Source organism: Chlorocebus sabaeus, chromosome 16 (assembly GCF_047675955.1).
Source record: "Chlorocebus sabaeus isolate Y175 chromosome 16, mChlSab1.0.hap1, whole genome shotgun sequence".
NCBI lineage: Eukaryota > Metazoa > Chordata > Mammalia > Primates > Cercopithecidae > Chlorocebus > Chlorocebus sabaeus.
Genome location: NC_132919.1, coordinates 19040052 through 19145109, shown reverse-complemented (window position 1 = coordinate 19145109; position 105058 = coordinate 19040052). Strand labels below are relative to the sequence as shown.

Genomic DNA, 105058 nt, shown 5'->3' with positions numbered 1-105058 from the left:
TTTTTTTTTTTTGAGACGGAGTCTCCTTCTGTTACCCAGGCTGGAGTGCAGTGGCAAAGTTCCAGCTCACTGCAACCTCAGGCCCCTGGGTTCAAGCGGTTTTCGTGCCTCAGCCTCCCGAATGGCTGGGATTACAGGTGCGTGCCACCACACCCGGCTAATTATTGTATTTTTAGTAGAGAGGGGGGTTTTGCCACATTGGCCAGGCTGGTCTCGAACTCCTGACCTCAGGTGATCCGCCCGCTTCGGCCTCCCAAAGTGCTGGCTGGGATTACAGGCGTTAGCCACCGCGGCCGTCCTTGTGTGTTTGATTTTGAAACAGGGTCTTGCTCTCTTGCCAAGGCTGGAGTGCAGTGGTTCGATCTCAGCTCACTGCAACCTCCATCTCCTGGGCTCAAGCGATCCTCCTCTCTCAGTCTCCCGAGTAGCTAAGACCACAGGGGGTGCCACTACGCCGGGATAATTTTTGTATTTTTAGTAGATTTTTGTATTTTTAGTAGAGACGGGGTCTTGCTATGCTGCCCAGGCTGGTCTCGAACTCCAGAGCTCAAGCGATCCTCCCACCTGGGCTTCCCAAAGCTCTGGGATTACCGTCGTGAGCCACAGCGCCCAGGGACACCGCTCAAATCCTAAACCTTGGCCGCCCGTTAGCTCCTACAGGGGCGAAATCAGGCACCCACCGTGATGGCGAGCGTGACAGCGTCCAGCTCGACCTTGCCCAGATGTCCACAGAAGATGGAGCTGACGAGGCTGATGAGAAGGATGATCAACTGAGCAAGAAACTGCGGAGGCGCAGAAAGCAAGGCGCGTGCACAGCCACCCCCCTTCCTGGAAGCCCGCGCCCACCCCCGCGCTGCGGCTGCTCCGGAGGCGTCGCGCTGGGCGCGGGGCCGCCGCACTCACCACGGGACCCGCCAGCGCCGCCAGCTCGGCCGCCTCCCACTGCAGGTCCGGGGCAGCGCGCCCCGCAGGCCCCGCAGGCGGTCGCGCCATCCGAGGGCCGGGCCGCTATGGGGGCCAGTCCTTGGCGGCGGCGGGGAGTGGCTGGCGACGGCGCGGGCGCGGGACTGCAGCGCGGGGGAAGGGGGTCGGAGGACGGCTCGGCCCCACCCAGCCCGGACCCGGACGGGCTCCAGACGTCCAGTGCAATGATGCCGCCCGCAGAACCCAGCGGGAGGGGACCGGGAGGGCCCTTGGGAGCTGATGAAAGGGGCTCGGGGAAGGGGTCCCTGCAGGGGAGGACCCCTCGTGTGCTTTTGGATGACACGGGTTTTTATCGGGAGAGTTTGTGGGTCACGTTGGAAGAGCAAAATGCCTAGAGAGTGGGCAGACAGGACGCAGCTGGTGATTCCATCCTCTCCCGCGGAATACGGGTCTAGCGCTTTCTGGCATGCTCCTCCTGGCCTGGGCTTGCTGTGGGTTCAGGTGTTTCCGGGAGAGGAGGGGTCCGGTCTCGCAGACACCCCAGCCTCCCTGCTCCTGGCGTGGGGCCAGCGGCTATTTGTGGCTGTTGATTGAAGGAAACTCCTCTCATCCCCGGGGGGTCCCTGCCCTACCTGGCAAGGGGAAGGCAGGGAGTCCTGTGCGAGGGGAATGGAGACAGGGTTCGAGAGTTCCTGACGAGGAGCTGGGAAGGGGCCTCTGCAGTGTCTGCCCCCTGCCCCCAGGCCCAACCCCGAGGGCCACAGTGCAAGCCTTTATCTGCCTTCGTGGAGATTGGGCCTCGTGGCCCAAGAACAAGGCACTGAGGGTAGAGATACCTTAAGGTGGCCCCAACCAAAATCAGCACTTGGGTTTTTTACTCAAAGCGGGTAACTTTTCTGATTTTGTTATTTCAGGAAAAGGCCATGCCTAGAGCATTATATCCATCCTAGCACTAAGTCGAACATGTACAGGCAAATCTCCATTTAATGCTTTATTTGGGAAGAAAGAATTGCAGTTCAGGGCATCCATGTAGACCAGGTGGTCCTTGGTATGTCGGAACAACACAGAAGGCTGGAGGTTTTATCAAAAGAAATGTCAGTATAGCTCTTTGAGAAAGTTTATTGGCACCGGGAAGGGTCCTGGGAGCTGGCAAGCTACAACTGGTGAGCAACCGGGCAGGCGAAATTATTCCTAGAGCTTCAGCAAGTTATCTCAGCAGTTATGGATAAAGCTGGTCTCAGCTTACAGCAGGCAGTTTCACCAGCTGGATGTGCAGAGAATTACATTACTAGATTAATGTTATATGCCTGGGGTGCTTTTATCCCTGGCTTCTTGACTTTTAATTGGGTGTGATAAGAATAACTTAATTTGGTGTAATCCACTTTCACAGCACTGAGCATACTTAGTATGTACGGAGGCTTGCTGAATTATCGGTGCATACCCCGCCCCAGGAAGGTTAATGAAGTAGGATTACTACTTAAGCTAAGACCTTTATTAAAATTTTGTCCTCTGGCCAGGCGTGGTGGTTCATGCCTATAATCCCAACACTTTGCAAGGGCAAGGTGGAAGGATCGCTTGATCCCAGGAATTCAAGACCAGCCTGGGAAACAAAGGGTAGACCCCGTCTCTACAAAAAATAAAAAATTAGCTAGGCGTGGTGGCACACGCCTGTGGTCTCAGCTACTCAGGAGGCTGAGATGCGAGGATCACTTGAGCCCTGGAGGTTGAGGCTGCAGTAGGTCATGCACACACCCCTACCAGGAATTATCCGTTCTTGTTTGGATTTCCACAGCTCCAAAGATTTCCCAACTGTTTTTCAGTGCCAACAGTGCCTAGATCTAGACCTCAAATGAAGATTAACAAATGCCAGCTGGGCATGGTGGCACACCCCTGAAGTCTCAGCTACTCTGGTGGTTGACACAGGAGGATTGCTTGAAGCCCAGGAGTTTGAGGCTGCAGTGAGCTATGATCGCACCACTGTACTCCAGCCTGTGTGACAGAGCAAGACTTCCGTCTATTTAAAAAAAAAAAAAAAAAACAAATACCATTTGCCCAGTGAATAGTAATCTAAGGCCCAAGGAAAGATATATTGTAAAATATATTTCACATAATTCAGGCAGTATGAATTCTTAAGCACTGAGTTTATGGGTTTGTGTCTAAAAAAATAGCAAAGCCATCGGCCAATGCAGTCAGCACATTGGTCCTTGGTTCAGATAGTGGTGAATTACATTACTCATGTCATCTTTCAGACAGTGTCTTGGGCCACAATATAGCTTTTAACCTTAGTTGCTTTTTCTTTTTTTAGAGAAATGTATCTTTGCATTCCCAACCCTCAGAATCCATGGGTACACCTGAATGACATTAACTCAAAGTAAATTGTCACTGGTGGGCCTGGCAATTGTGTGTAAGCTCAAAAGCATCACTTGACCTGACTTTCTTTCCTGCCACGTCACTGAATTCTGACATAGAATCTCACTAAAATCCCCACCAGCAAGATTAAGAAGGCCCCCAGGAGCAGAAGCCCTCGCCGCAGCACCAGCTGTGTCCTGGACAACTTAGCACTGTCCTGTGGATGTTCCGGCAAAGGTTCTTCTTGGCGCATCTGCTGATCCAACTGAGTCTCGCCTGTCTTCCCAACATCGTTCATTAAAATTCCTTCATGGTTTTCAGGGCACCCTGGGAGGAAAAAGGACCTTAGCAGCTTAAAAGGGATTTTTTTTTTTTCATTTGTATAAAGGGCTATGTATAAAAGGAATACGTGCTAGTAGCTGAGAGAAAGTTAATTCAGGACGCTATTGCTACAGTGAATAAATAAAAGAAATCCTATCCCAGAGTGCCTCTCCACTCACTCCTTCACAAACACCGACGATCCTACCGGGGCTGGCTTGGGTGCTCCAGGGAGCACTCTCCCAAGAGCTAGAGAAATAAGGTAGCCCTCTCCATTAAACTTCACAGGGAAGCCCTCTCCATTAAAATTCACAGGGAAGCCCTCTCCATTAAAATTCACAGGGATTACAGGCATGATGGCTCTTGCCTGTAATCCCAGCAGTTTGGGAGGCTGAGGCAGGCAGATCACCTGAGGTCGGGAGTTAGAGACCAGCCTAACCAATATGGAGAAACCCCGTCTCTACTAAAAATAGAAAATTAGCCGGGCATGGTGGCGCATGCCTGTAATCCCAGCTATTTGGGAGGCTGAGGCAGTGAGGCAGGAGAATCGCTTGAACCCAGGAGGCGGAGGTTGCAGTGAGCCAAGATGGTGCCATTGCACTCTAGCCTGGGCAACGAGAGCAAAACTCCATCTCCAAAAAAAAAAAAAAAAAAAAAAAAAAAAGATTCACAGGGGAAATTTTCAAGGAGCCAACACCAATTTATTTATTTATTTATTTATTTATTTATTTATTTATTTATTTATTTTTGAGAGGGAGTCTCGCTCGGTCGCCCTGGCTGGAGTGCAGTGGCCGGATCTCGGCTCACTGCAAGCTCCGCCTCCCGGGTTTACGCCATTCTCCTGCCTCAGACTCCCGAGTAGCTGGGACTACAGGCGCCCGCCACCTCGCCCGGCTAGTTTTTTGTGTTTTTTAGTAGAGACGGGGTTTCACCGTGTTAGCCACGATGGTCTCGATCTCCTGACCTCGTGATCCGCCCGTCTCGGCCTCCCAAAGTGCTGGGATTACAGGCTTGAGCCACCGCACCCGGCCGCCAACACCAATTTAATAAGCATTTCAGAACAAAACACAAGGAGAAACAACCTAAGAAATAATTCAAGGCTGGGTGTGATGGCTCACGCCTGTAATTCCAACACTTTGGGAGGCTGAGGTGGGAGGATCCCTTGAGCCCAGAAGCTCAAGACCAGCCTGGGCAACATAGTGATACCTCATCTCTATAAACAAAATCTTCACTGGGCATGATGGCGCATGCCTATAGTCCCAACTACTTGGGAGGCAGAGGTGGGAGCCCAGGAGTTCGAGGCTGCAGTGAGCTATGATTGTAATACTGCAGTCCAGCCTGAGTGACCGAGAGAGACCTAGTGTCCAAAAAAAAAAAGAAAGGAAGAAAGAATACAAGGCTATTCACAGAATGGGAGAAAGATGTGACCGTTCACATCAAAGGGCCTACTAAGTATTGAAGGAGTGCAGGGAATTTCACCCCAAGATATGGCTCCCTCCTATAATGAGTATTTTAAATTAAAAACTCCTTAGAGATCAACAGGCCTTGAAAGAGATATTTCCCCCTCCTACATAAAAGCCAGACAAACCCACCAAGAAGAACGATTGCCAGATCTTTCACAAAATAATGCCAGTCTCTCAGGTTCATTCGACTTCCAAAGAGAACCAGTCTCTCCACCCTGCCCCCAATCCATTCATTCTGCCAAATATCCATTCATTTTCCCTAGTAATCATTTACTATCCCTCAACAGAAGCACCAAATGCCCCATCTCCTCTCTCCCCTCTGAAAGTTGGTTATATGCGTGTTGGGCCTCACTGCGTGGTTGGGTAATCACTGTGATTCTTCCCTTGTGCATGGTTAAATACATTTGTATGTCTTTTATTGATCGGCCTTATTGTAAGTTGATTTTTCAGTGAACCATCGGAGGGCAAGGGGAAAGCTTCTCCTTCACAGTTTCAAGCAGATAATGACTCACATCTAGACTTAGTGTCAAGACACTTCAGAACAGTCAGAGTAATAGGCCAGGCCTGGTGGTTCACACCTGTAATCCCAACACTTCGAGAGGCTAAAGCAGGAGGATTACTTGAATCCAGAAGTTCAAGACCAACATGGGCTGCAAAGCAAGACCTGGTCTCTACAAAAATATTAAAGGGTTAGCTGAGCATAGTGGCACGCACCTGTAATCCTAGCTACTCAGGAGGCTAAAATGGGAGGACTGCTTGAGTCCAGGAGTTTGAGACTGCAGTGAGCTGTAATTGCACCACTGCGCTCTAGCCTGGGTGACAGAACAAGACCCTATCTCAAAAAAAAAAAAAAACCAAAAAAAAAAGGAATAATAATAAGAAAATATCCTAAAATGAAGGCAGATTACATAATGGCACAAGAATAAGCTTGGCCATCCCACTTCCTAATGAGCATAAGTGGATGAATGTTAGGAATGTAGCAATATCCTCAGAGTTCTGAAAGAAAATCATTTTGGGCCGGGTGCAGTGGCTCACGCCTCTAATCCCAGCACTTTGGGAGGCTGAGACAGGCAGATCGCTTGAGCCCAGGAGGTCAAGGCTGCAGTGAACCATGATCGCACCACTGCACTCCAGCCTGGGTAACAGAGAGAAAGAGAGAAAAAGGGAGGGAGGGAGGGAGGGAGGGAAGGAAAGAAGGAAGGAAGGAAGGAAGGAAGGAAGGAAGGAAGGAAGGAAGGAAGGAAGGAAGGAAGGAAGGAAGGAAGGAAGGAAGGAAGGAAGGAAGATAGGAAGATAGGAAGGAAAATAGGAAGGAAAATAGGAAGGAAAATAGGAAGGAAGGAAGGAGAGAGAGAAAAAAAGAAAATCATTTTGAACAGAGTCATATGAGCTCACTCTTAACAAAATGCTTTCCCTGGTCAGGCAGTCCTGGGTGCTTCTCAACCCCAGTAGGGGTAGTATGAAGTAAGTGCCATTGTTAGGCCGGGTGCAGTGGCTCACGCCTGTAATCCCTGAAATCCCAGCACTCATGCCTCATGCCTGGAATCCCTGGAATCCCAGCACTCATACCTCTAATCCTAGCACTTTGGGAGGCTGAGCCAGGTGGATCACTTGAGGTGAGGAGTTCAAGAAAAGTCTGGCCAACATGGTGAAACCCGGTTTCTGCTAAAAATACAAAAATTAGCCGGGCGTGGTGGCACATGCCTGTAATCCCAGCTACTCGGGAGGCTGAGGCAGGAGAATCACTTAAACCTGGGAGGTAGAGGTTGCAGTGAGAAGCCACTAAACTCCAGCCTGGCAACGCAGTGAGACTCGTCTCAAAAAAAACAACAACAACAGAGGTAAGTGCTATTGTCAGGCAGATTTCACAAATCAGGAAAACTGCTAAGATGGTGGAAAACATCGACCAACCCTTCCCTGAAGATCATTGTAGAATCTGAATAAAACAAATTCAATATCATCTTGAAGGCATCAGAATGCAAACAATGTAATGAAGAGTCACCAGGGCAAGGTCCAGGGGATAAAGGAAACCCAGAGGGGCCGCCCAGCCTCTAGGGCTGCCTCGGATCAGAGTTTCATTCAGATCAGAGAGATTAGAGGATGCAGGTCAGAGACAGCTACATCCAGATCACGTGACGGAGACACTGATCAGGGCTTTGAGGACTTGGGTACCTACCAAGAATCAGGCTCTGGCAAGCCTTCTGTATTTGAGGTTAGAACCCCAAAGGGCTGCATCCAAGACTTAAGGATGAACCACTCTGGGTGCGGTGGCTCATGTCTATAATCCCAGCACTTTGGGGGGCCAAGGAGGGCAGATCACTTGTGGTCAGGAGTTCGAGACCAGCCTGACCAACATGGTGACACCTCACATCCACTAAAAATACAAAAATTAGCCAGGTGTGGTGGCACGTGCCTATAACCGCAGCTACTCAGGAAGCTGAGGCAGGAGAATTGCTTGAACCCGGGAGGCGGAGCTTGCCGTGAGCAGAGATCACGCCACTGCACTCTAGCCTGGGCGACAGAGCAAGACTCCGTCTCAAAAAAATAAAAAAAGCATGAACCAGAAGAAGTAAACCAAGCCTCACGCCAGCTGCAGCACACCTTCAGGTCGGCTGGATGCTCCAGAAAGCTCCATTTCCAAGATTGCCCTAGACTGCTGGTCACCCTCAGTGTCCAAAAGAAGCAAAAGAAAATCCTCTCTGAAGATAAATAGACAACATTCTTTCAGGCTCAAGTTACTTCTATGAACAATTTTCTTTTTTTTTTTTTTTTGAGACGGAGTCTCGCTCTGTCGCCCAGGCTGGAGTGCAATGGCGCAATCTCGGCTCACTGCAAGCTCCGCCTCCCGGGTTCACGCCATTCTCCTGCCTCAGCCTCCCGAGTAGCTGGGACTACAGGCGCCCGCCACTGCGCCCGGCTAATTTTTTCTATTTTTAGTAGAGACGGGGTTTCACCATGGTCTCGATCTCCTGACCTTGTGATCCGCCCGCCTCGGCCTCCCAAAGTGCTGGGATTACAGGCATGAGCCACCGTGCCCGGCCGAACAATTTTCAAATATAAAGTCTGGAACATAATCAGAGATGACCAGGTCAGGTGTGGTGGCTCATGCCTGTAATCCCACTGCTTTGGGAGGCCAAGGCAGGAGGATCGCTTGAGCCCAAGATGTAGAGGCTGCAGTGAGCTACCATCGTACCATTGCACACCAGCCTGGGCAACAGGGTGAGACCCTCTCTCTATTTAAAAAGACTTTTTAAATTTTTTAAATTTTATTTATTTATTTATTTATTTATTTATTTATTTATTTATTTATTTTTTTGAGACGGAGTCTTGCTCTGTCGCCCAGGCTGGAGTGCAGTGGCCGGATCTCAGCTCACTGCAAGCTCCGCCTCCCGGGTTTACGCCATTCTCCTGCCTCAGCCTCCCGAGTAGCTGGGACCACAGGCGCCTGCCACCTCGCCCGGCTAATTTTTTGTATTTTTAGTAGAGACGGGGTTTCACCATGTTAGCCAGGATGGTCTCGATCTCCTGACCTTGTGATCCGCCCACCTCGGCCTCCCAAAGTGCTGGGATTACAGGCGTGAGCCACTGTGCCCGGCCTAATTTTTTTTTATTTTAAAAAATTAATTTAAAAATAAATTAAAATCAAAGATAACCAGACACACAGCACAGGAGCCTAGACAACATGAATGAAAACTGGCAGAAACAACACAATTGACCATTGACTGCATATCAGACAGTCTATGAAATCAAAGGGTTTAAATGATAAAAGAGCAAGGATTACTGGGAGTGGATGGCTAACTGCCTAATGGGCCAGGAATTGGGGGGGGGGGATTACTTAACTGACTGAAGAAAACCATAACCACATTTGCATGGTGTGCATCACAAGCAAAGGTCCAAGCAAACAACCTGTTTAAAGTCCACAAGTGTCTGCCCGATGAACAGCAGGGACCCCATTAAAACAAACAAATGTCAGTTTCCAAGCTATGGCAGAAGCACAGTATCTCCAAGTGTTGGAAATGCCTGGAAAGTGCTTGCAGAAATTAGGGGAGGCACTGGGGAGCTTTCAGTCATCTGTAGAACAGTCTACTAATGTGTGGAATTAAAGTAAATAAACTTGAAGTCAGTTTACCTTGAATTGGTTGTTACTTGACTTTATCATGTGTTTCTGAAACACTATTGCCCTACATAAATGAAAGTTCATAGCAGCAAATCTAGCTGTGTCTCACGAACAGCCCCCACAGTCCCACCTAGACAGCCCTGTCCAAGGGCTGAGGGAGTCATATCATACCTGGGTGAAACGGGTCCTGAGGGAGAGCGGAATTCCCACTCCGAGCCACGTCTGCTTTCAAATTGGCGTGTACCTGAGCCTGGAAAATGAAACTCAGTCAGTCCTTCAGGCGTCACGATGGTGTTAATAAGGTATTTTACTTGACCACCTAGTTTAGGAAAAGCCAAGCCATTTTCCTTAATAGGCATGTACAGCTGAAGCTCCTCTTATTCACAGGTCATCTTTCATAAAGATTGAAATGGGACCAGGCTCAGTGCTCACGCCAGTTATCCCAGCACTTTGGGGGGCTGAGGAGGGAGGATTGCTTGAGCCCAGGAAATCAAGGCCAGCCTGTGCAACACAGCAAGACCCCATCTCAACTAAAAAATTTAAAACAAAAAACAAAAAAAACCCAGCCAGGCATGGTGGCGTATGTCTGTATTCCCAACTACTCGGGAGGCTGAGACAGGAGGATCACTTGAGCCCAGGAGGTTAAGACTCCAGCGAGCTGTGATCCTGCCACTGTAGTCCAGGCTGGGTGACAGAGTGAGAGCCTGTCTCTCAAGAAAAAGGAAACAGAAAAGGTTGAAATGGGGTTCATGAGAGGGAAGGTGGCATGGGAACAGTACAAGGTGAGGGAGACAGGGACAAGAGAGGGACCAAGATCATTTGGAACTCTCCCTTCTTTTTATTTTATCTCTTTTTTCTTTTTTAAAATTTTTTATTTGTAGAGACAGGGTCTCGCTCCATCACCCAGGCTGGGGTGCAGTGGTGCAATCACAGCTCACCGCAGCCTCGAACTCTTGGGCTCAAGCGATCCTCCTGCCTCAGCCTCCTGAATAGCTGGGACTACAGGCATAAGCCACCGTACCTCGACTCATCTCATTTTTCTACCACCTATTTCTAGACCTCACACTGACCCTAGAAAGTTGAAGGGAAGGATGCACACGAGCATCTTAACCAAACATTTGGTAATCATAAAAACAACATCAGGATGACTTTGATGCATCGCGCCTTTCTCTCCAGTTCTAATTCTTGTCCTGAAATCGGATTTTCCTGCACAAGCGTGGCAGCCTGGCATGGGAGACAAGGAAGAAAGGAGGCCCCTGTTTTTCTGGGAATGGATAAAGCCGGGGTCATCTGGCCCTTCACATCTGAACTGTCTAGTTAAAACAACAAGAAAAATAGTATTTGTGAGATAAGAATAAAGAAAACGAGAAAAGAACTTTCCAAGAGAAAAAAGGGAGAGCCAGATCAGACCCTGTTTTTCTAGGAGAGGAACCTTTACCGGGACAGAATGAACATAGTTACCTGCTGACACGCTTTTTTCCAATTTAGCTGAATAATAAAGCCTAGAAAACACACAGCTTGAAAGACTGTACAGATGATGATCCCTGACCACAGACCTAGAAATAGAAATATTTAATAGAAGTTAATTCCATAGAAAGCCGGCTGCCCCTGGGGAGTATGTTTTGTCTATCTCACTTCTATCAGCCATACTTAATATCTGCTTTCATGGCTGAGGTGGAGCCCACAGTGGGCCAGAGACCTCTACCCTGCTCCTCCTCGGGCTTCCAGAAGGTTCCAGAAGGTGCTGGAAAGCCCAGTACTCCCTGAGGCCACCCCCAAAAGGGCCATCTCTTTTGGTTCAGGATTTCGGAACAAATATTCAGAGGATATTTTTGGCCTTACTGATTATGACGCTTGAATATTAAGAAAAATGCCAGTTACAAGGAAATTAAAACTTCCCAGGACTAACTACTTCTGCCCTAATTCCCTCAAAAAAGGGGACTAACATAAAAAAAAAAAAAAAAAAAAAAAAAAAAGCAGAAATCACTAGCCATATAAATTACTAATGCTCTCTCCCTCAGAGTTCCTGCCAGACCTTGGACCTTAACTTGCTTCCGACACAGACTTTGCTGGAAGCTCCCAGAGCAGGGCTGGGCACCCAGAGATGACTGGAGAACACCAAAGGCAGGCCAGGTGGGAACGGATGGCAGGAAAAGCCCTGTGGATCTCAAGGCACCACACAGGGCACAGAGGGAGACCCCAGGTGAGGAGCGTTTTTTGGTCAATAGTAAACTAATGGAAGAACAAAAAGCTTCAACAATAACCAAAAGGCAAGGGCCTGACCGTAATAAAAACAGACCTATGCCTCACAACGTGCAGCATCCTGCCCAAGAACCCACCCCCTATCTACAGTAAACCCAGGAAGCCAGCCTTCCCTAAATCAGGCTCGCAGGAAGCAAGATTGCCTCTGGTGACAATCCAGGAAGCTAACCAGTAACTTCTGTAACGATTGGCCCCAGATGGCCAGGACTTGATTAGCAACTGACAGCTTCCCTAATTTTGGTCTGCACTTCCAACTTAGAACCAACCAGAGAAAGTGAAATACATCCCCCCTAACCAATCACATGAGGCCCATTTCTAGTCAGCTACCTCCAGCATCCCTCAGATCAACAACCTCCACTCAGGGCACACCTGCAGCCTCCCCTTTTATCCACGGTGACGCTTTCCCACTCCTTTGCCTGCCTTTGAGTCTCTGCCCAAATGCAAGGGGTGGCGGCCAACACCCTTGCTGAGAATACGCAGCCTTTGCTGGTCTTGCTTGGTTGGTCCTGGTTGATTTCCACAGCTGTCCAGATCTATGTAAGGGTTAAGGTGGCTAGTCTGGGTTCCTGGTTTATGGATTTGGTACAGGGTTTATAGCTCTGTTTTCTTGGTACCAATCACATTTTCAGGTATGACCAGCCTGCCCTTTTGTTTGTTTGTTTGTTTGCTTTTTAGAGGCAGGGTCTTGCTCTGCTGCCCAGGCTGGAGAGCAGTGGCATGACCACAGCTCACTGCAGCCTCCAACTCCTGGAATCAAGTGATCCTCCCGCCTTGGCCTCCCAAAGCACTAGGATTATAGGTATGAGTCACTGCGCCCAGCCTAGCCTCCTCTTAGAATAGTATAGTTGGTGCCACCTGCTAGTCCTATAAAAAATTAGTAAATGCAAGCTCCTGGCTTCCACTTACAAATCCAGTGTTCTCAGTACATAGAAACTACAAGCTCACCCGAACCATCTTAAACAGGAAATAACCAGCTACCTCCAGCTATAATCTGAAAGTTATGAATTAGATTTCCAATAATTTTAGCATACATCATTTGAAAGATTTCTATTTGACCCAACCTAGGAGCCCAACGTAGGATGGTTATTAGAATTTCACGGGCAAGGTCCAGGAATTTACATATTTACAACGTCTCCCAGGGACTCTGAGGGTCATTATGATTTCCTGGGGTTGCTTCTGAGAACCTGCAGAATTCTGATGCTCTCCTAGACACCTTGTGTAGGTATACTGCATACCATACCAGAGGAGATACAATACTCAAAACCAATTCATACCACACTTTCTTCTAATAGGTGGGTGGAGGGATTGAGTACGGTCGTCTCATAGAGCCCCCACATCTACCATTTCTTTTCAGTGATTCTCAACTTCCTCTTCTACTTTGCACAATTAGTTATGCTTTTTTTTTTTTTTTTTTTTTTTTAGATAAAGTCTCACTCTGTCGCCCAGGCTGGAGTGCAGTGGTGCCATCTTGGCTCACTGCAGCCTCCGCTTCCCAGGTTCAAGCAATTCTTGTGCCTCAGCCTCCCAAATAACTGGGACTACAGGCGCACACCACCACACCTGGCTAATTTTTGTACTTTTAGTAGAGACGGGGTTTCACCATGTTGCCCAGGTTGGTCTCGAACTCCTAACCTCCAGTGAACCGCCCACCTCAGCCTCCCAAAGTGCTGGAATTACAGGCATGAGCCACTGTGCCTGGCCTAGATATATTTTGTTAAATGAATAGGTGAGCCAAGGACAGCACTTGGGATATAGATGGATTTATATTTCCAAGCAGGTTCCTCATGCCTGTAATCCCAGATACTTGGGAGGCAAAAGTGGGAGGATCACTTGAGTCAAGGAGTTTGAGACCAGCCTGGGCAACATAGCAAGACCCCATCTGTAAAAAATGAAACAAGGGAATAAAGTAGATTCCTCTTCTGAAAAAGTTGAACTCACAGAAGTACAGAGTAGAATGATGGTTACCAGGGACTGGTGGCAAGGAGGGGAGGGTGTGGGAACAGGGACTTGTTAAGGTACAAAGTTTCTGATAGACAGGAAGAATAAGTTTTGAGATCAATTGCACACCAAGGTGACTAGTCAATGTACTGTACATTTCAAATTAACTAGGTAAATTTCAAACATCTCACCATTAAAAAAAGTGGTGATAAGTATGTTAATTAGCTTGATCTAATTGTTCCACATTCTATACATATATCAAAAATACCACACTGTACCCCATAAATGCAAACAATTATAATTTGTCAATTTAAAACTTAAAAGATATAATATAAAAAAGAGAATTTAAAGTATTTCCTTAATATTTTATACTGATTGCATGTTGCAATAATATTTTAGATATATTGTGTTACATAAAATACATTACTTTAAAAATAAAAATAAATTAAGATTCCTATAATATTTGTATTAGCTAGGCAATGGCAAATCCAAAACATGAATCATACCAGAAACTCAGCTAAATAATTTTCTGCACTATCATGCAAGCCCAATGAACTTTGCATTGGCAATTCTATTCTTTGAACAACTCCTGTATTTTTAATTAAAATATTATTGAACTTGAGAAAAATGTGCCACATAAAGGAACATACTGAACTGGAAGTTCCCTGTAGCTATCAATTGACTTCTCACCACCTCTGAGCCTGCCAAGTACAGATGGATCAAAACAAGCCTCGCTTTAAGTCAGTCACTACTCACCCCAAAGATAAATGTCCAGGTTTTCATATCATCATTTATTAACTGCCAATGTATTTCAAATTATTATTTTAGAAATCAAAGCTGGGCAGTCATTTATTTCTGTACTTTTTAAAACGATTAGCTCTGGTAATTTCAGATGCTGTGGATTAAGTTTTTTCTTCCAAATGTGGGAAGGTGCTCAAGTTCACCCTCTTCCTTCTGTGCTGTTCACACCGACCACGTGTATGGCCTTGTGAGGAGACCTACAGGCACAGAGCTAAGGCTGTGCAAGGAGGGAGGTGGAGGCTGCGGAGTGCAATGAGGGTGATGAGAAGGGCACTGGCCACCCGTTGCCCTCCAAGGATCCAGCCACGCTGCTTGGTGAACACACGGGGCGCTGTTCTAGGATGCACAGGGCCACTGTGAGTGCTGACCCTGCGGCACCCCACGCAAGCAGGACAGACCACCTACGATGGCCTCAGCCCTGCAGAGTCACCCACAGGGGATCACACGCTGTCTCCAAAGAACAGCATGGAACATGCAAAAGGGAAGCTTCTGAATGCTTCTTCAGCATTTCCTACTGTCGCCTCCTTTAGAGAAGTGAGGGCTGGATGATTCAGGAGAGGAGGTGAGTAGAAAGGGCATCCGTGCTCAAGTGTGTCAGCATGGAAGATCGCCCGCAGGGGTGCGAGGGGCAGGACAATGTAGCCTTGGGGCCCTGGCTAGAGTTGGAGGCCACCTCCTGAACGCCCGCTACGCTCTCTAACAAGACACAGAATGGACGTCGGTGAGTTCCCGAGTTTCAGAGGTGAGCCTCAGTCAAAGGCCTGTGTGCTCTGACAGTCATTTCCTGGACTGGTGAGCAGCTAAGCCCTGCCTGCAGAGGTTAGAGCTTACCCATCACTCCAAGTTTGGTTGCAAACATCAGCGTGATCCCGATGGGGAGGCCAACCACGTAGTACCCAACAGTATTCACAATGGCTCCAACCTTCTGATTTCCACTCCCCCTCAGAACGCCACCGCTTGTGCACTGCAGGCAGAGAGCATTCCATCAGCCGGCGCTCCTGAAACACTCCCATCTCGTGGGCACTTCATTTCTGTGGGACTCGGACGCTAAAACCCATAAGGTGACAGTATCCTTCTAAACAAAATGTGATAACAATATTCAATCTTCCTACCTACCCTGACCTGTCCTCTCAGCTGAAATTTACCACCATCAGAAGAAATCCATAGATCACAACAGGGCTTAGGGAACTACTACATAACACTTACAGCAAGAGCTTCGAAGAGGTGGGAAACAGCATAAATTGGAACCACCTGAGCCACCAGATTAATGATGTCTCTGTTAGGAAAAAGAAACCACATGGTGATTAGGAGACAAAGTGGAGAAAGAAGTATATAGCTTTCTGGCTGGGCGCAGTGGCTCATGCCTGTAATCTCAGCACTTTGGGAGACTGAGACGGGAGGATCACCTGAGGTCAGGAGTTTGAGACCAGCCTGGCCAACATGGCGAAACTCCGTATCTACTAAAAATATAAAATTAGCCAGGCCTGGTGGCAGATACCTGTAATCCCAGCTACTCGGGAGGCTGAGGCAGGAGAATCACTTGAACCCAGGAGGCGGAGGTTGCAGTGAGCTGAGATCGCACCACTGCACTTCAGCCTGGATGACAGAGTGAGACTGTCTCAAAAATAAAAAAAAAAAAAGGATATAGCTTTCTGCATTTTACAAACATGCACATACATTGAGGCCAGCAGCCTAGTCAGGGACAGTTCTCCTGTTGCTGGGCCCATGGAGGAAACTAACTGCACATTTTATCTCACGACTTTTAGAAAAAAATATGCAGCACCACATCCTTGTCTTCAGGAGATATGTTCCAAGACCCCCAGTGGATGCCTGAAATCGCAGAGAGGACTGAACCCTAAATACATTGTTTTCCTTATACACACACACCTATGATAATGTTAATTTATAAATTGGGCACAGTAAGAGAGTAACAACAGTAGTAATAAAGTAGGCCACAACCACATGCCGGCATCACTACTTTTGTGCTTTGGGGCTGTTACTAGCACTGTGATACCAACAAACAGTCCATCTGAAATAACTAGCAGGTGGAAAGCACGCACAGCGTGGAGACGTTGGACAAAGGGATGATTTCATGCCCCAGGTGGATGTGAGATTTCCTCCTAATACTCCTAACGGCATGCAATTGAAAACTTATGAATTGTTTATTTCTGGAATTTTCCACTTAAGATTTTCAGGGGCCGGTCACGGTGGCTCACGCCTGTAATCCCAGCACTTTGGGAGGCCGAGGTGGGTGGATCACAAGGTCAGGAGATTGAGACCACCCTGACTAACACAGTGAAACCCCGTCTCTACTAAAAATATAAAAATTAGCCAGCTGTGGTGGCGGGCGCCTGTAGTCCCAGCTGCTCGGGAGGCTGAGGCAGGAGAATGGCATGAACCTGGGAGGCAGAGCTTGTAGTGAGCCAAGATCATGCCACTGCACTCCAGCCTGGGCGACAGAGCGAGACTCCGTCTCAAAAAAAAAAAAAAAAAAAAAAAAAGATTTTCAGACCAAAATTGACTGCAGGTGACTAAACCTTGGAAAGCAAAACCAAGGATAGAGGGGCTACTGCAAAGTCCATGTGGTCAGTATAGACAAATCAAGTGATTTGACGACACCCCTCCCCCATTCCCCACCAGCTGGAAAAAAGTTTGGCTGGGGACAGTAGCACGCATCTATCATCCCAGCAAGTTTGGATGCTATGATCATCCCTCTTTTAAGATGATGCCACAGGCCAAGTCTGACTGTGTCTCTTAGTAAACCTGAGTGAAGCGCTACAGAGTAAAAATTAAGTTCCCTCTATGGAACGAAGGTTGGTAAAGGCCATAGATATATTCTGTAGAATTATCCTTGGTTCCTAGAAATGGCACCCCTAAAGCTAGAGACTTGGATTCTAACTCCTACACATGAAGGGAGATGAGAAAAATGCTGCCCTGACCTGTGGAAGCAAGAAATCCACAACACCCTTGGAGTGAGTTTGGTCACTCCAATCTAGAACCTGGAAGACTGTCTGCCAATAAATGCTTGTTTAATTACTAAATAAGAAATCCAGCACTGGGCTGGGCACGGTGGCTCACGCCTGTAATCCCAGCACTTCAGGAGGTCAAGGCGGGTGGATCACCTGAGGTCACGAGTTCGAGACCAGCCTGACCAACATGGAGAAATCCCATCTCTACTAAAAATACAAAATTCGCAGGTGTGGTGGTGCACGCCTGTAATCCCAGCTACTCGGGAGGCTGAGGCAGGAGAATCGCTTGAAACCAGGAGGCAGAGACTGCGGTGAGCCAAGATCGCACCGTTGCACTCCAGCCTGGGCAACAAGAGCAAAACTCCGTCTCAAAAATAAAAAAAGAAATCCAGCACTGAACAAGATGATCACTTCTTCCTCACCAAAAAGGACAGAAATATAATTATTTTATTCAAATTTTATTTTCGGAATAGGTAACATGCATGTGGTCAAAAAACGGTACAATATGAACAAGATAGTAAGCAAAGTCTTACGACTGCAATGCACTTCCAGTTTGCCCCAGTACTAGCCCTTCCTCCTCCAGGTAACAATTCTTAGCACGTTCCATGTTTGTGTAGTGTCTATGAAAATATAAGCAAATACAAATGTATGTTCTTAATTTTCCTTTCTATATTCTATCATTTCACATGCAGCATTCTCTATATGATGTTCTGCACCTTGCTTTTTCCTGAGATATTATATTCACTTTTTTTTTTGAGACAGGGTCTCACTGTCACCCAGGCTGGAGTGGAGTAGTACAGTCATGGCTCACTGCAGCCTCAACCTCTCAGGCTCAAGTGATCCTCCCACCTCAGCCTCTTGAGTAGCCAGGACTACAGGTGCACACCACCATGCCCAGCTAAATTTTATTTTTTGTAGAGATGGGGGTTTCACCATGTTGTCCAGGCTGGTCTCGAACTCCTGGGCTCAAGTGATCCTTTTGCCTCAGTCTCCCAAAGTGTTGGGATTACAGGCATGAGCCACTGTGCCTGGCCTATATTCACTTTTATATTTCACCAAAATATATTCTTTTCAATGTGCTGCTAAATTCTAATTATATTTTTATTTTGGATTTTTAGATTGGTATTAATACATAAGAATGATCTGTGATTTTCTTTTTTATGTGCAAACTTTCGCAGATTTTGGCACCAATGTTATATTTGCTTCATAAACAGAATGCGAAGTTTTCCTTTTCCTGTGCTCTGGGAAATTCTGTTTGATCTGTGTTTGCAATTCCCTGTGTTTTGAAGATTTGATAAAATCATCCTTTGGAACCTTCTGGGATTGTGCTTTTTGACATTTTAAAATAGCTTTCTCTTATTTCTTACCAGGAAATCAGTTTATTTAGACCTTCTATCTTTTCTAGGGTATATCCTGATCAATTATTTCCCTAGAAAATTATCTGTTTATTCCAGGTTTTTAGATTTCCTTGGAAAAAGTCATGCAAAGTAGTCTCTTAGGATTTTAAAAAACGATCGTGGTCAGTAGTAACGTCCCCCTTTCTTTGTTAGAGGTGCCATTTCCCGCCCCCCTGTGATTAAGTTAGGTAGAGGTTGAGCTCTTTCACCGATTTTACCAGATTGGGTCGGATCCTGGTCACCTTCCAAGTAATTTGATTGTTGAGTTTCTGATGTTTCCTCGTCTCATCAGTTCTATAGCTTGTGGGCCTCTTGGTTTTTCATTCTTTTCCTGTGCTCTATGGTTTCCCAAGTGGACAGATTCAGAGTCCAGTGTCTACCATATTCCTTCTGAAACCATCTGTCTATCCTGGTCCTCATAAAGGTCATCCTGATTCCCTTTGTGAAAAAAGCCAACTACTTACCGTCACCTTCCCCATTCATTCTGAGTGAGGGAGCTATAAACATCTTTTTATTTGTTTGTTTGTTTGAGACAGAATCTCACTCTGTTGCCCAGGCTGGAGTGCAGTGGTGCAATCTCAGCTCACTGCACCCTCCACCTCCCAGGTTCAAGTGATTCTCCTGCCTCCGCCTCCTGAGTAGCTGGGATTGCAGGTGTGCCTCACCACACCTGGCTATTTTTTTTTTTTTTTTGTATTTTTAGTAGAAACAGGGTTTCCCCATGTTGACCAGCTGGTCTTGAACTCCTGAACTCAGGCAATCCATCCGCCTCTGCCTCCTAAAGTGTTGGGATTACAGGAGTGAGCCACCGTGCCTGGCCTAAACATCTTATTTCCCCGTAACAAAATAGCTGAAGCTGAAAAATGAAAACCAACGATCTGAAGTCAAAAGTCAAATGTGTGAAGAATAAACCATGAAATTAGTTCCGTCCACTCCACCAGCTTTCTGAATCCAGGAAGGCAAAGTTCATTTGCATCTTGTAACTGCTGACAAAGGTGTCCCAAATAAGAAGTATCCCCATAAAGTTTCTACAAAATCCGAATGTACACACTAGCATCCCTGATGAAGGAAAGAAATTCTGCAGAGCAGAAGGGACTTATCCAAGAATTCTTCAGTAATCAATCTGACTATGTGACTTTTGAGACAGCTCACTGGTGAGATTTTAACTTCAATTCAGTTGGACAAACATATTATGCAACTACTACAAACCAGGCAGTTTGGCTGATACTAAGAAACCAAGAGGATTCTTATCATTGGAAACAAAATAATTAACTGAAAATGGAATTCATCTACTAAAAAGGGCTTTCCACTTTTAAAATACATGACCAGCAGAAGCATAAAATCATCACCAATGCCCATTAAGTTGGCATTGTAGATTATAAATCAGTTCCTACATGTAGTATGTTCTTCCCAAGTAACATCAGTGGAGCCTCTGATCTTGCAAATGATTCAGACATCCCTGCTGCAACAACCACAGGCGGCCCCTCTGTGATAGCATCTATCCAACTTAACCATTTCTTTTTTAAATTTTTGAGATGGAGTCTCACTCTTGTCACCTAGGCTGGAGTGCAGTGGCACGATCTCAGCTCACTGCAACCTCTGCCTGCCAGGTTCCACTGATTCTCCTGCCTCAGCCTCCCAAGTAGCTGGGATTACAGGCGTGTGCCACCATGCACAGCTAATTTTTTTTTTTTTTTTTTTTTTTTTTGAGACGGAGTCTTGCTCTGTAGCCAGGGCTGGACTGCAGTGGCGGGATCTCAGCTCACTGCAAGCTCCGCCTCCCGAGTTTACGCCATTCTCCTGCCTCAGCCTCCGGAGTAGCTGGGACTACAGGCGCCCGCCACCTCGCCCGGCTAGTTTTTTGTATTTTTAGTAGAGACGGGGTTTCACCGTGTTAGCCAGGATGGTCTCGATCTCCTGACCTCGTGATCCGCCCGTCTCGGCCTCCCAAAGTGCTGGGATTACAGGCTTGAGCCACCGCGCCCGGCCTAATTTTTGTATTTTTAGTGGAGATGGGGGTTTCACCATGTTGCCCAGGCTAGTCTCGAACTCCTGACCTCAGGTGATCTGCCCACCTTGACCTTCCAAAGTGCAAGGATTACAGGCGTGAACCACTGTGCCTGGCCTCTTTTTAAAAAACATTCCTAGTTTTAAAAAACTTTTTCTGCTGGCACCTTGCTCTTGGAGGAACCATTTCTGTTTTTCTTTTTTTTGAGACAGAGTCTTGCTTTGTTGCCCAGGCTGGAGTGCAGTGGCACAATCTCGGCTCACTGCAACCTCTGCCTCCTGGTGGGCTTAAGCGATTCTCCAGCCTCAGCCTCCCAAGTAGCTGGGATTACAGGTGTCTGCCACCACACACGGCTAATTTTTGTATTTTTAGTAGAGATGGGGTTTTGCCATGTTGGCCAGGCTGGCCTCGAACTCCTGACCTCAGGTGATCCCAAAGTGCTGGGATTACAGGCGTGAGTGGCATGTTTTCTTTTTACTGATAATGATTTCAAACAGCAATGTTTCTGAACAGCCTGATTTTACAGAACAAAATTTCTCAACGAACCATTTCTTTATCACAGATTTCACATTTCAAGAAAATACTAGCACTCACCGGTCGGTAGTGAAAATGTACCCCACAAAATCCTTACAGCTTAACAGCAGGACACTGAAGGCTACAGCAAAGAGCACTGAGGGTAAAAACGGCAGAAGAAACAACACGGTGAGCAAGAATATCCACAGGAAGTGGGGGAGCCTGGGCTTTGCATGGAGAGACTGCACCAAGAGCCTCGGGTAAAGGGGTCTCAGCACCTGTGATTAGTAGGGAAACGGTGGAGGACTTCCGTGCCTGCTCCATGTCTCCAGCACCCAGAGCGTTTCCTACCCGGACACTGGCAGCCACGCTGAAGCCTGCAGGGACCTAAAATGAAAAGGAAACCTGCAACAACGAATCTGCAGAGTGAGAACACGTGCACAGCAGCAGCCTCAAGTCTCACACCTGGTGGGAAAACTTGGTCCTGAAAGTTTTGAAAAGACTGATTTGCAACATCCCCTTTGTCTAGCTGGGAGCTCCCATGCTACTGTGGAAACCGAACCCCAGGTTAGGATGCTTAGCACAAACTGGGCTTTGCTGCAGAGCTTCCAACCTCTACAACACGAGGGTGCTGCACAACCATGTTCCTCCTCTGGGTGTGGGAGATGGACTGACTCACCAGGAGCCCAGGTTTGTGTTTTTTTATTGTTGTTGTTGTTGTTTGTTTTTTTTTTTTTAATAGGACAGAGGCCAGGCGCGGTGGCTCATGCCTGTAATCCCAGCATTTTGGGTGGCCGAGGCGGGCGGATCACTTGCGGTCAGGCGTTTCAGACCAGCCTGGCCAACATGGTGAAACCCCGTCTGTACTAAAAAATACAAAACTGGCCGGGCGCGGTGGCTCAAGCCTGTAATCCCAGCACTTTGGGAGGCCGAGACGGGCGGATCATGAGGTCAGGAGATCGAGACCATCCTGGCTAACACGGTGAAACCCCGTCTCTACTAAAAAATACAAAAAAAACTAGCCGGGCGAGGTGGCGGGTGCCTGTAGTCCCAGCTGCTCGGGAGGCTGAGGCAGGAGAATGGTAAACCCGGGAGGCGGAGCTTGCAGTGAGCCGAGATCGCGCCACTGCACTCCAGCCTGGGCGACAGAGCGAGACCCGTCTCAAAAAAAAAAAAAAAAAAACTTAGCTGGGCATAGTGGCACACGCCTGTAATCCCAGCTACTCAGCAGGCTGAGGCAGGAGAATCGCCCGGGAGGCGGAGGTTGCAGTGAGCCGTGATAGTGCCACTACACTCCAGCCTGGGTGACAGAGTGAAACTCCATCTCTAAATAAATAAAATCAAATAGGGACAGGGTCTCATTGTGTCCCTCAGGCTGGAGTGCAGCGGCACAGTCATAGCTCACTACAGCCTCGACCTCCTGGGCTCAAACGATCCTGCATCCTCAACCTCTCAAGTATCTGGGATGGCAGGCATGTGCCACCACACACGGCACAGTGTCCATTCTGAAAGACTATCAAGGGATCCAGTTTACAAGACAGGACTGGCACTAAAGGAACTGCAGGGAAGAAACCCTGCATTGTGGTTAGGGGTCACAATTCTGAAGCCAGATGGCTATGGCTTGGGTTCAAATCCCAACACAGCCACTTTATCAGCTGCATCACCCTGAGCAAGTTACTTACCCTCTCTAAACCTCCAGAGTTTTGTTTTATCTGTAAAAGGAGTTGAATCGGCTGGGCGCGGTGGCTCACGTCTGTAATCCCAGTACTTTGGGAGGCCGAGGCGGGTAGATCACGAGGTCAGGAGATCGAGACCAGCCTGGCCAATATGGTGAAACCCCGTCTCTACTAAAAAATACAAAAAAATTAGCCGGTCGTGGTCGCGGGCGCCTGTAGTCCCAGCTACTCGGGAGGCTGAGGCAGGAGAATGGCGTGAACCCAGGAGGTGGAGCTTGCAGGGAGCCGAGATCGCGCCACTGCACTCTAGCCTGGGTGACAGAGTGAGACTCCATCTCAAAAAATAAAATAAAATAAAAAAGGAGTTTAATCATAGAACCTATCTCATTGGGCTATTGTGGGAACTTAATGAGTCCATACACGCCTAACTGCTTAGAAGCAGCATGTAGGAATTGCTCAATAAAGATTTACCATTACTATTATTTATATATAAAGTTACCACTTGAAAAATTAATATTAATAAGGAAAAAGGAGTCATCACTTGTTGAAACATGAACATTGCCTTAGGATCAGGATGACTAAGGACCAGCTTAAAGAAAATCTGATACACAGATTGAGGAATAAAAAAGTAATGGAAGACTGAGTCTTTGCCTATAAATTCATAAGCAGGACAAACATAGAGATCACCTGACAAATTATTTATTTATTACAAAGGGAAAGGCAGTAACTTGACAGGAGAAACCTGGCAGGCACCACCTTAACCAAGCAATCAAAGTTAATACTGGCAGGGTGCAATGGCTGTGCCTGTAATCCCAGCACTTTGGAAGGCCAAGGTGGAAGGACTGCTTGAGCCCAGGAGTTTGAGACCAGCCTATGCAACATAACAAGACCAAATTGTTTTAAAAAATTAGCTGGGAGTGGTGGTGCATGCCTGTAGTCTCAACTACTCAGGAGGCTGAAGTGGGAGGATTGCTTGAGCCCAGGAGGTCGGACTGTAGTAAGCCAAGATCAGGCCACTGTCACCAGCCTGGGTGACAGAGCAAGATGTTGTCTCAAAAAAACAAAACAAAACAAAACAAAAAAAAAAACACCACCACCAAGTAAAAAGGTAGTATCACCAACACTGTGACAGATCAACATTCTGTGTCTCCTGATATGGTGCACTAAGGAGGACACAGCATCACTCCTCTAGCTTTCCTGCCCAAAACGGACAATCTAAATTTACTTATAAGGAAACATCAGCTGCACCACACTGAGTGAACTTCTACAGATAATGGCCTATGTTCTTCAAAAATGCCAAGGTCAAGAAAGACAATGGAACAATGAAGATCTGTTCCAGATTAAAGGACACTAAAGATGCTAGGGGAAAATTAGTGATAAGGGACATTACCAGAACAACTGGTATTGTTTTGAATTGACTGTATTGATATTTTATTTGAACATGGACTATGTAGATAGACCAGACAGAATAAATGTGGCAAAACTGGTGAACCTGAGGAAAGGGCATACATCTTTCTTTTGATTGAGAAGAAATGTAAGTGTAAATTCTTACAAGCCTATTGGAAAGCATATGAAAACATATTCAAAAGACATAAAATCGTGCCTTTGTTTCTCTTTTACAAATCTTAAAGAAATAATCAGACAAGTGTATGAAGATATTTGTCCTAGGATGTTCCTTGAAGAGTTGTTAATATTGAAACATTGGAAATAAACTGTTCAACCATAGGAAATTGATTTTAAAAGTATATCACATATAGTAGAATCCTATGTACCATTAAGCATTTTGACTTAGAATTAGTTAATGAATTTACTCAAACATAAAATGTAAATAAAATACTAAAAGTGAAGTAAAAAATCTGTGTTAAAAAACTGCCAAGGATAGAAGAACAAAACAAAAAACAGGTCTGCGAGAGAATAATTCTTAAAGAAAACGGGAAATGTGTACTCTATGTACTTTTAAAACATAACCAATATCAGAGGGAAAAAAATCTAAGTGTTTTTTTTTGTTGTTGTTGTTGTTTTTTTTTTTTTTTTTTTTTTGAGACGGAGTCTCGCTCTGTCGCCCAGGCTGGAGTGCAGTGGCGCAATCTCGGCTCACTGCAAGCTCCGCCTCCCGGGTTCACACCATTCTCCTGCCTCAGCCTCCCGAGTAGCTGGGACTACAGGCGCCCGCCACTGCGCCCGGCTAATTTTTTCTATTTTTAGTAGAGACGGGGTTTCACCATGGTCTCGATCTCCTGACCTTGTGATCCGCCCACCTCGGCCTCTCAAAGTGCTGGGATTACAGGCGTGAGCCACCGCGCCCGGCCAAAAATCTAAGTGTTAATACTGCAAAAAATGCCAAGCACATCTGCTGGCTTGAGTTTCTCCCCACATTACAAACTCCCTTTCTGTTTTTTAATTTTACATTTCTAAAACGGTACTTGCTTCCTTCAGAATCTCCAGCTGATGTTTTCAGGAAAATAAAGTCAAAGAAAAGCCTCCTAACGACTGGTGTTCTCTATGATCAAAATTTCCTCCCCTTTAAGGCTGAATAATACTCCACAGTATGCGAAGAACCCATTTTGTTTACTCGCAGACACACAGGTTGCTTCCACCTTTTGTCTACTGTCAATAATGCTCCTGTGAACACAGTTAACAAACACCCCTTTAAGTCGGCTGCAGTGGCTCACGCCTGTAATCCCAACACTTTGGGAGGCCGAGGTAGGTGGATGGCCAGAGGTCACAAGTTCAAGACCAGCCTGACCAACACGGTGAAACCCTGTCTCTACTAAAAATACAAAAGTAGCTGGGCGTGGTGGCAGGCACCTGTAATCTCAGCTACTTGGGAGGCTGAGGCAGAAGAAATGCTTGAACCCAGGAGGTGGAGGTTGCAGTGAGCCAAAATCACGCCATTGCACTCCAGCCAGGGCAACAAGAGTGGGACTCCGTCTCAAAAAAAAAAAAAAAAAAAAAAAAAAAAAAAATCTCTTTAAGACCCTGCTTTCAGTTGTTTTGGGGATCTACCTAGGAGTAGCCACACTGTGTTTTCAGAGGCTTCAGAACCAGGCAGGAGCGGGAATAGTGACATAGGCAGCTTGATGTTTATGGTCATACACCCAGCCTCATCCCTCTGCTATGCCACCCACCTGGCCCCTCAAGGTATTTGTGCTGTGACAACTGAAAAAGATTCTAAAAGTATGGAAACAAAATCAAATCTTTCAAGGGAAGATTCAGCTGGGAGCTGCGTTAGGAGATGGAGAACCAGCAGATCATGTGCAGTTTCTCTCCAGCCCCGCTTAAGTTCCCAGGGAAGATCCAGCTGTAGCAGAGGTACCCTCCCAGGCTCAAGGATGGGATGTGACTTTTGTTCATCATTTCACAAATGATTCATGTACAAATGCCTGTGCTCATCCATGGACGCTTTCAGATACCCAGCAAGGAAAACGCCTGGCACCTCCCCACGACCGGCTCCCCTGCTTACCATGTACACAACGATGGCCAGCTCATACACGATGGACTGAGCTCCCAGCTCCACCATGCCGAGGATGCCTGGTGAAAAGAGACAGCTGTCGCCTTGCACCCAGACAGGGCCCCCGGGTTCCCACCAGTCCCCGTCATCCGTCCTCATACAGACCGCTGAGGAAGCTCCCGACCTCATAGGCCCACCACTCCATGCATAGCATGAGCATGCTGGGGATGGCCAGGCGGAGGAAGGAGGCCCAGTCCTGCAGGCACTCGAGGGACCAACCTGTGGGCGGGACACACACATTTCCAGGAGATCTGGCCCCATCGGGCTGGAATTCAACCCGAGACAAAACCCACGTCCCAGTTGGAAGACAAAAGGGCAGTCGTTACCTCCCCATGTAGCTTGATGCAGTTTTTTCCCAAGGATGTAGAAAAAGAGGAGTAGAGCCAGGGTGTACTGGGAAATCAAATTTGCCAGTGCAGAGCCTCTGGAAAGAACAGTCCCAGTGAGAGGGAGGTACCTTCCTGCGCCTCTCCCTGCCCCACTGGGTGAGGAGGGGAGACTCATCCCTTCCCGTACCGTCCTCAGCAGACCAAGGTCTTCTTCCCAGAGCAGCCTCACCCTCCATCCCTGACAGTGCTTTCCACGGTATGCAAGAAAGAGACCACGTGTGAACACGAGAACCAGCTGAAGAGCCCACTCTTCTCCCTCCTGGAAAAACCACATGCAAGTCATCCCTTGTCCCTGTCCCAAGAGTACATTGGACTCACATCACCCCAAGATGCAGCTGATGGAGAAACAGATAGTTGGCGAGGGCATTGACAAGGTTGGCTGCAACTCCAGTTACGATCTGGGGCAGGAGAATTCCCTGGAACAAGGACACCGCATATGCCATCCTTGAGATCCACAGAATAGGACTGCCTTTCTGCTACCCAAGCACACAGGCTCCAGCTGGCCTGCTCAGTGGGTGTCACGGGCAGAGCAGGGGGTCTTAACTTAGGGGAGGCCACGTCTTGGTTGCTCCTGCCTTTCCACTCTCCCATCCCTTTCTCTTCCTTCTCTCTTTGAGGTATGAAGTGCGGCGTTCTGGCCACAGAGAGACACAGACGAGATACGTTCAGCAGCAGAGAAGGAAGAAGATAAATGGCTTATTTCCAGCATTGCAAGGACTGGCAGTGGCTAAATGGGTCAACAAGCCATCTTTGACACCGGACGATAGGAGAAAATGAGAATACTTTCTTGACCAACATAGAAATTCAAAATAATTGACCTAAGGTCTTGAAGAAACTAGAGTTCCTTTCTAGAATATGGAAGGGATTCCAACATATCTAACTCTCAAAAGTGCAGGACCAGAGAAACATCCAGACTATTTGGTGTGTCAAAGTAAGACCAGGCGTGAAAGTAAAATTACATCAGACCGAGGAAGTAAAACTGTTCTGCTCCGCATCCGGCTAGAATAGCAGATGCAAATAAAGTCAGTGCAAACGTAAGAGGAAATCTTTCTCCCAAGGTCACGCTGTCCCCATAAAGTGTCATTACTCCCCTAGTAGAATGACGAGTGCTTTCTGACTCATTGAGAAACTTTGTTCTCTAAAATCACACTGTTTGGAAACACTGCTGTTTGAAATTGTATCAGTAAAAAGGAAACACCCCACTCTTGCCTGCAGGCTCAAAATCACTTGAACACAAAAAAGTAGTCTCAATTTGAAGCCAGGCACAGAGCTTCGTGGGAGCTCCTGGATGTGGCATTCTACATCTGTCCAACCTCAACATCCTTCTTAGCCTTCAGTTTCCAAAGGAGGAGCACCGGGTCCACATCACAGCCCAGACCTGGTGTTGGGCCCCTCACTCACAGATCTGCTCGGTGCCTATCAAACCATGGTTTTGATATGTTTCATAATGTCACCTGAGCCCCATCCTTCTTCAAACCTTTATAATAACTTTTCTTCCTTTAGTGAGGCCTCCCCCGGCCCCTCTAGTCTCTCTCATTGCCACAGGTTGATAAATCCAACTGCAAACCCACTGGCCTGCAGGCCTGTCTCTGGTGGTCTTAGGCTGGTGGGGCCAAGACAATGGTCTGGGCCGATGACTTGTGTAGGTCACATATTTATGGGGAGGCCCTGGTTAGTTTTTAGCAAGGGAATTAGTGATCAGATTTACTTTTCAGGCAGACAGCAGTGGATGGAGACAGGTTAAGGTCCTCTGAAATGACACAGAGGACAAATGACAAGAAATGAATTCAGGGCTGGGCGCGGTGGGTCACGCCTGTAATCCCAGCACTTTGGGAGGCCAAGGTGGGCGGATCACCTGAGGTCAGGAGTTTGAGACCAGCCTGGCCAACATGGTGAAAACCCATCTCTACTAAAAATACAAAAACTAGTGGGCACGGTGGCACACGCCTGTAGTCCCAGCTACTTGGGAGGCTGAGGCAGGAGAATCACTTGAACCTGGAAGGTGGAGGTTGCAGTGAGCCGAGATCACGTCACTGCACTCCAGCCTGGGCAACAGAGGGAGACTCTGTCTCAAAAAAAAGAAAAGAAAAGAAAAGGAAGAAATGAATTCAGGTGGTGGCATTGAGAATTGGGAGGAGCAGGCAGAAGCTAAAGGACCAGGTGACTGACCAGATGTGGGAGGGAAGGAAAGATGGAGTCGAGGATGTGACAGGGACCCAAAGGACAGGTTACTGGGAGTGAAAATGGGGAGGCCACGCAATTCCACCCATTGCAATGGAATGGAAGAAGGCAGAAGAGCAGGCTCGTGGGAGGACGAGAGGAGGCGGCCAAGCCTGCAATACGCATGCGTCTCCATGCCCAGTGGAGTGACCTTCTCCTCCAAGGTCCTCTTGACTCTCCTACTTCAAAGTCTGTCTTCCCCCTAGTACCATCTGGCTCTCTTCCCACCCTCCGCCCTCTCCGAGAGCATTCACTTTCTCCAAACTCCCAGCTGCTTCTCTTCGGTGCTACACTCAGCGAATGGTCACCCTGTCTTCCTAGGGAAGGGCCCAGGGCAGAAACTCCTTCCACCCTGGGGGCCTGACAGCCCCTGCCATTTCTATAGAACCCACCCATCATCCTATCTCCCACTGCTCCCACAACGCAAACTCTTCATCACAGACCTTCACCATCATTTGTTTGGACCATGTCCGTAACTCTCACCTCTTCCTCTCCCTATTAGTTAATTTCCCAAAACGAAATGCCCCAGCAGAGAACACAAAGCCTGAGCCTGGGCCAGCCCGCCTCTCAATGCCATCATCTCACTGCGTCCCCTCCCACTGTAGTGGCCTAACGAGACTCGGCGGGCCCCAGCCCCTAGAAACAGGCATCCCCTCTGTCTGGGATGCCCTGCCTTCCTTCCTGACCTTGGAAACCCCACGTGTCCTCTGTCACCAAATTCAAAACTCCCAACCCCTCTCAGCTCGTGGCTCCTGCTTCCAGGTTTTCCCTGTGCCCCAGAGAACAGGAGAGAAGACTTTTACACTCACTGTCCTCAGTAGGTCACATGAGACCCTGAGGTTAGGGCCACCGCAGTTGTTGGGGGACTGAGTCTGGGAGAAGGCCTTGCAGAGTGTTAAGGTATCCGTGCTGCCTTAGCAAGGGTCTAGATCAAAAGGAGACAGCCCAGAGCCGGATGAGATGTGTGAGTTTCTTTCTCTCTAGTCTACACCTATTTCGGAGATGTCATTCTAAATACTAATAGGGATTCTAAATATTCTTGTTTTGTTGATAGAGTAATATCCTGGCCGGAGGCAGTGGCTCACACCTGTAATCCCAGCATTTTGGGAGACTGAGGCAGGAGGATTTCTTGAGGCCAGGAATTTGAAATCAGCCTGGGCAACATAGCAAGACCCCATATCTCCTTTAAAAACTTTTTTTTTTTTAAATAGGGTAATATCTTAACTTTAAGAACACTGCATAGGTGGGAAACTTCCTTTCTTCCTCCTCCCATCCTGGCCCCCCCTGTTGCACATCCCTGGAGAGCCCACCAGTGCGGCCGGGATCCATTGCCGGGTACCCCTGTTTACCTGGACTTATCTGGAAGAATGTGGCGAGTCCCACATACGCTGATTTCATAAATCTACCCCTTCCAAGCCAGGGCCTTTGGCCGTGACTGTTTAATCACATAGGAGGAGTTCTGGCTGATGTTAGGTGTCATGAGAGTTTGAGCTCTTATATCCTCGCTGAGAAAAGTGGGGACATTCAGACAGCACAGAGCAGACAGACGGGTTCCCTCTCTACCAGACGAGCCGCCCCCAGCCTGCGCTGTGTCTCGGGAGCAAACAGGCATGCACCTTTCTTTCCAGGACACTGGTTAAAATGCAGAGCCAAGGAACACTGCGGCTCTGAGCCCACCCTGCCAATGACAATATTTCCAAGTGGAAATTGGATACGTTTTCCAGAGCCAAATATAATATGTTCTTTCCTGGATATCACTTAACAAACCTCTGACATCCGAGTCGTGTGTGCACAACAATGAAAAAATACCTTTCAGTGGCTCCCAGCGGTGAGCTCCCTCCACCCTGGTGTCCCTGGTCCTGGAGTATCTTCAGGACCCCCACTCCCAGAAAGGTACAAACTCCCATTAGCCTCCCAAAGGAAGAGAACAGTCAGTATTACCTGGTTGAGCAAATATTTAACTTGTAGCGTATAAAGAAAGGTTGCCTACAAGAGAACAAGAGAGATGAATGTTAATGTTTCAGCCTTGCCACACAGCAGTGAGGTCACACAGCAGGGAGCTGGGAGCCACAGCCAAGGCTCGGCTGCCCTCTGCTCCCGCACGGAGCCACAGAGGCTGCCGTCTCAGGACAGGGCTGGGGCCAGGGGTTACGGCCCAGGGGCTTCCCACATCTCCTTTATGGGTGAATATGCCCCAAGCATATTCCCTCTGTCTGGCAAAAGGAGGTGCAGTTTCCCTGGGTGAATGGCCAGGACTCTTCTGGGGACACTGGCATGGAGAGGAGGCCCCGGGCACACTCCAGATGGGCACCTCCATAGAGACTGGTCCTATGTGGTGGCATCATGAAAGACTGTCACATTTACAAGGTTTCAGGATAAATAAGTGAGCACACTGTCAATTCTGAGGACAAATGGTGTCCCTAGATCCGTATATTGAAGCCCTAGTCCCCAGTGTGACTAACTGGAGGTCCTCAAAGGGAGATAAAATTAATATGAGGTCATTAGGGTGGGGCCCTAAGCCAATAGGACTGGTGTCCTCATAAGAAGACAGGAGACACCAGGGCATGAATGCATAGGGGACAACCTGCAGAGGGTGGCCGTCTGCAGGCCAAGGAGAGAGGCCGCAGAGGACACCAACCCTGCTGCGCCTTGACCTTGGACTTCCAGCTTCCTGAACTGTAAGAAAATAAACTTCTGTTGTTTAGGCCCTCTAGTGTGTGGTATTATATTATGGAAGCCCCCGCAGACTAATTCAGCTACAGTCTCCAGTTGAATAACAAACACTTAGCTCTCAGGCCAAGCGCGGTGGCTCACACATGCAACCCAACACTGTGGGAGGCCAAGGCAGACGGATCACTTGAACCCAGGAGTTTGAGACCAGCCTGGGAAACATGGTAAAATGCTGTCTCTACAAAAAATACAAAAATTAGCTGGGTATGGTGGTGTGCACCTGCAGTATCAGCTAATTGGGAGGCTGAGGTGGGAGGATCACTTGAGCCCGGGAGGCAGAGGTTGCAATGAGTGAAGATTGTGCCACTGCACTTCGGCCTGGGTGACAGAGTGACACCCTAGCTTAAAAAAAAAAAAAAAAAAAAAAGGCAAGACCTTGTCTCTACAAAAACTAAAAAATTAGCCAAGTGTGGTGACTTGTGCTTGTAGTTCCAGCTACTCAGGAGGCTGAGACAGGATGATGGCTTGAGCCCAGGAGGTCAAGGGTGCAGTGAGCTATGACAATGTCACAATGTCCCTGCACTTCAGCCTGGGTGACAGCATGAGACCCTGTCTCCAAAACACCAAACAAACAAACAAAAAAAACCACTTAGCTCTCATTGTTCATTGACCACACACTGCTGTGTCAAACATTAACTCATGCTTACCGGTTCTGTGTGGTCAAACTCAGCAGACCAAAAAAAGTCTAAAGGTTCTAAGTGACACCCTCAGGGGTTCTCAGATGGGTGAGACTTTGCCCTTGTTTACAATAAAAGTTTGCACTCTTCTCTATGGATGATTCTGGAGGTCTCTCCAGTGCTACTCCAGACCTCCTGGAGTAGCCTCAATCTTGGTGCTCCTTGAGACAAACATCTGTTGTGTCCTTAACAGGCATAAATAAAAACAGGCTTCCTTGATGGGCACCAACAGCACAGATAAGAATCATCTAAGACTGAGCCAATGCACTGAGCTCACAGATATGGCGGCTACCTTTCACCCACGGACCCCAAGAAGGGAACCTCTTAGCCCTTAAGCACTTACAGGAAGAGCTGGAATGAAGATCGTGACATAGGTCTGGGTAAGCCTAAATAACGAAAAGAAAAACAAAAACAAAAACTGTGATGGAGGCCTCTGTTTCCAGGGAAAGGTGGGCAGAAGAAAATAACTAAAACTGCCTTTTGCATCCTTGGCTCTTTCGAAATTAATAGGCTTAAGTTGCTGGAGCAGGCCGGGCGCAGTGGCTCACGCCTGTAATCCCAGCACTTTGGGAGGCCGAGGTAGGCAGATCATGAGGTCAGGAGTTTGAGGCCAGCCTCGCCAACATGATGAAACCCCGTCTCTACTAAAAGTTCAAAACTTAGCCAGGCGTGGTGGCGGGCGCCTGTAATCCCAGCTACTCGGGAGCCTGAGGCAGGAGAATTGCTTGAACCCGGGAGGCAGAGGTTGCAGCGAGCCGAGATCGCACCACTGCACTCCAGCCTGGGGGAGAGAGCGAGACTTGGTCTCAAAAAACAAAAACAAAAACAAAAAACAACCTAGAATATTGAGTGGTAGGGAGCAGAGGCGCAGGTGGATTTGAAAGCACCCAGGTGATTTTAATATCAACCAAGGTCAAGAATAACTAAGCTTTGAGCAAACGTCACAAACTACCATCCCACATGCAGAGTGCTTGCAAATCTATTTTCATTGAAAACTCTTAACCATGCAAGTCGCCCAGGAGGGGAGGGGGAGTACATCTTAGGTGCCAGGTGAGGAAAGTATTAAGACCTAGGAGATGTCAGCCAAGGAGAGATTAGCACCACCTTGGTGTGCGGCCTTGTCCCTGGCCTTGGCTGCACCCAGACGGGATAATCTTTCTGTGGGACGGACACACAGTCCCGCCGTGACAGGTTCCATCTTACTTGGACACTTCCGGGTCCTGCCTGAAGAGCAGCAGGATGTGCTGGGTGTTGAGAAACAGCGCCCAGCAGGGGAAGCAGCAGAGGAGCAGAATGAGTGTACTCCGCTGTAGGATCACGCCCACGTGCTTCAGGTTCTGGCTCCCGTACGTCTGGGGTGCACACAGCCAAAATGAACCCATTAGCACAGACCCAGCACCCCAACTGTCCCCTAAAAGCCTTCAATTGTGCCTCATAAAGAAGCAGGTTGGCTGGGTGAGGTGGCTGACGCCTGTAATCCCAGCTACTCAGGAGGCTGAGGCAGAAGAATCGCTTGAACCCGGGAGGCAGAGGTTGCAGTGAGCTGAGATCATGCCACCGCACTCCAGCCTGGGGGGCAGAGCAAGACTCCTTCTCAAAAAAAAAAAAAAAAAGAAGCCCATAGCCCTAGAGACTTTGCCCCAGTGTTTAGGTAGGATGAGGATGGTGTGAAGGATGCTTCTCAAACTCAGCTTCCATTAGCATCATCATTTTCAAAACTCTGAGGCCAAGGTCTCACTAATGACATTCTGGACTTAATTCACCCAGGGCAGGATTCAGAGATCCATACCTTTTTTTAAAAAAAATTCTATTTAAAACAATTTTTCTTTTTACAGAAGTAAACAATCTGAAATTCACACTTCATTTATTTTTAGAGACTGGAAAAAAATTTTTTTTAGGGAGGCAAAGGTTACAGGGAGCCGAGATCCCGCCACTGCACTCCAAGCTGGGCAACAGAGCCAGAGTCCGTCTCAAAAAAAAAAAAAAAAAAAAAAAAAAAGCCAGGCTGGGCACTGTGGCTCATGCCTATAATCCCAACATGTTGGGAGGCTGAGGTAGGAGGATTGCTTGAGCCCAGGAGTTTGAGATCAGCCTGTGCAACATGGCAAAACCCCATCTCTACAAAAAATACAAAAAATTAGCTGGGTGTAGTGGCGCATGCCTGTAATACCAGGTACTTGAGAGGCTGAGGCAAGAGGATCGCTGGAGCTCAGGAGTTCGAGGCTGCAGTAAGCAATGGGTGTGCCACTGCAGCCTAGCCTGAGCGACAGAGCAAGCCCCTGTCTCAAAACAAAACAAGTCAAATTTCGCACATCTTTTCAAGTTGTGCGCATCTCCTCCAGCTCCAGGTTCAGTGACATCTCTGGTAGTCTGAAATTAACCAGAGGAACTACTTACACCCCTGGAATTGGCAAACACTGCCAGTCATGTGTTTCCCTCCTTCCGTTTTCACCCTCCTTCCCCTTTCACCCAAGACCTGGTGAACATTTATCAGCCTGCCACTGGGTGGGGCCAGGCAAGCTGGGTTTTAACAAGCCCTCCAAGTTCAATGCACGCTCAATTTTGAGAGCCACAGAACTACAGCAAATTCAAACGTAGGGAGCAATAGAAGGGAATTTTACAAAATGTCCCCTATGTGATCAAAATATAGTGTAAGGCAGTTGTGCAGACAAAAACTAGTTGACACAGCTGAGAGAAACCCAATGACATTTCAAAGAAAGCAGGCCAGGAGAAGAGGAGCTGCCGGCCAATAGGCACTGCAGGTGCTGGCTGCTGGGCTCTTCCTGCCAGTGGGGCTCTTCCATCCACACTTGAGAAAAGATGTCTGACATCACTGTGAGCGTGTGACCACTGCCATTTACCTGGGAGATGAGGGTGTCACAAGCAGAAGATAAGCCGAATCCCACTGAGACACCAGTGACATTGATAACCTGCAAATAAACCCAAAGATAAGGCCCTGTAGAGTGAAAGGAGGAAAGGAAGACAAAATCCCTGTGTCTGTTGATGAGAACCTGCAAAGCTCCTCCTTCAGCATTCACAAGTCAATTTTACCGACTTTGTTAGCTGCCTGGACCCCGCTCAGACTGAAGCCATTCTCACAGGTTTATCAAGAATTCTGGCCAGGCGCGGTGGCTCAAGCCTGTAATCCCTGCACTTGGGGAGGCCGAGATGGGCAGATCATGAGGTCAGGAGATCGAGACCATCCTGGCTAACATGGTGAAACCCCGTCTCTACTAAAAAATACAAAAAACTAGCCGGGCGCGGTGGCAGGCGCCTGTAGTCCCAGCTACTCAGGAGGCTGAGGCAGGAGAATGGCGTAAACCTGGGAGATGGAGCTTGCAGTGAGCTGAGATCTGGCCACTGCACTCCAGCGTGGGCGACAGAGCGAGATTTCGTCTCAAAGAAAAAAACAGAAAAAAAAAAAAGAATTCTGGACAGAATTATTTTATATATATGTGTGTATGTGTGTGTATATATATGTGTGTGTGCATGCATATATGTGTGTGTGTGTACATATATATATACACACACACACTTTTTTTTTTTTTTTTTTGAGACGGAGTCTCACTCTGTCGCCCAGGCTGGAGTGCAGTGGCGCAATCTCGGCTCACTGCAACCTCCCCCTCCCGGGTTCAAGCGATTCTCCTGCCTCAGCCTCCCGAGTAGCTGGGACTACAGGCGTGTACTACCACAACTGGCTAATTTTTGTATTTTACCGGCTAATTTTTGTATTTTACCGGCTAATTTTTGTATTTTTAGTAGTGAAAGGGTTTCACTATGTTAGCCAGAATGGTCTCAATCTCTTCACCTCATGATCTGCCCACCTTGGCCTCCCAAAGTGGTGGGATTACAGGCGTGAGCCACCCCGCCCAGCCCAGAACTACAGTATTAATCAGGCTGCACTTTGACCCATTTCCTTATAACTGAAAGTCATGTGGCACCAGACATTGACCATGTACATCCCCACTGTTCCTACCAGACACTGGCCACATGCATCCCCACTGTTCCTACCAGACACTGGCCACGTGCATCCCCACTGTTCCTACCAGACACTGGCCACGTGCATCCCCACTGTTCCTACCAGACACTGGCCACGTGCATCCCCACTGTTCCTACCAGACACTGGCCACGTGCATCCCCACTGTTCCTACCAGACACTGGCCACGTGCATCCCCACTGTTCCTACCAGACACTGGCCACGTGCATCCCCACTGTTCCTACCAGACACTGGCCACGTGCATCCCCGACTGTTCCTACCAGACACTGGCCACGTGCATCCCCCACTGTTCCTACCAGACACTGGCCACGTGCATCCCCACTGTTCCTACCAGACACTGGCCACGTGCATCCCCACTGTTCCTACCAGACACACGGGCCACGTGCATCCCCACTGTTCCTACTAGACATACTGGCCACATGCATCCCCACTGTTCCTACCAGACACTGGCCACGTGCATCCCCAATGTTCCTAGCAGACACTGGCCACGTGCATCCCCCACTGTTCCTACCAGACACTGGCCATGTGCATCCCCACTGTTCCTACCAGACACTGGCCACGTGCATCCCCGACTGTTCCTACCAGACACTGGCCACGTGCATCCCCCACTGTTCCTACCAGACACTGGCCATGTGCATCCCCACTGTTCCTACAGATGGGATTTCTGGTGTTACAATCATAAGGCTATTGTTTAAGAATTGTTGGCCAGGTGTGGTGGTTTATGCCTGTAATCCCAGCACTTTGGGAGGCCAAGGTGGGAGGATCACTTGAGCCCAGGAGTTTGAGACCAGCCTAGGCAGCATGATGAAACGTCATCTCTACAAAAGTACAAAAACTAGCAGGCATGGTGGCACGCTCCTGCAGTCCCAGCTATTTCCGGAGGCTGAGGTGGAAGGATCACTTGAGCCCAAGAAGCAGAGACTACAGTGAACCAAGACTGCACCACTGCACTCTAGCCTGGGCAATGGGGACCCTGACTCAAAAAAAAAAAAAAAAAAATCTGGCCGGGTGTGGTGGCTCACGCCTGTAATCCCAGCACTTTGGGAGGCCTAGGTGGGCAGATCACGAGGTCAGGAGTTTGGGACCAGCCTGACCAATACGGTGAAACCCCATCTCTACTAAAAATACAAAAATTAGCCGGGCATGGTGGCGGGCGCCTGTATTCCCAGCTACTCAGGAGGCTAAGCCAAGAGAATCACTTGAACCTGGGAGGTAGAAGTGGCAGTGAGCTGAGATCGTGCCACTGCTCTCCAGCCTGGGCGACAGAGCGAGACTCTGTCTCAAAAAAAAAAAAAAAAAAATTATTAAGCAGAGCCTAAATTCCAGTGAAACATCTGACACCAACCAGTTTGAAGACCCACAGAGAGGAACTGAATCAGCATGAGAACACAGTTTCTTCATCTCCCTGTCCCATGACTTCACGCTGCACTCTTCAACCAAACAACAATCACACTTCAGCCCATTCGAAAACCCTTAAAAACTCTAGCCCCAAACTCCTTGGAGAGACTGATTTTAGGTTTCCTCATTCAGTGGCCTTACAATTAAACCTCTTTCACTGTTGCAACCTGGCGTCTTGGATTATTGACTTGCCATGAGCAAGTCGACAAACCTATTATGGTTACAAGATCTTGGCTGGGTTAAGGACACGTACAAGTTTAGAAGCGGAAAAGTCCAGGCTAGAGGCGATTACCCAGCCTTTCTCTTTTAAAAAGTCACTTTGCGCCAGGCGCGGTGGCTCACGCCTGTAATCCCAGCACTTTGGGAGGCCGAGGCAGGCGGATCACGAGGTCAGGAGATGGAGACCATCCTGGCTAACACGGTGAAACCCCATCTCTACTAAAAAATACAAAAAATTAGCCGGGCATGGTGGCGGGCGCCTGTAGTCCCAGCTACTCGGGAGGCTGAGGCAGGAGAATGGCGTGAACCCGGGAGGCGGAGCTTGCAGTCAGCCAAGATCGTGCCACTGCACTCCAGCCTGGGTGACAGAGCAAGACTCCGTCTCAAAAAAAACAAAAGTCACTTTGCTCTCCAATTTCAGCAATCAGGGACACTTCTTCTGGGAATGCAATGGCACAGTAGCACAGAAAAGTCCACCTGCTGGAGACCTAGCATGGCCTGCGTCCATACCCTGGGGGGCACTGGGAGTGCAGAGGCAGTCTGAAGTCCAGGCTAGTGCCAGAGGTTTTTCAGGCGTGCTCACCTTCACCAGGGTTAGCAGCAAACCCTGAAGCTTTGGGGAGCCCAGGGCAGTGCCCCCCAAACTAGGGAGTGGTATCACAGGATGTCTGATGCGCTCCCTATCTGGAACCTGGTACCTCCACTTGATTCTACAGCAGGGAACCTGTGGACAACAGCCCAAACTGCACCCAGCCTGGAAGCACTGACTTTGGTCAGTCTTTGGCCACATCCTGCAATTTCTTGGCCAAAGAGAATCTGCTGAGTCTTGCTAAGTGCATTTCTGTCTTCTCCCCCATTGCAAATGCAATACTTAAAAACAAAATGGATAATTAAGCCTGGGATTTATCCATGTTGCCCACTAAAGCCAAAATAAAATAAGCCATGCTGGGGCAGTGGCTCACGCCTGTAATCCCAACACTTTGGGAGGTCGAGGAAGGCGGATCACAAAATCCAGGAGTTCAAGACCCACCTGACCAACATGGTGAAACCCCATCTCTACTAAAAATACAAAAAATTAGCTGGGTGTGGTGGCGCATGCCTGTAATCCCAGGCTGAGGCAGGAGAATCGTTTGAACCCCAGAGGTGGTGGCTGCAGTGAGCCAAGATTGCACCACTGCACTCCAGATTGGGCGACAAAGCGAGACTCCATTTATAAATAAATAAATAAATAAATAAGCAAGCCATATGTACTCATAGCTAGTTCCACATATACTTGGTGACTAGTTCCCAGGCATCTTGCATAGTTCATGGGTAGCAAACTCAAATGCCTGGCAAGACCAGGCAGATCAAGTGAAACTGTGTCTCCGTCAGGGCAGGAGGAAAGGAAAGGGGAACATACACCTGCCCCAGAGCCACTGAATCCACTTTTCTAGAAATACCCTAACTAGACAAACCCAAACCCTTTGGTCTTGCGTGGCCAGGTGACAATTCCTGGCTGAGACTGATGACATGTCTCTGGTTTGGGGGAGTTCACATCTACTATACGGAGAGGATTTGCAGATCTTTCCAATTTTAAATTTGGACACAAAGATCTAGACTTTCACCTTCCAGACTCATTTCTAGATTAGGACTCTCAGTAAGACAGACAACTGAGGGGTGGGCATGGGGGGAGTCAGTTCCTCTGAGGAAGTCAGACTTCAACGCCCCTTTTACTGTTCCCCTCCCCAGGCTGTAGGACCAAGAGTGGGAACGAGTTCCATGGATTAGAAATAAGATGATGTAGGCCGGGTGCTGTGGCTCATGCCTGTAATCCCAGCACTTTGGGAGGCCAAGGCGGGTGGATCACCTGAGGTCAGGAGTTCAAAACCAGCCTGAGCAACAAGGTGAAACCCCATCTCTACTAAAAATACAAAAATTAGCCAGACGTGGTGGCAGGCACCTGTAGTACCAGCTACTCAGGAGGCTGAGACGGGAGAATTGCTTGAACCCAGGAGGCACAGGTTGCAGTAAGCCGAGACTACACTACTGCACTCCAGCCTGGGTTGGAGGGAGACTCTGTCTGAAAAAAAAAAAAAAAAGAAATAAGATGATGTGAGGCTGGGCGCAGTGGCTCACGCCTGTAATCTCAGTACTTTCAGAGGCCAAGGCAGGTGGATTGCTTGAACTCAAGAGTTTAAGACCAGCCTGGGCAACATGGTGAAACCCCATCTCTACTAAAAATACAAAAATTAACCAAGTGTGGTGGCGCCTGCCTGTAACCCCAGCTACTCAGGAGGCCGAGGCAGGAGAATCGCTTGAACCCAGGAGGCAGAGGTTGCAGTGAGCCGAGATCGCACCATTGCACTCCAGCCTGGGTGACAGAGTGAGACTTCATCTCAAAAAAATAAAAATAAAAATAAATAAAATTTAAAAAATAGAAATGAGAAGATGTGGTAGACAGGATAATGCCCCCCAAGATGTCCCCATCCCAATCCCCAGAACCTAGGAATCTGCAAGGTTACACGGCATAAGGGAATTAAAGTTGCAGCACCTTGATTTTAGGCCATGAAACTCGCTTCAGGCTTCTGCACTCCAGCATGGTAAGAGAATAAGTCTGTGCAGGTTTCGACCACTACATTTTGGTGATTTGTTATAGTAGCAGCAGGAGACAAACACAGACAATGTTGGTAGACCTGCCAGAAAGCCCATACGTACCGCGATTGCCAGCGTGACTGCGTCCAGCTCCAGCTTGCCCAGGTGGCCACAGAACACGGAGCTTATGAAGCTGATCAGGAACACCATCAGCTGAACCAAGAACTGGGAAGAGAGGGGAACGGAAAGGGAGCTGAGTGCCCACCATCGCAGGGAAGCCTGGGGCCCCAAGAGTGACCCCGACCCAACAAGTCCAGTCAGAAGTAAAGAAATCCGACTTCAGTGAGCCTCTGCCACCTTTCACAGGCAAACGTGCAATTTCTGGGGCTGGGGATGGGAGGCTTTTTGAAATAGTAAAACATGTATTTGCAACCACTGGGTCAGATCACTTTTTTTGAGAACTTCCTAGCCTTTTCGGTTTTTCTTTTTTTTTTTTTTTTTTTTGCGACAGAGTCTCACACTGTCACCCGGACTGGGGTGCAGTGGTGTGATCTCAGCTCACTGCAACCTCCGCCTCCCAGGTTCAAATGATTCTCCTGCCTCAGCTTCCTGAGCAGCTGGGATTACAGGTGTGCGCCACCACGCCCACCTAATTTTTGGATTTCTAGTAGAGACGGGGTTTCACCATGTTGGTCAGGCTGGTCTCGAACCCCTGACCTCGTGATCCGCCCGCCTCGGCCTCCCAAAGTGCTGGGATTACAGGCATGAGCCACCGCGCCCAACCTGCCCTTTTGGTTTTTCGCTTCAGTTTCTCAAGCCATAGAGCACATTAAATTTCCTCTGAAATCTGCAGAGGCGGCCTTCTGGGATAACCCCCTTGTTATCCAAGATTCCTAGTGCAGACTGGAGGGAATGCAGCCTTCAACAACAAGAACTCATTCCAGCAAGGAAGTCCGTAGACCGGAGGAGCCAGAGGTAGCGATGAGATCGTCCATTTGGAGTCCCAGTGGGATCCGGACTCTCAGGGTGAAACATTACAGGCCTGCTGAACACCTTGCAATCTAGGAAGCCTCCGATGTGAGGGCAAATTCTGGAATATTGAACCATTCTTCCTCAGAATTCCAGGGGGCAATTCTATGAATTGCTCCACAGTGCTTTCACTACACGATTGGATAATGCGCTTATTTCTGGAAGTTAACTTAAAATCACCTCCTGCCCCCCACCCACTAGACCCAGGTCATCCAGTATCTTTCTTGAGGAAGCCTCTCTCCCCTGGCAGGCTACATGGCCCAAAATGGGGGGTTCGCCTGATCCCTGCTCCCTAGGAGAGAATGGGTGCCTAAGGATTTGCTGCTGCCGCCGCTGCCTGCATCTGCCCCATGAAGCTGGTACCCCAGAGTTGGTGATGCTGCTGCTGGTCCAGCCGCAAGGCCGTCTCTCGCCGCCCTCAAGGAGAACAGAATCCTCTGTGCTGAGCCCATAGAAAGGCCCCTCTTTTAGGGTTCCAATGACTTAGCTTCATTGGACCTCCACCAGGCTCACACACAGCCCATCTGCCAGCTCTGCAACCAACCCAAAATGGCTACATCAGGGCCTCATCAGGCCCCCGAGCCAAGATGGTTCCGATGATCTCCCTCTTTTCTTCCCTAGAATCCACATCTGGGGAGAGACCATTTTCAACTCCTGTGATGGGCCCAGAACTTCAGAGCATGCAAAGCCTGTTCCTAACCCTAGGGGGGTGTGTGTCTGTGTGTGTGTGTGGTAGGAGAATTATCTTTCTTGTATCAACTCCTACATGATCCAGGCACCTCTCTCACTACCACAGAAGCCTAATGTGAATTTCATCGCCAACAGTCCCCCACGACTGAACGTGAGGAGCACTTTTGCAATGTTCTGCGGGAGTAAGCCAAAATGAGACAGAAGATGGGAATAAAAAGGGAGGGGGGTGGAGGTGTCCATAAAAAAGGCTGGGATGAAGAACCAGATGCTGTAGAATCTAAACCTAGAGCCAATGGACGCCCCGTAGGCCTGTACTGGGAACGGTGCCACACGATTTAGGCGTTGTCACCACCCTTACAGATGTCCCCATTAGGTGGAGCTTGGTGTCTCTTTAAATTGTGAATTCATGTACCTTTAAAATTGGTACTTTTAAAGGCCACAGGGTCCTTCTGATTTGTAAACTCGGCGTCACTTCCAAATCTTTTCAGCTCACTGTGCTTTAAGCTTTTGCATATCATCTGTCACAAGCGGTTGTGTTCACAGAATCTGTCTTCTCCTTTCCCACGGAACCTCGCGTTTCCACTCCACGGTTCCCTGCCTCCCTGCGGGCCACCTGTGAGCTGATTTCCATGGCTTCGCGTGGAAACGTGCTCGGTCTCCCCTGCTACCCCATCTTTGGAGTGCCGCCCAGATTTTACCATCACAAATTGCACTGCCCTGAACATCTTTCTCACTTGGGTGGAGGCCCGTCCAAGGGTGGGAATCATTAGATGTCTTGGATACAAAAGTCCAGGAAGTTGAGCTGAGTTAGACTAATCCATGTGAGATGCACCTTCAATGTCAATGCCAGCAAAAATAGTTTTCTGAGAGCTGCTGCGGCTCTGCCGGGGTTACAGCAACAACCCTGAGTCGGGCAGCCTCATGCAGCCGGCCCATCCTGAAAGTCCGTGCCAGGGATCTCGGCTTCAGTCCAGATTTACTAACCTCTTCTCAGATCTTGATTTCAAGCCCTTTGGGTGAACACTTGGCCACAGACTGTGGATCATGTACATAAGGGTCACCTGAGAGGCTTTGCCCTGGCCCATCGCAAGCCCCAGGAGGTTAGGCCGAGCTCAGTGGCTCACACCTGTAATCTCAACACTTTGGGAGGCTGAGGCGGGTGGATCACCTGAGGTCAGAAGTTCGAGACCAGCCTGGCCAACATGGTGAAGCCCCGTCTCTACTAAAAATATAAAAAATTAGCTGGGCGCAGTGGTGCACACCTGTAATCCCAGCTACTCGGGAGGCTGAGGCAGGAGAATTGTTTGAACCCAAGAGGCAGAGGTTGCAGTGAGTGGAGATCGAACCGCTACACTCCAGCCTGGGCGACAGACTCAGTCTCAAAAAAAAAAGAAAGAAAGACAGAAAAGGCCCAGGAGGTCCGTGGGGCTGAGGAATCTTCATTTCAGTATATCCCCACGCTCCCTTATACACACCCAGGCAAGATGCATGTGGTCCAGGGTTACACTTGGAGAGTGCTCCAGACTCTCTGGGACTGTGCTATCACAGAGCGTATTTCTGTGCCCAGGGAATTAACCAATTCTGGACAAAGGCCTGTTCCACTGGATGTCTCAGCAGCTGCTGTCTGAAGAACAGCCTGAACTGGCAGTGGCTTGGATAGAGCTGAATGGATGACAGAAATTGCCAGACTGGGCTGGGCACGGTGGCTCATGCCTGCAATCGCAGCACTTGGGGAGGCTGAGGCGGGAGGACTGCTTGAGCCCAGGAGTTCAAGACCAGCCCAGGCAACATTTTGTAGAGACCACGTCTCTACAAAAAAAATACCAAAAATAGCATGCGTGGTGGCACGCACCTGTAATCCCAGTCACTCAGGAGCCTGAGGCATGAAGGATCACTTGAGCTCAGGAGTTTGAGGCTGCAGTGAGTCACCCACACCACTGCATTCCAGCCTGGGTGACAGAGCAAGACCCTGTCTCAAACAAAGAAACTTCCAGACTGACCGTGCTTCTGTCCCTTCTTGTCACAGTGACCCTGCTCAGATTTTGGCTGGACAACAATAAGCAAACTTGGCAGCCAGATAAAGACCTTCAATGCCTGGCGGCTTTAGAAGTTGCTCTCCAGGGCCAGGCACCTCCAGACAGCCTCTCCTACCCCCTCCCATGACTGCTGAAAGTTCACTCACTGGAAAGAAGCTGAGAGGTCACCTGGGACAGCCCCCCTTCCTTTACATGCGAGGAAGCACAGCCCAGGAGGTTTCGCAACCAGCCCAGCCACCTGACTCTCAACTCAGATGGTTACATACAGCCACTGTCTTTTGGAGCACGAAGTACATCCAAGCACTGGGGGAACAGGTGTGAGTTAGACACCATTACTCCATTTCTGCCCCGTGGGACCCACAGTACAGATGGTTCTGACTTACAATTTTTCAACTTTGCAGTGGCGCGAAAGCAATGGACATTCCGTAGAAATTGTACTTGGAATTTGGGATATTGATCTTTTCCCGGGCTAGTAATATGTAGTCTCAGACTTGCAGTGCCTGTCAGGGCAGCGGGCCACAGCTGCCCATCGGCCCTGCCATCACGAGTGCAGGCAACTGACACTCTACAGTGGACTGTGTTGCCAGCGTTTTTAGGGTATTGTTTTGTGTTTTCGCATCCCATCATGGGTACAAAACTGCCATACATGTCTCCTGCTTCTGGGGAAAAGAAGGCAGCTATTACTCTTGCAATGGAACTGAAGATAATTGGCCAGCATAGGGGTGGCAAGCCAGTCACGGCCGTCCCACGCAAGTCAGGACTCTTGCAATCCATGATCTCATCCTTTAGAGGCATTTCGACTTAATGATATTTTCAGTGCACGTAACCCCATCGTAATCCAGGGAGCATCTGTAGAGTAGGGAAAGATGTTCAAAACGCAATAAATTACACAGCTCAAGACATTTGTGTGATGAGCTATGGGGTGCAACAGAGAATTCAGAGGTTTCTGGGCGAAATGAAGTGGAGCTGAAACCTGCATGATGAGCAAGTCAATGTCATATAGTTGGGTACCAAAGACTGGTCTGTAGGGGAGGACTTTCCAGGCTGAGGCACTGAAAGGAGGCTGGGTGGAGGGTGTAACCAGGAGATAGGGACGAGAGATGAGGCTGGAGGGCTGGCCAGGCCCTGGCCATAGAGGGCTTTGCAGGACCAAGGAAAAGGTTCTGAGCAGGTGGCATAAGCTCAGATGGGCATTTAAAAAGCGGATCCCTCTGAGAGGTATTTAAGGAGTTAAAGCCAAAGGCCTTGGTGAGGACGGATTGGAGGAGGAAACAGGGAGTAGAGGCGGCTGGGGCCGGACCTCACCCAGCTTTCCTCTGTCCAGCTCCTGCCATCTTTGACTACTTCCTCTCACCCTTTGAATGGGAGGAACCGCCTTCCCTGTAGTTCTTCTCTTCCTGGGGCCCAAGCCCATCTGTCTCTGACCAGGCTTCTCCTGCGGAATCTGGTGTCAGTAACCACTTCCTGATCAATATCTTCTCCATTGCCTTCAGGATACAATTCAAAAGGTCAGCCTGCATTTTTTTCCTTTGTGTGTCCTGGGTAAAGTGGGTCTCTCCAGATCCCCCACCTCACCCCCCTCAACCTGCCTGTCTTATCTGATATTTCCACCCTGCAGCCCTAGAAGGTCCACCAGCTCCTTCCCATACAAGTGGAAACATTTCCTTGAGTTGAGGCCTAGGCTATCCCACCTCTGTTACATCCTGGGCAATGCCCGGGGGGTCCACCTTTGGTGTTACTTTTTAGAACTTTTGCTGTTTGAAGTTTCTCGATTCAGCCAGGTGATGAGAGGCTGATGACAAAGAGGAGGCACAGCTGGAGTACCTGAGGCCAGGTATCTGCACATTGCTTCCCCTGCAAATCCAGTCTTCCTCAAGCTCTCTCCAAGATAAAATGGACACATCTTTTGAGAAGTAAGCACCATTCGGCTCACACTTTCCATTGTGTTATGGGTTATTCTCTTTACAAAGGCCTCATTTAAAGCCCAGTGAGACCTCAAGGGTCAGGGTTAACTTGAGAGGTCTGGAAGGGAGACGGCGAATAAGAGAGAAAATTACAGAGAGGAGAGCCAGATACGGCATCTTCCTCATGTTATGCTGGACACTAGGAGTAGAATTGGACAATGAGCATGGGAAAAGAAGGGGGTGGTCTTTCCTTATCCCATGCCCTTTAGCAAACAGAAAACTTTACAGCAGATGGGATTAGAGATGGGAGACAGACCCAGGCGGGTCCACATACACTTCATGAAAGACTCAAACAGGTAGCAAAACTCTACAATCACATTTTCACAAAGCAGAGACACACACGCACAAAGGACTGGAAGGAAAGTCCAGTCCCAAATTACCTCTCAGTGGTGAGATTTCAGAGGGTTTTTTCCTTTTGTTGGTTTTCCTTGGTTTTCTATTTTTTTCTACAGTAAATATGCATGACATTTGTAATAAACACAGTGGCATACATGCATGTACATACAAAGAGAAAGGTGAGGTCCCTGGCGCGTCAAGCCAGCGCTCATCCCTGGAGACCTGGAGAGGCACCCCACATCAAGGGGATCAGGCTACTAGGAGGGCTGGATTTCAGAAACCTGCCCTGTTATTATTATTATTGTTATTATTATTATTGCTATACTATTAAAGCAATAACAGGCTGGGCAAGGTGGCTCATGCTTATAATCCCAGCTCTTGGGAGGCCGAAGGCAGGAGGATTGCTTGAGCCCAGGAATTCAAGCAATGGGCAACAAAGGGAGACCCTATCTCTAACCCAAAATACAAAAATTAGCCAGGCATGGTGGTGTGTGCCTGTAGTCTCCACTGCTTCGGAAGTTGAGGCTGCAGTGAGCTGTGATCGCACTACTGCACGCCAGCCTGGCCAACAGATCAAGACCCTGCCTCAAAAAAAAACTTAATAAAACAATAATAGCCTTAGAAAGCCCCTTCTTACAGCAGCTCTGTGAGGGAGTATTAGGACAAGACACGATTATTATCTCCATTTTACAGATGAATACGCAGAGACCAGAAGAGGTTAAGAGGCTGTTTCAATCCGCACAGGTGCTTCCTGACTCACTTTCAGAGGTCAAAGCAGGGCATGCAGCCCCAGGTCTTGAGATTCCAAATCATGAGGTGTTTCTTTATTTTTGTTTTTTTGAGACAGAGTTTTGCTCTTTTTGCCCAGGCTGGAGTGCAATGGCGCTATCTCGGCTCACTGCAACCTCTACCTCCCAGGTTCAAGCGATTCTTCTGCCTCAGCCTCCCAAGTAGCTGGGATTACAGGCGTCTGCCACCACGCCTGGCTAATTTTTTTTTTTTTTTCATTTTTAGTAGAGACGGGGTTTCACCCGGTTAGCCAGGATGGTCTCGATCTCTTGACCTCGTAATCCGCCTGCATCCGCCTCCCAAAGTGCTGGGATTACAGGCGTGAGCCACCGGGCCCGGCCATGAGGTGTTTTTTTTTTTTTTGAGACCAAGTCTCACTCTGTCCTCCAGGCTGGAGTGCAGTGGCACAATCTGGCTCACTGTAACCCCCGCCTCCCAGGTTCAAGCGATTCTTGTGCCTCAGCCTCTGGAGTAGCTGGAACTACAGGCGACCGCCACCACGTCTGGCTAATTTTTGTATTTTTAGTAGAGACGGAGTTTCACCATTTTGCCCAGGCTGGTCTCAAACTCCTGACCTCAAGTGATCCATCCGCCTCGGCCTCCCAAAGTGCTGGGATTACAGGCGTCAGCCACCGTGCCTGGCCCCAAATCATGAGTTCTTTCTGGTCTGTAAGAAAGCATCGCTGATGGATCTTCATTCCATGGCTTTGACCTCGGCATTACTCTTGCTGTCCTGCACACCACAGTGTGTGCCACAATATCCCACAAACCACCGAGTCCCCACTCCAGGGGCACAGCGGCCCCCTCAGCCCGCGCAGGTGCAGAATGTGGGCCTCAAAGTCAAAAGCTTATTCACGCCTTAAGTGCGTACCAGTCGCTTCTTGTGCAGCGTCCTATCCTCTCGGTTTGAAAACCACCCAAGCTGGCAGGAGAACGTGGATGGGATTATATTTTTGTGGTTTTAAAAACCACATTACTTTTAGGAGACAAGGCACAAACAGCCCTAACCTAATGATTAAAAAGAAAAGAATCCCACAGATAAGAACACCTCGATCCCACAAAGAACCACATTAAAACCCCTTTTTTCTGTTACATACATACTCCTGGCAGGGAGGGGGTGGTACAGGATGCCTCTGGTTTCCTCGGTGGAGGTTGACTTAATTCTGAAGAAATCATTTCGCAGCTCTAAATCCACGACAGACCACTCACCTCCTCCTCCATGCCTCGGGATTATTTAGATCGCTGAGCTTCCAAACTTTTACAGCTAATTTTCAAAGAAACAAGTTCCCTCATGTTTTGAAGTTCAGGCAACTTGTGCTTTGTTGGTTGAAATCAGCTCCCAGAGAAGGCAGCCCCGGATGCAAATGCACCCTGGACCTGCTTGAGCCCCGTTAGGCGCAAAGGTCCCAGCTCCCCGGTGTCTCCTGGCGCAGGAGGCGGGAGCCGCCGGCCTCTCCGGGCCAACGTGCGCCTAGGCGCATGCCAGCCGTGCCCGCAGTGCCCCGCGGGGCTCCCAGTCGGGTGGTGCGGAGCGGAGGGCGGCCGGGACGCAGGCGGAGGAGCTGGGGTGCCCGCCCGGCTCCTGGCACTATGCTCCCCGGCGCCCGCCCGCGGCCAGCTCGCTCTATCCCCAAACTCCGCCAAGTCACCCGCGGAGGCAGGACTCACCAGGCCCCCAGCTCGCCGGGACCGGCCTCCCACCGAGGCCACCTTACTCACCGCCGGGCCCGCCAGGACCAAGAGCGCCCGCAGCTCCTCTCGGAAGGCGGACAGCCGCAGGCAGCGCGACCCACGGAGCTCAAGGGTGGCCTCCGGGCCTCGGCGCACGGGCGCGGGCTCCTCAGGATCCTCCATGTGACTGGCGCGCTGCGGCCGGGTAGAGCGGAGGCAGGCAGTGGGGACCGCGCAGTGCAGCCCGCTCTGCAGTCCCCGCCCCTGCCGCCCGCCTAGTGCCCGCCCCGCGCTTGGCGCCCGGGGACCCGACTGAACGCGCAGCCAGGCAGCCTGCGACCTTGGGCGCACCCTTTGCACCTTTTTCTGCACCACTGCGGACGCCTGCGGGTCTTGCAAAGACCAAGGAACTCCTGCACTTGGAAGGCAAAGTTTGAAAAAGCTCTGGAAACTAACGGAATGCGCTCCGGGGGCTGGGTCCTCCAAGTCTTGCGGACGCCAGGACTCACCCCGGCTCTGCACCTCCACTGGGAGTTTCAGGTTCTGAATGACCTGGTGTGGAAGGACTCAGAGGCCTCGAGCGGTTACTAGGTTAGCACCCCGCGGGATGTATGGGTTGGGCGCATTTACTGTGCAGATTGAGTTGGGTACACGCTTTGATGCTGGTTTGAATGTTGCATACTCCTCTCCTTTCATCAGTTGTTCCATTAGAGAACTTAGAATCTACCAGGATAGAGCAACACGCTCCCATTTGCCAAGTTGCACAGTTGGTGCCCGCTGGTCGTGTTGGAAGTTTATCCGTCAGCCTGCTGTGGGAGTACAAGAGGCTGTTGCCCAGAAGGGCGTGGGCAGCGCACTTTCCTTCCAGAGCCTCAGCTTCCTCATCTGCAAATGTGAAAGAACATCTCATCGCCAGCTATGAAGACTGGGGTTGCCTGGGCGGAGGACCTGAGTCAGTGCCACCTGCCATCAGCCTGGCACCAGCCATTACCTAATAAGTGTCAGTTACCAGGACAAGAATGATTTCTGTAATAGTCAAAATTCCTTCCATTGTAAGTGATCCAATGTAAGTAAAGAAAACGGAAAACAAATTTTTTGGCTCACATAATCAGGAAGTGTGGATTCAGGGATTTTTTTTTTTTTTTTTTTTTTCTGAGACGGAGTCTCACTCTGTCCCCCAGGCTGGAGTGCAGTGGCACCATCTCGGCTCACTGCAAGCTCCGCCTCCCGGGTTCACGCCATTCTCCTGCCTCCCGAGTAGCTAGGACTACAGGCGCCCACCACTACGCCCGGCTAATTTTTTTTGTATTTTTAGTAGAGAAGGGGTTTCACCGTGTTGGCCAGGATGGTCTCGATCTCCTGACTTCGTGATCCTCCCGTCTCGGCCTCTCAAAGTGCTGGGATTACAGGCGTGAGCCACCGCGCCTGGCCGGATTCAGGGATTTAAAAACAAGATCATTCGGCCTGGTGAAACACCAGGCCAACATGGTGAAACACCGTCTCTACCGAAAATTAGCTGTGTGCTGTGGCGCGCACCTGTAATCCCAGCTACTAAGGAGGCTGAGGCAGGAGAATTGCTTGAACGCGGGAGGCGGTGGTTGCAGTGAGCCGAGATCTTGCCACTGCACTCCAGCCTGGTGGCAGAGGGAAAATTCATCTAAAAAAATACACACACACAAACAAGATCGTCCCTCTCCCCATCTCGGTCCCTCTCCTCCCTTCTCCTTGCCCCTTGGGATTCTTTCCGTAGTTTCTCTTCCTCTTCTGCAGGCAACCTTTCTCTTCCTGTGCAGGTTACAGTGGTGGGTGGCCTCTGATGCCCTCGTTTCTATCTTTCCCATCTGTTAAACCAGAAAGTAAGGCCCTACCCTCCTCTCTTCTGGCTCCAAACTAACAAAAAACTGGGAGAAAATCTGGTTGGCCCTGCTTAGATTTCTTGCCCACCTCTGGAGCAATCGCCCTGGGTGGGAAAATAGGGTCTGATGTTTGGCTTGCCCTGGACCATGCACCCAGCTTTGTACCTACAGGGTAGGATTAGGTGCCCTGTGACTGGTCTGGTCCCACGAGGACTGTAGGTATGGAGTAGAGAAGTTTTCCAAAAGAATTGAGAGTCTCAACACACAAATATCCAAGGATATTCACTAGATCTCTGATCACTGCTGTTCTTTGATAATCTTCTGGAAGTCCTGACTGATGTAATTAGATAGGAAATGGAAATGTAATGTATAATATTAGGAAAGAAAAGGCAAAGGGATTACTCACAGTAGAAATTGCCAGACTGGGCCAGGCACAGTGACTCATGCCTATAATCATAACTCTTTGGAAGGTCGAGGTGGGAGGATCACTTGAACCCAGGAGTTTCAAGACCAGCCTGGGCAACACAGTGAGACCCCATCTCTTAAAAAAAAAAAAATCCACACAACCCAACCCAAAGAAATAAAATATGAAGAAAAACTAATAGAATTGATAAAGGGGTTTAATAAAGTTGCTACATAGAAGTTCTTCAACAAGTCATATCAGTCCTTTATATAGGTAATAACACATGAAAATACTAAAAGAAATCCTTCACAATAGCAACAAAAAACAAAAGGTCCATGTGATGGAGAGCATAACTCCTCACTCCTTAAAGATGGATTGTACATAGTGACTTCCTTCCAAAAAGTAGAACAGGAAAATTAATTTTCAATTAATATATTAGGTTTTAGTCCACTTCTGTGTATTCCATTAGTTTAAAATTTAATAGAATGATTCTAAAAGCAATTGGTAGTGTGAACAGGAAAAGATATAACAAAAACTCTGAAAAAGAAAAGTAAGGAGGAAAGAAGTAGCTCTATTGGCTGATAAATAGCTTTTAAAACAGTGTGTGGTTGGCTGAGCATGGTAGCCCACACCTGTAGACCCAGCACTTTGGGAGGCTGAGGTGACAGGATTGACTGAGCCCAGCAGTTTGAGGCTGCAGTGAGCTACGACTGCACTACTGCACTCCAGCCTGGACAGCAGAGTGAGACCCTATCTCAATAAAAGACAAAACAACAAAATAATTAAAAAAACAAAGAACCCTGTTGTTAGGATTTTGATTGACATTGCATTATATCTGCAGATTTATTCAGAAAGAATGCACCTCATGAAAATACTGTCTTCTAGTTAAATCATATCCCTAGTCTAATCAGTACTTATCTAGGGAAATGGGACACTCACTGGACTAGGGATATGATGAATTTGTTATTGATGCTTGATAAATAGTCATAATTACGTTCATATATGGTTCTTAACTTGCTGAAATATATATATATATATATATTTTTTTTTTTTTTTTGAGGCGGAGTTTCACTCTTGTTGCCCAGGCTGGAGTGCAATGGCACGATCTCGGCTCACCACAACCTCCGCCTCCCAGGCTCAAGTAATTCTCCTGCCTCAGCCTCCCTAGTAGCTGGAATTATAGGCATGCGCCACCACGCCCAGCTAATTTTGTATTTTTAGTAGAGACGAGGTTTCTCCATGTTGGTCAGGCTGGTCTCGAACTCCTGACCTCAGGTGATCCACCCGCCTCGGCCTCCCAAAGTGCTGGGATTACAGGCGTGAGCCACTGTGCCCGGCAGCTGAAATATATTATTAAAAGCATGTATTAAAGTTGAATTTTATCAGTTTGTTTTGTTTTGTTTTGGGACAGGATCTCTCTCTGTCGCCTGGGCTAGAGTGCAATGGTTTGATCTCAGCTCAAAGCAGCTTCAACCTCCCTGGCTCAAGCAATCCTCCCACCTTAGCCTCCTGAAGAACTGGGACTACAGCCATGTGCCACCAAACCTGGCTAATTTTGTTTTCTTTTTCTACTTTTTTTTTTTTTTTTTTTGAGACGGAGTTTCACTCTTGTTGCCTAGGCTGGAGTGCAATTGTGCGATCTTGGCTCACCGCAACCTCTGCCTCCTGGGTTCAAGCAACTCCCCTGCCTCAGCCTCCCGAGTAGCTGGGATTACAGGCATGTGCCACCATGCCCGACTAATTTTGTATTTTTTTTTTTTTTTTTAAGAGATGGGGTTTCTCCATGTTGGTCAGGCTGGTCTCAACCTCAGGTGATCCACCTGCCTAGGCCTCCCAAAGTGCTGGGATTACAGGCATGATCCACCATGCCCGGCCTGTTTTCATATTTTTTATAGAGACAAAGAGGTCTCACTATATTGCCCAGGCTAGTCTCAAATTCCTGGGCTCTAAGCGATCTTCATGCCTTGGCCTCCCAGAGTGCTGGGATTACAGGCATGAGCCACCGTGCTCACAGATTTTTTTTTTTTTTAGTATTAATTGAAATAATCATATTTTTCTTCTCTTTTTGCTTGTTAATATAAGTTCATTGTAGATTTCCTAATGTGTAGCTGTCACTGATTCCTGGAATAAACTTCACTTATTCCTAATAGTATACTATAACAGGTATATAGTGGTAGATTTATTGCTAATATTATATTCAGGATTTTTATATTTATTTATTTTTATAGAGACAGGGGTCTCACTATGCTGCCCAGGCTGGTCTTGAAATCCTGAACTCAAGCAGTCCTCCTGCCTTGGCCTCCCAAAGTGCTGGGATTACAGGCGTGAGCCACTGCGTCCGGCTTCCGTCTATCTTTAGGCTCCGTAACTTTTCAAATACCGTAAGAATGATCTGTTTCTTGAAGGTTTGAAGGCCACGCACCTAGAGGACCATCTGATGCCTTTATAGAAGGGGCATTTTATTTAAAAATAAGAAAAAAAGTAAAAAGTTTTCTATTTACTTAGAAGTTGCTGGTCTATTCAGGGTTTTTTTTTAACCTCTTCTTGAATTAATTTTGGTCACTCGTGATAAGTGTTTATTGATTGCTGCTGTAACACATTACCACAAATTTAATGGGTTACAATAACACAAAGTTACTAGTTAACAGAGGTCAGAAGCCTGAATTGGTTTTCGTGGGGCTGAAATCAAGGTGTTGGCACAGCTGCTTTCTTGCTGGGGCTCAGGAAGAATCCATTCCCTTGCCTGTTCCTGCTTCTAGATGCCACCTCCCTCTTCCTCCATCTCCAAAGCGCATCATTGCAGCCTCTGTTCTTTCATCGCGTCTCCTTTTTCCACCTTTTACTCTCTTGTCTTCCTCTCAGAAAAAGAGATTCCATTAGGCCCACCCGATAACCCAGAATAACGTTTGCATCTTACGATCCTTGCAGTAATCACATCTCCAAGTACCTTGGCCACGCAAGGTTACGTATTCACAGGTTTCAAGAGTTAGGATGGGGACATCTTTGGGGGGCCTTATTCAGCATCTCATACTCACCATGTTCCACCACGTCTCCGTCTTCCCTGTATTTTAAGATTCTGATTAGCTTTTCATTTTCTAGTGGGTACTTTCTCAGGACATTGTGGCGTGTGCTTTCTGAATGTTTGCAGCCATCGTATTTTACACATTCCCATGCTTCTGGCGTTACATGTTACAGGTGAAAACTCCAATCCACTCCGATTCTCTCTCTCTTTCTTTTTTTTTTTTTTTTTTTTTTTTTTGAGATGGCGTCTCACTCTGTCACCCAGGCTGAAGTACAGAGTGCAATGGCACGATCTCAGCTCACTGCAACCTCCATCTCCCAGGTTCAAGCGATTCTCCTGCTTCAGCGTCCCGAGTAGCTTGGATTACAGACATATGCCACCATACCTGGCTAACTTTTTTTGTATTTTTAGTGAATATGGGGTTTCACCATGTTGGCCAGGCTGGTGTCGAACTCCTGACCACCTCAAGTGATCCATCCACCTCGGCCTCCCAAAGTGCTGGGATTACAGGCGTGAGCCGCCATGCCCAGCCCCAATTCTCTTTTTTGTTTTTGAGATGAAGTCTCACTCTTTTGCCCAAGCTGGAGTGGCGAAATCTCGGCTCATTCCAACCTCCATCTCCTGAGTTCAAGCGATTCTCCTGCCTCAGTCTCCTGAGTAGCTGGAACTACAGGCATGTGCCACCACGCCTGGCTAATTTTTGTATTTTTAGTAGATATGAGATTTCACTATGTTGGCCAGGCTAGTCTCGAACTCCTGACCTCATGATCTGCCCGCCTCGGCCTCCCAAAGTGCTGGGATTACAGGCGTGAGCTACCGCACCCGGCCCTCGATACTCTTTTTATTGTAGAATTGATGGTGGTCATTATGGCTAGTTCCCCAACATTCCTTTCACTCCAAATGGCTCATTTTAGCCAGGCACAAAAATCTCATTTGCCTTCTCAGGGCCCTATGTAGGAATGGACATGCATGACCCAATTCTATTTAATATATTTATATGTATATTAGAGACAGAGTCTCACTATGTTGCCCAAGCTCATGATCCAATTCTAGCCATGAATCCTGAGTGAAAATCTAATGGCGTTTCTGGAAAAGGTTTCCTATTTCTAATGGTCAGACAAGAAAAAGGCCCCATCTTCTCCTTCAGATGTTGCAGTATCTGAATTTTTTTTTTTTTTTTTTTTTTTTTTTTGAGACAGAGTCTCACTCTTTTGCCCAGGCTGGAGTGCAGTGTGTGATCTTGGCTCACTGCAACCTCTGCTTCCTGGGCTCAAGAGGTCCTCCCACCTCAGTCTCCCAAATAGCTGGGACCACAGGAGCCCATCACCAAGCCTGGCTAATTTTTGTATATTTTTGTAGACACAGGGTTTCACCATGCTGTCCAGGCTGGTCTCGAACTCCTGAGCTCAAGCAATCCACCTGCCTTGGCCTCCCAAAGTGCTGGAATTACAGGCGTGAGCCACCACACCCAGCGGTATCTAAATGTTATGTCTGGAAGTGCTACAGCCATAATGCAGCTGCTGGCCCTGGATAAAGCCAATATTGGAAAAGGGCAAAGCCAAGAGAATCACAGATATTAAATGAAGACAGAAAGGGAGAGAGCAAGGGAGGCAGACAATATAAACAGGTGATAGTAAAAGGCAAATATCTATTTTTGGCAAGAAAGGGGAAGGCTTTTTAAATTTAGATACACGGGGTAGCGCAGTGGCTTACGTCTGTAATGCCAGCACTTTGAAAGGCTGAGGCAGAAGAATTGTTTGAGCTCAGGAGTTCAACACCAGCATGGGCAACATGGTAAAACCCCATCTCTACAAAAAAAAAAAAAAAAAAAAAAAATACAAAAATTAGCCAGGTGTGGTGGCATGCGCCTATAGTCCCAGCTACTTGGGAGGCTGAGGTGGGAGGATCACTTGAGTACAGAGTGGGGTGGAGGCTGCAGTGAGCTGTGATTGTGCCACCGCACTCCAGCCTAGGTGACAGAGTGAGGCCCTGCCTCAAAAAATAAATAAATGCACTTAGACACACAGAAAGAGAACCAACTTTTTCAGTTTTGTTCACTTTGCCCATAAATCATCAAGGAAAACACAGAACTCAAAACTGACCAGTTGGTTGATCTACAGGCATCAAAGGCTGCTCTCCATTCCAGGGAAAGAAAAGGCCCTTTTCTAATTGAGTAACTTGTGCTCACATTGTATATAAACAACAAAGACAAAACTAAGGAGCCAGGAGACATTGGGATCTCCAAGATAAACGCATAAACCAAAACAAGAACAACAAAAATCCACCACCAATAGTCAGAATTCCTGTTCAGTCTGCTGTCTGGCAGAGATTGCCTAATGGTCAGAACATGAAAACCTCACTGAAGGGGGCATAAGTCGCTGTATACAAATCAGAACCCAAGCCAGAAACAGACCTGGCCAAGAATCAGACAGAATCTAGAAAGTAAAACAGAAACAAAGCCAGCAAACAGTCAAAAAAAAACACAGGAGGCCCGGCGTGGTCGCTCACGCCTGTAATCCCAGCACTCTGGAAGGCCGAGGCGGGCGAATCATCTGAGGTCTGGTGAAACCCCGTCTCTACTAAAAATACAAAAAATAGCTGGGCATGGTGGTACGGGCCTGTCTGTAATCCCAGCTACTTAGGAGGCTGAGGCTTGAACCTGGGAGGCGGAGGTTGCAGTGAGCTGAGATCACGCCACTGCACTCCAGCCTGGGGAACAAGAGTGAAACTGTCTCAAAAAAATAAAAATAAAAAAACAAGATTCTTAAGAGTTAAGGTTTATTGCCTCATGAAATTCATCCTTATTGGGAAGATCAAAGGATGAAATGAGTGTAAAAGTGCGCTGTGACTCCTTTTTTTTTTTTTTTTGTTTTTGAGACAGGGTTTCACTCTGTCACCCAGGCTGGAGTGCGGTGGCATGATTTCGGCTCACTGCAGCCTCAACCTCCTAGGCTCAAGTGATTCTCCCACTTCGGCCTCCTGAGTAGGGATTACAGGCGCTCACCACCATGCCTGGTCAATTTTTTAGTTTTTGTAGAGATGGGGTCTACCTATGTTGCCCAGGCGAGCCTCAAACTCCTGAGCTCAAGTGGTCCTCCAGCCTGCGTTTGCCAGAGTGTTGGGATTACCGACATGAGCAGCCATGCCTGCCTGTGAACCCTATTGAGGAATGCAAATATAAGCCATCACGATTAACATCATCGTCTCCAAGTTATAGGAGCTTTAGAAATGATCTAGGTTCATTTGTGCACTTGGACAAACCGCCCCTGCAGCTCCAGGAGATAGATCAGCGCCTCCAGGCTTTCTGGGTGGACCCTTCCCAGTGGGAGAAAAAGCCAGAGGCAGATGCATTTTAGACAAGGGAAGAATATTATCTGCACAACAACTGCACGGTCAGACTTCAGGGAATGGATTTCCAAATGAGAAAACACTACAGGTTTTTGAAGAAAGAAAGAAAGACAAGATTACTAAAGTTACTATCTGTCTGTTAATGATACGGAAAAAAAGAAAAAAACAGCAACAATGTCACATGAAAACTGTATCCATAAAGGTCATAACACAGCATTACAAAAATCAGAGAGAAGAATTTCAGGTCAGGGAGTCAACAACTTCCAGAAACGACTCAGATTTCACTGATTTGGGATACTAGGACTTAACAGAGCGACCCTGGTTTTTGTGGTTTGGTCTGGTTTATCTCAGAGCCCAGTGTTTGCTTTGTAATTTTCTCCTAACTGTGGGGTGTGATGCATGCACTTAGCCACCACCGTAGCAGTTCAAAGCGTCAGGTTTTGGGGTTTTGTTTATTTATTTTTGTTTATTTTTGTTTTGAAACAGAGTCTCACTCTGTTGTCCAGGCTGGAGTGCAGTGGCACGATCTCGGCTCGCTGCAAGCCCTGCCTCCTGGATTCAAGGGATCCTCATGCCTCAGTCTCCCAAGTAGCTGGGACTACAGGCACACGTCACCATGCTTGGGTAATTTTTGTATTTTCAGTAGAGACAGGGTTTCACCATGTTGGCCAGGCTGGTCTCAAACTCCTGACCTCAAGTGGCCTGCCCACCTCTGCCTTCCAAAGTGCTAGGATTACAGGTGTGAGCCACTGTGCCCAGCTTGTTTTTTTATCGTTGGTGGTGGTTTTTTTTGTTTTGTTTTGTTTCTCGAGACAGCATCTTGCTCTGTCACCCACTTTGGAGTGCAGTGGTACAATCATGGCTCATTGCAACCTTTACCTCCCTAGCTCAAGTGATCTTCCCTCTTTAGCCTCCCAAGTAGGCTCATGCCACCACGCCCAGCTAATATGTTCGTTGTTGTTGTTGTTGTTGTTGTTGTTGTTGGTAGAGATGGGGTTTTGTCATGTTGCCCAGGCTGGTCTCTAATTCCTGCACTGAAGTGATCCTCCCACCTTGGCCTCCCAAAGTGCTGGGATTACAGGTATGAACCACTGAGCCTGGTCATGAATTTAAATCTTACGTGATTCCTCCTCTTTGAAACTTAATAACCATGTGGCAAACATTCCTAAACATGTGGTTGCCTCCCAAGGAACACATAAACAATGAAAAGTGGCAAAATCAAGATAATTCCAATCCACATGTATGAGAAACTCTAACAACCCGGATTGGATGTCCCCAAGTTGCCCAACCTGCTAAGGTCACCCTATCATCTAAAATCAAAATGAAAATGGTTGAATCCCAGCTTACCTATAGTGGGAAACTCAACACCCTTCCCCATAGTAGCTCCAAAACAGGCTTGTGGTGGTGGGTTAGACAAGGGGCATTGGTGATTGGTTTAGGCAAACCAGGATCAACCCCTTGAAACTTAGATATGCTTACGTATGCCTAAGTGAAATGAATGACTGCAACCATAGAAAGGAATGAGAGGGAGGAATTAGGATTATTTTGTTATTATAAAGCACTTGTATTACCTGTGAAGTGACATATTGTTATTTGAAAGTGGACTTGAATTAATTGTAAATGCATATTGCAAACTTTTGGGGAACCACTGAAAAGAGTTATTTAAAAAAGAAAAAGAAACATAGGCTAGGCAAGGTGGCTCATGCCTGTAATCCCAACAATTTGGGAGCTGAGGTGGGAGGATTGCTTAAACCCAGGAGTTCGAAACCAGCCTGGGCAACGTAGCAAGATCTCATCTCTATTAAAACAATAATAATAATGATAATAATACAATAAAGCTATTTTAAATATAAAGACACATCTAGATTAAAGGCAAAGGGATGGAGAAAGATATATTATACTAACACTTATCAACAGAAAGCAAGGGTTAGCTATACTGACTTCAGACAGATTTCAGAGCAAAGAAAGGGATGTCTTTATAAGGGTATTACACAATGGTAAAGGGGTTAATGCATAGCCATCTTTTTTTTTTTTTGATACAGGGTCTTGCTCTCTCTGTGTCACCCAAGCTTGAGTGCAGTGGTACGATCTCGGCTCACTGCAACCTCAAGTGGTCGTCTCACCTCAGCCTCCTGAGTAGCTGGGACTATAGGCACATGCCACCATGCTTGGCTAATTTTTGTATTTTTTTGTAGAGACAGGATTTTGCCATATTGCCAAGGCTGGTCTCAAACTCCTGGACTCATGCAATCTGCCCACCTCGGCCTCCCAAAGTGCTTCACCCAGCCCCATATCAATCCTTAATGTGTGAAGCCAAAACCGGTAGAATTACAAGAAGAAATAGGTGAATCCACTATTATTAGTTGAAGATTTCAACACCCCTGTATCAAAAATGAACAGATCCAGCGAGCAGAAGCTCAGTAACTCAATAGCACCACCAGTCAAGTGGATATATGAGTATTTGTAGGCTGCCTCATCCAGCAGCCACAGAATATACATTCTTCTCAAGGTAGCATGGAACGTTCATGAGATAGGCCGTTTTCTGGGCCATAAAACACACCTTAACAAATTCAAAAGAATAGAAACCACACAGGCCAGGTGTGGTGGCTCACCCTGTAATCCCACCACTTTGGGAGGCCCAGGTGGGCATATCACCTGACGTTGAGAGTTCGAGACCAGCCTGACCAACATGGAGAAACCCCATCTCTACTAAAACTACAAAATTAGCCAGGACTCATATCTGTAGTCCCAGTTACTCAGGAGGCTGAGGCAGGAGAATCACTTGAACCCGGGAGGCGGAGATTGCGGTGAGCTGAGATCCAGCCATTGCACTGCAGCCTGGGCAACAAGAGCAAAACTCTGTCTCTCTCTCTCTCACACACACACACACACACACACACACACACACACACACAATTTAAAGGAAGCCGAGAGAAGCACAGGGCTTCAGAAGAACATTTTGGGCCAGGCACAGTGACTCATGCCTGTAATCCCAGCACTTTGGGAGGCCCAGGTGGGCAGATCACCTGAGGTCGGGAGTTCGAGACTAGCCTGACCAACATGGAGAAACCCTGTCTCTACTAAAAATACAAAATTTAGCTGGGTGTGGTGGTGCATGCCTGTAGTCCCAGCTACTTGGGAGGCTGAGGCAGGAGAATTGCTTGAACCTGGGAGGCAGAGGTTGCGGTGAGCCAAGATCGCACCATTGCACTCCAGCCTGGGCAACAAGAGAGAAACTGTCTCAAAAAAGAAAAAAAAGAAAAAGAAACTACACAAAATATGTTGTCAAGACACAGTAAAATTAAACTAGAAATCAATAATAGAAAGCTAGCTGGAAAAAAAACCCAAAATATCTGGAGATTAAACAACACACTTCTTTTATGAGACAGAATTTCACTCTTGCTGCCCAGGCTGGAGTGCTGTGGCACAGTCTCGGCTCACTGCAACCTTCGCCTTCCGGGTTCAAGCGATTCTCCTGCCTCAGCCTCTCAAGTACCTGGGATTACAGGCATGGGTCACCATACTCAGCTAATTTTTTGTATTTGGTAGAGACGGCGTTTCACCACGTTGGGTCAAGCTGGTCTTGAATTCCTAACCTCAGGAAATCCACCCGCCTCGGCCTCCCAAAGTGCTGGGATTACAGGCATGAGCCACTGCACCAGCCAACAACACACTTCTGAGTAACACATGGGCCAAAGAAGAAATCTCAAGAAAAGTTTTAAAACATGTTGGTATTGAATTTAAATCTTATGAAAATTAAAATACAAACTATCAGAATTTGTGGGATGCAGAAGAAAAAAAACAGTGCTTAGAGGGAAATTTCTAGCATTGACTGCATCTATGAGAAAAGAGAAAGATCTAAAATCAATCATCTAAGCTTCTACCGTAGGAAACAAGAAGAGCAAATTAAATCCAAAGCCAACAAAAGAAAAGAAAAAAAGAAATTAGAGCAGAAGCCAATAGAATTGGAAACAGGAAATCAATAGAGAAAAATCAACAAAACCGAAAGCTGGTTCTTTAAAAAGAAAAATCATTATGGTTCTGTGAGAACAGAATACGAGCAGAATGGGTGTAAAGCAGGCAACAGAGAAAGCGTCTGACGTGTATGCTCAGCAGAAGTCCATATCCCTGTCCAAGATGTCAAAGAAATCTCTTGATACATCTCTGGACTTGGAGCACTGCCCTACAAGGTGCCCCCACATATACCCCGACAGAGGACGCCCGTCTGCCCCACCCAGCTCACTTAGCCATATGCAGATGTAAGACCCTGAGATTTTAAGCCCAAATGGGCAAAATATGCAGCCACATCTTTTGTGACTTTTTGTTCAAAACGTGTGGCCACATCTTGAAAGGGGCCTGCCCCTCCACACCCGTGGGTATTTCTCGCAAGGTGGAGATGAGAGACTGAGAAAAAAAATAAGACACAGAGACAAAGTACAGAGGAAGAAAAGTGGGCCCAGGGGACTGGTGCTCAGTTAAGTGAGGACCTACACTGGCGCTGGTCTCTGAGTTCCCTCAGTATTTACTGATCACTATCTTTACTATCTCGGCGAGGGGAATGCGGTATGATTATAGGGTGATGGTGGGGAGAGGGTCAGCAGGAAAACATGTGAACAAAAGACTCTGTGTCCTAAAGAAGTTTAAGGAAAGGTGCTGTGCCTAGATGTGCACGTAGGCCAGATTGATGTTTGACTTTACACAAACATCTCGGGGCATTAAGGAGCAGTATTGCTGGCAGCATGTCTCACCTCCAGCCATAAGGCGGTTTTCTCCCATCTCAGTCAATAGAATGTATGATCGAGTTTTACATCGAGACATTCCATTCCCAGGGACGAGCAGGAGACAGATGCCTTCCTCTTATCTCAACCGCATAGAGGCCTTCCTCTTTTACTAATCCTCCTTAACATAGACCCTTTATGGGTGTCGGGCTGGGGAACAGTCAGGTCTTTCCCTTCCCATGAGGCCATATCTCAGGCTGTCTCAGTGCGGGGAAACCTGGACAATACCCAGGCTTTCTTGGGCAGGGGTCCCTGTGGCCTTCCATAGTGCATTGTGTCCCTGGGTACTCGAGACTGGAGAATGGCGATGACTTTTACCAAGCATACTGCCTGCAAACACATTTTTACCAAGGCCATCCTGCACAGCCCTAAATCCCTTAAACCTTGAGTTAATACAGCACATGTTTCTAGGAGCACAGGGTTGGGGCTAGGGCTACAGATGAACGGCATCTCAAAGCGGAAGTATTTTTCTTAGTACAGATCAAAATGGAGTTTCTTGTGTCTTCCTTTTTCTACATAGACACAGTAACAGTCTGATTTCTCTTTATTTCCCCCACAACATCTTTTATGACTCAGCCCAACAATCTCCAGGCAGTGCTCAGGGTTAATGCCTAGGCCAATTGCTGCTGCAATCTGGACTCAGGATGTGCAGACCAGAGATCGTCAAGGGTGTCTGATAACTCTGAGGGCTTGGTTGTGCTCAACCAGGAAGGAGCTCAGGCCCCCAGACTGGCCAGGAGCTCAGTTGACTCAGCACTGCTGTTGAATGCAGGACAGAATGGGACTAGTGCTGGATTTTGGAGGTTAAAATAAAATACTCCAGGTCTTGACAGAGATGACCTAGCCGAAGTCATTCAGTTTCCCTTCAAACATGACTCCTGGACTCAAGAAACAGTCGGCATCATGGGATGGGAGATTGAGCCCTGGAGTTGGAGACCAGCCTGGGCAACATAGTAAGACCTTATCTCTACAAAAAATTTAAGAATTAGCCAGGCATGGTGTCATGAGCCTCTAGTCCCAGCTACTCAGGGGGCTGAGATAGGAGGATTGCTTGAGCTCGGGAGGTCAAGCCAGCAGCAAGCCATGATTGTGCCACTGCACTCCAGCCTGGGCAACAGAGTGAGACCCTATCTCAATAAATAAATAAATAAGGGCTGGGCGTGGTGGTTCACACCTGTAATCCCAGCACTTTGGGAGGCTGAGGTGACGGATCACCTGAGGTAGGTGTCAGGCCTCTGAGCCCAAGCTAAGCCATCATATCCCCTGTGACCTGCATCCAGATGGCCAGAAGCAACTGAAGATCCACAAAAGAAGTGAAAATAGACTTAACTGATGACATTCCACCATTGTGATTTGTTTCTGCCCCACCCTCACTGATCAACGTACTTTGTAATCTCCCCCACCCTTAAGAAGTTTCTTTGTAATTCTCCCCACCCTTCAGAATGTACTTTGTGAGATCCACCCCCTGCCCGTAAAACATTGGTCCTAGCTGGGCGGGTGTGGTGGCTCACGTCTGTAATCCCAGCACTTTTGGAGGCTGAGGCAGGCGGATCATGAGGTCAGGAGATCAAGACCATTCTGGCTAACACGGTGAAACCCCGTCTCTACTAAAAATGCAAAAAATTAGCCAGGCATGGTGGCAGGCGCCTGTGGTCCCAGCTACTGGGGAGGCTGAGGCAGGAGAATGGCATGAACCCGGGAGGCGGAGCTTGCAATGAGCCGAGATCGCAACACTGCACTCCAGCCTGGGCAACGGAGCAAGACTCTGTCTCAAAAAAAAAAAAAAAAAAAAAAAAAAAAAAAAAAAACCTTGCTCCTAACTCCACCACCTATCCCCAAATCTATAAGAACTAATGATAATCCCACCACCCTTTGCTGACTCTCTTTTCGGACTCAGCCCACCTGCTCCCAGGTGAAATAAACAGCCTTGTTGCTGACACAAAGCCTGTTTGGTGGTCTCTTCACACAGACGCGTGAGACAGTAGGGAGTTCGAGACCAGTCTGACCAACATGAAGAAACCCCGTCACTACTAAAAATACAAAATTAGCTGGTCGTGGTGGCGCATGCCTGTAATCCCAGCTACTCGGGAGGCTGAGGCAGGAGAATCACTTGAACCCGGGAGGTGGAGGTTGCAGTGAGCCAAGATCACCATTGCACTCCAGCCTGGGCAACAAGAGTGAAACTCCATCTCAATAAATAAAATAATAAAATAAAATAAAATAAAATAATAAAATAAAATAAAATAAAATAGTAGGAGAACATCCTGTCCACCATCTTTCCAGTCCAGAAAGCTCCGTGCAACTACAAAGGCCACTTGGAGTCATCTGAGGGACTGTGTTTGTAAGAAGTACAAGGACTCTCAGATTGTAAGCCTCAGATTGTAAACCATCTTTGGAGAAGATTGTTTGCTTGGCCATGCCTGTGAGGGGCCACTGTGGACCAAGTGTGACACTAGACCAGAAGTAATATCAAAGACCTTGGAGGGAACCATCTTCCAGGAACCTGGGTGTCATCTGGTCACTGAGGGAGAATGCCCAGAAGCACTTTTTGTCCTATAGCTCCATTTGAATCTGTCCCCAAGATATTACTAACAACGACAACGATAATACTGTAATACCATTGTCCATTACCTACTATTTGATGTAATGACATTTCCTTCTTGTAATATCATTAACAGCTGCCATATTCCGGGTTGGGCTGAGTGTTTGCAGCCATTACCTCATAATCCTGACAAGGATCCTAGAGGGAGTTATCACTTGCTTTCTTCAGATGGGTGAATTGCAGTTCAAATGGTTTAAGTAACTTGCCTGGAGCTAAATGGCTAATTAGTGGCAGATAGGGGACTGGAAATTACTTCTGCCTGATTCCAGAAACAGAGTGGGAACAAAAGGTCATCATTTAACATCAGATAATCAAAAAACAGGAATATCCAACTCCATACACAGCTCATCATTCATTCAGCAAATGCACTGGGAGTACCTGCTGTCCCCAGAAATAAAACATTCAGAATGAATAAATTCCATATTTTCAGATGTGAGGAGTCAGAAATGAAGAGTAATGTCTCTAAACTGTCAGGATATGCCTAATTCCTAGAGTCAACAAAATGTCTAAATTCCCAATCATTCTGGTGGTTTGGTTCTTTCACTAAGGTACCTCAAATCAGTTTAATCCGGAACAGTGGTGCACAACCTTTTCGGTCGCAACGTGCATGAGAATCACAGAGTCTGGGGTAGGTCTGGGATGCGGTCTGAGAATCTGCAGCTACTCCCAGGCCTCCTCTGCTACAGATCTGAGGCCCACCTTCTGAGCAGCAAGGCTGTAGAGAGTTAGCACGAGTGTCAAAGCTCGAGGCCTCTCCAGGTGCCCAGCTTGCATTGGACACATGGGGTCACTGGGCCTCAGAGCAAAATGGGATTTGCCCAAGGTCACACAAGAATTTAGGGCAAGAGCTGGCCCCGGAAGTCCCCGCCCTCAGAGCAGTGGAAGTGTAACAACAGCCCTGTTCAGCATCACCACAAGAATAATCCCCAGTTTTGAACACCTAACTGCCAGGCCCTGTAACACATTCTCATTTGATTCTTACCAAAAAGAAAAAAAAAAAAAAATCGCAATGGGCATTATTATCTCTTATTCTTTTTTTTTTTTTTTTTTTTTGAGATAGAGCCTCACTCTGTCGCCCAGGCTGGAGTGCAGTGGTGCGATCTCGGTTCACTGCAACCTCCGCCTACTGGGTTCAAGGTATTCTCCTGCCTCAGCCTTCTGAGTAGCTGGGACTACAGGTGCCCTCCACCACGCCCGGCTAATTTTTTGTATTTTTAGTAGAGACGGTGTTTCACCGTGTTAGCCAGGATGGTCTCCATCTCCTGACCTCGTGAACCGCCCGCCTCGGCCTCCCAAAATGCTGGGATTACAGGCACGAGTCACCGTGCCCAGCCATTGTCTCTTATTCTTATTATTCATAGATGAGAAAACTAAGGCTCATATAAAAGCAACTGGTCAAACCAGGATTTGAATGTAGATATGTCTAACTTTAAAGCCTATTCTTTCTGCTAAGGTACATACATTTCATCCCATTTCAAAATGTCTAAGACCAGACAATCATGGGCAGTCTTCAACAAGTAGCGGACTTAAGTTGCATTCAAGTGCAAACTACCTCTATTTTTTTTTTTTTGGTACAGGGTCTCACTCTATCACCCAGGTTCAGGTGCAGTGGTGCGATCATCGCTCACTGTAGCCTCGACCTCTTGGGCTCAAGTGATCCTCCCGTCTCAGTCTCCCAAGTAGTTGGAACTTAGACTCCCGACTAATTATTTATTTATTTTTTTTTGGTAGCCACTGGGTCTCATTACGTTGGCAGACTGGTCTTGAACTCCTGGGTTCAAGCAATCCTCCCTCCTCAGCCTTCTGAGGTTCTGGGATTACACCCATGAGCCACTAATAAAAATGAATATTATTTAATTAATAATTTTAATTAAAAAATAACCAGGCCAGTTGGGGTGGCTCATGCCCATAATCTCATCCCTTTGGGAGGCTGAAGCTGGATGATCACTTGAAGCCAGCAGTCCGTACCAGCCTGGCCAACATAGTGAGACCCCATTGCTACAAAAAATAAAAAAATTAGTCAGGTGTGGTGCTGCATGCTGGTAGTCCCAGATAGGCAGGAGGCTGAGGCATCAGAATTCCTTGAGCCCAGGAGTTCAAGGTCCCAGTGAGCTCTGATGGCACCACGGCATTCCATCCTGGGTGAGAGCGATATCCTGTCTCAAAATAATAACAGTTGGGGGTAGCAGTCTTGCCCTGTTGGCCAGGCTAGTCTTGAACTCCAGGCCATGAGCGATCCCCCTGCCTTGCTTCCAAACGCATTGGGATTATAGGCATGAGCCACTGCGTCCAGCCCCTAAAAGTGGAGTTTAAAGAGCTGTAAATTATTTCAGTGTCTTATTGCAAAGTAAGGCAATTAAATAGACTATAGACATACGTAACACTTAAAATAGCAACTCTTTTTTCTTTTTTTTTTTTTTTGAGACGGAGTCTCACTCTGTCGCCCAGCCTGGAGTGCAGTGACTGGATCTCAGCTCACTGCAAGCTCCGCCTCCCGGGTTTACGCCATTCTCCTGCCTCAGCCTCCCGAGTAGCTGGGACTACAGGCGCCCGACACCACCCCCGGCTAGGTTTTTGTATTTTTTAGTAGAAACGGGGTTTCACCGGGTTAGCCGGGATGGTCTCAATCTCCTGACCTCGTGATCCGCCCGTCTCGGCCTCCCAAAGTGCTGGGATTACAGGCTTGAGCCACCACACCCGGCCAAAATAGCAACTCTTTAACCTAAGTTAAAACATTTAAAACAGGCCAGGAGTGGTGGGTCAAGCCCAGCACTCTGAGAGGCTGAGCCATGCAGATCTCCTGAGGTCAGGAGTTTTAGGCTAGCCTGGGCAACATGGCAAAACTCTGTCTCTACTAAAAAAAAAAAAAAAAATCAGCGTGGTGGTGGGCGTCTGTAATCCTAGCGCCTCAGGAGGCTAAGGCAGGAGAGTCGCTTGAACCTGAGAGGCAGAGATTGCAGTGAGCCAAGATGGTGCCACTGCATTCCAGCCTAGGTGAAAGAGAGAGACTATGTCTCAAAAAAAAAAAAAAAAAAAAAAAAAAAAAAAAAAAAATTTTAAAACAGAAAAACTACCTACTCATGGGTATTCTGGTATTCCTCGTCATAAAGTAATAAGGTTATTTGGGAAAATTGCATTTTTCTTTTTATTTTTTAAAATGTCTACTCGTCCCTTTGCACAGATTCTGCCTGTGACTCGGTCTCCAGGCTTCCTTTGGGTTGACTTGGCTCAGTGACATCTGGCCCAGCTCTCTGGGGCCATACAAAGACCTGGGGGTGTGCTCCTCCCCCAGCATCTGGGATGTGGTTGCTCCGTCTGCTCTGCCCGCGGTCCTTCCAGTGGGCCACTGGCTCGGTCAGCTTTCCCAGTCTCTCCATAGCAGGTTTTGATGGCATCCTCAAACTGGAGCAGTCAACTGTATGTGACAAGGGAATACTGTGTGTGACAAGGAAAGTTTTAAGGCTCACACCTGTAATCCCAGCACTTTGGCAGGCCGAGGCAGGTGGATCACCTGAGGTCAGGAGTTCAAGACCAGCCTGACCAACATGGCGAAACCCTGTCTCTACAAAAATACAAAAATTATCTGGGCATGATGGCAGGTGCCTGTAATTCCAGCTAGTCAAGAGGCTGGGGCAGAAGAATCGCTTGAACCTGGGAGGCAGAAGCTGCAGTGAGCCGAGATCATGCCATCATGCCATTGCACTCCAGCCTGGGTGACAGAGTGAGACTCCATCTCAAAAAAAAAAAAAAGCAACTACTGTTCCAGATTCCCAAGTTTCTGATTAAAACTGCCTTCTCCTTTCTCTTGGCAGTGTATTTGTCACTAAAGAAAGATACCTTCTCACCCACATTGTACCTCACATTGCCCCAAGGCGGAAACACTTCTCAGGAGCCAAACAAAGAGGCAGTCTGACAACTTCAAAACCTTGTAATAGATTATCAAGATGTGTAATATATTTGTGTTGTTTGTAGCAACGCTGTGTTGATATTAATTATAGTTCCCACGATTTGAGGGAGACAAAAAAGATTTTTAAAAATAGTGATAATTCTATCCCGAAGAAAAATTGTTAATACTTAGCCTTTGAAGATCTCAGGAAATGAGACATTTTAATTTTCAATTTATGTTTGTATTTTTGTGGCGAGAGTCATGACAGAGTGGTAAATAAAATACTTTCAGCATAAAAGTATATTACAAATTGATGGAGGGAAGGAATGGAAATATGAAGAGAAAAAGGAAAGATGAAACTTTCTGACTTTAAGGAAGAGCTTGTTCATGTATTTTTTAAAAATGGGTGACAGTATCAAATTGTGGTGTGTATACGTCATTGGATATATTTAAAACAATGATGTAACCATTTTATTTTTAAATGTTACTATTTGTAATATGCCAGCCCTTGCAACTATTTTTAATTATGGTGAAAATGTTTTATGCCCACTTGGAACATGTACAAGGGTTACATGGTTTTCCAGAAATTATTTTAGAGAATACCCAAGCACACAGTTCATTAGTTCTCTGTTGGAGGAAAAATGTTCCCGATGATGTCTCTGTGATTCCTGGGCTGGCCATTTGCGCCCTCTGCCGGTGTGCTGAGATGTTTTGCTTTTTAGACGGCGACACTGTCCTTGGCTCTATCCCTTGCTAACTGTGGTCAAAATTCCCCCACCAGGAGGGCCTGAGAAGAGCCAGGCGGCCTGTGATGGCCTCAGGAGCCTGCCATGCATTTGAATGATCCATCACAGCATGCAGGTCACAGAACCACCGGGTCCCTGTCTTGGAGTTGGGTGACAGCGGAACACACTCTTGGTCTAAGTTCTGAACTTACACAATCTTCTTTTGCTGACTAATCTAGTGATGAGTTTCTTAGCCTTGGAAACGTTAAGAATTCTAGAAGAGTTGCTGTCAGAAAGAGCCATACTCTGGAGAATATTGGAAGAGATTTATTCTGAGCCAAATGTGAGGACCACAACTTGTGACCCAGCCCCAGGAGGTCCTGAGAATATATGCCAAGGTGGTTGCATCACAGTGTGATTTTATACATTTTAGGGGGACAGAACTTGCAGACATCGATCAATACATGTAAGGTGTACATTGGTTCTGTATGGAAAGGCAGGATAACTCAAAGAGGGGAGTGAGAGGTGGGAGTGATGGGGGTGGATTGGAGCTTCCAGGTCATAGGTGGATTCAAGGATTTTCTGATTGGCAATTGGTTGAAAGAGTTAAGTTATGATCTAAAAACTTGGCATCAATAGAAAGGAGTGTCTGGGGATAGGGGGTTGTGGAGACCGAGGTTCTGTTCATGCAGAGGAAGCCTCCAGGAAGTGGGCTTTAGAGCTCTTATCAGACCTAAAAAGGTACCAGACTCTTAGTTAATCTCTCCTGGACCAGGAAAAAGACCTGGAAAGGGAGGGGGATTCTCCACAGGATGTAAATTTCCTCTACAAGAGACAGCTTTGCAGGGCCATTTCAAAATATGCCAAAAAATATATATTCTGGGGCTGGGCGTGGTGCCTCACGCCTGTAATCCCAGTAGTTTGGGAGGCTGAGGAGGGTGGATCACTTGAAGTCATGAGTTCAAGACCAGCCTGGCCAATACGGTGAAACCTCATCTCTACTAAAAATACAAAAATTAGCTGGGCATGATGGCACATGCCTGTAATCCCAGCTACTTGGGAGGCTGAGGCAGGAGAATCGCTTGAACCCGGGAGGCAGAGGTTGCAGTGAGCCAAGATTGCACCATTGCACTCCAGCCTCGGTGACAAGAGTGAAACTCCAACTCAAATACAACAACAACTCTCTCTCTATATATATATACACACACACATATATATACACACACATATATATATATTCTGGAATAAAATACGTTGATTTCTTTCGGAGCCTGCTATCTGTCATGTGATGCTATACTAGAGTCAGGTTGGAATTTGGTACCTATAAAGATATTGCTTTGTCAGTCTTAAGATCTTTATTTTATTATTGTTTATTTTTATTTATTTATTTATTTTGAGATGGAGTTTTGCTCTTGTTGCCCAGGCTGGAGTGTGGTGGCCTGATCTCCGCTCACTGCAACCTCCGCCTCCTGGGTTCAAGCAACTCTTCTGCCTCAGCCTCCCTAGTAGCTGGGATACAGGTGCCCGCCACCATGCCTGGTTAATTGTTGTGTTTTTAGTAGAGATGGGGTTTCACCACATTGGCCAGGCTGGTTTCAAACTCCTGACCTCAGGTGATCCACCCGCCTTGGCCTCTCAAAGTGCTGGGATTAAAGCGTGAGCCACCGTGCCCAGCCAGATCTGTATTTTAACATTAATGTTGGTCTCTTGTACCTGAATTCCAAAGGGAGAAGAGTATCATGAGGCATGTGAACTCCTCTTCCCATCATGGCCTGAACTAGATTTTCAGGTTTACTTTGGAATGTCCTTGGCTGAGGGCGGGGCAGGGGTAGGGAATGGGGGATGTCTGCCAGTCAGTTGGAGAGCTTAGAACTTTTTATTTAATTATTTTGTATTTATTTTATTTTATTTTGAGGGTCTCGCTCTGTCACCCAGGCTGGAGTATAGTAGTATGATCATGGCTCACTGCAGCCTTCACCTCCTGGGCTCAAGCAATCCTCCCACCTCAGCCTCCTGAGTATAGCTGGGACTACAGGTGCATGTCACCACACCTGGCTAATTTTTAAATTATTATTTATAGAGATGAGGTCTTTCTATGTTGCCCAGACTGGTCTCACACTCCTGGGCTCCAGCGATCTTCCTGCCTTGGCCTCCCAAAGTGTTGGAATGACAGGTGTGAGCCACCACACTTGGTCAGAATTTTACTTTTGGTTTACAGAGTAATGGTGAACACACCGCCAGCGTCTATGGTGTTTGCCGTGTGCCAGGCACTGTGTGAAGCTCTCTATGTTCACTCACGCAGTGTGAACTCTAATCCACTCAATGAATTCTCTTATTTGCCCTGTAAGATGGGGACCACTATGATTCCCATTTTACAGATGAAGAAGTTGGGGACTGAGAGGTTAGATAAACTGTCCCAGGCCACACAACTCATCAGGGCAGGAGTCAGGATTTCCAGCCAGGTCCTCTCACTACAGGCTGGAACATTTACCACATTCACCACCGTTTGTTGCTTTCAAATAAAAAAACACAGGCAAAACGATTTTTTTAAAAATCTGTTATCTTGCCACCCAGAGATCATTACCGCTAATGTTTTGGCCTTTTCCTTTCTAGTCCTGTGTGAGTGGGAGTCTATGGGTCCCCGGCATTCTGTCTGTTTTATACAAATGAGACCTTCCCGTTCTGTAATCGCTCTGGACACTTTTTGCCTCTATTCCCAGCCACTGTCAGTTTTGTGTATCCCCTGGAGCACGAACTAGGCTGAGATCACCCAGTTTCTTTCTGACACTCAGATTCTAGAGTTCTGTCTCCCACAGGCAGCTCCACGGAATGAGGTTGTGAGGACTCTTCACCAAGGCCTGGCCAGGCAGCGTCCCCCCGGGGCTGAAGTCCCCCCTGAGGGAGGCTGCCCCTCCTCTGAGGTGGGAGTGGGGCTGATGCTAAAGAATTTCTCATGCTGAGTATCAAGTTCAGATGGCGCGTAGGAGGAACAGAAGGTGGGTTCCAGATCTTGGCTTGTGCCGCTTAGCTCTCCAGCTTTGGTGACATGTGCTCAGGCTTTAGCCCATTGAAGGAACAGATTCTGATAGGAACATTCTCGGTTCTGAAGCCCAAGCTCATTCCTCCCCTCTGGAGCCAAGGATGCCAGTATGTGGTGTAAACTGAAACTCCTAGGCTTCCCAGCCAACAGAATGGACCCCTCCTCTCGGCCAAGTGCATTTCTAAAGTAAACCTGAAATACGATTTCACGCCATGGTGGGAATGGGTAGTCGTGCTTCCTCATACCTTCCTCCCTTTGGAATTCAGGCACAGTTGCCCAGCATCAATTTTTAAACAGAGATTTTGGCCGGGCGTGGTGGCTCATGCCTGTAATCCCAGCACTTTGGGAGGCCAAGGTGGGTGGATCATCTGAGGTGGAATTTGAGACCAGCCTGACCGAAATAGTGAAACCCCATCTCTACTAAAGATACAAAATTAGCCAGGCGTGGTGGTGCACCACGCCTGTAATCCCAGCTACTTGGGACACTGAGGCAGGAGAGTTGCTTGAACCCAGGAGGCAAAGGTTGCAGTGAGCCGAGATTCTGCAGCCTGGGTAACAAGAGCGAAACTCTGTCTCAAAAAAAAAAAAAGAAAGAAAGAAACAGAGACTTTAAGATTGACTTTTCGTAGCAATAAGATACCAACGTGACAGATAGCAGGCCCTAAAAGAAATCAAAGAATTTTATACCAAAACATAGTTCCTTGACTTTTTTTTTTTTTTTTTTTTTTTGAGACAGAGTTTCGCTCTTTTTCCCCAGGCTGGAGTGCAATGGCATGATCTTGACTCACCGCAACCTCTGCCTCCCAGGTTCAAGCGATTCTTCTGCCTCAGTCTCCTGAGTAGCTGGGATTACAGGCATGCACCACCACGCCTGGGTAGTTTTGCATTTTTAGTAGAGATGGGGTTTCTCCATGTTGGTCAGGCTGGTCTCGAACTCCTGACCTCAGGTGATCCGTCCGGCCTACTTTTTGTTTTGTTTTTGAGACAGGGTCTCACTCTATTGCCCAGGCTGGAGTGCAGTGGTGTGATCATGGCTCACTGCAGCCTCCTGAGCTCCTGGATTCAAGTGATCCTCCTGCCACAGCCTCCTGAGTAGCTGGGACCACAGTGGTGCACCACTACATCCGAGACGGGGTCTCGCCATGTTGTCCAGGCTGGTCTTGAACTCTTGGGATCAAGAGACCCTCCCTCCTGGGCCTCCCAAAGTGCTGGGATTACAGGCATAAGCTACCATGCCTGGCCCTCTATTTTTATAATATAGTCGAGCAGTTGTCAATTTGTATATTTAATCGCACCTGACCACATATTTTGAATTACCACAATATTCCATTTTATTCTTTTTTCAACTCAGTCTGATCTGCTGTTAAATATATCCATTGTGTTTCTAATTTCAAGTATTAAATATTTCATTGCTAGAATTTTTTTTTTTTTTAGTTATTTACACATATATTTTTATTGTTTATCATTCTCTAGTTAACTTTTTGGTCCCCTCTTTTATTTTTTGAAAAAGATTAAACATATCCATTGTGTATTCAGTATCTGATAATCTCCATACCGGAATCTGTGGATCTGATTCTGCTGTTTTTGCAAAAACAGTAGACAGCAGAATCAGCTTCACAGATTTTATTTTCCTTTAAAATGTATTATGAGTAAATTTCAACTGAGACTTTATATGTGGGAAAACTAGAACGCCTATTGTGAGGGTGTATTTCTCTCAGAGAGAATTTACCTCAACTTCTGCCAGCATCTGTGGGGTCTCCTAACCTGGGAAACTATAATTTCTTGGCCTGGGGGTTCTGGACCATGCAGGTGGAGAGAATTCAGACCTGAACATCATGTTTCATAACATTAGCTCCTATGAACCCTCCAACCAGATGTAATACACGGTAACAAATGTTAGACAACATTGAAGTGAATATATCCAGGCCTTACGGCTGTGGCCAAATTATAGACCTGCTGAGAATGAGGTGTCAATTCAAGTGTCAGAGAAAGGACCACCAGAGAGACCATCACTGAGACTAGGAATACCTGAAAGTGCAGCAGACAAAAAAAGAGAATTTCAAGGCAGGCAGGGAGAAGACGGAGATGCGAAAGACACCAGTCCTTAGGGTGGGGAGCACACTTCCGGGACGCGAGGGACCCCTTCCAGGTGAGAGCCCAGGTGAGTCGGCGAGAGGGCAGAAGTGGGCGTGGGCGTAGCGGGCAGGGCACCCTCCCTGCGACCGGGTTGGGTGGCTTCCAGCTCCCTCGGGGTTCGCTTGGAGGGTTGGTGGTGCCCCTCTCACCGGAAACTTTTCCTCGGAACAGAACAGTTTTTTCACTCCCAGGGGAAGGAAAAACGGGTTGTTTTCCGTTGCGTTGGAAGGACAATACATCTTGCACGGGGCTTAATTTCTTCATTTATGACTTTTATTCCTCTCCTTCCTGTTCTCTACAATTGAGAAAAAAAGTCCCAGCCTTGACCCCGACGTGACTTGAACACGCAACCTTCTGATCTGGAGTCAGACGCGCTACCATTGCGCCACGAGGTCACAGCAAGCAAGCGACTTCGCATCGCTAAAGGCCTCGTTTCCCCAGTATGGTCGTAGGGCTGGGAGGCTACGGAGGAAAAATGCCCTCTTTCCTGAATTCCAGCACCAATTTAGAGCGCTGGCGAGTGTCATTTCTCGGGTGTGGGAACACGGACGCGCTGGGACATCCCAAACTGAACTGCGGCGCCGCAGCGGAGCAGCTACCCGGCGGCCGACACTCGGGCTCCGCCTTCTCCGCGTCGCGGAGTGACCCGGCGAGGGGACGCCGGGATGCGGGGACTGGCACCGGGGGGTGGGAGTGAGGAGATGCCCGGGTGGAGGCCCGAGATCAGGGGGATCCCGGAGCCATAGGGATTCTGGGAGGGAGTGAGGGGACGCAGGAGAGAAGGGGACGCCGCGGAGGACTAGGGGACGTGGGGGTGGGTGACTCCGAGGAGCAGTAGGGACGCCGGGGGTTAGGGGGAAGGAACCAGGGACAGGAGGAAGCCCAGAGGGCAGAGGGACCCCTGGGCAGAGGGGACTCTAAGGCGGAGCGAGGGGACGTCGGGGCGGGCGAGGGGACGTCGGGGCGGGCGAGGGGACGCGGGCGGAGGAAAGAACGCCGAGGAGGGGGGTGGGGTGACTCCGGGCGGTGCTGGGGACGCCGGGGCCTGGCTGGGGGCAGCTGGGCGGCCGGCAGAGGCGTTCGCGGTCGCCGCTTGCCAGGTCCCGTGCCTCCTGTGAAGCGGCGACGTTGTCATCGGGAGGCGGCAGGACCCCGGCGTGGCGGCCGAGAGCGGATGGCGGCGCGGGGTCGCGGGGGAGTGGGGCTCAGGGCTGCTCCTTTCTCCTCTCCTCTCAGGGGACAAGCGCAGGGGTGCAGAGGGCGACGCCCACGACCAGGAAGCAGCTTGCCAAACATACTTGAAAAATGCCACAATTCTTTTTCTTTTTGAGACAGTCTCGCTCTGTTGCCCAGGCTGGAGTGCAGTGGCGCAATCTCGGCTCACTGCAACCTCCGCCTCCCGGGCTCAAGCGATTCTCCTGCCTCAGCCTCCCGAGCCTCCCGAGTAGCTGGGATTACTGGCGCCCGCCACCACGCCCGACTCATATTTTTTGTATTTTTAGTAGAGACAGGGTTTCGCCATGTTGGCCAGGCTGATCTCGAACTACCGACCTCAGGTGATCCGCCCGCCTAGGCCTCCCAAAGTGCTGGGATTACAGGCGTAAACCACCAAGCCCATATTTTATTATTTATTTATTATTATTATTTTTAAACAGGGTCTTGCTCTGTCGCCCAGACAGGAGTGCAGTGGCACGATCTAGGCTCACTGCGACCTCCTCCGCTTCCAGGTTTCAAGCGATTCTCCTGCCTTAACCTCCCAAGTAGCTGAGATTATAAGCGCACACCACCACTTCCGCTAACTTTTGTAGTTTTACTAGAGACGGGGTTTCACCATGCTGGCCAGGCTGGTCTCGAACTCCTGACCTCAAGTGACCCGCCATCCTTGGCCTCCCAAAGTGTTGGGATTACAGGCTAAGCCACCTGACTGATCCTGGCATGGTTTTCAATGGCTCATTGTCCACTTAAGACTCCGGGCTCTTGTGGGAATCTTAAGTCCCTGATTTGTACAGTACTTTCTTCTTCCTATTAAATAAGAAAAATAAAACAAGTGAGTGAATGCTTTTTTTTTTTTTTCCGACGGAGTCTCGCTCTGTCACCCCAACTGGAGTGCAGTGGTGTGATATGGCCTCACTGCAACATCTGCCTCCCAGGCTCAAGTGATCCTCCTGCCTCAGCCTCCCACTTAGCTGGGATTACAGGCATGTGCCACCATCCATTGCTAATTTTTGTATTTTCAGTGGAGACGGGATTTCACCATGTTGGCCAGGCTGGTCTGGAACTCCTAGGCTCAAGTGATCCACCTGGCTGGGCCTCCCAAGGTGCTGGGATTACAGGCGTGAGGTACCGGGCCTGGCCAATAAGTGAGTGAATAAATTCTTCAGTAAAAAAGCTAGTAAATAGGCCAAGTGTGGTGGCTCATGTCTGTAGTTCCAGCACTTCAGAAGGACCAGGAGGGAGGATCGCTTGAACCCAGGAGGTCGAGGTTGCAGTGAGCCATGATCGCACCACTGCACTCCAGTCTGGGACAGAGCGAGACCCTGTTGCAAAACAAAACAAAACAAAAAACCTTATTAAATAAGAAAGATAAACTCTCCTGGTCTGTTGAAGAACATGAAGCATCAATCTTTATTCAATAAAGACAACACCCACAGGGCTTTATGCCTTTTAGAAAAGGAAAGATCTGGCCAGCGTGGTTGCTCACACCTGTAATCCCAGCACTTTGGGAGGCCTAGGCGGTTGGATCACCTGAGGTCAGGAGTTGAAGACCAGCCTGGCCAACATAGTGAAATCCCATCTCTACTAAAAATACAAAAAAAATTAGCCGGGCGTTGTGGCAGGCGCCTGTAGTCCCAGCTGCTCAGGAAGCTGAGGCAGGAGAATCGCGTGAACCAGGGAGGCCGAGGTTGCAGTCAGCCGAGATCGAGCCATTGCACTCCAGCATGGGCAACCAGAGTGAAACTCCACCTCAAAAAAAAAAAAAAAAAAAAGAAAGAAAAAGAAAAAAAGGAAGAAAGAAAAGAAGGCCGGGTGCGGTGGCTCAAGCCTGTAATCCCAGCACTTTGGGAGGCCGAGACGGGCAGATCACGAGGTTAGGAGATCGAGACCATCCTGGCTCACACGGTGAAACCCCGTCTCTACTAAAAAGTACAAAAAAATAGCGGGGCGAGGTGGCGGGTGCCTGTAGTCCCAGCTACTTGGGAGGCTGAGGCAGGAGAATGGTGTAAACCCAGGAGGCGGAGCTTGCAGTGAGCTGAGATGTGGCCGCTGCACTCCAGCCTGGGCGACACAGCGAGACTCCACCTAAAAAAAAAAAGGAAAGAAAAGAAAAGAAAGATCTGGAAAGGGCCCCTCCCTTTACAGAAAGAAAAGAAGCAGCATGTTTGCTTTTCCCAGTGAAGGATCTAAGGGCTCCCAGGCTGCCTCTAACACGTCAAACAGGAAAGAAGTCTTTGATAATTTTTGTGTTTGTGTCCAGATGTGAGAGAAGAGCAGGAATTTAGGATCAACTGTGAGTCCTGAGGTGCCAGCCTCCAGGCTGTCAGAAAAGCAGGAAGCCAAGGGCTCCTTGTCTTTCCTCTGGGAGGGAAGTCAGCGGCAATTACTGATTCCACCTCCAGGTAGCCAGACACGTAAGTCACCTCCTTCTTGCTTTTGATGGCCCAGGGTGGATTGGACCCTGGTGGGGGCAGCTGGGGAGTAGTGTGCTGGTTACCCTTTCTGCTGATGACTCTGAAACTTCCTTCCTTTTTCCAGCATCAGTCACACAGCAAAGTCACTGTGAGAACTTCAGAACCTGCGTCCAGAGTCTGCTGGAAGGCCGCCCCACACCAAGGAAAGACCAGTGTCACACTCTATTTCAATAATTTTTTTTGGCCAGGCCAGGTGGCTCACACGTGTAATCCCAGCACTTTGGGAACGAGACCCTGTCTAAAAATAAAAACTTTTTTAAAAAATTCGTATTTGTTTTTGATTGAGGGTCTTTGTTGCTCAGGCTGGAGTACAGTGGTGTGATCACAGCTCACTGCAGTTTGAATGCCTAGGCTGGAGTGATTCTTCCACCTCAGCCTCCTGAGTAGCTAGGATTACAGGTGCACCACACCCATAATTAATTAAAAGTTAATTTTTAACTTTTTTGTAGAGACAGAGTCTCACTATTTTGCCCAGGCTGGTTGTGAACTCTTGGCCTCAAAAATCCTCCTGCTTCGGCCTCCCAAAGTGCTGGGATTACAGGCATGAGCCACTGCACCCAGCCTCCACCGTGTTTGGACCCCTGCTCAGATTTGTGGCTACACCTGTGATGTCCTGGCCCCTATTTTCCTGGGATATGGAACCAAGCACTGTCTTGTGTTCTATGACAGGGGCATGACATTAAACTACAGTATGGTGTTGTGATCACATGAAGAGATTAGATCAAGTGACATGCAGATGTGGTTACAGGGTCCCTTTAAAGACTGGGACCCTGGCTGGGCACAGTGGCTCACACCTATAATCCTAGCACTTTGGGAGGCTGGGGCAGGCAGGTCGTTTGAGGTCAGGAGTTCAAGACCAGCCTGGCCAACAACATGTGAAACCCTGTCTCTATAAAACAAACAAACAAATAAACAACTAAATAATAAAGACTAGGATCCTACTTATCAGGGCAAGGACTAGGAGTGAGGCAAGCATGCAGTTGTCCAGGGTGGAAACCCATCTTATGTAAAATTTTGATACTTTGTTCATCAGAGATTTTTGCACTACTTTTTACTTTTGGAAATATTGAATATTTTAAATGTCTTGATTGGTGAGTGTTTTGACAGCTCTTTGAATTCAGCACCTGAGAGAGTTACTCAGTGCCTCGCCCTCCTCCCAGCTCTGTTGTTGCCCAGAAATTGTAAAGAATTGCTTCCTTATCTTAGAGTTTGTATATACAAACACTAAACCTTATTTATTTATTTATTTATTTATTTATTTATTTATTTATTTATGTATTGAGACAGAGTCTCGCTCTGTCGCCCAGACTGGAGTGCAGTGGCCGGATCTCGGCTCACTGCAAGCTCCGCCTCCCGGGTTCACGCCATTCTCCTGCCTCAGCCTCCCGAGTAGCTGGGACTAGAGGAGCCCACCACCACACTCGGCTAGTTTTTTGTATTTTTAGTAGAGATGGGGTTTCACCGTGTTAGCCAGGATGGTCTCGATCTCCTGACCTTATGATCCGCCCACCTCGGCCTCCCAAAGTGCTGGGATTACAGGCATGAGCCACCACGCCCAGCTAAACCTTATTGAAAACAAACAAACAAACTTCTGTAGAATATAGAAAATTGACAAATACAAACTAGGATAATTACCAACATTGGCAAGAATATGTGGAAATAAATATTCTCATGCAAGATGGGAAAAGCATGTATAAATTGGAACTTGCTTTTTGGATTGTAATATGACGAGTGTTTTTTAGACGTTTGGTCCAGGCATTTCTATTTCTAGAGAATATGTATTAAAGAAACAATTAAGGATAAATGCAAAGATATGCCCTCAAGACTGTTTTCATAAAAATTGTGTTTATAATCATGATGCCCTAGAGCATCTTGACTGTCCGTCGTACAAATGCAGCCTGGATTTCCAGGGCATGAGGCCAGGAAGCTGACCCTGTTGAGGGTTGGCCCCTACGCATGAACATACAAGGCTCCTGGAGTAAAGGGGTGTGAGAGTGAGGACTCAGAGTGACTGCTGTGGAGGAGGCGGAGGGATGCAGAGGTTACACCACAGGCACATTATGAGTGGGGCTGCCTCATCACTGAGAAAAACACACATAGCTTGGCTTCCTGGTCTCTGCTTTGTTTAGTATCATCTCACACCTGGGTAACTGGTGAGTATGTTTGTGTTTGTTTGTGAGACAGAGTCTCACTGTGTTGCTCAGGCTGGAGGGCAGTAGCACCATCGTGGCTCACTGAAGCCTTGACATCCTAGGCTCCAAGGGATCTTCCTGACTCAGCGTTCCAACTAGCTGGGACCATGGCCACCATCCCCAGCTAATTTTTTTTTTTTTTTTTTGAGACAGAGTCTCGCTCTGTTGCCCAGGCTAGAGTGCAATGGCGGGATCTTGACTCACTGCAACCTCCGCCTCCCAGGTTCAAGCTATTCTTCTGCCTCAGCCTCCCGAGTAGCTGGGATTACACGTACGCGCTACCACGCCCAGCTAATTTGTGTATTTTTAGTAGAGACGGGGTTTCACCATGTTGGTCAGGCTGGTCTCGAACTCCTGACCTCGTGATCTGCCCGCCTTGGCCTCCCAAAGTGCTGGGATTACAAGTGTAAGCCACTGTGCACAGCCTTGCCTCCTGTTTTCTAAGGGGCTGAAAATGTTCCAGCTCCCCAAAGCCCATGGAAGACGTCATTTATCTTTTAGATTTACACATTCCTGATTCTGACAAATTCCAACCAGAACTTGAAAACTGAACCCTGAAGGTAAAAGGTACGCTGCCCCCTGGAGTGGGTTATCTCTACCACCACACCAAAGGTTTGGGGGACAGCCTTGCTCTTGCAGGCTGGCTTCTTGGGAAGTATCTGCCGACACAGTGATTTTGGGAGTAACACTTGTGAAAGGAAATGGGAGTCGGCCGGGTTGGCAGGGAGAGCTGTCAGGCCAAGATGCACATGTACAAACTATCTCTAGATGCCTGTATTCTCTGCCTGCCCATGGGGAGCTCTGTTATGTTCCATGGAAATGGCTTGCCCTGTGCCACCACCTTGCTCAGTCACGGGCCAGGGCCACTCCTGCGGGATGGTGACATTGGTTGGAAAGCTGAGGTAAGCTTAACCTCAGTTAAGCTGTCCACAAACTGCCCTTCTATGGCTGGACAGCAAGTTCTCCCTTGGAGGAGGACCTGAGGGCCACATCTGGGATTTGCCACAGCATGCAACATACAGATTTTCCCCCTCTTTGTTTTTTGCAGATTTTCCTGTTTTTGCAGATTTTGTTGGTTTTGCAGATTTTCCCCCTCTTTTTTTACCCATCTCTGATGTCCTACTTCAAGCACCAATCCCAACTATGAGTGCCCAACTGATAGATGACTCCAGATTCCTGGGAGTGAGGTCTCTGGATCATCTTCTCCAGCTCCCCCGGCTCCCTGCTAACAGGGAATTTAGCTCAAAGGAAAGAAAGAAACTCCTGTTTCATGGTGACAGTAAACCTTTCTTTTAAGTCCTAACACCAGCTAGCTATGCCACTCTTCAGGAGGAAAGATACCGTTGGAACTGGTGGCATGCCTTCAGTTTCCATCAGAAATCCTCACTGGGAGTCAGTGTGGGCTTCATGCGGAGCCCCAGACAGAGGGAGCCTCCACCAGGCTGCAGCCTCCTGACAAAAAAAGGCCAGTCTGAGGTGGCTCACACCAGTAATCCCAGCACTTTGGGAGGCCAAGGCAGGCGGATCACGAGGTCAAGAGATCGAGACCATCCTGGCCCACATGGGGAAACCCCGTCTCTACTAAAAATACAAAAATTAGCTGGGCGTGGTGGCACGTGCCTGTAGTCCCAGCTACTCAGGAGGCTGAGGCAGCAGAATCACTTGAACCTGGGAGGCAGAGGTTGCAGTGAGCTGAGATCACGCCACTGCACTCCAGCCTGGGGACAGAGTAAGACTCTGTCTCAACAAACAACAAAAAAAGGCCAATCTGAACGCCATGATAGGGAGCTGGAGGAAGAGCAAAGTGGAGTCTAGCTGCTACTTAAGGGTAAAAATGCAGATGCAGGGAGTTTGTGAACATTGGGCATTTAGATTTTCATGATGATTTTGTTTGATGCCAGATTTTCATTCATTTCATATGTTGTGCTCAAGGCCCTCGAATAGGAAAGAACCCCTCTCTTAAAAAGGGAAAATCCAAAAAGGTTACAGATAGAAACAATTGCCTTGTCTTCTCTCTCTGCCTGTCCCCCTTTTAAGGCTTCTGTGACCCTATTAGGCTTTGATTTTTCCCAAGACTTGGTTCAGTTCAAACTCATGTAAATGTGACTAAATAGTCAGGGCCTAAAGTCTTTCAATGGTCTGCCTGATTAGAAGAGTGCCATGTATGTTCAATGGTCTCAAGACACTGGAGTGATTTGGATGCCCGTTGCACTGGAGAAATGGAATGTTGGAAGTTGAAAGTGCTATGTCTGTTGGGGTAACAGCTTGTGAGCGCAACTAGCAAGAGACAAGGATCCTATCCAGCCAGTCCCTATTTGACAATAAATGTGACTTTTTCCATTTATCTTTGCCCCCATGACAATTTTGGCTGACCCTGTCTTTGGAGATCTTTTTCAGCCTAGTGAGCTGGACTCGGGACTTTATGAAACCCAAAGGCCAGGCTTCCTCAATGCTCACAAATTCAGCTGATGATGAGTGTGACTTATTAGTGAGGGCTGTGCGCAGAGAGAAGCCCAGTGGCAGACAGAGCTCTGTAATTCTGTCACCATTAATGCATATGAGGCTGTCTTTCTTGGACCACCACAGCTGTCTTCCAACCTGATATATGATATTCATTGTAAAAGAGAGAGCTTTGTCCTAATCGGGTTTTTTGTTGTTGTTTGTTTTGTTTTGTTTTTTGAGACAGAGTCTCACTCTATCACCCAGGCTGGAGTGCAGTGGCGCGATCTCGGCTCACTGCAACCTCCACCTCCCAGGTTCAAGCTATGCTCATGCCTCAGCCTTCCCAGTTGCTGGAATTACAGGCACGCACGACCACACCCGGCTAATTTTTGTATTTTTAGTACAGAAGGGGTTTTGCTGTGTTGGCCAGGCTGGTCTCAAACTCCTGACCTCAAGTGATCCACCCGCCTCGGCCTCCCAAAGTGCTGGGTTTACAGGTGTGAGCCACCGCACCTGGCCTATTCTAATTGTTAATCGGAATTTACTTTTATGGGTTTAAAATGTCTTCATGGGCCTGGTGTGGTGGCTCACACCTGTAATCTCAGCACTTTGGGAGGCCTAGGCAGGCAGATCACTTGAGGTCAGGAGTTCGAGACCAGCCTGGCCAACATGGTGAGACCGTGTCTATACTAAAAATACAAAAATTAGCTGGGCATAGTGGCACGTGCCTGTAATCCCAGCTACTCGAGAGGCTGAGGGAGGAGAATAGCTTGAACCCAGGAGACCAAGGCTGTGGTGAGCCAAAACTGTGCCACTGCACTCTAGCCTGGGCAACAGAATGAGACTCCATCTCTAAATAAATAAATAAATAAATAAATAAAATTTTAAAAATGTCTTCAGCAACACAAATAAGGAAGATCTAAGGTATAGAGATCCATTCTACCAAGAAAGAGGTAGCAACTATGCCAGAGGGCCAGATGTCAGGACAGGGGCTCAAGTCCTTTCTACCTGCTAGCTGTGTGACTTTGGATAGGCCACCCAATTTTTCTTTGCCAGTTTTCTCAACTCTAAAATGTGTGGAGTATAACCTATCTCAAAGGGTTATTGTAAGGATTAAGGGAAGTAATGTATGGAAATGGGTTCCAGAGAGAGCAATTTTTGGATTCCTGATATTTAGTGTGCCTAGTGTATTTAGGCTTTCACAGGTATCTTGATCTGTTTTCTGTTGCTATAACAGAATACCTGGGGGAGCTGAGTAATTTATAAAGAATAAGTTTATTTAGCTCATGGTTTTGGGAGCTGAGAAGTCCAACAGCATGGTGTCAGCATCTGGTAAAAGCCTTCTTGCTGTGTCATAACATCGTAGAAGGCGTCACATGGCGAGAGGGCAAAAGTGTGCATGTTATCTCCGGTCCTTCTTCCTCTTATTATAAAGCCACCAGTCCCATCACAGGACTCTGCCCTGATGACCTTATCTAATCCTAATTACCTCCTAAAGGCTTCACCTCCAATAAACAGGTGAATTTGGGGATTTAGTTTCCAACACACGAAATTTGGAGGACACATTCAAACAATATCAACAGATATGTCAGAATTTACGACTTCATGGGTACAGAGTTGACAAGTGCTATAGGGCTGAGGTGTATAATTTAACCTACTTCTAGCTTCTCTTCGAGCATGAGAGGCAACTAAGTTTGCTGTTAATATTTACAGTGGAGTCACATAAACCTAAAGACACCATGGTGTGAATGGGCCCCTTTTTCTAAGTACTTTGTTGTAATGTTGATTTTCTTTTTCCCTTTCTCATTTCTCCTCTAAATTTACTCTTTCTCTGATTAGGCCATATGGAGTCTAATCTAATCACTCTGATTGCATGCTCAGAATCCAGATTGTGTGAACTTCTTGTGATGCTTGATGGATGTGTAAATTGGCCACAGAATTGGTGTGAATCACCACAGAATGATCCACAAACCAATTCTGAGTGGTCTGGAAATGCAGATCTTTGTTATTTTATCTAATATTTTTTCCTGAGAGACCTATTATTTTCCTTGCAACTATATTTTACATGCATTATTTCATTTAATCTTTGTAACAAATCTATTTTTGAATTCTCATTGCACAACTTTACCTCCTTTAATGGCCTTCATTAATTTTCCTCCATTGTTTTCCTTTTAATTGCATTTATTTTAATGCTGAATTCACTCCCGTGCCATAAGTTTTTGTTTCTTCAGTTTCTTCTGGGATATCTCTTTCTTCTGGGCAATCTTTTCTTCTGGTTTAGGAACAATCTGTTCCTTTTCTGTAAGGATCATGTCAGTGTGGCAGAGAGAGCTCATGTATGGGTTAATCTGACCATAGGCTCTGTAGGTCCAGCGGCGCATCTTCAGTGCTCTGTTCACTTGGATATGCTCAATGACCAGATAATCTACATCTAAACCCTTAAGCTCAGCATTACTCGCTGCATTTTTAAGCATGTGCAGCAAAAGTTTAGCACTCTTTTTGGGTCACCAACCTTGTGTCTAGCCCCACTGCTTGCCAACTTCATTATTGTAACGTCAGAAGGCAACACACTGTTTCTGTAAAGTGACATCTTTCGGATACTTCATGGCTTTTCAAATATGCATACCCTTGATGGCCTGGGCAGGTTCACAAGTGTTCTTTTTTGAGTGGAACACGAGGAACTCTTGGATCACAACTATGAATTGCATACCTTAAAGTGAACATGAAGATTGGAACCTCTTGATTTGCATGATTTTGTGGGGTTCTTGGGGGTCAAGTGACTAGCGAACCATTTTCACAGATTACCTCGGGCCGCTTAGGGAAAGAGGCTCCATTCTTTTTTATGTGGAATATCTTCCTTTAAAGAGCCTTTTGCTGTCCCCCCAACCAAGAGATTTTCTGCTTTAGGCTTCCATTCACATTTTGATAATACTGTAAGGACTCTTGCATCATTATAGAGATTTTTTTTTCTTTTCCCCAAGACGGAGTCTCACTGTGTTGTCCAGGCTGGCAATGGCACGATCTTGGCTCATTGCAACCTCCGCCTCCCAGGTTCAAGCAATTCTCCTGCCTCAGCCTTCTGAGTAGCTGAGAATACAGGCCCTGCCACCATGCCCAGCTAATTTTTGTATTTTTAGTACAGATGGGGTTTCACTATGTTACCCAGCTGGTCTGGAACTCCTGACCTCAAGTGGTCCACCCACCTTGGCCTTCCAAAGTGCTGGGATTACAGGCATGAGACACTGGGCTGGCCTGGAGATTTTTTGAAAAACATGTTTAATCTATGGTTCAGTCCATTGACATCTTCCCTTTCTGAAGAAGAGTGTTCCTTTTTTTTTCTTTTGTAGAGATGGGGTTTTGCCATGTTGCCCAAGCTAGTCTTGAACTGCTGGGCTCAAGCGATCCACCCGCTTCCGCCTCCTAAAGTGCTGGGATTACAGGCCTGAGTCACCGTGCGCTGCTGAAAATGTTCCTAAGAATAAAATTGTATTGATTACAGATTCCCCCAAAAACTTCAAGAAATTCTGGGCCAGGACTTAGGCCCCCATATCCCACAGAACCATTAATCAATCCTGAGGTTCTTTAAAGGAAAGAGAGGTACAATCCACACCTTTTTTTGTGGGGAAAGGTGGCTCCTCTAAGCCCTGTTTTGAGGTTCTGATGTTTCTTGTCATCATGAGCAAAAAGGCAGCCTGTCTGCACCAGTACAAACTATTTTTAGATGCTCCTATTCTAAAACCTAGTTCTTCATTCTCTGTGGTTTTGGTTCTTCTCTGCAGGGAATGACCTTCATTTATTTCTGTTCCTATGCCCCCAATTCAGTTTATTTGATGAATGTTTCCAAAGGTTCAATGGGTTTCAGTCTAAATTTGTCCCCGGAGGCTCTAGAGATGTCCGGCTGGACAGTGGGCCTCACTGAGGACGTCTGTCCCTGAGCTGGAGGCACGGCTTCCCATGGAGGCACTGCCACGCGGCATCCACACTTCCCACAGTACATCGGCTTCCCGAGGCTGCCACCCGACCCTGGTTACCTCGACCCAGACAGACTTGGGCGCGAGGCAGGGAGGCCGCAGGAAAGTTAGAAGGGCAAGAAGCCTGAAATGCAGTCAGAGGCTAGGCCTGGCAGACCTAGCATAGAGGTGCAGCTCCAACCCTGGGCTGACATGCAGACAAGGCCTGGGACTTAAGGGACCCAAGACAGGTGAGCATGGCCTCCGAGGCAGGGTCAGAGCTCCGGGTTAACTAGAAGGAAGGCCCACGCAGGAGCAGCAGGAGCAGCAGAGCCTCTCTCTGCCCAGACCCTGGCCAGGATCAAGCCCTGGAACTCTCGCTTTATCCCCGGCCCACGCCCTCCCGGCCAATCCCAGCTGAGGCTGTGCGTGCGTCACAATGGGGCTCCTGTGACGTCATGCTGGCCCGGCCCCGCCCCACCCCACGTGCTCATCTGGAATCGCCTGTCCTACTTGCTGCACCATGGCGACAGTACTTCCCCTCCGGCTCGGGCCTCCACCTGCCCCCATGCTCGGTCCTGTGTGGAACCAGGAGCTGTCCCACACCTTATGGAGACATACTTGGGATGAGGGACAATGACTTGCCCAGGATCACCTGGCCAGTTGGAAAGGAGGAAACGTCCCACACCGGTGGCGCTGTCTCCGGGGGTTGCTGCGTCCAAGAGGCCCACCCGTAGGGGTGAGCCTGAGTACGCGAACCCAAGCAGGAGAAGAGGGCTGGGAATCTCCATGTGGCTGGCGACCCCTGCTCCTTCTAGGGCCTCTGCCTCTAGGTCTTTAATAAAGTATATACAATGACTGTATCAAATGCCTTTAAAAATAGTTTTTTTCTTAAAAAAAAAAAAAGTAGCTATATGTTATCATGAAATGTGATTCATATACCATACAAAAATAGCTAACGTTATATTGAGATAGAACTCACATGCCATAGAATTCAGTGGCTTTTAATATAGTCACAGTTATGCAGCCATCACCAAAGTCAATTGTAGAATATTTTTATCATCCCAAAAAGAAATCTTAACCGTCACCTCCCAATTCCCCTGAATTAGTCAGAATTCTCCAGAGAAAGGAAACCAATAGGACATATATGTATTTGAATTGGCTCTTGCAAGTCCTAAGATCTGCAGGGTCAGTCAGCAAGCTGGAGACCCGGAAGAGCTGATGGTTTTGTTTTAGTCTAAGTCCAAAGGCCTGAAAGCTAGGAGAGCCACTGGTGTAACTTCCATCTGAAGGCCAGTAGGCTCAAGACCCAGGAAGAAGCAATGCTTCAGTTTAAGTCCAAAGGCAGAAGAATTGTCTCTTACTCAAGGGAGGGTGGGTTTTCTTTGTTCTAATCAGGTCTACCCACATTTGCAATTGGATTGGATGAGGCCTACCCACATTCGCAGTGGGCTTTACTCAGTCTACTGATTTAAATGCTAATCTCATCCAAAAACACCCTCACGGACACACCTGGAATAATGTTCGGACACATCTGGAATAATGTTTGACCAAATATCTGGGCACTCTGTTCCTCAGTCAGGGTGACAAATAAAATTAACCATCACATCTGCCAGTTTCTATAGCCCAAGGCAACCACTAGTCTACTTTCTGTCTTTATAAAGGAATTGCCTGTTTTGAGTATTTCATGTAAATGGAATCATACAGTGCATGGCCTCTCAACTCACTGCAACCTTCGCCTCCCAGATTCAAGAGATTCTGCCTCAGTCTCCCAAGTAGCTGGGATAACAGGCATGTGCCACCACACCCAGCTAATTTTGTAATTTTGTATTTTTAGTAGAGACGGGGTTTCAGCATGTTGATCAGGCTGGTCACAAACTCCTGACCTCAGGTGATCCACCCGCCTCGGCCTCCCAAAGTGCTGGGATTACAGGTGTGTGAGCCACCACGCCTGGCCACATTTTATTTTTCCATTCATCAGTTGGTGAATATTTGGGTTCTACTTTTTGGCTTTTTTTTTTTTTTTTTTTTTTTAGAAGGAGTCTCACTCTGTCACCCAGGCTAGAGTGCAGTGGCACGATCTCAGCTCACTGCAACCTCTGCCTCCCAGTTCAAGTGATTCTGGTGCTTTAGCCTCCCAAGTAAGTAGCTGGGAGGCACCCACCGCCACGCCTGGCTAATTTTTGTATTTTTAGTGGAGACAGGGTTTCACCACGTTGGCCAGGCTGGTTTCAAACTCCTGACTTCAAGTGATCCGCCCACCTCAGCCTCCCAAAGTGCTGGGATTACAGGTGTGAGCCACCGCGCCTGAGCTTTGCTTTGTTTTTGAGACAGGGTCTCATGCCCATCGCTCAGGCTGGAGCGCAGTGGGATGATTATGGCTCACTGCAACCTCAACTTGCTGAGCTCAGATGATCCTCCCACCTCAGACCCCGGAATAGCTGGGACTACAGGCGCATACCACCATGCCCGACTAACTTTTTGGATTTTTAGTAGACATGAGATTTCGCCATAGACTTTTAAGTATATTAAAAACAGTTGATTTAGCATCTGTCTAGTAAATCCAATAACTGGATTTCCTCAATGAATTTTTCTGTTAATTTTTCTTTTTCCTTTGATTGGACTGTACTTTCTTGTTTCTTTCCATGCTTCATATGTATTGTTGAAATCTGGACATTTGGCTGGGCGTGGTGGCTCAAGCCTGTAATCCCAGCACTTTGGGAGGCCGAGACGGGCTGATCACAAGGTCAGGAGATCAAGACCATCCTGGCTAACACGGTGAAACCCCATATCTACTAAAAAATACAAAAAACTGGCTGGGTGAGGTGGCGGGCGCCTGTGGTCCCAGCTACTTGGGAGGCTGAGGCAGGAGAATGGCATAAACCCAGGAGGCGAAGCTTGCAGTGAGCTGAGATCCGGCCACTGCACTCCAGCCTGGGCAACAGAGCGAGACTCCATCTCAAGGAAAAAAAAAAAAAAAGAGAGATCTGGACATTTTAAATATTGTAAGGTAGTAACTCTGCAAATCAGATCCTTCCTAGCCCCCACGATCTTGGCTATTATAGTTATTTGTTCAGTGTCTTTTTATTTTTATTATTATTATTTTTTTGAGACGGAGTCTTGCTCTGTCGCCCAGGCTGGAATGCAGTGACGCAATCTCAGCTCACTGCAAGCTCCACCTCCCGGGCTCACGCCATTCTCCTGCCTCAGCCTCCCGAGTAGCTGGGACTACTACAGGTGCCCGCTACCACGCCCGGCTAATTTTTTGTATTTTTAGTAGAGACGGAGTTTCACCGTGTTAGCCAGGATGGTCTCAATCTCCTGACCTTGTGATCTGCCCGTCTCGGCCTCCCAAAGTGCTGGGATTACAGGTGTGAGCCACTGCGTCCGGCCCAGTGTCTTTTTAAATTATCTTTGTAAGCTATTCTTTGTTGTGTGTGTGTGGTCACTGAATTCTCTGTTCCTTTTCCTTAGTGGTCAGTGCTAACGATCATCTGTAATTATCTGTAGCCATAAAACCAAGAAATAAAATGAAAAGAATTAAAAAAAAAACCTCTTCCACACTTTGCAGATTTGTTCTGAGTTGAGGTGCTCCATCAGTGCTTAGCCAGACCCCATACAACTCTGCTTTAGTTTCTATCGCTGCTTGCACAGAGTCTAGAGATCAGCCAGAGGAATAAGCTTCATGTCTGCTCAGTTCTTTTTGGAGCATGTGTTAAGCCTTGGGCATGCACCTGGCTTATCTAGATTTCCCGGTATATGCAGGAGCTTTTATTTTTCTTTTTTTTTTCCTTTGAGACGGAGTCTCACTCTCAGGTCCACCTCTCGGGTTCACGCCATTCTCCTGCCTCAGCCTCCCGAGTAACTGGGACTACAGGCGCCCACCACCACCCCCAGCTAATTTTTGTATTTTTAGTAGAGACGCGGTTTCACCGTGTGAGCCAGGATGGTCTTGATCTCCTGACCTCATGGTCCGCCCACCTGACCTCATGGTCTGCCCGCCTCGGCCTCCCAAAGTGCTGGGAGCGTGAGCCACCGTGCCCGGCTATGCAGGAGCTTTTCGAAGCCTTTATTTCTCCATGTTTCTCCCTCCCCAGCCTCTTCCCTCCTAGGTGCTCTGGTGTGTCTGCTTCTGGCCCCATCTGTTTTCCCTTGCTCCAGGTGGCTACAGCTGGCATATGCCTTTAAATACTTTTGACAAACACCGCTGGGAAGGTGGCTCCAATGCTGAAAGTTCTGAGGGTGATGAAACAAAGGCAAGCCTCTGAGTCAGCCCCTCTGGGTGCTGCCACACGGGTCGAAAAATACAACCACAGCTTTTTGAGAACAAGGACCTTATTGGCCTCTCTGGCACAAGCAAGCTGCACCAGGAATGTGGGCCACCATCTCCATGGCTGCTTTCTGAATTGGGGATTGAGAGGTGGTTGGGGGTTACATTGAAATGCCACAATATCTCTTACTAAAAATTTAGCTGCCTCTTTTTCATTAAGCAGTCCCTCGGTGGTTGTTTTTTATTATCCCAAAATTCAGGAAAAGTAAATTCTGACATTTTTTGCCAGTTTAATTGTTGCTTTAGTGGAGGGATGGGTTTTGGAGTTCTCTATTACACCATTTTCAGTGACATCACCTTCTTTAACATTCTTAAAAGCCCTCCTAGTCACACCCATACATCATTTTGAGGTATCAGAGAAGGGTCTTATCATTTATAGTGGACAGAAATTTATTAGCTCACTGTTCTGGAGGGTTCCAGGATCTGGCAAGGGCCTGCTTGCTGGGTGGTCCCATAGTGGAAGGGCAAAGAAAGAGTGAGAAACAGAGAGAGAGAGAGAGAGAGAGAGAGAAAGAGATAGTGCAAGAGGTAGCTGAACTGGTGCTTTTATAAGGAACCCACTCCCACAGTAATGAATCTTCTCCTGTAAAAATGGCATTAATCTATTCATGAGGGCGGAGCCCGCGTGACCCGAACACCTCCCATTAGGCCCAACCTCCCAGCATTGCTGCATTGGGACCGAGTTTCCAACACATGAACTTTGGGGGTTGGACACCTTCAGACCATACCACCATGCTTTAAACTATCATTTTATAGACTTAACAAATTTTCTTTTCTTTTTTTTTTTTTTTTTTTGAGACGGAGTCTCACTCTGTCTCCCAGGCTAGAGTGCAGTGGCGCAATCTTGGCTCACTGCCAGCTCTGCCTCCCGGGTTCACGCCATTCTCCTGCCTCAGCCTCCCGAGTAGCTGGGACTACAGGTGCCCGCCACCACGCCTGGCTAATTTTTTGTATTTTTAGTAGAGACGGGGTTTCACTATGTTAGCCAGGATGGTCTCAATCTCCTGACCTCATGATCCGCCCGCCTTGGCCTCCCAAAGTGCTGGGATTACAGGCGTGAGCCACTGCGCCTGGCATACATTTTCTTGAGTGCTATGTTCACTGACAATCAGAATTCTTTCCTACTTGTCTCTTTTCACTGAGGGTGGGGGGACTAAGTAATAAAAACACCTCCCTTCCTCTATTCGAGTCCATGTTTCCTGCCACTATTTCTGACACTATTCTGGTTTTCCAACAGCAGATTCTGTGGGTGGAAGAGTAACGTTTTTCTTATAAGAACACCAGTTATATTGGATTAAGGCCCACCGATATAATGGCCCTGGTTCCAAATACAGTCACATTCTGAAGTACTGGGGATTTGGATGTCAATATATGAATTTGGGGGCGGGGGATACAATTCAGCCTGTAACATACAGGAGGAGGGTTTCGTGCTGCTGGATACCACTGCTGAGGCTGGAACTCAGATCCATCTACTCTAACTCATGTGCTTCTTTACTTTTTCATTACCTTTTCAGCATCTGAAATTCTATTTTGAATCATTCATTCTTTTTTGTTTGGTTCTTATGTCTTGTGTAGAGGGATCCGCTATGAGTTGAGCACTCTTCTGTAAGAGTTAGCTTAAACAACAAAAATATTCTGCCCACATGGATAATTACTACGTGTGACCTCAGCCACTGTGGGGATAACAGGAGACTCACTTTACACCATGTCCTAGCGTCGGCCTGTGACGTAGGCCTAACTATGGCTGGGTCCTCAAGGACACTGCCTGGACAGAGCACGCTAAGGTGAAATTTGCATGCTGAAACCTTTACATATTCAAACCTTCCAACTAGCTCTGTGTTTCCACTCTTCAATATGAGAAGAAAACCAAAGACTATGACACATCCCAAGGAAGTGTCCGTAAAAGAAGGAGATCAGCAACCTTTGCTTGGTCTCAGAAAGGTAACACACACCAAACTCTGTGAGGAAGATAGGGTGGCGGAGAAGGTTGCCTATGTGTGGCGGGGAGTGGGATGGAGGAAAGAGAGCAAAATACAGTGTCCCGTTTTGAAATATGGAGCTATGAGGCTGGGCGCAGTGGCTCAGGCCTGTAATCCCAGCACTTTGGGAGGCCGAGGCAGGCGGATCATGAGGTCAGGAGATCAAGACCGTCCTGACTAACACGGTAAAACCCGTCTCTACTAAAAACACAAAAAATTACCCAGCGTCGTGGTGGACGCCGGTAGTCCCAGTTACTTGGGAGGCTGAGGCAGGAGAATGGCGTGAACCGAGGAGGCGGAGCTTGCAGTGAGCCGAGATCGCACCACTGCACTCCAGCCTAGACGACAGAGTGAGACTTGGTCTCAAAAGGAAAAAAAAAAAGAGAAATATGGACCTTTGTACCAAAAGAATCTGCAAAGATTCAAAGATTCAAATGAAGCTGGTGAAGAACAATGGTAAAAATTTCTGAATAGGGGCTGTCTTGGCCTGTATTGCTGTAAATGAACACCTGAGACTGGATAATTTATAAAGAAAAAAATGTCGGCTGGGCGTGGTGGCTCACGCCTGTAATCCCAGCACTTTGGGAAGCCGAGGCGGGCGGATCACGAGATCAGGAGTTTGAGACCAGCCTGACCAACATGATGAAATCCCGTCTCTACTAAAAATATATAAATTAGCCGGGCGTGATGGCGCACACCTGTAATCCCAGCTACTCAGGAGGCTGAGGCAGCAGAATCACTTGAACCTGGGAGGTGGAGGTCGCAGTGAGCCGAGATTGCACCACTGCGCTCCAGCTTGGGCACAGAGCAAGACTGTCTCAAAAAAAAAAAAAAAAAAAGAATCTACCAAGAAAGTTAGATGGACAATACCAGGGAGGGAGCGATGAGGGGAAGAGGGTAGAGACGTTGCTGCTTATCACAAACATACTTTAATTTGATTTTTATACTCTTTGCATCAATAATTTGGTTACAGTGTACAAGAAATAAAGAATAAAAAGAATCATAGAGTGTGGGTTATTTTATTTCCTTCCTTCCCCTTCCTTCCTTCCTTCCTTCCTTCCTTCCTTCCTTCCTTCCTTTCCTCTTTCTTTTTGAGATAGGGTCTTGCTCTGGAGTTCAGTGGCACAATCATAGTTCACTGTAACCTTGAACTCCTGGACCCAAGAGATCTTCCCACTTCAGACTCCTGAGTAGCTGGGACTACAGGCACATGCTACCATGCCTGGCTAATTTTTATTTTTATTTAAAAAAAATTTTTTTTTTTTTTTTGGAGATAGGTTCTTTCTCTGTCACCCAGGCTGGAGTGCAGTGTGGCAGGATGATAGCTCATGGCAGCCTCAGCCTCTCTAGGCTCAGTTGATCCTCTCACCTCAGTCTCCCTAGTAACTGGGGCCACAGGAGCAGGAGCATGCCACCACACCTGGCTAAACTGCTAATTTTAAAAAAATATATTATAGATGGGATCTCACTATGTTCCCCAGACTTATCTTGAACTCCTAGGCGTAAGTGATCATCCTGCCTTGGCCTCCCACAGGGCTGGGATTACAGACACCAGCCCCGAGTAGGCTGTTGATTAATGATACCGATCTGTGTTTGTAAAGAGCCTCCGCCATAGTTTGGATGTTTTTCCCCACAAACCTCATGTTGAATTTCATCCTCAGTGTTGGAGGTGGGGCCTAACGGGAGGTGTTTGGGTCGTGTGGATGGATCCCTCATGAATGGCTTGGTCCTGGCGGTAATGAGTGAGCGCTTGCTCTGTGAGTTCCCGCGAGAGCTGGTTGTTAAAGAGCGTGGCACCGCCCCCTCTTCGGCTTCGTCTCTCACCGTGTGACCTCTGCAGGCGCCGGATTCCCTTCTCTTCTGCTGTGAATGGAAGCAGCCTGAGGTTCTCAGTAGGTGCCCGACCTTCCAGCCAGCAGAATTCTGAGCCATAAACGTTTTTTCTTTTTCTTTTCTTTTCTTTCTTTCTTTTTTTTTTTTTTTTTTTTTTTTGACAGAGCCTCGCTCTGTCGCCCAGGCTGGAGTGCAGTGGTGCGATCTTGGCTCACTGAAACCTCCACCTCCCAGGTTCAAGCGATTCTCCTGCCTCAGCCCCCCCAAGTATCAGGGATTACAGGCAGGCATCACCAACCCCGGCTAATTTTTGTATTTTTAGTAGAGATGGGGTTTCACCGTGTTGGTCAGGCTGTTCTCGAACTCCTGACTTTAGGTGATCCACTCACCTTGGCCTTCCAAAGTGCTGGGATTACAGGCGTGAGCCACCGGGCGTGAGCCACCACGCCCGGCCAACATTTTTTTCTTTATAAATTATCCAGTCTCGGGTGTTCATTTATAGCAACACAGGCCAAGATAGCCGCTATTCAGAAATTTTTCCCATTGTTCTTCCCCAGCTTAATTTGAATCTCACGGGAGTAGAAGTGTACATACGGGCGCTGACGAACACACACACACACAGAGAGGGAGAAGCACCGAGAGTTTGGGAGACGGAAAACGATTCAGTGCGGTTCTTTGCCAGTGACTTTCCCGTGTGGCACGGTGCCAACTCCCTGCTCTGCTTTCGTCTGTTGTCATACTTACTTGGTGCCTTCGATCCATCCATTCTAAGATTTGTTCTCCCTGTGCCGTTTGCTGTCCAGTCTTCATTTGTGCCTCTCGCCTGGCCCTGGGCTCATTTTTATCCGTCTCTTTCTCTGGTGGCCTATTGGATGGGATGGCCAGACCTGTTCCATGTTGAGCAACCGAGGGTTCAGGAGGGGAGCATTTGGGCTAAGAGCCTGCAGCACACCAAGAGCTGTGGGACTTTCCCCTTCAAGCATCCGGAAAGGAAGTGCTGGGATTAGGCTGGAGCCCATCAGGCCCAGAGGCCAGAGACAGGAGGGGAGGCACCTTTGCCCAGTGTATCAGTCACACCTGCTGTCCCCAGCCCTCACCCAGCAGGGGTTTGGTGCTGCGCACTCCTGTTAACACCCACATTAGTAGCCTGTGCCTGTGCCACTGATTCCTGCTGGCAGGGTGAGGGGCAGGCAAGGCTGTCCCACGGCATGGCTGAGCAGAGCCCAGAGCAGAGCAGAACTCTCTCTGTATTTTTTTAGAGATGTGGTCCTGCTCTCTATATCGTCCACGCTGGAGTGCAGTGGCTACTCACAGGCATGATCTCAGATCACGGCTCACTGAAGCCTTAAACTCCTGGGCTCAAGTGATCCTCCTGCCTCAACCTCCTGAGTAGCTGGGACTACGGCACCGCAGCACCACCCCGGGTTCTAATATAATAAATGTTGAGGGCAGCTCTGACAAGTGCTGGAGCGGCACCTGGGCCCCACCTTCCCAGGACACAAGGGCGACTCTGTGGCCTTTTCCTTGCTCTCAGTCTCAGCCTTCAGTCCCCCTGAACACCATGCCTGCTCCCAGAAGCCACATTCTAAGCTCTCCTCTGGCGAGGTGCCTCCCAGGCTCAAGCAGCTTCCAAGTCCCCATTGACTCTGGTCCAAGTCTCAAACCCATTCATAGCCCTGGGTTTGGTGGCTGGGGTTTCATGGCACTGCCTGGCCTCTCCCTCCCAGTCTGGCTTCCCTTTTCCTGTGGCCCACCGCTCTCCCTGCATCTGTCACACTGGTCTCCATGCACCCCTGCTGAGCCCCCTTCTCTCCTGGCCCATCAGTCGGAATGGAAGTTCTGCTGTCCTCCAACTTTTGAATTCCAACCTAGCCTTTACTCAAGCCCACGCTGGGGAGCTTTTCCTGACTAGGAACTCCTTGAGCCTGACCTTATACCGAGAAGTCCCTGGGACCTCCACAAAGTAAGGGCTGATGTAATATGAAAGTTGTACAGTTGTCATCCCATGGACGGTTTGCAGCTCATTGCAGGACCAGGCCCTGCTCAGCCCGAGGAGCGGTGTTGAATGGTGGGAAAATGGGTCAAGGTTTAGGACTCTGGTTTGGCTCCTCCCACTAACTACCGTGTGTTCTTGGACAAATCTCTCCTTCTCTCTTGGTCTTGGTTTCTGCATCTGTAAAGTCAGGGCCCAGAGAACTGATTGAATCAGGTGTTCTTGTCAGCCTGTACATTATAAGTATTTGGGGAGTTTCAAAAAACAAGATAAAACGGAAGATCCCAACAACGACTCCAGACCATTAAAATAATTTTATAGTTTTATGAGGGTAGAGCCAGACATAGTTTAAAAAATCTTCCCGGCCGGGCGCGGAGGCTCACACCTGTAATCCCAGCACTTTGGGAGGCAGAGGCAGGTGGATTACCTGAGGTCAGGAGTTCGAGACCAGCCTGGCCAACATGGTGAAATCCCGTCTCTAGTAAAAATACAAAAAATTAGCCGGGCGTGGCGGCGGACGCCTGTAGTCCCAGCTACTCGGGAGGCTGAGGTTGAACCAGGGAGGCAGAGGTTGCAGTGAGCCTAGATCGTGCCGCTGCACTCCGGCCTAGGCGACAGAGTGAGACTCTACCTCAAAAAAAAAAAAAAAAAAAAAGAAAAGAAAAGAAAAGAAAAAGAAAAGAAAAAAAAAATGTACCCAGGTGATTCCAGTGTGCAGCTGGCTTTGTGAACTATGAGAATAGTCTCCAGACCATTCCACCTTTCCCAGTCTCCAGATTGACATCTTTGCTGGAGGAGGCCGAGTGATCTAGAGGGCCCTACTTACTCTGAACTCTTGGTGACTGAGCCCTGTGTAGATACCAAAGCCCCTGCAGCGCTTCCAGTAGCAACAGAAGGAGCAGGTTAAAAGCAACAACAGGAACAATGATGAGGGTGATGATGGCAGCTGGTGTTTCCAGCTTCTCATGCGTCTCACTTTTCTTCCGCTCCCTCTAAAGGGGACACTGCAATTGACCATCCAGATCCGCCTTTGGAAAAGAAACATTTCTTGGCCACACTGCTGGGAATGCTGTTGGCAGACAGCCTTCAGCCGTCAGGCCTCTCTAAACGTGCCTCCACCCAACCAGTCTAATTTCCTTCAGCAACACACTTCCAGGGTGGGGATAAACACACGGGTTGGCTGAGGCCTCCACTGAAGGCAGCCAGTTTCTGCCTCTTCCTGACCCTGCTTCGTTCTCTTCTCTTCTGTGGGTGGCGATCACAGGGCACTCCCTAAGAAACCTGCACACTAACCTCCCTCTCAGATACTGCTTCTGGAGAGCCCAACCTGTGACCGCTAGGCCAGGAGGGGTCTGAGGAAGAAGATGCTAAGATGGGATTCTGTCTCTGAATCACCCACTGCCTGGCTGCTGATAAGGACCCTTTTGCTGGGGGTAGATGGAGTGGGTACATGCCCCCGCACAGAGCAGAGGTCCTATTGTTCAAACTGTCACAGCTGGTGGATGCAGAGGTGGAAGGGAATGTACCAGCGAATGATGAATGTGGGAGAGCCAGTCATTGTCAGGAGAGTGGGACTGGAGTGGCTGCAGCTAAGCAGAGCCTGATTAATCGGCAATTTAAAGCTCAATGAGAAAGCTACAGGATTTCCTTCAGAGCATGTAAAGCCGCGGAAGGATGGAGAAAGCTGAGGCCCGGACCCAGGTCTTAATTGTGAGTAACTGCACCCAAAGAAGGGGAACTCCGGCTGGGCACGGTGATTCACACCTGTAGTCCCAGCACTTTGGGAGGCCAAGGCGGGAGGATCACCTGAGATCGAGAGTTTGAGACCAGTCTGACCAACATGGAGAAACACTATCCTACTAAAAACACAAAAAAATTAGCTGGGCATGGTGGTGCATGCCTGTAATCCCAGCTGCTTGGGAAGCTGAGGCAGGAGAATCGCTTGAACCTGGAGGAGGAGGTTGCGAGGAGCCGAGGTCATGCCATTGCACTCCTGCCTGGGCAACAAGAGCAAAACTCCGTCTCAAAAGAAAAAAAAAAAAAAAAAGAGGAACTCCCCATCTGAACAGGCCTGCCACACCAAGGTCATGAGCTGGTTGGAAAATTATGGGGACCATGAAGCATGGATGGGGTGAGATGCAACCTCAAATCCTGAATCACCAGATTTTCCCAAATCCTCAGAGTCTGCAGAACTGGCTCCCTCTTCCTTATTTAGGGAGCATTCCTCTCTTCCTTGCAGACAGTACAGAGGCCACTCCCCTGCAAAACCACATCACCCGCCTCAGATCTTCCTCCACCTCACAATCTGGCCAGTAGGCCACTAACTAGGGTTAAGTCACAGTGTGTCCCAGCTGGGTATGTGCTAGTCTAAAAAGGGAGAGATGATCTTTTGCTCCAAAGAAGCTACAGGACCTAGTCCCCATGGACCAGCAGGGATGGGGAGAGTCCTCATGGAGCTGGATCTGAGGGCCTGAGTCAAGGGCAGGGAGAAACAAATTTGGAAGATGAGGACTTCCTCAATTTGAAAGCACTCCCCCAGGATATAAGATTTGTCATCCTGAAAAGGACTCCAGAAGTTGGTACAAAAATGTAACTGTGGCCGGGCGTGGTGGCTCACACCCGTAATCCCAGCACTTTGGGAGTCTGAGGCGGATGGATCACGAGGTCAAGAGATAGAGACCATCCTGGCCAACATGGTGAAACCCTGTCTCTACTAAAAATACAAAACTTAGCTGGGCTTGGTGGTACACGCCTGTAGTCCCGCCTACTTTGGAGGCTGAGGCAGGAGAATCGCTTGAACCCAGAAGGCGGAGGTTGCAGTGAGCCAAGATCATGCCACTGAACTCCAGCCTGGCGACAGAGCGAGACTCTGTCTCAAAAAAATAAAACAAAACATGTAACTACACTGGCACCTAGAAGCATGGTAAAAGGAATTACCCGAACTAAGTGAGGTTAAAAAGGCCCACATTGCCAGAGACAGTAGGAGAAGGAATGAGAAGTTACAGTGACGTGAGCATGTTCAGACGGATGATGCCGTGTAAGGCTGGTAAACCCACCAGGTGAGGTCGCACCACAGAGGCCCCCGAAGATTTCACCACTTACCAAAGCAGCCAGGAGTATGCGGGGGAGGAATCCCAGCACCACAGGAATGTTGGAGTGCCTCTCTTCCGAGGGCCAAGGCAGAGGTAGGAGATGCCTTTGCTACACACTGTGCAATGGGGATGAGCAGGCCCTAAAACCCTTGAGACGAGCTGGTAGCATAAAACCACGTGAGTGCAAGCATCTCAGTAAATAGAAAAGCAGAGTGACAGCGAAGGGGTCATCATGTGATGATAAAAGGTCAATTCAGTAGGCATATATAATAATTATAAATATATGAGCTCAATATCAGAGTACTTCAATATATAATACAAGTATTGACAGGTCTGAAGGGAGTAATTAACAGTAATACAATAATAGGAGGGGACTTCAATACCCCACATACATGAGTGCATAGGGCATCCATACAGAAAACCTATGAAAAGCTGACTCAGGCTGGGCGCGGAGCTCACGCCTGTAATCCCAGCACTTTGGGAGGCCGAGACGGGCGGATCACCTGAGATTGGGAGTTCGAGACCAGCCTGACCAACATGGAGAAGCCCCGTCGCTACTAAAAATACAAAGTTAGCCGGGCATGGTGGCACTTGCCTGTAATCCCAGCTACTCGGGAGGCTGAGGCAGGAGAATCACTTCAACCCGGGAGGCGGAGGTTGCGGTGAGCGGAGATCATACCATTGCACTCCAGCCTGGGCAAGAAGAGTGAAACTCTGTCTCCAGAAAACAACAACAAAGCTGGCTCTAACAACACTATAGACCAGTACCTAACAGACACACGCAGAACTCTCCACCCAACTGCAGAATACACATTCTTCTCAAGCATACACGGAACACTTTCCAGGATAGGTTACATGTCAGATCACAAAACAAGTCTTACACATTTAAGAAGGTTGAAATCATTACAAGCATCTTTTCTGACCACAATGAAATGAAACTAGAAATCAATAACAGCAAGAAAATGGGAAAAGTCACAAATACATGGAAATCAAACAACATACCCTTGAACAATCATTGAGTCAAATAAATCAAAAGGGAATTTAAAAATATTGTTGAAGGCCAGGCGCACTGGCTCAAGCCTGTAATCCCTGCACTTTGGGAGGCCGAGGCAAACAGATCACTTGGAGGTCAGAAGTTTGAGAACAGCCTGACTAACACAGTGAAACCCTGTCTCTACTAAAAATACAAAAATTAGCCGAGCATGGTCGCACATGCTTGTAGTCCCAGCTACTCAGGAGGCTGAGGCAGGAGAATTACTTGAACCCAGGAGGCTAGGTTACAGTGAGCTGAGATGGTGCCACTGCTCTCCAGCCTGAGTGACAGAGATTCCATCTAAAAAATAAATAAAAATTTTAAAAAGATACTGTTGATGAAAAACCCAAACTCTGTAAAATATTTGAAGAAATTTATTCTGAGCCAAATTTGGGGACCATGATCCATGACACAGCTCCATCATTCACAGGAGGTCCTGAGAACATGTACCCAAGTTGGTTAGGTTACAGCTTGGTTTTATGCATTTTAGGGGGACAGAATTTACGGACAGACACCAATCAGAACATGGAAGATATACATCGATTTGGTCTAGAAAGGCAGGACAACTCAAAATGGGGGACTTCCAGGTCATAGGTGGATTAAAAGGTTTTCTGATTGGCAATTGGTTGAAAGAGTTATTATCCAAAGACCTGGAATCAGTAGAGAGTCCACATTAAGATAGGTCCTGGAAGGCCGGGCGTGGTGGCTCAAGCCTGTAATCTCAGCACTTTGGGAGGCTAAGATGGGCGGATCACGAGGTCAGGAGATAGAGAGCATCCTGGCTAACACGGTAAAACCCCATCTCTACTAAAAAATACAAAAAACTAGCTGGGCAAGGTGGCGGGCGTCTGTGGTCCCAGCCACTCGGGAGGCTGAGGCAGGAGAATGGCGTAAACTGGGAGGCGGAGCTTGCAGTGAGCTGAGATCAGGCCACTGCACTCCAGCCTGGGTGACAGAGGGAGACTCCGTCTCAAAAAATAAATAAATAAATAAAGATAGGTCCTGGAGACTGGCTGGTCATGGTGGCTCACACCTATAATCCCAGCACTTTGGGAGGCCGAGGCAGGTGGATCACCTGAGAGGTCAGGAGTTTGAGACCAGCCTGACCAATATGGTGAAACCCCATCTCTACTAGAAATACAAAAATTAGGTGGGTGTGGTGGCATGTGCCTGTAGTCCCAGCTACTTGGGAGGCTGAGACAGGAGAATTGCTTGAACCTAGGAGGTGGAGGTTGCGGTGAGCCGAGATCAAGCCACTGCATTCCAGCCTGGGCAAGCCACTGCATTTTAGCCTGGGCAACAGAGTGAGACTCCATCTCAAAAAAAAAAAAAAAAAAGAGGTCCTAGAGACCAAGGTTCTTGCTATGTAGATGAAGTCTCATAGGTGGCTGCCTTTAGAGGCAATAGATGGCAAATGTTTCCGATTCAGACCTTTAAAAGGTGCTAGACTCACAGCTAATCTCTTCAGGATCAGAGAAAGACCTGGACAAGGAAGGGAATTCTTTACAGAATGAAAATTCTCCCCACAACAGACAGCATTGGAGGGCCATTTCAAAATATGGCAAAGAAATATATTTTGAAGTAAAATATTTTAATTTCTTTTGGGGCCTGCTGTCTGTCATGTGATGCTATACTAGGGTCAGGTTAGAATTTGGTGTCAAATTTTTATTACTACAAAGACTGTTTTGTCAGTCTTAAGATCTCTGTTTTAACGTTAATGCTGGGAGTCGTGCCTGAATTCCAAAGCGGGGAGGCCATAACAAGGCATGTCCAACCCCCTTTCCATCATGGAAACTTAAGAAACTCAACTAGTTTCTTAAGTTTACTTTGGAATCCCCTCGGCTGAGAGGAGGGATCCATTCTGTCAGTTGTGGGGCTTAGAATTTCATCTTTGGTTTACAGTATCTCAAGACACATAAAAAAAATAACACAACATACTAAGAGGAAAGTTTGTAGTGATAAATGCCTATACTAAAAAAGAAGAAAGGTCTCAAATGAGCAACTAACGTTACATTTAAAGGAACTAGAAAAAGAACAAACTAAAATCAAAGTTAGCAGAAATAAGAAAATAATAAAGGTTAGAACATAAATAAGTCTAATAGAGAATAGTGTTACCAGAGCAGATTGGAGTCTGCTTGCCTGGCACAGTGAGGCCAAACATCCACACTGAGGTTTGCATAGGGAGAAAGGAGGGCATTTATTTGCAGGGTGCCGAATAAGGAGAATTAGGCAGGTCATGCTTAAGACCTGACCTCCCTGATGGCTTGCACACAAGAGTTGCTTTTCTGTTTGTTTGTTTGTTTGTTTGTTTGTTTTTGAGACAGGGCCTTGCCCTGTCACCCAGGCTGGGTTGCAATGGTGTGACCTTGGCTCACTTCAACCTCTACCTCCCAGGTTCAAGTGATTCTCCTGCCCCAGCCTCCCAAGTAACTGGGATTACAGGCGTGTGCCACCACGCCCAGCTAATTTTTTGTATCTTTAGTAGAGAAGGGGTTTCACCATGTTGGCCAGGCTGGTCTCAAACTCCTGACCTCAGGTGATCTACCCACCTCGGCCTCCCAAAGTGCTGGGGTTACAGGCGTGCACCACCACGCCCAGCTAATTTTTGTATTTTTAGTAGAGACAGGGTTTGTCATCTCATGCTGAGAAGATTAATGACACATACACATGGAGTGGGTTAAGGAGAGAAAAGTTTATTTATTTTTTATTTTCTTTTATTTCTTTTTTTTTTTTTTTTGAGACAGAGTTTCACTCTTGTTACCCAGGATGGAGTGCAATGGCATGATCTCGGTTCACTGAAACCTCCACCTCCCGGGTTCAAGAGATTCTCCTGCCTCAGCCTCCTGAGTAGCTGGGATTACAGGCATGTGCCACCACGCTTGGCTAATTTTGTTTTTTGTTTTTTTTTTTAGTAGAGAGGGGTTTCTCCATGTTGGTCAGGCTGGTCTCGAACTCCTGGCCTCAGGTGATCCACCTGGTTTGGCCTCCTATAATCCCAAAGTGCTGGGATTATAGGCATGAGCCACTGTGCCCAGCCTATTTTTTATATTTTTTATTTTTATTTTTTTTTGAGATGAAATTTCACTCTTGTAGCCCAGGCTGGAGCGCAATGGCATGATCTTGGCTCATTGCAACCTCTACTTCCTGGGTTCAAGCGATTCTCCTGCCCCTGCCTCCCAAATAGCCGGGATTACAGGTGTGCGGCACCACACTCAGTTAATTTTTTGTATCTTTAGTAGAGACAGGGTTTCACCATGTTGGCCAGACGGGGTTTCTCCTGACCTCAGGTTATCCATGCACCTTGGCCTCCCAAAGTGCTGGGATTACAGGCATGAGCCACTGCACCTGGCCACAATGGCATTCTTTACAGAAATAGAAAAAAATCCTAAAATTCATATGGAACCACAAAAGACCCCAAATAGCCAAAGCAACGTTGAGCAAGAAGAAAAGCTAGAGGCATCACAACTCTTGTTTTCAAAATATATTACAAGAGTTCATGACCAACCTGGGCAACATAAAAAGATCCCGTCTCTGCAAAAAATTTAAACTGGGCATGGTGGCATGCACCTACAGTTCTAGCTACCCAGGAGGCTGAGGTGGGAGGACTGCTTGAGCCCAGGAGTTGGAGGTTACAATGATCACAACTCTGCATTCTGGGTGACAGAACAAGACACTGTCTCAAAAACAAAACAACAACAGAAACTCAAAGCTACATTAATCAAAACAGTATGGTACTGGCATAAAACAGACATATAGACCTATAGAAT

At 47.8% G+C, this 105058-nt stretch overlaps 1 protein-coding gene, 1 long non-coding RNA gene, 1 other non-coding gene and 1 pseudogene across 7 annotated transcripts; all 4 read right to left on the bottom strand.

The window, feature by feature from the left end:
• Positions 1-1902: 1902 nt before the first annotated feature.
• On the bottom strand, positions 1903-49210 carry SLC47A1 (solute carrier family 47 member 1). 5 transcript variants are annotated; one of them, XM_008010614.3, is made up of 17 exons: positions 49011-49210; positions 40571-40672; positions 35124-35192; positions 33466-33614; positions 32606-32648; positions 30797-30841; positions 26954-27051; positions 26573-26670; positions 26352-26465; positions 26199-26266; positions 21338-21446; positions 21141-21216; positions 15379-15448; positions 15004-15136; positions 10633-10727; positions 9343-9421; positions 1903-3600 (listed from the first exon to the last, which is right to left on the bottom strand). In XM_008010614.3, exons 1-17 carry the CDS (start codon positions 49143-49145, stop codon positions 3374-3376), a joined length of 1710 nt encoding a protein of 569 aa, XP_008008805.1. In that variant the 5' UTR covers positions 49146-49210; the 3' UTR covers positions 1903-3373. The 5 variants fall into 5 exon arrangements, with proteins under 5 accessions (XP_008008805.1, XP_072860856.1, XP_008008810.1 ...); XM_073004755.1 differs by lacking the exon at positions 49011-49210 and adding an exon at positions 48501-48942; XM_008010619.3 differs by lacking the exon at positions 10633-10727 and having other exon boundaries at positions 49011-49207.
• LOC140708612 (uncharacterized) lies at positions 40919-48494 on the bottom strand. Its single transcript, XR_012088763.1, has 2 exons — positions 45557-48494; positions 40919-45051 (listed from the first exon to the last, which is right to left on the bottom strand). It is a non-coding gene; the product is annotated as an uncharacterized lncRNA (long non-coding RNA).
• Positions 49211-75081: 25871 nt separating the features above from the next.
• TRNAW-CCA (transfer RNA tryptophan (anticodon CCA)) lies at positions 75082-75153 on the bottom strand. Its single transcript has one exon. It is a non-coding gene; the product is annotated as a tRNA-Trp (tRNA).
• A 9899-nt stretch (positions 75154-85052) lies between these two features.
• Positions 85053-85720, bottom strand: LOC103242512 (large ribosomal subunit protein uL22 pseudogene; annotated as a pseudogene).
• Between the last annotated feature and the right edge of the window lie 19338 nt (positions 85721-105058).

Coding starts and splice junctions, on each gene's coding strand:
- SLC47A1 (XM_008010614.3), bottom strand. CDS start 49,145: ATGGAGGATCCTGAGGAGCCCGCGCCCGTGCGCCGAGGCCCGGAGGCC. Junction 26,466..26,572: donor GCATCAAGCTACATGGGGAG/GTAACGACTGCC, acceptor TCCCGCCCACAG/GTTGGTCCCTCGAGTGCCTG. Junction 15,449..21,140: donor TACATTTTCACTACCGACCG/GTGAGTGCTAGT, acceptor TTTTCCTAACAG/AGACATCATTAATCTGGTGG.